Source organism: Peromyscus maniculatus, chromosome 17 (genome assembly GCF_049852395.1).
Source record: "Peromyscus maniculatus bairdii isolate BWxNUB_F1_BW_parent chromosome 17, HU_Pman_BW_mat_3.1, whole genome shotgun sequence".
Taxonomy (NCBI): Eukaryota; Metazoa; Chordata; class Mammalia; order Rodentia; family Cricetidae; genus Peromyscus; species Peromyscus maniculatus.
Window position 1 is genome coordinate 21,449,997 of NC_134868.1, and position 144,179 is coordinate 21,594,175.

Below are 144,179 nucleotides of genomic sequence, written 5' to 3' on the forward strand. Positions count from 1 at the left end.
TGTAGCATGCACTTTCATCAAGGGCTACACTTAATGAAATATTATTTTGAAAGTTATCTGCCAGTACAAATATTTCCTTTAATCCCAAAGTCATTCTGTCATTATTGTTTTTAAAGTACTCTAAATTTGAGAAAGTTAATTAGGTTAAAAGTACCAATGTAAATATTTCAGAATTAACATGTAAATAGACAAAAGGAACGGCAGTAACTTGTGTGAGTGTGATGATATATGTGTAACCTGGTTCTTTATATTAGTACTAAATATAACTGTCCTATGATCATTGAAAACCTTTATCATTGTAGAAGATATGAAGCAAGATTTTTGTCTCCTTTTACATAGAGATGCAAGGAAATATACATTTGTATATATAAAATTATGCACATCAAATCTAAATTATTTTTCTCTGTATATAAATGCATACATTGTACATTTTATATATGTGTGTGAAAACATACAAACATACATACATATGGCATATATGTATGTCATATATTTGTTAAAATAGAATTTTAATTCAATGGGAGAAATAAAATTAACTTAGTACATGAAGAGCACTCAATTCTAAAAAGAAATGCAATATAAACAGAGACCTGTTAAGAAAAGAGGGTCCTAGAAGCAAAAGCCCTGAAAGGGGGATTAGTCTCTAGCAATCCACTCTATTCTCCTGCACATTTTCTTTTCTTTTTGGTTTCTTTTTTAATTAATCTATTTTATTCTGTGTTAATCTCATACATCTATCTAATGCATTCCGGTTATTCTTTCCCCCAACTCTCTCTCATTTTCCTGCCACCCCATCTGCTCTTTATCTTCCCTAGGAATTTTTTTCTCAATCTCATGACTTTATCGTGTGTCTTGCTTCCAACTATCTACTAGAAGCTGTTAGCCTACAGAACCAGTGTTTACACAATTGGATAGTGGCCCTCTATCTCTCCTTAAATCTGTTCATTGCCCATAGTTCAATAGTAAGTGGTAGAGTCCCATGAACCCCCTTCTCATCCACACCTGAAAGTTTGGTGGGCCCAACCTTTGTGATCCCAGAGCAGTTGTCTGAGCTCCTGTAGATTTGTGATTGTCATGGCCACATCACAATCAGATGATGGAGCTTCACAGCCCTGTTCCATACCTTCCAGCTATTATGTCCTTTCTTCCCCTTCTTCCAAAGTGTTTATTGAGCTATAACAATGTCTTAATTAGGACTGATCCATCAACTGTCATTTAGTTCTCAAAATATTGTGTCATCATAGGACTCTGTGTCTGCATCTGTTCATTGCAAAGAGAAGCATCTCTAATTAAGGCAGAGAGCAGCATTTGCCCATGGATATAATCATTTATATTGCAAAGGTAGTTAGATTCTCTGCCAATTCAGTTAATTATAAACAGTGGGTTGACCCTACCACCAAAGATTTCTTCAATCATAGGTTATTAACTGAATTTATACTATGAGGAATTCATTCTTTATTACAGATCTTTGCTCAAATCTTCTCAGGGAGCATGTTTTTCTTACCCTAACAGTCACCCTTTTACCAATGGGTACTTCGTAATAGTCAGGGTGCTATAAAATTCATATATTGGGAGACCACTGATGACTTTATTCCATCCAGCAGCCTGCATAACAACATTTTGCACTATGAGAGCTACTCATCAAAAATGATGCAGGTGAGAATAGGCTCTTTATTTGATCTGTGCTGATCCTAGCAATGTGTGGTAGTTTGGCTAGAAGGGAAAGATCATAGTTTCTTAGTTGTTTACCATGGAAATTATGATTCAGGAAAAGCTCATGTTCCAAAGAGAAGGAATTAAGAAAAATATAGGAAAAGATGTATCTTAACATTCTAATGAGAGATTACACAGTGATGCAAATTAGGCACTTGTATTTAATAACTATTGATATAGGGTTATTATAATAATATAAGAAAAATGATATGCAATATTTCATGCCATGAAACTGACATAATATAAAATAAATAACTGAAAAGGAAGTAATATTAATTCACCTAAAAATTAATGTTGAATTGTTAACCCACAAAGCAATACATCTTGCTGAAAAAGAGGGCCATTTTAGAAGATAATTTTTTATAGGAACAATACATCTGTAAGTGGCATTCCTGCCCCTCTAAAGGAGCCTTTAGATAACCCATTCTTTGCTTTGTTATGTGAATACATAGCAAAATGGCAACATTTATGAAACTCATTATGCAGCCAAATTCTAAATAAAACTTTTCATAATTGGTTCTTGGACTTCCATGACTCCTGTACTCGGTGAAATAAAGTTAACTTGTGTATAATCTTCCTAAACAATTTCATAGAAGTTTAAACAACAAATATTATAACAAAAGTGAATGAATCAATACAAAGAATTATTTAAAAGATATTTAAATACACTTTCTAGCCCTCCTTACTATGGAACTTACAAATGGAATTAATTTTTTATTAATGTAACTTACAAATGGAACTAATTTTTTTTAATATCTGAGTTATAGACTCAATCGCATTTTGAATACATGGGTCACTGACTGAATATGCATAAATTACTTATCTAACAACATTCTGTTTGTTTTATATATTATGCTTAAAATATTGATACTTTTTATATTTTACTAAGGGTATAATATCAATGTTTTAATGAAAATAAATCCATAGGATCTGTTTTGTTGTTGTTTTATCTGTGCAGTTTTTAGAACTAAGAGAAATGAAAGACATATAAACTTACTGATTAAAGCTGAAAAAGAAAAGAAAGAGAACCAGCAGTCCTTAGTCACCTGAGTTCCTAGTATCCTGATTATTATTTTGATTATATAGGTGTACTCCTATCACTGAGTATAATGAGATATAAGTATCTAGAAGATACATTTTCATTTCTTTCTTAACGTTTTCATTTGATTTTTTTTGTTTCACATGGAAATGTGTGTTATCTAATACAAATCACAAAGCAACATTTGTAAAGAAACAATTTGCAAAACATGCCTGGACAACTGTCAGTGCTGGGATCCAAAAGGGATGAAGACCATCTCTGTGTTCACCACTTTTTTAAAAAAATGCAGATAAAGTTAGGCTTTACACCACTACGTGCCTCTTAAACAATTAAAATTCCATTTGTTTGAACATTTACTTTCTTAAACGATGACTTTCCAATAGGAAACGTGCTATGATAAGAATCTAAAATGTTAACATGTATTACACCAGAATATAGACAAATACTAAGATGAGGCTACTTTTCTGCTAGCAGTTCCCATGTTTGCTAAGAGAAAACACTTCATGATTTAATTAAACACAACCTATTCTTATACACACTGACTTCCAAATGAACTCCATTTTCAACATCTCAAATTATTTGTCATTAAAAGCCAGTACTTTTAATTTTAATTCTCTTCTTTCTAAAAGTTTTATGACAAATTTGTATGCAAAATTGTCATCGTTTTTGTAACTAGCACATATTAATATAAAAAATAAGTGACCACAATTTTAAAACTAATATATTGAAGCCATTCATAAGCTTAGGCACTTGTGATATATATTAATTAACATATTTTCATGTTTGTGCTTAACACTACAATCTCATAATTTTTTGTCTTTGTATTTGAGAAGCAGTTGAACAATGTAACCTAGAAAAAAATGGGAAATTTCCTAAAAGTAATGGGGCGATCTTACATGCTATATTGTGAAGTTTTGATAAATAAATAGATATATTCACCTACATAAGAAAAAATAGTGTATGTGTTATAATGTATTTGATTAAAGAAAACACAATGATTGAGATTTACTTCTTTCAGGAAATCAACTGTGGCTTATGAATTTTCAAACACACTGAACTTGTAATCATTTAGCAAAAGCTGTCATTGTGTTCATAACGTTTTGCTTTCTGGGTTCTACATAAAGGAACAAACTGAAGAAATGTAAACCAAACTGTCATGTTTTCAATGTTATTAACATCTTAATTAATTTGGGAACAGTCATTACACATATCTTTTGGGAACTTTGATTTCTCTACCATTGGTGATACAGGAGGGCACCACAGTAGTTGAATGCTATACATTTTGTGTCTGGCAGCAGGCCTCCAAAAATATTAAATTCCATTCTTCTACATGTAAATGATTGTTCTTATTTATTGTCTTTTATATTTGTACTTAACAATATTATTCTAAGATCTTGGTGAATGCAAGTGCCCCCACATTATTTCTGGCATTCACTCTTTTTATTGACAAGTTACTTAGAGATCCTCTTGAGAGCATCTTTCCTTCATCTTGGATATCTAATGCCCTAGTTTATTCATTACCACTGTGTTCCTCTACATCTCACAGAATCATAAACTTCACCAGGGGAAACCTCAGGTTTTTTTTTTTTCCTATCCAGTAGATAGATTACTAACATGAGCACACACACTGCCCTTCAGAAAGATTTGTAGAATAAATAAGTGATTGAGTGAATACAAGAAGGAAAAAGTACTGTTTGATGTTTATGTTCCTGACAGACATGTATATTATTCCCCTGGCTTAATATTTTGTGCTTGGGTTGCAAATTGTAAACACTTTGTGGGGAAAAAAATACATCAATATGTAGCAAAAAAATGGAATAAGATGTTAAGACAGCATCATGATTTTAAGATGAAAACATGATATGCTTACAGGCTACAAAAATTACAAGGTCCAGCTCTTATGTTATATAACTTCATCTCTTTTAATACTTAGCTATTAGAGATAGTAATAAGAAATATATTTTATCTATAATATTAGTTTTAATGCATTATTGTAGGTTTTACCCCTGTATATTTTGATAAAACGAAGAGAGATGTGTGTGTATGGAAAAATTAGGATTTTCATAATAAAGTAGCTGTCAAAGAATTCAAATGTCGCCGGGTGGTGGTGGCGCACGCCTTTAATCCCAGCACTCGGGAGGCAGAGCCAGGCGGATCTCTGTGAGTTCGAGGCCAGCCTGGGCTACCAAGTGAGCTCCAGGAAAGGCGCAAAGCTACACAGAGAAACCCTGTCTCAAAAAAAAAAAAAAAAAAAAAAAAAAAAAAAAAAAAAAACAAACAAACAAAAAAAAAAGAATTCAAATGTCATCAGGGTTCTTATTTAGGAAAATAAGGAATTACATGTGGTGAAAAAATATGCAATACATACAAACACAAACAATTTCTATATAGCTGCCATGAATATATTTACATATAATGTATGCATACCATTTTAAACAGATAATAATTTCTTTAAGTCATTTTTATCGTCAAATTATATATACATATATATATATACATACACACATACATGCACACACACACACACACACACACACACACATATATATATATATATATATATATATATATATATTAATTTCTACTACTCAGTGCCAAAATGTAATATCTCTCCTTTTATCTATCATCTTTCTTCAGACTTTATTTTCTTTTTTTTTTTTTTTTTTTTTTTTTTGGTTTTTTCGAGACAGGGTTTCTCGGCGTAGCTTTGTGCCTTTCCTGGAGCTCACTTGGTAGCCCAGACTGGCCTCGAACTCACAGCGATCCGCCTGGCTCTGCCTCCCGAGTGCTGGGATTAAAGGCGTGCGCCACCACCGCCCGGCAGACTTTATTTTCTAGGCACATTGATAATCATTCTGTTCAGAGATCAAATTAATTCATGTATATTAGAAGTAGCCCATACATTTTTTGTATCTTGTAAGTAATCGTTTGCTAGATTAGCAGAAATAATTCTTCAAAAATGACATTAAAGCAAAAAAATCTGTGTTGAGCAGAAACTCATAGATAAGGTAGACATATTCAATATGAAACAGCCTTACTCAACCTCAGTCATTCATTCTGAAAATGGCCTACCCAGAACGCTTAGAGGGAACAGTTTAAAGACTGTTCCTTTGACATTCACAATACATTGTCAGCTCCATGCCCATGCATTTATTTAAGGGTAAATGTTGTATGGCAAAGCTGTCTTCAAAGGTTTTTCTTGCTCTCTTTTCCCCACTTGGCCTACACAGCTACTTTTTAATAATTATGTCCTTGGAAAGATGTTTTAAGATAAATATTAAATCAAGTTCTCATTTTCTAATATGATCCAGGGACAAACCAGAGCTTCATTTTCATCACATGGACAAACTGAATAGTGAAGTACATCAATAGTCCGCGCTGCCATCTACCTGCACATGCTATTTAAAGTGCTTCTGTGTCTATGACATTGTTACGCACCAGTATCTGAATATACACCCATAGCATTCTATATATCCATATCTTCATTATGCACAATAAGAATTCAGTGATCAGCTTCCCACAATGGAAGGACAGATTCTATTTGCATCCATGGTGCATAGTACCCAATATGAATCAAAATAGTTCTTCATCAGTATTTAAATAAAGGTACCGTGGTGGTTTCTTTTATCTTAATCAGAATGAAAGGTTACTTTGCTGCTTCATTTACTTTTTATATTAAAAGACCACCATTTAGTCTTATGATAAAGCTCTGCACTTAGACTGAATTTATTAGCTCATTCTAGTATGGCAAGCTGAGTCATATATTCTTTTTAAGAATTAAGAACTTAAAACCATTAATACATCTTTACCCTCCTTTCGTAGTGTTCATAGAACTTTCCAGCACTATTCAAACTAGTCAGATGGAATGAAATTTCCATGGAAATACTTGATTTCTACAAGTTCTATGAACTCAAGTATGTGGTATTTTCAGCAACAGGGTCTACATTAAGTTCTTCAGTGTATCCAAGAAGAATGGCACTAGCCCATAATATTGAGTATATTGCATGGAACTCCATTGGCCAACAACTCACGAAGAGATATTCCAAACCTAGCACTGGGGTTATTCATTTAATAGGCTATGATATCTGGCAGATGCAAAGTAACCTCTATTAGAATATAACTCCATTAATCCCTTTTTTATGCATATGTATGTATATTTTTTTAGAAAACACCTAGTAATAGGTTTCCATATGACTTTTTTCTTTTCTTTTTTTTTAAGAAATAAAATCATTTTATTCATTATACATAATCAAAACCAAGACCTGGTGGGGTTTAGGGAGGGAATGGTAATGAATAATATAGAATAATATAAGACTGATTGGAATGTGACAAAAAGTAAAACCATTATCAGTGATTGTCTAGGAAGAATAAATGCTACAAAAACAGTACAGTATCACTTTCATTCACTTTTCTAAAAAAAAAATGTCATTTTCTTTTTTTTAATTTTAATTTATTTTTTATATTTTATAATTTAATTTTTTCAAATATCTGTAGTGTTTATAACTCATAATTCCTATCTATTGAGCCCCACCTTCCATGGATATCGCTCTATATAAATAAAACAATGATGGCCAGTGACCAGACAGGAAGTATAGGCGGGACAAGGAGAGAGGAGAATTGGGGAAACAGGAAGAAGGAGGGAGAGACACTGCAGCCACCACTAGGACAAGCAACATGTAAAGACGCCGGTAAGCCACAAGTGACGTGGCAAGGTATAGATTTATAGAAATGGGTTAATTTAAGATATAAGAACAGTTAGCAAGAAGCCTGCCATGGCCATACAGTTTATAAGTAATATAAGTGTCTGAGTGATTATTTTATATGTGGATTGTGGGACTGCAGGGCTTTATGGAACCTGGAGAGAAGCCCTCCAGCAACACCCACCCCCATTTTTCACTCAATTACCTAGATGTGAAGTTGTAAGCTACAATAACAATTTTCCTGGAAAACAGATCCACTGGTGTATATTATGCTGACTTGCACATTATGGTGGTAATCAACTATTATGAATGGATTAAAACCTTGCCTCACAAGATAGAACTATACCTAGATCCTTTAACTTGGCCTTAAACTCCTGTATAAATGTATAATATTATTCTCCTAAATAGTCATTGAAATAAATCATTCCCTCATTTTATATCCTTATATCCATGAAGTTTGTCAGCTTTCCTATCCTTGTGAGATAAAATTATTTTATCAGAAAACAGTATTGAATAGAAATCAGAACTTGTTGACATGTAAACAATAAGAGACTGTGGCATGTAGAATTCTAAATGAAACAGCAGTATCATATCTCATTCACTCAAGGCACAGGGATTGTTGCAGAAGAGTAGGAAAAAAAATTGAAGGGGTTGTGGTGGTGGACATTTTCAACAAAAAAAGGATTTGCCAGTCATGACAGGGCCATTGCACACATGAACTCACAGTAGCTGTGACTATAGGCTTATGAACTCCAAAGTGTCAGATTAGTCAACACCTCAGTATCAAATGGGAAGAACTCCTAAAGTTCCTGGCATAGCTGGCATTAATGGACAATTTATTGATTATGGCAGAATAAGAGTTTTCTTCAGGGTGGCTGGCTGTCTCTTAGGGGCTACAAGTGATCCAATAGATGGTCCACACTTGTGACTATATAGACCACTAAGTTGTCTCAGTGGTTTTGTAAAAATGTCACATATAGTTATATTTTAAAAGGGGGAGGCGAAGAGTGAAGAATAGGAGGGGTTATACTTAAGTTTATATGAAATTTTAAATGAAATGAATTTTAAAAAAATTAAGAACCATCAACGTCAGTAATATGTTAAAATTTAAGCACTGAACAAATACAGGTTCACATGCATATATTTCAATAAACATGAATAAATTAAAACACACCCTTGAACAAACAGTGCCAGTAAACCCAGTTTTACGCAGTTTCATAACATTTTACATCTTACATCCAAATAGTCTGCAGGAGATGATTTATACCACCCACTTCTGCAGATTTGTATTTGATTCTGAATATGTTCTTTCATCATGTACAAATATATGTAAAATATTCAAAATAATTTCCCCCTCAACAAAATTTTTCTCTAAGAAATATTACATTTTGGTCACCTTCAGCTCCTCTACAAAAGCTTATGAATAGAACAGTGTAAGAAAGGGACACAAACAAGAAGGCATCAACAATCAAAATTGATTCAGAGAATGCTACATTAAAATGAGCAAACCCACCCTTCCCCCTTCTATTAATCTACATAATCCCTCTCTGGTTTAATAGGATTTTAACTAGTCCTAAATATATGAGCCTCTTGGAATTTTGAGAGGCTTAAACTCTCTTCTAAGCAAGAAGAGTGGATTAAAACCAACCTTTGAGTTTCACAATTTGCATTTAGCTGACCTATTCTGTGAGTCTTACTAAAGTCCCTAAGTGTTTTCCTCTCCAGTCTCTGGCATCTTGCTTGGATAAGATCATGAGATTTTTTTTTTCCTTTGATATATCTCAGCTTTGTAAACACAGGTACAAGAACAAATTCTTTGTCAAATATTTCTTCTCTCTCAACCCACACACCCCTTAAGCATTTCCTTGTTTTCAGATATTTCACACATAGCTCTTTAATTTTGTGTGCAGTAATTTCATTTTCAGAGGAAAATTGATTTCCTTTGAAAATACTGAAAGGAGAAATAGATCTCCTTAGTAAGGCATCAATGGGATGTCAATGAGATGTCAAAATAGGTCAAGGCCAAATTTAATTTTTCCTCCCCTTTTCTATAGTTTTCTCTAAATTTCCAGTAGCCAATGCTGACAAAATGGTGTGTACCTTTCTTTTGTATCTTCTGCAACTAATGAATCTCTATCATTCTCAACTGTTGTGCATATTTTATTCATTAAAACAAAGCCAAATATTATATACAAATTACATTGCACAAATACATTTTTGTCACTTCTAGAAATCAAGATGTTTATATATCTATATGTAAAAATCAAACTAAAGGAAGATCACATAGCCCATTGATTTAACCTTATATTAGAAGCTATAAAGTATGTTTTGTCACATCATAACATGTAGATAACAAAGAGGAGGCCACATTAAAATGTTTACTGTGTAAAGAGCAAAAAGTGGAAGGAGATGACAATGTTTAAAATAAGGAAGAAAAGCCGGGCGGTGGTGGCGCACGCCTTTAATCCCAGCACTCGGGAGGCAGAGCCAGGCGGATCTCTGTGAGTTCGAGGCCAGCCTGGGCTACCAAGTGAGCTCCAGGAAAGGCGCAAAGCTACGCAGAGAAACCCTGTCTCGAAAAACCAAAAAAAAAAAAAAAAAAAAAAATAAGGAAGAAAAATGGAAGAAGGGATGGAAAATATTGCTTGATAATGAAAACAAAGCTGTAACCCATGGGGTGCCTTTTCCTTCTGAAGTAGGCAGTTATTTTTGTGAGGATAGAATTTGAACACAAAGGTTTCATATGTGTTAACTGTAGTAGTGCTTCGTGGACTGGTTGACTTTCAGAAGCATGAAGTTTTGGGTTGGTCAGCTTCTAGAAGCCTGGCTCCTGACATCAAATTATCATGAATCTTTTAGAATTGTTTTGGTATTTTAGGTATTTCCTAGAACTGAAGAGAGGTCACTTATTGCCTAGTATGTCAGAATCTTTAATCTTCAGTGTCACTCTTTGGTTCTTTAGATTCGAGCTATCAGAGAAGGGTAGAATCAGGTCACACCTGGCCCCTTACCAGCATTACCAATTGGACCAGAATATATTAATAACGTTCTGTCACTGAAGGTTGGGTTCTGAGATTTGTGTAGTTGAGCATGTTGAGCATGGTTTTATATTACTTTTTCCTTTAGATTATTTCATAAGCCATGCTTATGCCTACAAAAAAGCAAGCAAAACCTGGTTAACAAAGCAAGCAAGCATGAGATAAGTGAGACTAACTAAAAGCTAAGCATTTGTTGGATTGCTAAAGAAAATAAATAACAGTGATCCTGCATCCAAATTTAATAAAAATACTGATAATAATAATAAGTATTATTTTATTTAAAGTGAAGATAGGGCATTCTGGCATTAGTACAGATGCAGATTCTAATCTTAGCTCTAAAGTACAAGTGGCTATGATTTAGACTTCCTTAGGTCAAAAAGGAAAAGAAGGCACTCCAGAAAAGATTGCTGCTTGACACACCTGGGGAGACTCAGTTCATTGCCCTGTTCCTGAACTAATCTATATTTAATCACTTTTATAGGCATGACAGAAATTCTTGAACAAAAGGCTTATGGGAGAAAGTGTTTATCTTAATCTATGTTTTGGCCCCATTGCCTTTAGGCATATACAAATATATAGAATATTGGTGAAAAATGGGTGGTGGGGAAAAGGGTCTTGCCTCATAATGAGTATGAAGCAGAAAGACTACTAGGAAACAAGATGACAAGGCAAGATAAAACCCCAATTTCATTCCCTGTGCAACTTACATTGGAAGGTAGAAACATGAGACTCACTATAAACTTTTAGGCCACTTAAGGAACAACATATTTAGTAGGGAACAATAAGGGACTCTGTCTCACAGAAGGCAGAAGGTGAGGATTGACACTTGAGACAGTCCTCTGACCTCAACACATGTACTGTGGCATGTGTGGTCCTACACACACACACACACACACACACACGCACGCACGCACGCACGCATGCACGCACGCATGCACGCACACACGCATGCACGCACGCACTGCACACATATACACAAAGAATAGTTAAAATGTGGGAATATAGAGGCATTTGGCAATAGATCATGTAGTTCCAAATCAAAAGCCTCAGGTTCCTCCTATAAAACAACATAGCTCAGTTATTTGGAGACACACCCATACAGCATCATAGCAATAAGTCAGCTGTTTTCTAAACTCCAGGGTATCACATTATTCCTATCTACCAGGATCCTGCAATAGAACACAATAGTTCTGGTTAATATGCCTATTTCTCCAACACATGGGATGAAAACAATTAAAGCTTTTTGACATTTCTAAAATAATTTCCAAAGAAGTATCATTTATTGAAGAATATATTACAGGTGAAAATTAGATGCAAAAAGACAGTATGTTTTATTGGGCCCTGACAGAGGGGAAATTTCTTAAAAGCATAATGCCATTGAACAAAGTCAGAAACCTCAACAGACTTGACTAGTAACATTCTCAGCTGCACTTGCTCAGCATTTTCTTTGTGGACTAATGGCAGTATGTATTTCTTTTACATATTCTCAGCTTTTTTTTTTTTTTAGTTTTTTTGTTTGTTTTTGTTTTCACATTCAGAAAAATATTTTAACAAGTGCTTTATTAAAATGGAGAAAAATTGCAACTGAATTTCTTTGTGTTTCCAAGCATGTACACAACAGTTTAACATTCACTCTTTCCTTTTACAAAATTAAAATTATCAAAAGTTTCAACCTATGTTTAATAAAAGTTAAAATCTGTCTTGTCTTGAAAACTCGTGTTTTATAAATGTCCTAAGGTTATTTCTTCTGTATGTGTTCTTTCCTTCTTTCTTTCTTTCTTTCTTTCTTTCTTTCTTTCTTTCTTTCTTTCTTTCTCTCTCTCTCTCTCTCTCTCTCTCTCTCTCTCTCTCTCTCTCTCTCACTCTCCTCCTCCCTCCCTCCGTCCCTCCCTCCCCCTCTCTCTCTTTTTCTTTCTTTCTTTCTTTCTTTCTCCCTTTCTAGTTTCTCAGCAGGGTATGATCCACCAACCTATGAAAACGGTCTGATGTGTCACACACAATTTCATTCACACACATGAAAATATATGTGCAAAATATTCTACTTAACCTCCGTTTCCAATTTTACTTTATAGAAAGTAAATGCAATGGTACATATTTTTTTTTCTATTCACCTAAATCCAGGAAGTTTTTATCACTACTTTGTTTCAATAAACAAATGTATGTTAAATTTTTGTTACTGTGACAAAAATACCTTTACAAGAATAACTCTAAGGAAGAGACAGTTTATTCAGTTCATTCCCTTTCATACTTCATCATTGTGGAGAAGACAAGGTGTTGTTGGTTGTTTTTGCTCTTTTTTTTGGGGGGGGGGAGGACTGTCACCCAGCTCCCAGATAAATCACAGGCAGAGGCTTAATTTTACTTAGCTAGCTTGGCTTGTTGCTAGCCAGCTTGTCTTAAATTATCCCATCTACCTTTTGCCTTTGGCCTTTTCCCATTCTCTTACTTCTATAAATCTTAGTTCCACTCTTACTCTGAGGTTGGCTGTGTAGCTGGGTGGCTGATCCATGGCATCCTCCTCTTTCTATGGCTACTGCTTCTTTTCTCCTCCAAGATTTCTCTTTCTGTATATTTTCCCCATTTGTCAGCCCTGCCTATCCTTTTTTCTGCCTTGCTATTGGCTGTTTAGTTATTTATTAGAACATCGAGTGTTTTAGACAGGCACAGTAACACAATTTCACAGAGTTACACAAATGCAACATAAACAGAAGTAACACACCTTCAAATAATAGTCTACAAAAGAAAGGCATGAAGTTAAAGCATCCAGTCATATTTGCAGCCCAAAACAAAGAATGCATTCATGTGTGATTATTAGTATTTATCACTGTTTCACACTTATAGAGTTCATGTCCTGAATCAGGTTCATAGTATGACCTACAATGGGTGTGACTTCACATCTCAATTAATATAATTAAGACAGGATCCCATCAGAAAGCATTCTCACAGGCTCACCTGATTTCTACAGTTGCTCATTGAGATGCTTTTCTGCTGTGATTTCAGGTAGTGTTCATTGGACAAAACTAGCCATCACAACAAATATTACTTACAAGCCTGAACCTGTGAACTCTGCATAGTTTTGCTGTCTGCACAAGATTTTCACAGGAGAAGATCAGTCAGTATTCCAGTATTGCGTAGGGAGAGGCAACTAGCTCCAACCATGAGTTAGGAGCTGTTGAAAACTGATGTCTGCCCAGAAAGGGAGAGGTTTTTGTTTGTTTGTTTTGTTTTGTTTTTTAAATAGTGTTGGCCTTGGAACTTTCATTGTGTTCAGTTGGATAGCCCCATACCCTTGTGTATAAGATAAGCACAAACTGTATTCAGTGGGTTATTTTTGGGAAAAAAAATGAATAAATAAAAGGAGAAGAGGACACTGGAAAAGAGACGGGGATAATGATTTGATCTGGAGGATTTCGCAAGAAGAATGAACCTGAGTATCACCAAAATACACTATTTGCATGTAATTCTCAAAGAATTAATAAAACTACTTTATTTTAGGTCTGATGTTCACATTACACAACATCATGCATATGTTTTGGCCTACTTTTATTTCTGAATACACCAAATGTGTATTTTGTTTTCATATTCTACATTCCAACATTAATTATGATGTACTTTGTGTTTTCCAAGCTGAAATATTCCCAGTGCCTTGAGCACAACATAGCTATAAGTTGATTTTTAATAAATAATTGTTGTTTGAAAAAGTGAAGTCAATAAAAGTCAAGAATATTTATTCCAAGCAATTGATTATATTATTGCTATAGAAAATACTGTAGCTTTTGTACTTGAGCAGTTAATTTCTAAAATAAAAATGACAAATATTCTCTTCATCATGTGATGGTAATATAGCCAGAAATGAAATAGACAGAACATATAAAGTGAGTGATCTGTAAATTTTACCATATGACCCAGCTGTGCCACTCCTTGGCATGTGCCCGAAGGACTTGACATCCTGCCCCACAGACACTTGATCAGAAGTGCTCCTTGTACACCTTTCAAGAAGTAAGGAAATGAAACAATCTAAATGCCATTCTACAGATGAAAGGGTAAGGAAAATGTAGTACACATGCACACATACCCAACAGGCTACTGTTCAACTGTAAAGAAAATGAAACCGTGAAATTTGTAAATGTCTGACTGGACATAGAAAAGAGTAGATTGGGTAAGTACCTAGACCTAGAAAGAGGAACACTACACGCGTGATTCCTAATTTCAAATCCTCGGGTGTGAGTGTATGAGATGGAGGAACAGAGAAACTAGGAGAGAACAAAGGGGATCGTGGTAGTGGTGGATGGGCTGGGCTTGAAAGGGAAATAGCAATATACAGGTAATAGAAAGTGAGAAAGGGAAAAAAATGAAAGTGACATCTAACTGTGGAGGAAGAAGAGAGAGCAATGCATATGGAAAAGAGGAGGGACTAATAACACCTGTAGCAGGCTTTCTTTTAGTTCATCAACCAGCTGGATCAGGCCCTCTGGATAAGTGAGACAGTCTATTAGCTTGAACTGTTTGGGAGGCACCCAGGCAGTGGGACTGGGACCTGTCCTTAGTGCATTAGCTAGATGTTTGGAGCCTGGGGCCTATGCAGGGACACTTTGCTCAGCCTAGGTGAAGGGAGGAGGGGACTGGACCTGCCTGGACTGAATCTACCAGGCTGAGCTGAATCCCCAGAGGAGTCCTTGCCCTGGAGAAGATGGGAATGGGGGGTAGGCTGGGAGAAGTGTGGGAAGGGGTGGAGGAGGGAGGATAGGGGAATCCATGGTTGATATGTAAAATTAAATTAAATTATAAAATAAAATAAAAAATAATAAAAAAATTAAAAAAAAACAACATAAAAAGAATGTCATTTCACCCAGCATAGATGGGCGTAAGAGTAGAGAAAGGAAAGGAAGGAAGAAAATTGATGTAATTACATTTCAAATAAAAATTCATTTTAAAAAAATTATATGACATTTTAAACTAGTGTTCGACATAAAACAAAGTTAAAATGGAATTTTCTGATATTGGTAAATACAAAGACAATCTTTAAAAAATATGCTGCATTTTATAAATTAATCCAAAGAGTCCACGGTTTACTGGTACCCGAAATAGTGGGCTTTAGTTTGAACCAGTAAATAGCCTTTGACATTTTACCATTATTACAATACAAGGTTGGATATTTCTCCTAGAGAAGGAAATGGTTCCTAACTGAAATTTTAATATGTTCTAAATATCCTGGATTTTAAGTCACCACAATTTTGTCGATAAAAAGAAAACTGATGAAGGGCAGCAGATATCCTTAGGAAAGGCTTGAATGCATTGGCAGAGCTGTTTCCAATGGTTTCACATGAAAGAAAAAGAAGAGTTAGTGTGTGAAGTAATGAAAACCAAGCGATATCTGAGAGACAGCTACACCTGTTTTATAATGTTAAATAGGTAGCTTAGGGTGACCTTGAACTCTTGACCCTCCTGCCTCTGCTTCTGTCAGCAAACCCTACTGGGTGTGCCCAATGACAACAGATCATGAACGTTAAAACTTTCATGACTTACCCAGCCTGCCCCCGAAGACTTCCCTTCTGGACCAGAGGTGAGTACCCGGGTCCAACCCGGACCGCATCCCTGGCCACCAGCCACCCCGGGAGGACCTGCCCAGCTTGGCGCCGGGTTCTGGCCACCGGGCAGCTCCCCTTCTAGCCCCACCGGGAGGGATCCCCATTTCCAAGCCCCCGGCAGCCCCTGCAGTCTCCGCGCCCTGCCCCCACGCCCATCTGCCCAAGACCCCACCCACTTCCTGAGACTTAGAGACCGGCCCCCAGCTCCCAGCCTGCCCCTGACGACTTCCCTTCTGGACCAGAGGTGAGTGCCTGGGTCCAGCCAGGACCCCATCCCTGGCCACCAGCCACTCCTGAGAAGCCTGCCCAACTTGGCACCAGGTTCTGGCCACCGGGCAGCTCCCCTTCTAGCCCCACCGGGAGGGATCCCCATTTCCAAGCCCCCGGCAGCCCCTGCAGTCTCCGCGCCCTGCCCCCACGCCCATCTGCCCAAGACCCCACCCACTTCCTGAGACTTAGAGACCGGCTCCCAGCTCCCAGCCTGCCCCCGACAACTTCCCTTCTGGACCAGAGGTGAGTGCCTGGGTCCAGCCCGGACCTCATCCCTGGCCACCAGCCACCCCGGGAGGACCTGCCCAGCTTGGCGCCGGGTTCTGGCCACCGGGCAGCTCCCCTTCTAGCCCCACCGGGAGGGATACCCATTTCCAAGCCCCCGGCAGCCCCTGCAGTCTCCGCGCCCTGCCCCCACGCCCATCTGCCCAAGACCCCACCCACTTCCTGAGACTTAGAGACCGGCCCCCAGCTCCCAGCCTGCCCCCGAAGACTTCCCTTCTGGACCAGAGGTGAGTACCCGGGTCCAACCCGGACCGCATCCCTGGCCACCAACCACCCCGGGAGGACCTGCCCAGCTTGGCGCCGGGTTCTGGCCACCGGGCAGCTCCCCTTCTAGCCCCACCGGGAGGGTTCCCCATTTCCAAGCCCCCGGCAGCCCCTGCAGTCTCCGCGCCCTGCCCCCACGCCCATCTGCCCAGGACCCCACCCACTTCCTGAGACTTAGAGACCGGCCCCCAGCTCCCAGCCTGTCCCCGACTGCCATTCTGGACCAGAGCTTGCCCCTGACTTCCCTTCTGGACCAAAGAGTTGGACAAGAGAACTCCCTTTTGGACAAGAGAGAGAGTCCTCCTGAGTCTGTCAGATCTTTGTGAAACAAGTCCACTGATAAGACCAAGAAGGAATCACAAGGAGATGGGCAGACGTCAAAGCAGAAGTACATACAGCAAAATGAAGAGCAATACAGCATCACCAGAACCTAGCTCGCCTCCAACATCTAGACCTGAACACCAAAAATTGGAAGAAGCAGAAGAAAGTAGCCTTATGAGTAACTTCATGAAGAAGGTAGAGGCGTGTGTAGAGGAAAAGACAAGAAAATTGGAAGAACGCTGTAAACAACTAGAGGAAAGGGCAAACAAATTAGAAGAAAACAATAAAGCCCTCCAAGAAAACAATAAAGTCCTGGAAGAAAACATTAAAATCCTGGAAGAAAACAATAAAGCACTGAAAGAAAATCATGAAAAAGCAATGAAACAAACAAAGGAAACAGTCCAAGATCTGAAAAGGGAAATTGAAAAAATGAAAAAGACACAAACAGAGGGAATGCTGGAAATAGAAAACCTGAGTAAAAGATCAGGAACTTCGGATGCAAGTATAACCAACAGAATGCAAGAGATGGAAGAGAGGATTTCTGGCATTGAAGATACAGTAGAAGAAATAGTTCCATCAGTCGAAGGAAACACTAAAGCCAACAAAGTCATGAACCAAAATGTCCAAGAAATCTGGGACACCATAAAAAGACCAAACTTACGAATTATAGGGATAGAAGAAGGTGAAGAATACCAACTCAAAGGCACAGAAAATATATTCAACAAAATTATAGAAGAAAACTTTCCCAACTTAAAGAAGGAAATGCCTATGAAGATACAAGAAGCCTATAGAACACCAAACAGACTAGACCCCCAAAAAAAGTCCCCTCGACACATAATAATTAAACAACTAAATGTACAGAATAAAGAAAGAATATTAAGAGCAGCCAAGGAAAAAGGCCAAGTGACCTATAAAGGTAAACCCATCAGAATAACACCCGATTTCTCAATGGAGACTTTGAAAGCCAGAAGGACCTGGACAGATGTAATCCAGACACTAAGAGACCATGGATGTCAGCCCAGACTAATATACCCAGCAAAACTTTCAATCATCATAGACGGAAGGAACAAGACATTCGAAGACAAAACCAGATTTAAACAATACCTATCCACAAACCCAGCCCTACAGAAAGCACTAGAAGGAAAATTCCAACCGAGGGAAGTCAGATACACACTTGAAAACACAGGCAATAGATAAAGCCACAACAGTAAACCCCAAAGAAGAGAAGTACACACACACTACCACCAAAAATAACAGAGATGAAGAATCACTGGTCATTAATATCCCTTAATATCAACGGACTTAATTCACCTATAAAAAGACATAGACTTACAGAATGGATACGAAAGCAGGACCCATCCTTCTGCTGCATACAAGAAACACATCTCAAATTCAAAGATAGACACTACCTAAGAATAAAAGGCTGGGAAAAGACTTTTCAATCAAATGGTCTTAAGAAACAAGCAGGGGTAGCCATCCTGATATCCAACAAAATAGACTTCAAACTAAAATCAATCAAAAGAGATCAAGAAGGACATTACATCCTCGTCACAGGAAAGATCGACCAAGATGAAGTTTCAATTCTGAACATATATGCCCCAAACATAAGAGCACCCACATATGTAAAAGAAACATTACTAAAGCTTAAACCACATATAAAACCCCACACATTAATAGTGGGAGATCTCAACACCCCACTTTCACCACTGGACAGATCTCCCAAATCGAAACTTAACAGAGAAATAAAGGACTTAACTGATGTCATGACCCAATTGGACCTAATAGATATCTACAGAACATTCCATCCTAACAAGAAAGAATATACTTTCTTCTCAGCACCCCATGGAACTTTCTCTAAAATCGACCACATACTTGGCCACAAAGCAAATCTCAACAGATACAAAACAATCAGAATAACCTCCTGTATTCTATCAGATCACCATGGTTTAAAGCTAGATTTCAACAACAACAAAAACTACAGAAAACCTACAACCTCATGGAAACTGAATAATGCTCAACTGAATCACCAATGGGTTAAGGAAGACATAAAGAAAGAAATTAAAGACTTCCTAGAGATCAATGAAAATGAAGACACCACATACCCAAACTTATGGGACACTATGAAAGCAGTGCTAAGAGGGAAATTCATAGCACTAAATGCCCACATAAAGAAGTTGGAGAAATCGCACACTAGTGAATTAACAGCACATCTGAAAGCTCTAGAACAAGAAGAAGCAAAGTCTCCCAGGAAGAATAGACGCCAGGAAATTATCAAAGTGAGAGGTGAAATTAATAAATTAGAAACTAAGAGAATAATACAAAAAATTAATGAAACAAAGAGTTGGTTCTTTGAGAAAATCAACAAGATAGACAAGCCCTTATCCAAACTAACCAAAAGACAGAGAGAGAGAATCCAAATCAACAAAATCAGAAATGAAAAGGGGGACATAACAACAGACATTGAGGAAATCCAGAGAATTATAAGGTCATATTTCAAAAACCTCTACTCCACAAAACTGGAAAACCTAAAAGAAATGGACATTTTTCTGGATAGATACCACATACCTAAGTTTAATCAAGACCAGATAAACTATTTAAATAGTCCAATAACCCCTAAGGAAATAGAAACAGTCATTAAAGGTCTCCCAACCAAAAAAAGCCCAGGACCAGATGGTTTCAGCGCAGAATTCTACCAGATCTTCAAAGAAGAGTTAATACCAATACTCTCTAAATTGTTCCACATAATAGAAACAGAAGGAACATTACCAAACTCCTTCTATGAGGCTACAATTACCCTGATTCCTAAACCAAACAAGGATGCAACAAAGAAAGAGAACTACAGACCGATCTCCCTCATGAACATTGATGCAAAAATACTCAATAAAATACTGGCAAACAGACTCCAAGAACACATCAGAACGATTATCCACCATGATCAAGTAGGCTTCATCCCAGGGATGCAAGGGTGGTTCAACATACGAAAGTCCATTAATGTAATACACCATATAAACAAACTCAAAGAAAAAAACCACATGATCATCTCACTAGATGCAGAAAAGGCATTTGACAAAATCCAACACCCCTTCATGATAAAAGTCTTGGAGCGATCAGGAATACAGGGAACATACCTAAACATAATAAAGGCAATATATAGCAAACCAACAGCCAACATCAAATTAAATGGAGAGAAACTCAAAGCAATTCCACTAAAATCAGGAACGAGACAAGGCTGTCCACTCTCCCCATACTTATTCAATATAGTACTTGAAGTTCTAGCCAGAGCAATAAGACAACATAAGGAGATTAAGGGGATTCAAATTGGAAAGGAAGAAGTCAAGCTTTCCCTATTTGCAGACGACATGATAGTATACTTGAGTGACCCCAAAGATTCCACCCAGGAATTGATAAAGCTTATAAACACCTTCAGCAACATAGCAGGATACAAAATCAACTCAAAAAAATCAGTAGCCCTCCTATATACAATGGACAAAGAAGCTGAGAAGGCAATTAGAGATACATCACCCTTCACAATAGCCAAAAATGACATAAAATACCTTGGGGTAACACTAACCAAGCAAGTGAAGGACCTATATGACAAGAACTTTAAGTCCCTGAAAAAAGAAATTGAAGAAGATCTCAGAAAATGGAAAGATCTTCCATGCTCATGGATAGGCAGGGTTAACATAGTAAAAATGGCAATCTTACCAAAAGCAATTTACAGATTCAATGCAATCCCCATCAAAATACCAACACAATTCTTCACAGATCTGGAAAGAACAATACTCAACTTCATATGGAAAAACAAAAAACCCAGGATAGCTAAAAGAAACCTGTACAATAAAACAACTTCTGGAGGCATCACAATCCCCGACTTCAAGCTCTACTATAGAGCTACAGTAATAAAAACAGCCTGGTATTGGCATAAAAACCGACATGTGGACCAATGGAATCGAATTGAAGACCCTGACATTAACCCACACACCTATGGACATATAATTTTTGACAAAGAAGCCAAAAGTGTACAATGGAAAAAAGAAAGCATCTTCAACAAATGGTGCTGGCATAACTGGATATCAGCGTGTAGAAGGCTGCAAATAGATCCATATCTGTCACCGTGCACAAAACTTAAGTCCAAGTGGATCAAAGACCTCAACATAAATCCAGCTACTCTGAACCTGCTAGAAGAAAAAGTAGGAAATAGTCTTGAACGCCTTGGCATAGGAGATCACTTCCTAAATATAACACCAGTAGCGCAGACACTGAGACAAACAATCAATCAATGGGACCTCTTGAAACTGAGAAGCTTTTGTAGAGCAAAGGATACGGTCAACAAGGCAAAGCGACAGCCTACAGAATGGGAAAAGATCTTCACCAACCCCACATCTGACAGAGGACTGATATCCAGAATATATAAGGAACTCAAGAAATTAGACATCAAAAGGACCAACAGTCCAATTGAGAAATGGGCTTTAGAACTAAACAGAGAATTCTCAACAGAGGAATCCCAAATGGCTGAAAGACATTTAAGGAATTGCTCAACTTCCCTAATCATCAGGGAAATGCAAATCAAGACAACTCTGAGATACCACCTTACGCCTGTCAGAGTGGCTAAGATCAAAAACACTGAAGACACTTTATGCTGGAGAGGATGTGGAACTAGGGGAACTCTCCTCCACTGCTGGTGGGAATGCAAGCTTGTACAACCACTTTGGAAATCAATATGGCGCTTTCTTAGAAAATTGGGAATCAATCTCCCCCAAGATCCAGCTATACCACTCCTGGGCATATACCCAAGAAATGCTCAATCATACCACAAGAGCACTTGCTCAGCTATGTTCATATCAGCATTGTTTGTAATAGCCAAAACCTGGAAACAACCTAGATGCCCTTCAACTGAAGAATGGATAAATAAATTGTGGCACATATACACAATGGAATACTACTCAGCAGAGAAAAACAACGACATCACACGGTTTGCAGGCAAATGGATGGATCTAGAAAAAATCATCCTGAGTGAGGTAACCCAGACTCAGAAAGACAAATATGGTATGTACTCACTCATAGGAAGATGCTAGATGTGGAACAAGGATGACTAGACTGCTACTCACATCACCAGTGAGGCTACCTGGAAAACGGGACCCCAAAAAAGACACGGAGAAATGGACAAGATCTACATGAATAGCCTGGTCATGAGTGGGAACAATGAAGGGTGACAGTCGAGGGAAAGAGTGGGAGATCCTAGCTGGATCAAGAAAAGAGAGGGAGAACAAGGAATAGGAGACCATGGTAAATGAAGACCACATGGGAAGGTGAGAAGGGGAGGAAGCAGAGAGCTAGGGAGGCCCACGGAGATCCACAAAGATACCCCCTCAAAAGACTGCTGGCAATGGTCGCGAGACGGCAGGAACTGACCTACTCTGGTGATGGAATGGCCAGACACCCAAATAGTGATGCCATAAACCCCATCCAAGGACTGAGGAATCTGAAGGCAGACATCCACGGCTGGGCCCCTGGTGGAGCACTGGGAGTCTAATTAGTGAGTATGAAGAGGATTTATATGAGCGAGAATTGTTGAAGCCAAGGTTGGATAAAGCACCGGGATAAATAACCAAATGAATGGAAGCACAGGATCTATGAACCAAAGGCTGAGGGGCCCCCAACTGGATCAGGCCACCTGAACGGGTGAGACAGTCAGTTGGCTTGATCTGTTTGGGAGGCAGCTGTGCATTGGTGCTAGGTCCTGGGCTCGTTGCATGAGTTGGCTGTTTGAATCCTGGGACTTATGCAGGGACACTTGGCTCGGTCTGGGAGGGGGGAATGGACCTGCCTGGACTGAGTCTACCAGGTCAACCCCGGTCCTCGGGGGAGACCTTGATCTGGAGGAGGTGGGAATGGGGGGTGGGCTGGGGGGAGGGGTGGGCGAGAGGGGGAGAACAGGGGATTCTGTGGCTATTATGTTGAACTGAATGGTGTTGTAAAATAATAATAATAATAATAATAATAATAATAATAATAATAATAATAAAAAAACCAAAAAAAAAAACTTTCATGACTTAAAGTCCAAATATTATCATTTACATTGCTGACATTCATAACATCATCCATTTGTTGCATTTCAGAATTGAACAAAATGGAAAGATTCCTCTGTCATTCCTACAAATATTAATATATAACTGGCTTTGAAAATTCATTAAATACTTGTGGCTGCTTGAAATTCTAATACACAGAAGCAAATTTTAGAAATTTGTGAGACTTCTACACGAGTATTTTTTTTCATCCTTCCCACATCTCTGTCTTCTCACTCCCATTTCTTCTGGGTTCCCTGTCATTTCCTCTTAAGTTTATGATCTCTATGTCTATAATTATTATTGTTACACATACATATACACATGTCATAGTTACCTTTAGTTGTCTATTTGACACACATGTGAAGAAATAACTTCAGCTGAGGAACTGTCTCCATCAGATTTGCCTGTGTCCATGTCTGTAAGGTATTTTTATAATTGATATGTAATTTAGAAGGGTCCATCCTCTCTTGGATAGTATTATCCGTAGGCAAGTAGCCTGGGTTATATAAAAAAGTTAGCTAAACATGCAGGGACTAAGAAATGTTCCTCCACAGTTTATATTTTACTTCCTTAGCTTTCTTCTATTATGAACCAAATGAACACGTGAGCCAAATAAATTATCACTCCCTACAAAAAATAACAATATCAAATATTCCCAAAGTGTCTTGAGGTCATCATCTATTCCAATAGAAAGTGGAAGATTTTACCATATTTTCGAGGCTGAGACTTGGCTTCCAGGACAGCATGAAGCTCTGGAGACGCTTAAGAGCCCAGCATCTTACACACTCCTTCCCAGGAATCCTATCAACTGCTCACGGGGAACATTCTGAAGAGAGCTTCTCCCTAGATGCTGCTGGTGAAAACGTGTCTCCAACATCAAAATTCTACACTCATACTTAATTCTTAGAAAGAAAAGACTAGTCTACAGCAGGGTGATCTCAAAACCAGTATGTTGAAAAAAAAAAAAAAAAGGTTGAAACTTAATAAATTGGGGAAAGAAATGTTCAGAAATCATTGATTTAGTTGCATTGTACTTATTCTACTCTACCTCTCCAAAGGTAGAAAAGCCTTAATATACTTGGAGAAAGACAAAAACAAGGAGGGAGAGACAGAGACTAGACAGAGACACAGAGAGAAAGAGACATGGGAAGAGGAGTAATGGGCTAACAATTATTTGTACATCTAGGGGGGAGGCAAGCTCAAACACTACATGTGAGAAATGGACAAGCACAGCCACGGAGCCATCAAAGAGATGCGAATGAGATTCACAGACCTTTGGGATGTGTTTGGAAAATCAGACTTTTCCCCCTGGCCTAAGAACATCACCATGCAGGAGAAACAAGAGCTTCTATTCACTGGGGCAGCAAGGGGGCCTGGATTTCAAGCTTGGGAGGGAAGTGGGGCCTTTTTCAGGCTTCCTAGGGTAAAAACAAAAACCAGTCTGCAAATCTTCATGAAGCCTCCTTTGCCAGAGCCACTTATTTATCTTCTCAGCTATGTATATATGGGATGGGCTTAGGCATCAGTTATGGAGATTTGCCTAGAGCTGGAGCCATTACTGAGGCAGAATTCACATGGGTGGGAAACTGTTGATTCTCATTTAGATGGAAGGAGGCTTAATATCAAGGGGAAGAAGAGGCTTTTCAGAGGCAGCATTTACTGTGGCAGGATGCCCTTTGTAGATGTCCTCAGTCATTCTTTGTGGCTGATAGAGTACCTCAAACCACTAGAGAAGGAAATAGTTGTAAAATGGACATTTGGCCCACTATCAAAAATGATTAGTCCCCTTTACTTGTGCTTCCGAGCTTCTGTAGTGGGATTACTGATTTTATCATGGAAGAAAAATGCCTCATTCTTCTTTCTTTTGCTATTTTGGGGTAAAGGATATGCCCTGTGAGTGGTATTCAGCTGTTGAGAGATGAAGCTCAGACAATCTTACCACATTCTTTTCTCCTTGTTCTTGGTGACCTACCTCGTTCAACCTCTTTTCAAATTGCTCTCAGATTTGGCTCAAAGATAAATGAAGAAGAGGAGATTGTAAACAGTGTAAGAGCCCGAGGCAGTGGATGACTATAAGGATATAGTGCCTTCTAGAGCTAGAGAACAGGGAAGCAACAGCTATGAATTCATAGCAGTTGTGAGAGATTGCACAGGACCTGAACAATCCTAAGCCAGGCCAAATTCCAACATAGAGAAAGGAGCAGAGTATAAAATTCAACCCACACTGGAAGATCAATTGCCAATTGATACCTTCTGGTAGAGGGAAAGTCTGTTTTCTATAATATTGTACACCTGGAAACAGATCGTACTCTAGTGGAAAGCAACACATTCAAGAATATTTGGGCAGCACAAATTATTCTTGGTAGGTTATAAAAATGACAGAAAGTTGCCCAGGCAGGAGAGCTAGATCAAGCTGGGAAGAGTTGAGGGAAGGGAACAATGTGTTTAACACATTTTTAAAGATTTATTCATTTATTTTATGTATATGAGTGCTCTATCTACATGTAGGCCTGCATGCCAGAAGTTTTACAGAATTCTCAAAGAATTGATAACAATTCAAAAGGTTCCCTTTTAAATATATCTTACATTATTTCCAGTGTGGCTACTTGTGTGTAGGAGTAAATATTAATAAGGAAAGGATTTACATTAACTTCCACCACTCTGTTGGCTAATTTTTGGTTAACTTGATACAATGTATAATCATTTGAGAGGAGGGATCCTTAACTGAGAAAATGCCTCCAGGAGATAGGGTTTTAAACAGAGAAGCTTGCAGGACATTTTCTTAATTAGTGATTGATGGGGGAGGGCTCAGCTCATTGTGGGTGAGGCCATCTGTGGGCTGCGGGGCAGTGGGGGAAAAGTCCTAGATTACATAAGAAAGCCAGCTGAGCAAACCATGATAAATAAGCGTTGGTGTGGATGTCTTTCTGTATGCTGTGAACATATGTTGTTCCCATTGGTTAATAAAAAAGCTGCTTTGGCCTATGGTAAGGCAGCTTAGAGACAGACAGGAAATCCAAGCAGAGAAAAAGGAAAGAGATAGGCAGAAAGAGGAGATGCCACCCCACCACTGCCCAAGGAGCAACAAGATGCCAGCAGACCAGTAATGCCATGGCTGTGTGGCAACATATAGATTAATGGAAATGGGTTAATTTAAGATGAAAGAGATAGCTAGCAAAAAGCTTGAACCATAAGCCATACTGATTGTAATTAATATAAGTCTCTGTGTGTTTACGTGGGACTGAGCAGCTGTGGGACAGTTGGGACACAGGAAAACTTGCAACTATAGGGCATTCCTCATTCAACTCTCCATCAGCTCCTGACTCTAGAATCCTTCCCTGTTGCATTCGTGTCTTGAGTTCCTTCAGTGATGGACTATGATATAGAGGTGTAAACCAAATAAGACCTTTCCTCACCAACTTGAGTTTGCCTATGTTGTTTTATGAAAGCCATAGTAACCCTGACTAGGAAAACCATCAACCGTAATTCAGGCAAAACATGACAGTAATTTCCCTTATGTTTCTGTGAATTATTATTATTTCTATGAGTTTTGAAAATTCATTTATTTTTAGCTATAACTTAAAACTCCTTTATTTTATTATGATCGCTGTTTATCATGGTATTTCTGTGCTTTTTTAAAGTTATTTCACTTTCTCTGTTTTTTTTCTTTCTCACCTTTATTGTTATTTGACAGAGAAGGAAAAAAAAAACACATTTCAGGACTAAAGGTAAACTATATATTTCTTTCTTTTTCTTTCCCCACGTAAGAATTGCATTAGCACATTATTTCAGTTCAGAAGAAATGTGAACTCAGAGTAATTTTAATTTCCTGGTCCCTCTGGCTTCCTAGAAGTATAAAATACCTGTTTGTACCTTTGAAGATGAGTGGTTTCATTAATTGGTATCTTGGAATACATCCTGAGATGGTACTTGCCTTGTTCTTTTCTGGTTCTCCTAATAGCATGTATGCTATGAACATTAAAACGTGGTCAGTGCTTTTTCTGAAACCTTGAACGTCTACTTATTTTGCTAAAGTGTTTTATTTATAATTGGGTTCTATAATTGTGTCCTACTATATAATAAAATATATAAATCTGTCACCATTTATCTAACATTTGTCATGGTCTTTTTTTTTTTTTTTGCTGCTTCACCTCATTCTTTCAATCCCTTAATCAAAAGTTAAAACATGCATTTTATCTCCTTTCTCTGCTCTCCTTTTATACATGCTCACTTTTTGTGACTTCAGATCATTATTTCATTCTCAAAATCTTCACCTACACACTTAAACTAATTCTCATTTAATTTTCAAAAGAAAACTTCAGCTTTTCACATATGCAAGTTAAGGAAAAAGATATAAAATATGTAATTTGGTAAAATGATGTGGATTAAATAGGAAGATGAGGGTTGTAACATTTCTAAACAAATTACATGAAAATACTACACATTGAAGTATTGGTTTAAATACCATTCCTTTTAATATAGCAAGTCAATTTAATCTACATAAACTAAGGAAGCAATCTAATATGAAACAATACTAATAGTCTGGTAGTGTATCCCAGTAGTAGAGCCCTGACAACATGGAATTTGCAAAGGCCTAGGTTGTTTGGTACCCTGCACTGTAATAAATGCATAAATGAAAAATATGCCACAATTAAGTGTTTCCTACATCTTTACTATATTGTATTATTTTTGAGATTTGTTTGACTGTTTTAATCATACCTGAATAGATCCAAATCTCATGTAGAAGACTGTTTTTGAAAACTCATACAATATATTTTGATTACAGTTCCACATCCTTCCCTTCCCAGATATTCCTCACCTCCCCACCTACCCAACTCCACACCATCTTTCTCTTTACAAAACAAATAGGCATACAACCAACAAAACAGAAAAAAATGACAAAATAAACACACACACACACACACACACACACACACACACACACACACACACAGAGAGAGAGAGAGAGAGAGAGAGAGAGAGAGAGAGAGAGAGAGAGAGAGAGAGAGAGAGATTGAAAATTCTTCATCAATGATAAATACCCAAACTGAGAAATATAGGGTCCTTGGATTTTGTCAGATGTAAATTATTCAACTGATGTTACTGAATATCTGATGACATGGTGGTTCCAAATTGTAAAAGCATATGGACACACATACATGTATTAAAAATTAATTTACTTAACGTTTAAAATAATTATTTAAAGGAACCATGTGATCTGATTTCCAATCTCTCTCACATTCAGCAACATCTGACAAACACACCTAATGCCAAGCAGATAAAATTTTCTGATTGTTTACAAAGTTCACAGTTCATCATCTACCAATGGATAGTGTGTGGGAGTAGAGAACGTAGATCTAGTGTTTAGGAAAATATGCAGTGAACTCTAATAATATTTTGGCAAGTTTATGAATTAAACGGTATAAAATAAACCACACTTGTGGGGAAAAGTGAAGAATTAAATACCATTTTAAAACACTAAGATTCAGCTAAATCTGAAAGCTTGCCTGAGTGAAGGACAAAAGTAGCTAGGGACCTAGGCTGGCATTTGGCCTCCCCTTTGGGGCTGTGATGTCTATAGCTGTGGGTGGCTGTCAGTAGTTTTAAAATCACCTTTAGCTCAGATTATGTCCCTTCCACCCAACTTCACATAGTCTCCCTTTCCTTCCTTTCTCTGTTCCTCTTCCTCTTCTTCCTCTCCCTGCATGCAATTCATTATTCAGTATTTGGAAGACTTTTCCTTTAGGAAATCTCAATGGACCTTGTTTGCCTTTTACAAAAACATAAAACCTAAATTTCTAACTTTTGTTCTATGATTACATCAAGCAATAAATGCATAGGTAAACAATATGGACAAATTTAGTATCGATTAAAGTAGTTAAGAGAGACATTTTTGAAATGTATGAACATTTTTTTCACTTTATATCAAATGCAGTATGAATTTAGACAGAATCTGTAGCTACAGTTTTCCTGGTCCTGCCTGGCCCACAGTCAGGACAAATCTCTGTCACCTGCCAGTCCTGCAGCCACTCAGACCCAACCAAGTAAACACACAGAACTTATATTTCTTATAAACTGTATGGCCACAGCAGGCTTCTTGCTAACTGTTCTTATATCTTAAATCAACCCATTTCTATTAATCTATAAGTTGCCATGTGGCTCATGGCTTACTGGTATCTTAACATCTGCTTCTTATCGTGGCAGCTGATAGCGTCTCCTGACTCAGCATACCTGTACCCAGAATTCTATTCTCTCCTTGTCCCTCCTATATTTCCTGCCTGGCTACTGGTCAATCAGTATTTTATTTATTAACCAACCAGAGCAACACATTTAACATACAGAACATCCAACAGCAAGAATCCTTCATTTTATTTATGGGAAAATAATTTGTGCACACATTAGTAGCTATTCCTTATGACTTCTGTCCATTATTCAAATATCTTGTGTATATCTTACATGGTGGAACAATTTTCATCTGGGGCATGATATTTATTGACCTGAAATTAAAGACAATAAGTAGAAATAAATTGACTGAAAGAAATGATAAACTAATTTTAGCTGCATAAATTAAAATTGTTTAAAAAACTCACAAACAATAGTTATCTAAAGGATAGAATCAATTATAAGACTTCCTCTTATAAAATAAAAGAAATAATTAATTGACAAACAAGATTCTGCACAGACTTACAAAAATCATACATAAAACAGATGGTAACAATTGTATCACATTTTGTATAAAATCCCATGCTTTTTTTGAGTGTGCTCATGTTAATTATTGGTCAGTATCCATTCTGGGAGACTTCCAAGACAGATGCAACCTTGCTTGATGTGAACTCAGCTGCTATAAAAGAAGTTCCAATTCCCAAGGCCTCCAGGATGTGAAGGACACTCAAATTAAATGTATGTACTCCAGCCTCACTGACGAGCATGCTGTCATGAGGGACCTGTTGAAAATTCTGTCCTGTAGTTGAGCCCAATAAAATCCTAGAACTAAAAGATATCATAGAAAGTTTTTACCTAGATATTTAGAATATTTTCCCAGATGAAGATATTGTAACTCAGAAAGCTTAAGTAAATACTCAGTATCATATAAACAAATAAGTCTGTTTATTCCTAGATATTTTTATAATAATTTTATTATTGAAATTATATTACTTTTTCATCATTTACCTCCTTCTATTTCCACCCTTCAAAACCTAGCATGCACTATGATTGCTATCTGTCAAATTCGTAGTCTTTTACTTTAATTGCTGTTATTTTATTATATCCTTATATACAACTGGTTCCATCTGTGTAAGGGTGCACACAAACATATATATATATATATATATATATATATATATATAGTAAAATATATAATTAATTTATATTTATATATTGTACCTATTGATATATAAATGTATGTATAAGGCTGACCATCTGGTATTGAGTAATTAATTTGTGTGGGTGTATTTTCTAGGGAAAATCATTTCTCCCACTCTCAGTACTTCTGAATTGTTCCTTGTCTAGGGTTGAGATCCTGCAAGGTTTTCATGTCTATAACCCTGTGCCCATTGGTAGCTTCATTGTTCAGGTCTTCCTTCATTAGGCTGACATGTTGATGATACTTCATAGATGTAGCCCCTTTGTCATTTCTGAGACACAACCTCATGGCAAACCGTCTCTCTGCTTCTTACACTCTTCCTGCCCAATTTTCACAATGATGCCAGAACAATAGGTGTGAGAATTGTGGGCAAGAATATTTCAGTTGGGATGAAGCAACAGAGTTTTTGTTCTCTGTATTTTTTTTTATTAGGTTTGGTTTTCTCTAATGGTTTGTCTGTGGCAAGCAGTAGTTTCTTTGAATGTTTTTTGCAACTGCACTTATTAGTAGTATAAGGATAAATATTTAGTATGTAATTAGAAATTATGCCTGTTTATTTAAGTGGCAGTTGTGGGTTCTTTCCATGCTTCTATGACTTCACTAGCTCTGGAGAGTTGGCTAGCTTTCCAGTACTAGGCTCTTTGGTTGAGTGGGTGTTAAGCATAATTAAAGAACTATTGCTTACCACAAAGATATGTGTGCCATTTCTGTACCCTTTGGGTAATCATACCATGCTGGCTATTGCTGTTCACCATAGATGTTATAGCTAGGTAAGATTATTATTTGCTTCCCTCCACTTGCAGCTTGTATGGTACCTTCTAGTACCTTGAAAGCTAGTCCTCAAAGAGCAGGCTTTCTAGTCATGTCTAGCCCATGTCTTCTAGGTCCTGAGTCTAAACTGCATGGTTTCTTAAGAGTAGCAATTTGCCTTCCACCTCTGATAAGAAACCAAGTGCAATGCTTTGGATTCTCTTGGAGAACCCTGATCAACAACACAAAAAGGTGCTTCTCATGCCTGAGGTTGAATATGTGTTATGTAGCGTATGGCTCTCGGGTAGCATTGTCATCCCAGATCAGAAAATTTCACTTAAACTACATATATATTCACAAATTTATATGTATTATATGGAATTTTAGGTTCATAGATAATAATATGGTGAAAATGACTTTTTTCTACCATTTTTACAATTATTTTACCCTCTTCCTTCCTTCTAGATCTCCCTGAGCCCTTATAAATTAAAGCCTCTCACCCTGTTTTCCTCATTCCTCATTCAAATCCTTTGTACCTTGTTATTCCATTCTTTAATGTTACTCTCCACAAAACAACTTTGATATTTGTTTCTTGTCCCTTTTTATCCTTCTGTATTGACCTGCCTTTCCTCTCCTTGGTTGAGGGTCCTTTCCTGTTTTTCTGTTTCCCATTTCATAATGTCTCTGTCCTGCCACTCTGCTCTCAAGTTCCCTTACCCTATGCCTGTGATCCTTTTATACATTCCTGGTTTCTTTATTTAGCAAAAATTCACAATACAAAAAAGTATGTATGTATTAAAGGAACTTAAAGGGACTTATGCTCCTTGGGATGATGACACACTAACAAAAGAATGAGAACAGAAAATTCCTTTAAGTCAGTGTGGCCCAAGTGACACCTAAAATAACATAGGCCATTAATGTAGTCTTTGTATATCCCTGTTGCTGAAGACACTATACGCATAGGACACAGATTTTGTTTATTTGAGATATATCTAACCTAAAAGACTCTACCCTCAACAACTAACCACAGACAACTAATTTATACTGGGAGAGAGATAATTATCCTCCCTCTAGAAGGAGCCACCTTTTTGGTTTCTATTTCAAGTGTCTAGACCTAAAGCATATAAGACAAACAAAAAATGTACTAATATGCCTGTGTGTATATGTGTGTAGAAATAATATCCAAAGAAATTATTCTATAAATTTGTGAGTGGGAGTGAGGTGGTAAAGGTTGGAAGGAAGAGTCCTCGGGGGTAGAAAGAAGAAGGAGAAGTAAGAAAGTGATGAAATTCTATTTCAATAGAAAATACATCAAGTTTTTAAAAGACCAGTTCAAAGTTAATCTGGGATCTGAATAGAGAAATCTCAAAAGAAGAAAAAAGTAGTTAAGAAACATCTCAAATATTTTCATTGTTACCAGTAATTCCAAAAGAACAAAACAAAATATAAAAACATAAAACAAAGCCCAACATATCAGAATTTGACAACACAAACAGAAAGAAAAGAGCACAAGAGAAGTCAAAAGAATCAGAGAACCATTCCTTCATAGACTATGGAATCTCACAAGAACACTAAACTGGAAACCATAGTATACACAGCAGTTCTGGTATAGACCTGTGTGGGGGCCGTGAGCACTGGCCCAGTCTCTGAGTTCACATGAGCTTTGTTCCAGTTGATTTAGAGGGTCTTATAGTCTTGTATCCTCCTCTCTGGCTCTTATACCCTTTCTGCTTTCTCTTCCTCATGATTCTACTACCTAACATATACTCAATACTTAATTTGATAAAGATGTCTCATTTAGGGCTGAGTGTTCTAAGGTCCTTCACTCTCTGCATAAAGTCTGGCTGTTGTACTGTTTCCATCTGCTACAGGAAGAAGCTTCTTGGATGATGACTGAACAAGGCACAGATTTAGGCATTGATCTATGAGTCAAGCAGAATGTCATTAAAAGTCATTTTATTGATATTTTTTGAACAGTGGTGATTGTTTACATCCTTGGTCCCTGTACTATCTAGTTTCAGATTCTTGGTCACCTAAACATTGTCAGGAATGTTTTCTGTCTTATGGAGTGGACCTAAAGTAAAATCAGATATTCGTGGGTGACACAAGGTTTGTGTCACCATTGCCTAGCATATCTCATGGGCAGGCTAGCATTGTAAATTAGAGTGTCTGTCCTTAGGTTGGTGATTACATTTCTCTTTTGGTAGCAGGAAGAGTACCTTTCTGAAACAAAGACATTGGATCATAGGGGAAGGAGCTCTTTGTAGGGAGCAACCCAAATCCCCCATTTTCATTGAGTTGTGCAGGTATTGTCTTCAGGCCTTGCCATCCATTTGTGGAGAACAACCTGTAGTTGTGGCAATATCTTATGTTGTTTGAGGATTACTATGAGACCCCTTTGGAAAACAACTCAATTACATATAACCAAACCCCAGGACTAGAAGCTTCATTTGCTAACAAGAGATGGCCAGTTGGAGCTCTGTCTCTCCTGGAAATGCAAGTAAAAACAACTTGGAGATTTCATCTTACCCAAGTCAAAATAACAAAGGGCACCAGAAAAACTGACAGTAAAAACTTCAAAAACGGAACAGGGAACCCCTATTCCTTGTTTATGGGATTGCAAATTGGCCCATCCACTGTGTATTTCAATGTAGGGAAGTCTCAAAAAGCTGAATACAAAAAACTCCCATGTAACCCAGTTTTACCACCCTTTGGAATATCCTGAAAAGGATTCAGCATCCTACAAAACATAGATTTATTTAGCCATGTTCATTGACACTATTCACAATAGCCATTACATGGAAACAATCTAAATGTTCTTCAGCCAACAAATAAATAATGAACATGTGGTATGTATATAAATGGAATACTATTAATCAGTACAGAACAACAAAATCAAGAAATTTGCATGTTTGTGGACAAAATGAGAAATGATAATATTGAGTGAAGTAATCCAGGCATAGAAAGATTAATGTTGATATCTCTCATCTGAGGTTCCTAGCTCCAAAGTGTTCTGATTATAATATATAACCTGGGATAACATTTTTTCACAGTAACATTTTTTTTCACTCCATAAGGCTTCAGTAACTTCTAGCCACTTACCTATGCAGTTTCTTCTCATTTGTTTCATTATGGTTATACTCATTCAGGAACTTGTTTAATTTGGTGTGCATACTTTTATTTTCTCTTCATGCTGCTTCTCTTTTTCATCAGTATCATATTAAACACTTAGACTTAATGTACCTATGTTAGGCACTAATTATGTGGCATGCATGATTCTTGCCTATTTGCTTCACATAATCATTTTCCATACTGCCTTATATATTAAAGCCAAATTGTCTTCTATAGGTCCTGCATTTAATAGATATTTTACCTGTATATTATATTTCGGTAAAGATACTGCATTTTCCATAGCATTGGTATTTAAGAGGGCATGTTCATAGGTATTAAGTGAATTTTTATTGGCAATAAGTATATGAAGAAATTATAAATGAAATAGTACAGAATAAACCTAGAACATAATGTGGTCAGTAGGTGACTTTGTATATAGTAATCAGATATGTCTCAAAAATGATTACTTTGGGAGTGTACATATTGAAATGACACAATCACATTGATTAAGAATGTTTCAAGCAATGAATACATACAATTCATTGACTCTAGATAAAGTAATAAATAATTAAAGAGATTAATGTTAACTCACTTGTAATATAAAGATTAAGGTAGTGACAACATTAAAATAAAGATATTACAGAAATTTTAAGATAGAATGTGTCTGTACAATAGAAGAGCAAGGAATTTGGCTTTTATAACTATATTTGTTTTAAAAAGCAGAAGATAGGTGGTCCCTGAACAGTTAATTTAATACTGATTAGAATAGTTGGATCAGGGATGGTAATTAACATCAACAAAACCAATGTTAATCTCCACAGGATACTATTAATGATTGGTTTCTAGGAAGGACACAAGAAAAGGGACATGGATAACTTACACGTATTTGATACAAAGAGCAGCAGAGGGTGGACTGTACTTAGATTCTTGGATATATTCTTCAGGAGGTAAAGCTTATTATGGGCTGTCTCTTAGATTGACACCTACTGGAACCCAGTGTGTTCATTCAACTGTTTCGGGGGTAATTGTATGTTCTGAATAACAGACAGATATTTTGGAAACCAAGAAGATAGACCATGAGGATGAAAGGAATCACCTGGGGAGAAAGAGAGAAAATGCACAGACATCATTTTGGTTCCATGGAAAGATGAGCTACAAATGAGGGGAAAAAGACAGAGGAAGGAAAGAAAAGGCCTGAAGTAAAGCTCCACTGATGCTTTGTCATAACAAAGAAACACATCCTCTAACTATTCCACGTTCTTTAGTTTGTGCATACATACCTTCATGTGGTGTATGTTTTAAAGGGCCAAATCATATTTTGTCAAGATACTGTATCCTGAATTCTAGTAATTCATAATAATTGAAAATAAATATCTATTATTAAAATTGAGAATTGGTGGTCTTTTCAATAAATATAAAGACTACAGTTTGAAGAAAATATTTATAATTGATGGGAATGATAAATTGCATGTATACACAAAATACACAGGCGATTGATTTAATTACTTTTCTGTGACTATGATAAAATACTCCGACAAAACCAATGTAAGGGACACAGTTTATTTTGATTCACTCTTCAACATACAGTACCCACCTGTCGGAAGTCAAAGTATCAGAGATGCTTAAAGCAACTGGTCACATTGCAAATACAGTCCAAAGAAGAAAGCTGTAATCCCTCATACTGGTGATTAACTTACTTATTTACAAAGCCCAGTCCCTACTCACAGTCAAGACTAATAATCTCAGATCAATTGGCATAACCAAAACAATCCCCTAACAGGCATGTCTAGAGTCCCATCTTTCATTAGATTCTAGGTTTGGTTCAGGTGTACTTTAAGTTCAATCAACTTTACCCGTCACGGTGAACAGTCCCGTCACTTACTTTTGGTTCACCATGACCACATTCTTAATAGAAATAACTCGTGAAAGGAAAGGATTTATTTGTGCTCATGACTTCTAGGGTATTTCAGTCCCATCAGAGAATGAAATGCAAAGCAGAGTAGACCTGTCAGTGGCTGGGTGGGGTGGTTTTGGTGGGAGAGATGAATAGCTCTTTAATGGTGATGGACCAGGAAGCAAAAAGCAGAGAGGAAACAGGCCCCATATACCTTTGAAATCTCACCGCCAGCCATCTAGTCTTACTGTTCAGTTCTCACACCCTTCAAGTTCTTTAGGGTTCAAACTAGTACCACAAGCGGAAAACGGTAATTCAGAACATGAATGTTCAAGGGATATTTCATATATAAGCCACAACAGAAAGCCTCGGGGGACAGTTCAGTGGGTCAGCAAATGTCCACATCTGATATTCTATACATTGCAGTCATTTGCTAACCTGTGAAAATGCCAGAGGATTTCCATAACAGCATTATGGAGCTATCATTTTCCCATTCTTATGTGTTGGAACGTTTTTTGAAAAGTTACCTTTTACCTTTCATTCACCCTGTCACCGTTTCTTTGTTCGTGATCCCTAGCCTGACTTGGACATCATACAAAATGTCTGTATAAACAAGGCGCTACTGACCAAGTCAACACAATAACTTAGGTCAAAATGGCCTCAATCACAGGAAGCACTTTGGAATGAAGTAAGTGGTTCAATTAGTTTATCTGCAATCTTGATTTCATGCTTACAAATTCTATCTACATGACTAATGTCTAAATTAAAGATGTCCTCTAATAGTGTAGAAATATTATCTACTCCTTAAATTAAATTGTAAGCCCTGTAGATAAAAATGACCAGACATTTTTACCTGCAGTGTTTGTTGATACAATGCCTTGTCCATGTTTCATCTTAGAAAATTGATAATAATGATAAAGCACAATTCAATGTTATATGCCTGTGTTTGTTAGTTGAAAAAAAAAAACACTTTCATACAATACAATCTGATTATGCTTTTTCCTTCCCTAAACTCCTCTCAGATTCTTCGCACCTGAGTCACCACCTAGCTTTATGTACTTTTTTCTACTCTTACTTTAAAAAAAAAAAAAAAATAGAAAACTCAGGCTGAACTTATTCTTCAACTACTTTCACAGATATTGAACGTGATAGATAATGCATGTTTATTAAATATATTTAGACAGTGAATTTTAAAGATAAACATACTAGTGTCTTCCAACACAATTCTATATATGAAAATGACTTATGAAATTCTAAGTTTGTTCTATTTCCCTATGTGCTTATTAGTCATATTACAGTTTAAATTGCATTTGTCTTAACTTTATTGTTAATTTTAAGGGACCCAAGAATGAGTGAGAATCTTTAACTTATATTGTAAGGCTGTGAAGGGATTAAGTACTAGTATATAACATCTGTACTCAGTATATGAAATTGATGAGTTTTTTAACTACTTGTAACTATAAAATGTGGCCAAAATAAATTAATCTCAAAAGAGTACAGTGCTTACTTACCAAGAAACTTAAGATATTTCCCAGAAGAATGCCTTGTAAATGTATAGATTTTTGCCAATGTCCCTAAACTACTTTTCTTGATTTCCCTTTCAATATCTCTGCCTCTTCCATGGAACAATTTAAGCTACTGAATTCAAACAGATCAAAGAGTCTAATATATGAAGGCTATCTATTTTCAGAGATTTAAAGTTCTCAAAGTCAAACATTTGATGATGAAACTAAATGACAAGAACTATACAGGCAATGTTCTAGTTTTGAATGTACTTGGAATATATTTATGCATATGATCTTTAAAGAAATCCAATTAGAGTTTAACTTCAATAATAGTAAATTATTTAAAATATTCTGAAGAAAACAGTCACATTAGTAAGCACACAGCTATGAGCTCAGCATTTGGAAAGGAGGAGACCTCTGAGTATAAGATCTGCCCTGGTGAGATACTGAAATTACATTTCAAAACAACATCAATGTTTGTTATATGAGTTTGTGTGAGGAGTGTAGATGTGTGATGTATGGATGGGTATCATATATGCACACATATTGTGAGAGATATTGTAGAAAGCCAGAAGACAATGTTACTTAACCTGCTCTGCCCATTCTCTGACTTAATCTATTTTTATTTTTACTTTCTCCTCTGTTTTTATTGATGTACTATTTTCTCTTTTCATGTTGTGTTTTAATTATATCATTGTTTACTTCCCTCTACCCTCTGCAAACCATCCCATTATATGTCTTCCTATTCTTCCTATCTCATTTCTGGCCTCTTTTTCATAAAATATTTTTACATGCATATATGTATTTGTACTTCATATATATATATATATATATATATATATATATATGTGTGTGTGTGTGTGTGTGTGTGTGTGTGTGTGTATGTGTGTGTGTGTGTGTGTGTGTGTATCCAAATATAATGTGTTAAGTCCATATAATGTGTTTGTACATATGTTTTTGAAGGCTGATCTTTTGCCACTGGGCAAGAAATTGGTGTGCTTTTCTCTGGGATGTGCCACCTCTCCTGCTGCCATCTTCATTCCTTTCTGTTAGTTCTTTGTGTAATGTTGGGGCTTCATAAACTTTTCCCTATGCAGTTTGACATGTTCATTAAAGTCATCCCTGTTCAGCACACATCTGGGAGGTCATAATTTATGAGAAATTATGAGTATAGGTTCTGAGGTTACTAGAAGATACATATCACAGCAGAGTCCCTGATATCCTGACTCTTATAATCCTCCCATCCTCTTTTTTACAATGTTCCCAGAACAAGTGTGGGAGCATTTTGTAGATTAATCCTTTGGGATTGTTATGCAGGTAGCATGCAACAAGTCTGCATGTTGACTGTGTTTTTCAGCAGTGGTCTCAATCTGTTTCCTTGATGAGAAGTAAGAATACACTTTACTTGGAGTATAAGGACACATGTTTATAAGTTGTTGTCTGCCTAATTCTTTTAAGTCAGGGTCTTTCACTGAAGGCAAGGGAGGCTAGCAGCCAGTAAGCCCCAGGGATCCTCTTCCCTCCACCAAAATATAGATGTGGTTGGCTTTTCACATATATGTTTGGTTTATCCACTCAGATGCAATAATTTTTGAAGCAAATGCTCTTACCCACTGAGCGCTTTTGACAGACTCTTATTACCTTGTAATACACCAAAACATTACATTATCTTTTAATTAATTTTAGAAGTTTTAAGGATCTCCAAATTAGTTCATATGTTAGAGAAGGATATTCCCATTGACTTTCAAGAAACTCATAGACAATAAACAGCACACAAAAGAAATGAAGTATTTTTAATTAGTTGATTCATCTAAGTTGTCAACTGACCATTATAGAGACATTGGACTGCTTTAGGACATGCCACTTGATGGACAGCCCATGTTCTCATGTATATGAAGTAACCAGATAATAGTTATTTGTTTTTTTTATATTTTGACTATTTGGTGTTTAGGTATTATTAATGTTAGGTTTAAATAAAAATTTTGAATACTTTTTTTTTCGAACTGATTTGGGTTGTATGTATTTTTTTAATTTATTTTTATTAAGGAAGTTTTTTTTTTGTTGTTCATTTTACATACCAATCACAGATATCCCTCTTCTACCTTCCCCTGTCCTACCCACCTTCCCCAACCCCCCTCCCCCATTTCCTAATCCAACAAGGCAAGGTATCCCATGGGGAGTCCATAGAGCATGGTGCATTCAGTAGAGGCAAGTCCAAGCCCCTCCCCCTGCATCAAGGGTGTGTAAGGTGTCCCATCATGGGTAGTGGGCTCCAAAAAGCCTGCTCATGTACCAGAAACAGATCCTGATCCTACTGCCAGGGGTCCCTTAAGGAGGTCAAGCTACACAACTGTCTCACTTATGCTGAGGGCCTAGTCCAGTCCCATGGCGGCTCTACAGGTGTTGATCTAAAATTCATGAGTTCTCACTGGCTTGGTTTGGTTGTCTATGTAGGTTTTCTTATGCATGATCTTGATGCCCCTTGCTCATAGAATCCCTCTTCCCTCTCTTCGACTGGACTCCTGGAGCTAGGCCTGACACCTGGCTGTGGATCTCTGCATCGGCTTCCATCAGTTACTGGATGAAGGTTCTATGATGACAGGGTACTCACTGATCTCATATGTGTTTTTCAAACAAATACAAGTAGTCAAACAATCCTACTGGGAGGCAAGATAAGTAGTGAAGCATATGTGAACCTCAGCACTGCTCTGGAGTGCTCATAACAACCTGCACTGCATGGTAATCACAGAGACCATGTCAACAGCAAAGAGCAGATAGAAGAGGAAAGGAGAGGAAGGAAGAGGAGGCAAGGAAAAGGGGGAACCAGAATATTATTAGATCATTCTCAGTTAACATAAACATTTGTTATTATAAATATAATCAAGAAGGATTGATCTTTGTATTCTCAATCATTCAAAGACTTTATAACTTCCATTTATAACCCTGATTTGGACATTTATGGAGATTGTGTGGGAACTACTCTGAGGAAAAGCTATTAAGAAGAAATTATAGGAGGAAGAAATAGTAATTTTTAAAAGTTCTGTGTGACAATCTAAATACCAATTTGGTTAGGAGATGGACAAGTATGTCATCAGATATTACTCTATATATGACTGTGAAGGCATTTATGGTTGAGAATATTTGAACCAGTGGACCACATTCATAATGAGTGGCAACAGTAATATGGATGAATTTCATCTAATATCTAATAAAGTGAAGACTGAATAAAGAGGAAAAAGGGGCCATGTGAGAATATCTTCTGCTAGACTGGCAATGTGGTACATTTCATGTTCCCAAGTCTGTTGAATTTCAAGACATGTAAGCTGATGGCTTTCACACACACACACACACACACACACAGAGAGAGAGAGAGAGAGAGAGAGAGAGAGAGAGAGAGAGAGAGAGAGAGAGAGAGAGAGAGATTACTTTATGTCTCCATCAAACATTACATTTGTTAGAATGTCCAGCAATATTAAGAATTTTATAACTGCTGCAGGTTCATAAGTAAGAGCTCTCAAAATCTGATGTTTTAGTGGCTTGGTCCTCAGTATAGTGGTAAAGGGAATTTACAGAAGCTTCTGGAGGTTGAGCCAGGAGAGAGGTCATTAGGCCTAAGCGTTTATAAACTGAAGGGGAAAATGGAAAGTAAACTCTTCCCTTTTCATTTATCTTTTTTTCCCCACAAGGTGAGCAGAGTTCTTTGTTACACATTCACCATCATAGTATCTCAGCAAACCCACCAGAGCCTGTACAGGGTCATTCCAAGGATGGACAATGGCTATTTTGCCTGAAAGCTCCAATAACCATTTACTTTTGTAAGTTGATTATCTCAAGCATTTTTTAAATTATGACAGGAAGCTTTCAAAATTAATTTCTTGATAGAAAACTGAATCTGTGGAACTCAAATGTTAAGACCATATTTGTTCACACTATTTAAAGTTACTTATACCTCATTTTACTAAAGAATACATTTCCTAGTTTCATAAAAGTAATTATTTCTAGCAATAATACCTCTAAAGCATTACTTGGTTTTGAACACACACACACACACACACACACACACACACACACACACACACACACAAGTGCTTTCAAAGTTTAAGATAGCACATTTTATTTCCACTTTAAAACAATATCTGTTCCATGTTCTCAGTTCAAAAACGGCTTTATTCATATACATTATTTACAAAAGCACATTTGAAATAAAAAAACATACTATAATTTCAAAGTATTTATTACATAGTATATCTAGAATATGCGTTTAAGTTTTCCTCTTTGCTTTATTAGATATCTCAGAACCTCTCCAAGCAATAAATAAATAAAATCCTCCAATATGTTTAGTTTCCCAAGAAACACCTTCCTCTAGGTTTGGAATACTTTTTAAAGGGGAAATAATTATCTTTATCCACTGTATTTATCAAACTTAGAAGGCGATACTACTTTTTAAAAGAAATCTCTGAATATAGAAAATATTGCACTGGCTACCTGTTCAAATTGGCAACGTTTCTTTAAACCATTTGAATGATGTGTTTTGACACAGAGTCTCAAATGCCTTAATTGAAAGGCAGGTTTGTGATCAATAATGGGTAAGATTATGATGAGTGAAGAGTTAGTGATTTCCTTCCTGCTTGTCATCCAGGGCGCCAGTGAATGGCTTCTTATGTCTATCTCAGCTGTCTAGTTAGAGTGTGTTTTCCATCCTCTCTTCTCATGTGTCATTTCATAAAAGGGATGTGCATAAAACTGAGTATCCGTGGAATTTAGGTAAGTTTGCTTCTGCTCATTAAGATGGAGCTTATTCCATTTATGAGGTTGTTTTAAAAGAAGACAGAAATTGGGTAGATCTGGAAGGTATAGAGCTACACTATCTGTACCAAGAAAACAGCACTGTTTGAGGCTATTCACAAATCTATTTCAACTCGAATCCTTCAAAAAACTTGAAAGAAATTTAAACTATAATTTTAAAACCTGTCCAGTAAAATGGACAAAAAACCGAACTTAAATTATTCCCATATTTTCTCAGATAATCTATCTTCAAATTCTTGATGTACTTCACCTCTCAGAATATACACCACTCTTTTGTTGTGTAATCTCATTTTCAGACAGATTTGATTGTTTTGAAACATACTGTTGTCTAATTTTACAATAAGAACTCTTGAAAGTGTTTCAAAAATGATCCAGCTTGGTCCTCCACAGATATGTATAAAACAATCAGAATTATCATTATGAAACTTTCCCGAAGATCCACTTTATAGAACAGATATACACCATCCATACTCACTTCATATGGGTTAATAGAGATACTCAGTATAAATGCGAGCAACTTTTTGATATTGGTTATTAAAGATACAAATGCATTGTGGATATTTTAAATTGGTTGGCAATTAAAATGGAAAAATGATACCTGAAATTGGATATCATATAATATTAAAATTCTTCTTATTTGTTTAAAATTCTTTAATAAAGTTAATAGCAAAGGTGAAATTAATACATGGTAAGTATATGTGGGATAGTGCTATTCTAGAGCTATGTATGTTTAAAAGAAGTGAAATTATAATGGAAACAATGCTAAGTCTAAATTCATAGTAGAGAATACAAAACTTACACACTTTTGATAAAAAAAATAGCTGTCAGCCTTTTAAGTTTCTTAGAAATGAGAAGATCTCTTGAGGGTCCTATTTCATTTTCTCTAGAACCTGGGGGTCCCAAGCTCATTATATCTGTCATGTGCAGTGACAGGTGTAGTTACAGCTGCAAAAAGATCCCCTTTTATATCTCAATTTCCATGTTCTAAGAGGGAAGAATATTTCACTTTTCTTTTGGAAATTTGCCATTATTTAGCCTCAGGCCAAAAGCTTTAGAATTTTTTCCTTTTCCTTCTTAAAATTGTCATGGGCAGCAAAGATACACCTTTTCCTCTGCCAAACACTCTGAACAAATTCACTTTATGAAGTAAGTTAAAAATCATAAAATATAAAATATTCAGTATGGACAGTACTTTTCAAAATAGTAAGCATAATGTTCACACCCAAAATTGATTTACAGGAAAATCCACTTAGTAATTTTTCAATTATTCAAAATGAGAGGAGATAAACATTTGGAAGAGGCTGTACATTCTGTTGCCTGTAGACACTTCTAAAGGCTCATCAGACACTCAGAGCTTTGCTTAAGGTGCCAAAAACTGTGACCCTCTTTGTTGATTTTATACTTCTCTCTATAACATGCTTGTTATTATGATAAGTCAGGTCTAGAAAATGTGCTTCAAGGTGACTTTGTGGAATTAGCTGGAACTACTTGTAAGCTTTTATGGAGGATATTTCTCCTCTTTCTGTTTCTTAAGTATGCATAAGTGACATCTAGAAATCCTACCTTTATTTCATGATAGAGAGTTCCTAATAACAAGTGCTGACTTCAGTAAGTCATAAAAACTTTCTTTCTTCACTTGAGATAGTGCCAAGTGTGTTTGGAGCCTTTGAGTTATTCAGCTCTTACTGTGATCAGGGGGCTTGTAAGAGACTATGGAACAGGTAGCTCAAAAGACTTAGATGTTTTTCTCATTTTATTTGAGGTCTCACATCTAACGCAAAGTTTAGAGTTTCATTATAGAATTTAAGAACTCTATGACATCTTTGTTAAGTATTTTCCACTTGTGTGTGTGGGAAGTACACAGCACATAAACCCAGCTCCAACTTTTCTCTGGATAGAAGTCGGCATATAGTGAAAGATTTTTCCTATCAAATTAGGAAATGGATAAAAGAGATCTTTAAAAAGGCTTTGAAAACATAACTGAAATACCAATATAGAAATTAAATTTAAGGACAGTATCTCAAGTAATAAAACAAAGAGTGAAGCATGATTCTTTGAAGAGAGTAAACATCAAGGCTAATACCCTAAACGTGACTATTCTCCAGATCCTTGAATTTCATGCGCTGATAAATAATCACAATTTCAAGATAACACATTTCTTTTTTCGGATTTAACAGAATGGTTGTGGAATATTTTAAAAAAGCATGTGATGATATTTTCAGTACAATCCTATATTTAGAAACCTCTTGATATCAAGTAATATCCATGAATAATCAGCCAGTTATGGGTTACCCTACATTGTCTGAATATTTGCCTATTGAGAGTTAATTAACAACAGTAATGCAGTAGCTACTTGTACCTGATTATTTCTTTAAGTCTTCAGACACGTTATTTGAAAATAGCAGAGTTTCTGAAGATGGTTTCATCATGCCAATTTTCTTAAACACATGGTGATATTAAAACATGCATAGTATAATGTAAGAAAATTATTGTCCATATGGATGTGGTCAGTATTAAAAAAAGGGGGAAGTTATGATCTAAGGGAATTAATGATAAGACGCCCTAACCATTATGAGGACTGGGAAGAAAGTGGGATGGCATGACTTATGTAACATAAGGGACTACTTTTAATGTGACTGTGGCCTTGATGTGAGGTTGTTATCAAGGACAGACTCCTAAGAAAATGAAGAGCAGGAATTATTTACCTGAACTCTATCTGAATTTCAGCACTTTCTTCCTATAAAATTCCATTAACAGCACCCACCCTGAAGCGAAACAATAAACCTTCCAAAAATTGTGTGTCTTTTTTATTAGGAGAGGTGTAATCAAACTCTGAAAATATACGATGCATCTTGATCTTTTCATGTGCATATGAAAGGATTCCCATTACTGAGTCAAAAACAATGTGAAAAATCTTACCGGAAACTATGTATTGCTTATGCGTTCCATTTTTAACATGAATCTATAAAGAAAAAAGCAAAAAGGGAAAAAAAGAAGTCCTCAGGTTTAAGAGAAGAAACAAAGGAATACTCTTTGTAACAACTATGGTACATTGAGCATTGTAACTTTTTTCTTTTATGTAAAAAAAATGAAACAAGTAAATAAGAAATGCCCCACGCCTAAGTGTAAAAATTGATTTCTTATAGTCTATTATTATTAAGAGATTTGTGGCACCCTCTCAGCTAAAATTCACGCTGAAAATTTACAAGAAATCATTGGTACAATGAAGTTATAAAAATGAATAAAATGTGGTACTTTTCTGCAATATTTTATTTGAGGGGAATACTGCACATTCAATGACATAAGAAAAATATATTCACTAAAAAAGATATGAGCATATAATTGGTAGATGCATATTGAAGGTAATTTGTTTCTGAATCAAAATATCCAGAGAGATTTCAAAAAAGACTACAGTTTTTAAGCAGAGAATGAAAAACAGAACTAGGAAATAAGTATCCCTAGAAATGGAAAGGTAGGGCAATATAATCTAGTATCTAAGAGAACCACAAAGATGAGGGTCAGATCACCAGATATTTTGTCTCAGACCAAACAATGATGCCAGGTATTACAATTGGGGTTATATTTGCTTACATTAACAGAATACATTTAGCAAACTACTATAAATAAAGATGTCTTTCTAATATCAATATATCAGAGCAATTACAGTGGGTCAGACAATTGATTAAAGTACCAATAATAAAAAAAATGTTTAAATTATTTTATTCTTTCAAAAATTAAATATAGAAATGTTTCATAGGGAAGCTGTGCATGCATTATTTGTCATAAAGCAATGCTAATGCTAAGAATACATTCCAATGAAGTTTTATCTATAGAAGACTTCATTGCCAAATGTTATAGTATTCTTTGAAACAATAGAATTTTTAGAGAGGGTAGAAATACTCCTACAGATGCCTCACCAGGTGTCGATTATTAAATCTAACACCATGGTTTGTAAACGTGATGACACAGTAATTACAAATAATAGCTATATAATTGAAGTAGTGCTAATTAGAAAATGGAAAAATGTATATGCATAATTTAAAATATTCATAAGGTGAGCTGCAAAATATGCAACACATAATGTTAAAACATAAAAGAATTAATATTTACAGTAATTGCTTTCAGATTGCAATGGACAGAGGAGCAACTTTAAAATACAGATTTTGATTTAGTAGTCTGGGACAGAGGCCGCGACTCTCCCAGATGATTCTACAGACAATATGCTGATATGAGTCAAAGGACCGCACTTGAATAAGAAGTCTTTAGACAAACCTTTTAGCTTTTTCTTATTTTATTACCCTCCCTCAGGTCTAGAATTAACTATGAAGCTGAGTTAGCTTTAAACATGACCTTGAATTTCTTTATATCTTACTACCTATATATGTCTCCAAAAACGTTGTGCAAGCTGAATACACACTATTTTATAATTATGTTAATATTTATATAGTTAATGCTTATTATTATATCACTTATCATACATTTAGTTGTAGATTTTAATTTTAAATTTGTAAGGGCCTATTTGTGAATCATTAGGACAAATGCAATATTTTGATCATAGTTGTATATGTATGTGTATTTGCATAAATACACACACATACATGCTGGGTATTAGTCAACTAAGGGTAATTAATAGTATCTTTGTTAGGGTTCTACTGCTCTGAAAATTATGACCAATAGAAACTTGGAGATGAAAAAGTTTATTCTAGCTTACAAATCTCAGGTCATAGTCTATAGCAGAATTAAGTCAAGCAGGAAACTGGAAGGAGGGACTGAAGCAAATGCCATAGAGTAATGCTGCTTACTGGCTTAATCCTCATGACTTCCTCAGCCTGCATTCTTATAGCATCCATTACTACCTGCCCAAGGGTGGTACCACCCATGCTGAAGTGGGCCATGCAAAACCAATCATCAATCAAGAAAATGCACCAAAGTTTTGCCTACAGGTCAATTTGGTGAGAGCATTTCCTCAATGTTTCCCTTTTGAAATGATTCTAGCCTATGTCAAGTGGTCATAGAAAACATAACATGCACAAATACTTTATCCCTTACCCACATTAGTGCTTTTCCTCCAACAGTAACTTTAAACTTTTATCCTTTGCCTATAGTGAGTAGGTGAAAAATTGCGTCTGGTTATTTTAAGATAAATGCCTCATGTTAACAATGACTGCCTTGCAGTGCCTTAGAACATTGTATTTCTCACATTTAGCCATCACATGGCTCTTTCATTGCTCTCTCCTTTCCTACAATTTTCCAGTAGCCAATAACCACTGTTGTATTCCCATCATCTGTAAGATCAGTGTTTTTATATTTCATAGCCCGTGTTTTTCTTTCTGTGCCTGGCTTATGTCTTCACAACATCATATCAACCAGGTCTATTTATGTTCTCAGAAACAGTAGATTTAGGGCTGGAGAGATGAGCTCCGTGGTTAAATCTACTTTCTGCTTCCCTACAGGACCCAAGTTTGGTCAAAACTAAGCGGCTCACAACAATTTGTAATTCCAGTTCCAGGTAATTTCATGCTCCTGATTTACACAGTCACTTGTATTTACATATACATACCCCATTGGCACACACACCCACAAACACATAATCAAATTAACTTAACAATCTTTCAAAAAAGAAATAACTCTTTTACACACAATTTTAATAGCTGAGAAGATTTCATTGTGAATTTCTTCTTGATACATTCATTTAGTTATGAAAATTTAAATTAATTTTACTGTCTGGTTATTGGGAGCAATATTGGAATAACCATGTGAGTACAGGTATCATTTTATATGCCATTTCATTTCCTCAGAAATGCAATCAGAGGTCCTGTTGCTGAGCCCTACAGCAGCCTTAATTCTATTTTCTTAAGGAAATTCCATGTTGTTTTCCATGACTATACAACCAGTCATTCTTACTGGAGCATCTGTGAAAACTCATTTTCCACACATTCTCAATAGCATTTTCCATTTCTCGGTAATTTCAGAAGTCAGCTTGTTGAGAAGACAGGCTAATACAAACAGGAGAAAGACTGTGAAGGACAAAAGAACTGTACTAAAAGCTTAAGGGAAAGATAAGAAAGATTGGCTAAGCCATCTTCAAGCACACTTACAATAAATGGGGGAAAATGTAAGTTCTTTAAAGTATCAAAATTTCTGTTTATCACTTGCCCAATGAAAGATTTTGAAGGAAAATATGGATACCAGTTTTGGACCATGACAATGAAGTATCTACTTTGAAGTGTCTATTGCTTCTCACAAGTTTCATCTGGACACTGCTCTTTAATTTAAGGTCACTTGTACAGACAGCTTTTGAGCTATCCTGGCATGGTGTCAGAGAGAACCTCCATCTTGATTGCACTGTAAGTGGTAAATAACTTTTGAGGTTGCTTCCCAGGGAGAATGAATTCAGAAATCCCTCTGAATGAACTCAGTCTCCTAGCTGTAAGGTACTGATGTCGACATAGACTGTGCAATTGTCATCCACTGGTTGATGTGCTTTCGTATACATAATAAACTATATAATGTCTACAGTAATATATTATATACGATAATGTATTTATATACCTACTTTCAGCAACATAGTACTCTTCTGATTCCCCATTATCAGTTAGTTCATTTCTTATTGCATATATTCTAGAAGTTCATTTTTTTTAAAATTTTTGTTGGCATTTGGTGGGGTTGTTTTTGTTTGTTTCTTTGGTTAACAATTGCTTATGTGTCTGAAGATTTAATCCAGTTTCCAAAAGTGTTTGTTTTGTTTCTGTTTTTTTGCTAAATTCCTTTTTATGCCTATATTTTTATGTTCCATTTGCCCTGAGGATTGAAAATGAGATGTACAAAGCATGAAATTTTAATGAATATCTCACTGGTTTTGCAAGTAAATTGTTTATTTCTGTTGTAAAATGAGTTCCTTGGTCTGAATTAGGACACGAAAGAAAATTAAAATGAGAAATTACATTAGTTCCTATTTTTTTTAATTGATGGATTGATGTGCCCACTTGGATAGTACCCAGTCCACCTAAAGAACATGCTAACAATATTTTAAAAGGGGATATTTCTCTTGAAGTCAAGGTAATTTAGAAAATTCATGTGGTGCCTTACACGGGGGTGGTAAACTATGGAGACTTCCTGAGGTATATTAGTTTGCTCAAGAAATTTGATAAGACATATGGGCCCCACTCTTGGAAATGATTTGGTCAGACTTTTATGGATGCTGGGGCAGAACCCATTGATTTTTTAATTTCCTAGGCTATCTGCTGTCTACACATGTATCCCACCTGATGGGAGAAAAGTTGCAGCCTAAAGACAAAAAGACAGGAGGCCAACCGAAGCCCATTTAGTCCAATGTTCCATCCATCTCATAATTGTCTGGCCCTTTGTTACACCCATCTGTCATATTTTTTTTTTTGATTTTGTTGCATTTTCCTGATGGTGATACGAGGTATGGAAAAAAAACATGTTTATAAATTATATAAAAAGGATAGGGTCGCTTTGGGTTATATACTGAGATGTTGTGTCTGACCTATCATTTCCTGGAGATGTACCATCAATTTCCTTGGTACGGGATGGACAGTGAGTAATAGTAGTGCTACCAGAGAGATGGATAAGCTGTAATAGCCAGCAGTTCTCTGTTGTTCCTGGCATTTGACATCGCTCAGAAGTTAAGAATCTGTGGGGTTTCCAGAGTGAAACAACTGCATGACAGGATACAAAACGCCCTCAAATCACTGAAAATGGGGGGTACATTTCTTTCCGTTCTTATGCAGGCTTAGAGAAAACCAGTGAATTCGGCAACTTGATCTGATATTACTTTGGGGAAATATTATGCTTCGAGTATTGTATGTCAGGAAATTATGACATAATCAGCCATGCTTCACAGTCTGAGTTGGTTAAGAGGATACCCGCAGTGGTTCTATATTTTCAGTCAATTTTGTAGAATAGAAACAGACTCTTCATCAGTCCAAAGTGTAGCAGAGTTAAAATGGACTTAAGGTATTGCTTCTGTGATAGTTAGTGTTAATTGCCAGCTTGTCAGGGTCTGAAGTCATCTAGGAGACCAGTCTTCAAGCAAGCCTGTGAGAGATTACATAGATTAAGATTACCCTCTGAGAATGACGGTGAGAGGCTGCCTTAAATAGGTTAATCATTGTAGGGTGTCTTATCAACTGTGGGCAGGAACACCTCTCAGATGTGCACACTGGACTATATACAAATGGAGAAAGGAAACTGAATAGGAGTGTTCACTGCTCTCTGTTCTTGATTGTGGATGTCATGTGATCACCTGTCTCAAGCACTTGACTGTGACATTTCTTTGCTACGATGGACTATAATCTTGAATTGTGAGCTAAACTGAGTACTTTATCAGAGCAACAGACAGAGAAACTAAGAAATAGTCATGTAAAATGATGGGAAATTTACTAACATTCTTCATATGAGGAATGCTTCTAATAATAATTCTTCTAATTATTGAGAGGTATAATATTTGATGTTCTTATTAAATAATAAAAATGGGGGAGTAAAGGTCATGTAGAACCCATAGCCTTGATGAAGGCAATCGAGTCAACAATTATGTGTCTAACAAGCAGTTATGGAGACAGCCCTCAAATATGCAAGGGCATTTTAACTGTCTTCTTCTAATCTCAGATATAAAGAAAAATAGAAAGACCATATAAAGCAGAATAAAAAAGATGAGCAGGGGTCAGGTTCTTTTGACATCGAGATGAATTAAGAATATCAGTCTGATAGTTAGAGAGTCTATAGATTTTAAGTCATACTAAAAGTTTTGTTTTTGCTTTTTCTGGAAGTAAATTCGACTCTTGGTTTAGTGCCAGGCTCTGTATCCTTGCAGAATAAAGAAGGTAAAGAGAAGAACCCACTGCTCTGAGTCCAACTGCAAGTTCCAAACTTTGTTCTGCATGAGCAAAGGGATATTGTTAGGTTATACAAATAGTTTTGTAGACAACACATACAGTTTCTATACTTAATAGTCATTCAATTCACAAGTATTGAATGAGTGCCTCCTGTAGGAAGGCGTTCAGCTACTGATTTCATTATAGGTAGCCAGTGCTAAACAGAAAGCTATTTTGTATTTTATATCAGTATAGTAAAAATCACAGATGGGAAGAATTATTATCAGATCAGTTGAAATCTCTGTGTGTAGAGTAGTTATTAGCCACTAAACCTTCTAGCATCTCTGTAAATCTGTTGGATTTTCAACCATTGGAGACCAATTGGCTTTGTCATAAAATCAAATAAACAAATAAAGGCAAGACACACACACACACACACACACACACACACACACACACAAACACACACACACACACTTTGTCATAAGATTTGTCTACCCAAGCCAGGCAGTGGTGGTGCATGCCTTTAATCCCAGCACGTGGGAGGCAGAGGTAGGCAGATCTTTGTGATTTCTAGGCCAGCCTGTTCTACAGAGCAAGATCCAGGAGGAAAGGCACAAAGCTACATAGAAAAACCCTATCTCGGAAAAAAAAAAAAAAAAAAAGATTTGTCTACCCGAAAGGTGAGTTCAGTTATAGTGAGCTTGAAATCAAAGAGTTTATTCCAGTGAGAATAATTCCTGGGGGAAGAAAAAACCTCCACAAATGCTAGTTATTTAGAGTGAGTGAGTGCCTGAGAGGTCTAGGTATACTGAGGAAGAGGAAGAACAGGGGGAGGAAGAGTGAATATGGTTGATGAGGTGGTAGAATTAGGAGGGGTGGGAGTCCTGATAAGCAGGGTACAGGAGAGTATGCCTAGCAGAAGAGGAAAGAGAGAATGAGACAAGAATAAAAAGAGGAAGAGGAACAAGAGGGCAAGGGGACATGAGAGAAGAGGTGAGGTGGAGCAAGAGGAAGTTAAACCTGACTCATTGTAACTGCATTGGTCCAAACAATATCTCAATTGGCCATCCCTGCCGTTTATTTAATATGTTTCACATACTAATTAGCTACCAGAGACTATTGCTCATGAAGATGGGAGGATGATCGGATGTAATTACAATGCACTGGAAAGAAGGTGTGATTTCAGATTACAGCCAAAAGATCGTGGTTCTATGTCCCCAGGGCTCCTACCAGGGCTGTTTCCTTGCCATCTGTTTTAGCATGCACAGCCTGAGCCTAGCAGTCATGTCAAGTGTTTTTTTTTGTGTGTGTGTTTACTTGTTTTATAACAATGGAAGGTAAATTAGTAGCTGGATGGTGTAGGGAATTTCTAGGAGGGTTTTGAGGAGCAGACACATGAATTGAAGGAAGTAGCAGAGGAAATGGAAGCAGAATTTAGGGATTGGGTTTGGGGCAGGGTTATAGATACATAATTTGTCATTTTCCGGATCAGGGATACAGGATAGAAAGACAAGTGTTTAAAAGAGGCATGATTTAAAATGATATTATAGACTTTCTTTATGCTAGTCATAATGTTGTTTGAGTCCTTTTGCCTACCAAATCTAATTCTTTCCATTATAGAAGTGATTCCAAATAAGATAATATGTAAATTTATCAGTCAGCTGTTGAGTCTTATCCTGTTCCAAGGGCAATACAAAGAGGGGAATCATGGAAAAATATTGGAGATTGGAGGCTACTGTTGAGGCGTAGAGAACTGTGGGGTTCTCCTGATGCCACCAAAGAATTAGGCTCACCACTGGCAGCAGACCTTGACTGAGGAGGGGTAGGTAGTGTGACACTGGCCCATCAACTAGCCTCCTGGTGCCTGGAGACAATCAGACTCAATGGGGAGCTGTTTCAAGCAGGAACTCATTTATTAAGCATCAGCGCACCCTTTTTAAAGCACCAAACCACAGCCAGCTTTCCTTCTACCAATCACAGCAAAGGTCACATATCCACAGTCTCATGAGAAGGCCATGTGCCTATGTCATCTCTCCTGATCCCAAGAGCCAATCATAATTTTTGGTAAACAAGTTAGGTCCTTATCCAGCTCACTTCCTCTCAGTGCCATCTTTGGCTTTTGCAGCCCTATATGTGCTCGGCATACCCACGGAGAACATTTTCACTATGCGCATACAAATTATCCTCTCAACAGATGTCACAGGATATAAGAAATCACTTCCAGTGTTAAACAAGGTAAGTGAAGATACTTTGCCCTAGAGAGTAAAGATGGACTTGGTAAAAATACTTTTCTCTAATTTACCATATCGTTGATGTGTATTAGCCCAGATTCTTAGTGTCTGATCCTGGGACAATTCATCCCAGAATAATTCTTTTCAAGGAACTAACAAATTAATAACGAATAATGTGCATGGACTTCTTTCTTAGGCAAACTTTCCTGAGTGTTTTCTCCATCAAAGACAGAAGGCTGTAATTAAACTTCTTGCCCTAGATTTTCAATTTGGACTTTTGCCATTTATTGAAGATGAATTACCCATGTCCTCTGCAAAGTGGATATTTCATTGCATATATTACAAGAATCAGAATGGAAGACATTGTAGCTCTTCTAGAGACTCAGCAGAGTTTTCCCAAATACACACTAATGTGATGAGAACTACAAACTCACTTGATTTGAAGAGCCTCAGGAGCAACATATATGTTTAGTTGTTAATCCTACATCTTACCTTTGGATTTTGTGACTTAAGGTAAATTTCTAAGGGACAAAGGAAAAAAAAAATCATTGTTACCATCGAAAAAAGAAAGGTCAATATTAAAAGTCAAGTAAAATATAGGTGGCAATACCCAAGGTAGTGCAAATCAGTGCTTTCTCCTTTTGTACATGTAGAAGAACAGTAAAAGACAGAGCGTGCCATTCTATCTCAACCAGCGTAGACTGAAAACACAATAGGAGGCTCAGTGAGAATGCTTGTCTTTTGCTGGCTTCAGCAGTCAGTCAAAGATGTTATACGAGACAACACAAAGAACAACTTCAGTAACAGACAATTACTTCCCACAGTGGTGGAAAGGAGAAAATAGGTCACTGAGCCAGTACTATCGGGTTCTTCCTTAGGATCATTGTCTTGGTGTATCCATATCTAGTTTCTTGTGGCTGTATATGATGGAGAGGAGGGAAGCAAACAGTAGTGTCTGTTTTTTGCTGTTTTTTACTCCTTGTGGGGGGAGAGGCTGCCACACAGCTCCCAAATAAATCACACACAGAGGCCAATTCTTAATTATGAATGTCTGGCCTTAGCTTGGTTTGTTTCGTGCCAGTTTTCCTTAGCTTTAAATTTATCCCATTTGCCCTTTGTCTCTGGGCTTTTCATGTTCTCTTACTTCTGTGATTCTTACTCTTACTCTGTGGCTTGATGTGTAGCTAAGTGACTGGTACCAATGTCCTCTTCCTTCTCTGGCTGCTTCGTTTTCTCCTTTTCCAAGATTTCTGCCTGTAGATGTAACCAACCATCTTATTAAATAAGAAACACAGAACCAATGCAAAAAGAAAGCCAAGAGGTCAGAGCTAAGAGCTAAAACCTTGCCCTTCCTCCTGTGGCGGTCCTACGTCTCCGAACCAGAGCTACTTCCTATGTTAAAGTCTTTATATAGAGTTTCTGTTCTGCCTTCTCATTGGTTGTAAACCCAACCACATGACCGCCTCATCACGGCCTGTCTGTATAGACCTCCAGGTTTTCTATGGTTGGTATTGAGATTAAAGGTATGTGTATCCAATACTGGCTGTATCCCTGAACACACAGGGACTTACCTTGCTCTGCCTACCAAGTGCTGGGATTACAAGCTCACGCCACCACTGCCCTGCTTTCCTATGGCTTGCTAATAGCTCTGACCCCTGGGCAACTTTATTTATTAACATACAAATAACATTTTAATACAAATAAAATATCACCATATCTCCCTCTGTATATTCTGACTGCCAGCCCTGCCTATCCTTTCTCTTACCTTGCCATTGGTGGCTCAGATCATTATTAAACCATCCGGTGTTTTAAAAAGACTGGTACAGTAGCACAGCTTCACAGAGTTAAACAAATGCAAATAAACAAAAGTAACACTCCTTAAAATAATATTCTACAACAAGTATCTATTTTGTCAGGACAGTAATCATGTTCATGAGGTTTCCATCTTCATGACATAATTGCATTCCATAGCTAGCATTCTATTATCATCACATTTGGCAGTAGGACTTTTCACACATTCGAATGTGGGCATCAATCCATTTAGTTCACAGCACCAAACATTACAAACTCAAGCAGCAGTCTGTCAGTGAGCAGCACGTCCCCAGCTCCATCATCCATTTGTGCTCACAAGAGGAAGTTAATCTTTGCTCTTGCCTCATAAGTTTCCACTCTGTTCCCTGCAAATCTGACTGGTGAAAATATATTTTATATGCATGAAGGTCTGTATAGAAAGTGAAAATTTAAAATTTTAACTAAATAAGAAGAGCTTATATGCCTTCTTATCAATGGAAGATGTATGGTGGAGGGATGGCAAGATGAAAGATAATCGTGGTAAAGTGAATGTGTGTGGGGATCATAGTGGCAGGAGATCGTAAGGTATTCCTTCTATATTCTGTATGATACCCTCTATGTTTCCACTAACCAAGAGAACTCTTTTTGTTTTTACAGAGGGGAAATCTACCACAAGAGGAAATCTTTGCCCTGGTTTCAGACATAAAAGGAGACCAGAGACCTTCTTCCCGTATCTTATTTCTAAATTACCTTCAATTCAAAATAACCCATATTCCAAAATGACATAATTTTTGGGGTTACCATAATAGTAACTATTATGCAAATATTTCCAAAATATGGTTAGTTTTACCATTTTAGGTAGGAAGTACAGTTTGGTATTAATACACAAAGATGATCTTAAGTAGTATCAATTAATTGTACACTTCAAAGAGAATCACATGCCAGCAATTATTTTCACAATTTACTTTGATTTATGGAAGCAAAGAATGAATAAGAGTTTTAGAGAATTTAAGCTTTATGTTTCCATAGATCTTTTTGTGCCTGCTTGATATCTTAATACAGGCTTTGTCAATAAGATATTCCCACCATTCAATATTTTGAATCAACTTCCTGCAAACACAGCTCTCAGGTCACATGAACACAGCTAGGGCAACCAACTAGTGGGTTTTGTTTTTCTCAAAGGACATCTCCCAAATCCTTTCTGCTTATTTTTATAATTATCTAAGCTTATCTTTGTCAATGCTTATAATTTACATTATTTACTTCTTTGTTATGTTTGTTGATATTTTGTTCGATATCTTCCCTAGGAAAACATCTGTCCAATTACATGTTTATAGTGTATATTTAGGCACTCAATATTGAAGATCTAAAATGTTGCTGAAAGTTATAAGCCATTATGCAGCGATGTGGGAGATGATATTTCACAAACAGAGAAACCTATCAGGATTTTTGTTTTTTTCTAATAAAAATATGGTACAGGGTACTAATAATTACAAACAAAATCAAATAAGGCTCTGAGACTGACTTTGAGGAGAAATAGGAATGAAAATAAATGTTATGGTTCCTCAGGTGAGAAAAATATATTTTCTGTGAAATAATCTTGGTACTTTGGCAATTTTAGATGAGGAAGTTAATAGATCCACCATATGTAATCTTTAATTACATACTTATGAGGAAGAAGGTGAATGATATAATACCCTCTGCAGTCTTTGCATTCCTGGACAGTACAGTGCCTCGGGAACATAAATGTGTTTGGAATTTTTGCAACAAATAACATGCACCAAAATCAATAATACCCTTTGCTAATTGGCATGACTGGCAGGCCCCAATACCCTTTCTTTATATATGCAGATAACAGGTGTCTCTTATGTCCAAATTGAGTCATGAAATGCCCTTGAACATGAGACATACCTCCCCATGTTAAAGGGAAAATTGTGATTTACCAAAATTTAAAAAATGAAAAGACATGTGATATAATAAAAAAAAAGGACAATCTTTTCTCTGCTTCTTATGCCAGGTTCCCTCCAGCTCTAAGGAGAGGAGTCTGATTGAGATTTCCAGTTTGGATTCTCCCTCTACATAATGTGAATGTGGGTCTGTGCATCTGCTCCTATCTGCTACCTGAAGAAGCCTCTCTGATGATGAATGGACAAGGCACCAATCTATGAGTATAGCAGAACATCATTAGGAATCAGTTCATCTATTCACTTATTTATGGTTGTTGTCTCTTTGAGGCCTGCTCTTTTCTGAGGACGGAATGGAAGGGGGTGGAGCTGGGGGTGTGTTGGTTAGGGTTTCTATTTCTATGAAGGGACACCATGACCACTGCAACTTTTATAAAGGAAAACATTTAATTGGGTAGCTTACAGTTTCAGAGGTTTAGGCCATTATCATCATGGCAGGACATGGTGACATACAGGCAGACATGGTGATGGAGAAATAGCCAAGTGTCCAAATCTTGACTTGCAGGAAACAAGAAGTGATTTGAGACACTGGGTTTGGTTTGAACACATATTAGACCTCAAAACCCACCCAAACAGTGACACCCTTCTTCCAACAAGGCCATGTGTACTCCAACAAAGCCACACCCCCTAATAGTGCCAGTCCCTGTGAGCTTATGGTGGCCAATTACATTCAAATCACCACAGTAGTAGAAGGGAGGCAGTGGGGGTGGCCTGGGAGGAGTTGCAGGAGTTGAAACTGTGGTCAGGAAGTATTCTATGAGAGTAGAATCTATTTTCAAATAAAAGAGAAGTAGGACAAGATAAGAGACTAGGATATGGACTATTCATTTAAATAAGATATGCATCTATATTATATCTGAGCACCTCCCTGGGTGCAGAAGATTATGAATAGTCAGTGCTGAATCTGCCTGCTCTCTAATTTCTAACCTATCCATTTCCCTTTGTTCTGTGCCCAGGTTGCCTGCCCTGTGGCTCATGGAACCCTCTCTGTGTTTCTGTGACTCTAACAAACTGTAATCAGTCTCTTGTTTAGCATGTTTTATTTATTTATTTATTCATTTATTATTATTATTATCATCAGTAGTAGTAGTAGTATCACTATCATCATTAGAATTGTGTGTGTTATTGAAAAGGGTTGTTAAGGTTAATATCTGCTATCTTTCCTTGAGTGCTTTTCACTTTCTTTTAATTTTCTTAATCATTTTACATATCAACCAGAGATTCCCCTCTCATCCTTCCTCCTGTTCCTCCCCACCTCCCCCCACTAGCCCCTCCCTTATCCCCTCCTCCAAAAGGGTAAGTTCTCCCATGAGTGGACAGCTAAGCCTGGTACATTCAACTGAGGCAGGACCAAGTCCCTCCCCACTGCATGAAGGGTGAGCAGGGTATCCAACCATAGTTAATGGGATCCAGAAAGCCAGCTCATGCACCAGGTCACACTGCCAGGGGCCCCTCAGATAGACTCAGATTCAACAAATGCAGAGGGTCTAGTCTGAGCCCATGCAGGTTCCACAGCTGTTAGTCTAAAGTTCCTGAGGTCCTATGAGCTTGTTTCAATTGTCTGTAGATTTCTCCATCATGATTTTGAGCCCCCTTGCTCGTATAATCTCTCTTCCCTCTCTTTGATTGGAATCCCAGAGCTTAGCTATGTACTTGGTTGTGGATCTCTGTATCTGCTCCCATCAGTTACTGGATGAAGGCTCTATGATGGAAGTTAGGGTATTCACAATTCTGATTAAATCAAGACCAGATAAACAATTTAAATAGACCTATAACTCCTATGGAAATAGAAACTAGAAACAGTCATTAAAATCCCCCCCACCAAAGAAAAGTCCAGGGCAAGATGGTTTCAGTGCAGAATTCTATCAGAATTTCAAAGAAGAGCTAGTAACAATACTCTTCAAATTGTTCAACACAATAGAAACAGAAGGAACAGGGCCAAACTCTTTCTATGAGGTTACAGTTACCCAATACCCAAAACACACAAAGATGCAACAAAGAAATAACTACAGACCAATCTCCCTCATGAATATTGATGCAAAAATACTCAATAAAATACTGGCAAACTGAATCCAAGAACACATAAAAAAAATCATCCATGATTATCAAGTAGGCTTCATCCCAGAGATGCAGAGATGGTTCTACATATGAAAATCTGTCAATGTAATTCATCATATAAACAAACTGAAAGAAAAAAAAACACATGATCATCTCATTAGATGCTGAAAAAGCCTTTGACAAAACCCAACACCCCTTCATGATAAAGATCCTGGAGAGTTCAGGAATATAAGGAACATACCTAAACATAATGGCAACTTACAGCAAGCCAACAGCCAACATCAAATTAAATGGAGAGAAACTCAAAGAGATTTCATTAAAATCATAAGCAAGAGAAGGCTGTCCACTCAATCTTTATCTAAAAACATGGTACTCAAAGTTCTAGCTAGAGAAGTAAGGCAACAAAAGGAGATCAAAGGGATACAAATTGGAAAGGAAGAAGTTAAACTTTCCCTATTTGCAAGTGATATGATAGTCTACATAGGTGACCCCAAAAATTATACCGGGGAACTTCTACAGCTGATAAACACTTTCAGTAATGTGGCAGGATACAAGATTAACTCAAAAAATTACCCATCCTATAAACAAATGATAAATGGGCCAAGAAAGAGATCAGAGAAATATCACCCTTTATAATAGCCACAAATAGTATAAAATACTTTGAGGTAACTCTTACCAAACAAGTGAAGGACCTGTATGACAAGAACTTTAAGTCATTGAAGAAAGAAATTGAAGAAGATATCAGAAAATGGAAAGGTCTCCTATGCTCATACATAGGTAGAACCAACATTATTTTATTTTTTTAAGCAGGAGTCTCCCATTCAATTTGAAGCCCATTGATTGTATAGACTGGATGGTCAATGAACAGTCTACCTGGTTTTATCCCTTACAGTTCTAGAATTATACACATAAGCTACTTTACCCAGATTTTATTTACGATGCAGCGATTCAGTCTCATGTCCTCTGAGGTCCTTATCCACTGAGCCATCTTGCCAGCCTTTTTATGCCCATTTTTAAATGTGCTGTGAAATTTAGAACCTGAAGAAGGCTTGGATGTCTCCTATCCTAGGCCAACTGTGGTTTAAGCTTTCACAGTGTCATTATGTAAATATGAAAGTATAAATGTATAATATCTTTTAGAATATAATTTCATATTTGACTAATTGACTCATAAATGAGTTAATATGTGTATATGAAAAAAAATACTGACATTATTTTAAAAATATTCTTGGATTTACAGACTTTCAGTTCAAGGGGGAAAATCCCAACACGAAGGTAACATGAGAATTTAATATTTTCTAAAGAAGTACAAGAATTATTGCCAATAAGAAATAACCCATTAATCCTTCCATATAATTTTAAATTTAAACATAAAGTAATTGTCTGTCTGATATATTCCTGAATAAAAATATTTTTTCATTAAATTGATGAGGGGAACATTTGAATTTAGACCAAAAAAAATTAAGATTGAAACTTCATTAAAAAACACAAAAATATAAACTTGAGTTTTAAAATATTTTTAGTTAGATTGTCTTTTTTTTTTTTTTTTTTTTTTTTTTTTTTTTTTTTTTTTTTTTTTTGGTTTTTCGAGACAGGGTTTCTCTGTGTAGCTTTGTGCCTTTTCCTGGAACTCACTTGGTAGTCCAGGCTGGCCTCGAACTCACAGAGATCCGCCTGGCTCTGCCTCCCAAGTGCTGGGATTAAAGGCGTGCGCCACCACCGCCCGGCTAGATTGTCTTTTTTAAAAAAACTTTTTGAACACCTTACGCTTTTAAAAAATGAAAACAATAATGCAAAAACAGTTCTATAATGGAGCCCAAGTAATATTTGAATAATATTGATAATTAATTTTTTTGTTTTAAAATGTTTTACTAAAGTTTTAATGGTTTTAAGAATCAAAATATTACATTGTGCTATGTTCTCATTGATTTGTTTAAAAATTATATCCATCTATAAAACCACAATATGCATATCCAATTATTAAAGAATACATAAAAATAAAAAGCAAAATGTTCTATTTCAAACTTAATATATTTGCTATCTGTATCTAGAGTTGTAATCTTTTAAAAAATGAATGCTTGCAATAATGTTAGAAAAACATGATTAGGATACACGGTGGTACTTAAATTTTTTTGATGATTTTTCTATTCAGACTATATTTAAAAATATCTCACATTTTAAACAATATTTTCATTAATACTTTAGAAATTTGTACAATAATGTTGACGATGTTTGTCTCCTATAACCATCATGTCCATACTTCACACCAAATTCTGAGATTTTTATTTTTTTTTACTCTTTACCCATCAAGCTCTTTCTTTATTACTCAACCAGAATTGAGAGTGTGTCCTACCCTGGTATATGGAAAACATACCAAAGTTAGCATAATTAAAGAAAATTGACTAATTATCTCCAAGAAGCTGCCAAATTCTAAAAACTCCTCAATTAGTGGTGTGTTGTCACACACACCTTCCCTCATGCATGCTATGATTTTGTCTCACTGAAGCTGAAACAGGTCCTGTGTATGCTGTCCCAATTGTTTGGAGTTCATGTGTGCAATTTCTCAGTTGATTCTGGAGAACATCATTTCCTTGATGCTTTCCCTATCATGGCTGAGCATGCCACAGTAGACTCTTATACTCTTCATGTTATTATGTTGGGGGGGGGTCACCCATTAATTCTCACGTCCTTCAAGGAGAAAGCATTCTGATTGGTAGTTCATGTAGGATTCAAGCAGTGCTGGCAAGTCATACTATTTTAAATATATGCTCGTTATAATACTCTCTGAAGGTAGCATAAATTTATGCAATTCTATCAGCACAAACATTTGATTTTTCAGAAAGTGCATTATAAACAAGGTTTTAATGAACAATTTTAACATGTTAGTTTAATTATTTCCCTAGGGGAGATGTGTTAGGCTTTACTATATTTTATTGTTTTGAATTATGTTGCCAAGAAATCTATAAGAGAGTTATGAAGTATATTTTCACTAACAAATAACTAAAGCTGTTTTGTTCATATTTAAATAATACATGTTATTTGTTCCTTTCTAAACTAGTAAAAAATGTATTAGCAAATAATTTTATTTAAATTTCAGTTAAAAATTCTTATTAATCTTAGATAATAAAATCAGGTGTATGTAAATATATTACTCCCTCCTTTAGGAAACATGAAAGAATTAAAGCAAAGTTTCCAAAGAGTATTCTTGGTAGAACATTGTAAAATTGTCATGGAGGCTGAGGAAAATCCCTTGAACATTCACATTGTATAACATAATTTCAAAATGCTAGGTGAGAAGTGTGTATTGAACTTGAGAAGCCAAGGATGTGGTGATTTCATTGACCTTAGATAAAAGTTGCAATATGTAGGAGTCAAAGTGAGGCAGTGTATTTTGCACTGAGCCTTGAGTATGTTCCCTTTCAAATCAGATACTCACATCTAGAGAATTAATACAGTCAAGATTAAAAATGTCTTTCATGTGGAGTCATGAAGTATAGATTAAAGGCGAGTTGTCTCTATTTTCATATTAATAGTTTGGGGAAGGGGGAAACTTTAAACTGTGACTTTAAAGAAAAGATTTGAGATTTTACCACAAAAAGCATTGAGCTATTACAATTCTGAGTGGAAGATGTGTTTCTGCCCAAGGGCAGATGAATGTCACTCCCTCCGAAACCCATCAGGGCCAGGTCTAAAATGGCCAGAGGAGATGCTGCAGGCAGGGCAGGCAGAGGTTGCCCATCTATTTTGTGTTGTGTTTCTAGCTCTGCTGGCTGAGGGACCTCAACAGATATATGTATCCTGTGACACTACCCCAGCAGAGAAGCGTGTGCCTGCTTAGGAATAAAATGGAAAATGATCAAATATTTATATGCCGTTTCATCATTTTTAAATTATTACAGATTCACATTTGTAAATGTAATAATACAGACTGATGTTATCTCTAAACAAAGAACAGATTAAAAAACAAGGCTCAAATCTATATATTTTTCCAAATATGCCAAATTAAACTCTATTTCTAACCTATGCCTTCTTTATTACTGCCTCTTTTCATTTCTAAAAGGCAAAATTTAGACATTGCTTGGAATGAGTTTCTCAAATTTATATTCTGATTAGTCTTTATGAAAGAAATTAATTGATTCTCTCAAGATCATGCTGTGAGGTATTTTTAGAATATCATCTTAGATAAGAACTATATCACAGTTTCAGTTCAACCAATTGATGAAGAAAATAGTGAACAACAGGAAGTCAGGACATTTGTTGCCTTGTGACACCCTGTTCCTTTCTATATTTAAAATAAAACTTTAGGAAAAATATTTTAAGTTAAATATTAACATTCGTCACCCATTGTCTGGCTAGTTTGAGAGCTCAGTAGTTAAAGGTGCTTGCTTAGAGAGTGAGTTCAGTCACTAGTATCCAGTGGTGGAAAGCAAGATCCAAGTCCAGCAAGTTTTCCTCTGATGTCCATATTTGTGTAGGATGTATGTACACACACACACACACACACACACACACACACACGCACACGCACACGCACACGCACACACACACAAATATGCACACACACACACCTCCACATCCACACAAACAATAAATAAATAAGTGCAACATAAAATTAAAATTGTTAAATTGTCACTAAATGGAACTAATTTTATTAGAACAGGAAAAACACCGGTTGAAGGTCTGACCCTATGCTAGAAATTTTCCATGATTCAGTAGTTGGTAGAACAATGTAATGACACCTGACTTTATTCTGCTATATTCATGGATTAGTGCCTAGCCCAACTGTCATCAGAAAGGCTTCATCTAGCAACTGAAGGCAATAGAGGCAGACCCACAGCCAAACATTAGGCAGAGCTCAGGAATCCTGCTGCAGTGAAGAAGGAAGGCTTTTGGGAGTCAGATGGTTCAAAGACACCACAAGAAAACACACAGAAACAACTAACCTGGACTTAAACAGGTGCTCTCAGAGACTGAACCAATAACCTGGCAACTTGCGTGGGACTGACCTATGTAGTCTGCATGTATGTTACAGTTGCTTCGTTGGTCTCCTTGTGGGACTCCTGACAGTGGTAAGAGGGGCTATCTCTGACTATTTTACTGGTTTTTGGGACCCTCCTTCTCATATTGGATCACCTTGCCCAGCCTTAATACATGGGGAGGTGCTTAGTCTTACTGAAACTTGATATGCCGTATTTTGTTGATACTCATAGGAAACCTGCCCTTTCCTAAGCAGAAACAGAGGAGGAGCAGATTGAGGGGTTGGTTATAGGCAGAACGCTTGTCTCCTGCCTGCCTGTTCCCAAATACCCTGCAGCCATTACCCAAATAGTTGACTCAGAGGCTTAACACTACATATAAACATTTGGTAGCTCAGGTTTATTATTGACTAGCTCTTACACTTACATTATCCCATAATTCTTATCTATGTTCAGCCAAGTGGCTTGATACCTTTTCTCTGTGTAGCACACTCATCTTGCTTTCCCTGTGGCTGGCTGAGGACCCCTGACCCCGCCCTTCCTCTTCCCAGCATTCTTAATCTGTTTTCCCCACCTACACTTCCTGCCTGACAACTGGCCAATTAGCAATTTATTAAACCAATACACGTTAGAGATCTTTACAGTGTACAAAAAAAAATTATTCAACAGGAGGAGGGTAGGGAGAGGGGGGAGGCTGGGCAGGGAAGAGGGAGGTAGAAGGAGAAGTTGGAAAGAAAATTGTGGATGGGATACAAATAAATAAATAGACAAAAAATTTTAAAAAACTAAATAATTTTTATAACTAAAGAAAGCTATGGAAGTTAATATTAGATTATACATTAAACATTTGAAACAAAAAAATCTAAAAGCTAATTCTCATAATAGGGAAAATGTAGCTATTTCTTCAATGAAACAAGGAGTTACAATTAATTTAGAATAAAGCTATCCACTGATTAAGATTATAGGATGATTATCTCTACATTGCAGGAAACAATAGGATTGAATTTACACTGAAAACAATATGGAAACAGCCAGAGAAACGGCTTCTGTAAACTCTGTGACTCCTATGATACCTATGGCTACTGCTTCATTAGATATTCTCATGCCAAATTCAAATGAAATGATTGAAGAAACTCCCAGTGCCCTGTAAATGAACAAACGTTGTCTAATGAAATAGTTCAGCAGTTAAGGAACTGGCTGCTACACCAACGTGCCTAGCACTATATGTCATAAAGTCACAGGTCATGATGCTAAATGGGTTACAAAGGTCGGTAACTTCAGTTCTACTAGATTCAATGCCCCCTTCTTGCCTCTGAATGCACCAGACATACACAGTGTACAGATACACATTCTGGCAAAACATGCATATACATTAAAAATTACAAATTTTAACATAAAATGAAAGGGTTTTTTTTGTTTGTTTTTTGTTGTTTGGTTTTTTAAGACAAGGTTTCTCTGTGTAGCTTTGCGCCTTTCCTGGATCTTACTCTGTAGACCAGGCTGGCCTCGAACTCACAGTGATCCGCCTGCCTCTGCCTCCCGAGTGCTGGGATTAAAGCAAGTAATTTCCATTAAATATAAATTCTAATGTAGATTTCCTCTTTAAGGTGGGGCTATCTATCTTTTGGGAAGGTTAATCTCTGATGGATAATAACTAGAATTAGGAATTAGTGATGCACTTCTCTCTACTGGACTCAAAAGTAGGAGGGTATATGAAGTTATCCTTCAATCAATTGCTGCCTCAATCTCCTACAACCTGGATATTATTAGCTGTAGTGTTACAGCTAGACAGTAGTTGTCATTATAACCACCAATGAATTTTTTTCCTTTTGGTTTTATTTTCTTTTCTTTTTTTTTTTTTTTTTTTTTTTTTTGGTTTTTCGAGACAGGGTTTCTCTGTGTAGCTTTGCGCCTTTCCTGGGACTCACTTGGTAGCCCAGGCTGGCCTCGAACTCACAGAGATCCGCCTGCCTCTGCCTCCCGAGTGCTGGGATTAACCATTACTTTTTTGTTATTGCTTGTTTTGTTTCTATGTTTTTATAACACAGAAATCTTGCCATGCATTTCAGGCCATCATTAAGGTCATGATCCTTGTACCCAAACCTGCCAATCACTGGGAATACATGTGCCACTTAACTCCATCTGCAATGAAATATCTCAACTTTGAGCTATGAACATTTTTTCACTAGACATGATTCTATGGCATCATGTGTAGACTTTAATGTCTTGTAAATAAACATGCATCTACCAAGAAGACAAAATTTGTAAAACTCACTTATTTTCTTATAGCACTCTCAAGCAAAATTTTATAGTCTCTGACATATTCTTGCATTTTGCTTTAGATTAATAATATTCTTGTCATAATATATCTTTATCAGCTAAGAGAATATCCATTGCTCTATATGTGGTGCTTTTTGTTTAATTTCATTATGTTATTCACTTCAGAAATAACAATTTTAGAAAATTATCTTAACATGATCATATTGTAAATAAAATATTTTGTAACTGTTGTGTAATCAATATTCTCTGCAGGAGCTGAAGATACTGCTCATTCAATAAAATGCCTGTCAAACAATTATGAGGACCTGGATTTGGATCACCTGCATTCCTAGGTTTGGAGAGGCAGGCTGAGGTGATGGGGGAATGTCAGAAATTGGTTAATTTAAGATGTAAGATCTAGCTAGCAAGAAGCCTAGCCAATAGGTCATACAGTTCATAATTAATATAAGCCTCTGTATGTTCATTTGGGTTTGAGCGCCTGTGGGACCACGAGATGCATGAGCCAGGTGAGCACAGGAAAACTTTCAGTTACACTGATCTTTGAAGCTCTCTATAGTCTTGTCCCATGGGTTAGCTCAAGGTTGAGTGAGAGAACCTGTCTCAATATATAAAGTGGAGAGTATTAGAGTTAGACATCCAAAGTAAACTTCTGATTTTCACCTGTATGTGCACACACTCATACACATACACACAATCTCTCTCTGTGTCTCTGTCTCTGTCTCTCTCTCTCTCTCCCTCTCTGTTGCTCTTTCTCTCTCACACATATACATACACACTTATAATGCATATACATGCACACAAAATAAAATGAAAACACACTAACAATTTTCTACTGGTGACATGTAATACATTGATCATTGTCATGACTGCATCTCTTCCAGAATCCACTGACTACACTATTTGACCCTGGGCTGGTCTATGTATTTCCTCTTTCTTGACAACAATATACCCTGAGACCTAGACCCTCTTTTACTTACAGAGAATATTTGGTTCTAGAAACTTAAAGATGTAGCAAAAGAGGCTACTGTCAGATATTTTCTCATTGGCATATTGGTTTGTACACTGCATGCACAATGCCTCCCTGAAAGAAAAAACTTAAAGAATCAGGGTAATTATTACACTGGTTTTTGTTTGCTTGTTTGGTTGTTTTTGTTTTTGTTTTTGTTTTTGCTTATTTATTTAGTTTGGCCCTGCTCTTGTTATTTAATTTGACCACGTTCTCTCCTTACTTGGATCTACTTCCAATTTTACTTTCCAATATTCCAAATTTCTACTGTTACTGATTTCACTGATAGCATATTTAATGCTTTCTAGCTTAGGAACCTACTTAATACCTCATTCCAATTACCTATAACAATGAATACATGTAATTTTCTTGTAAAGGTCAGAAGTATGTTCAAGCTTTCATTTGTTGTATGGACAGATAATTATTTATATATTTTTTCTTGCATTTAAAATGTGATGAATTGTAGTTATTTGGTTTCACTATTTCAAGTTACTGTGAATATTGGTGCTAGCTTCATATAAGTTTTTTATCAATTCAATACGTATTTAAAACTTTAATAGAAAATAATGAAACCTACTTGAAGAAATGTAATATACTTATTTTGTCTTTAAAAATATTTCAACTTCCAATCTTTGTACAATAGCAGAAAGTGTCATGGTCCCAAACTAAATCCCACGACTTATGAGCTGTCTTGCATGAATTAACTTCCATATGCTTGACAGGCTGAGAAGTACTGCACAAGTTTTAAAACCACATAAAGGTCTTGAAGGACAGGAAATCTATCCTTGAAGTTTTCCTGGGCCACATGCTCATGGTCCCAGGCACACAAGAATCCATCCAGGTTAAATGTGCTCTAGAGAAGATTTTTAACACCAGTTAAAATGCTTTCATTTCTTGCTTTCAGCAGCCCCACCCCTTTTACTGTTCTGTTTATTGCTGCCATCAGAGCCTACGTCTGTTGCTCCTCTCTCTGTGGAGATAAAGAACAGCTGGCCAATATCTTCTGTGCAAAGACACTCAAAATCCTGGAATACAGTAATTAAAACACTTCTTTGTCTTTGACTAACATTATCTCGGATTTATTGGAACCTTTAATAAGTTTTTAAGAGTTCCTACATGCTTCCTAAGTTCTAGAAGACTTCTTTTTATGAAGCTAGCATTTCCCCTGATAAAGTATTGCAAGAGTAGCTAGAAGTAATAAAAGCAGAGTTGTATATTGCAGCAATATATCATTATCTTATTGTTTAAACATTCCTACCAACAGCAAAAGTTATCCAGGTAAATATTCATATATAAAATTTATTTTCCAGACTGAAAATAAAGGGGAATGAGACAAATTATGAAAAAAGTATTATTTCATACTGTATTAGCTTCTTTTACCAAATATTTTTTCAGGATCTTATGTAATTCATCTACAATCTTGAAGTGCCTTAGGTTATTTCTTGCAATACCCAATTACCAATTATTTGTAGACTTTCATAATCTTCATGGTACATCACAAACATTATTTCTAAACTTGTTATTAGCTTTGGTTTCTAACATAAATTATGATTTTTTTCATTTTGGCATGAATGGTGATTGCATTTTGCATTTGTTTGCTAAATGCTTAGATGGCAATAAGTCAAAAAATAAAGGACAAAGCAAGAAAGAAGACTTTTCACAAGTCATGCCTCTATCATAGAGAAGGACAAAGGGCCATAAATAGTTTATATGAAGTTCAATGTAGCATTTATTTTGAGATCTTGCTGCCACGATTTTGCATCAACTCAATACTCTAAAGCAAATAGAAACATATAAACAAATGTAAGTAACCATTTTTTTAAAAGATAAATAAATAAAAAAACTCTTAGGGTAGGTTTGATTTTGCCTATATCTCTTGATTTCCCCATCTATGCAAGAAATACAAAGTGCCAAAATGTATTGTAGCTAGAGTTTTCCTGCCTTGCCCACAGTCAGGACAAATCTTTGTCACCCGCTAGTCCCACAGCTGCTCAGACCCAACCAAGTAAACACAGAGACTTATATTGTTTACAAACTGTATGGCCGTGGCAGGCTTCTTGCTAACTCTTCTTATAGCTTAAATTAATCCATTTCCATAAGTCTATACCTTGCCACGTGGCTGGTGGCTTGCTGGCATCTTCACATGCTGCTGGTCATGGCGGCGGCTGCTGCGTCTCTCTGCCTCCCTGTTCTTTTATTTCTCCTCTCTGTTAGTCCTGCCTATACTTCCTGCCTAGCCACGACCAATCAGGTTTTATTTATTGACCAATCAGAGCAACTTGACATACAGACTATCCCCCAGTACAGCCAAGTGCAGACCATCTCAGACACCTGCACTCAGGCCCATGGTCCTAATCATCCTCTATGCAAACTTGCTGGGTAACGCCACAAGGAACCCAAGAAGGGCTCCCACAGGACATACATTAACATCCCACAGCAATGTGTTGATGCCTACTGTCCTTCTTAGGTTCACATCGCAGGTCCTATACTGCTAGGACTATTCAAAGTATTAATGTCCTTCCCAGAAGCTAAGATACAGATCTAAAAGGTTGCAAATTTCCTTCATGTACTCTTCCCTGATATACTGACTCCAGATGCATTTCTTCTGCACCCTGGCTGATGGGAATCATGAGCTTTTATCTCAGTGTTAGTTTGTTCATTTGTTACTCTTTAGAGCAAAGTCTAAGACTTGCCACTACACAGCTGTCAGTACCCTGATCCTTAGTTGCATCCCTTGTGATTGGATTCTCATTCATTTCTACTAATCCTTTTCTTACTTTCACAGTTTCAACAAACTAGAGTCACTTTTAATTTTTTTCACTTTTTCTTCAGTTTATTTGGAAATTTGTGAACAGTGATTTAAAATACTCTCAACCTTACCATCCTTATGACACCTCATGGTACAGTCTTCATTGTCTGTTTTGTGAAGTTCTAAAGCTACAATAACATTCTAGTCTCTTTTAATGGAAAAATTATATCATTAGAAAATAAAATGGATGTGTCTAAATCAATCAAGAGCTGGATACATTGTTTTTTCTAGCATATATAAACCTGTAGGTTCTGTCCTTAGCACTAAAAATTAGGTCATAATTCTCATATTAATAGAGTACAAGCAATAGTCCTGATGGCAACAACATGGTAGTTGGTCTGTACCTCTACTTCAATCTTATTTCTAACCGTTCATTCCCAATATTCTATTGAAGTAATCACATGACATTTTTGGTAGTGTTTTCTATCATTCAAAGTCAGATAATTGACTAGTTATAATTTTTCAGCACAGAAAGACCAATCCTCTCCTCTTAGCTAGTGTTGACATCTTTAATTTCTATGATGTACTTATTCATACCTCAAATCCTGATTATTGTGTATCATTCTAAACCTTTATTTCAGGAAATCTCACGCCCTTCTCTTTTATTTTCTTTCTTTCCCATCAGTCTTCCCTATATACAATCACCTTTACAATATTCATCTGGTGTATTTATAATTCTTCTCATTCTCATTCACTAACTTCTAGAATACTGAGGGTGTGAAGTGTTGTCTGCCTTATTTCTGACATTTCTCAAGTAGCAAAAGAAAGTCTGGCAGATGGCTAGCTGGTTCTGTGCTAGCCTGAAGATCTGAGTATGATCCCTGGATTTTTCAGTGGAAAATGAAAAGTGATTCCAAGGGATTGTCCTCTGGCCTCCACATGTACAATTGAACCATGTGTACACATTTCTGTGTGTGTGTATTCACACACACACACACACACACACACACACACACACACAATCAACTCTCAATAGACTAAGTCAAGTTAAAGAGACAAATGGTCACATCATGCATGAGATTGTTGCCAGGGTCTGTGGTGAAGTGAAGCAGCAGGAATTACTGTAACTCAATAAATATGGAGTTATCTTGAGATATAATAAAAATGATTTACCATAGGCCGGACGGTGGTGGCGCATGCCTTTAATCCCAGCACTCGGGAGGCAGAGGCAGGCGGATCTTTGTGAGTTCCAGGCCAGCCTGGTCTACAAAGCGAGTTCCAGGAAAGGCGCAAAGCTACACAAAGAAACCCTGTCTCGAAAAACCAAAAAAAAAAAAAAAAAAAAAAAAAAAAAGCTTTACCATACAATAGAAGGGATGTTTGTACACCATTAGGAATGCATTGAATAAGGAATAATTTATTTTAAAAAATGTAATTTTTAGGTTGCTATGAATTTCACTCTAATTTTTAATATAAAAGGTATGAGAAGATTTATAGCGTTTCCTTACCTTGTTAATCTGAGTGTCCACATGTTTCAGGTGAACACACATGTTGTATGGACTGAGCATTGCTATAGAAAAGGTGTGTGCTGTTATCACAAGGCTGGAAAATTGAAAGCAATTTACAGTGAGTTCAATTCACACATGCACTTTCCTTGATAATTTCTTTGTATCCACAAATATATGATCTACATGCATGTTAGTGCACAGGAGGGAACTGTGATTATCTGGACATCTTTCTCGAAAAATCACACATTAGTTTGAAATTCCATGGTTTCTATATTTCTGCTAGTGAACAAAGCCTCTTCCTTTGGTAAGCAACAGTTCTCACTTGTCATCTATGAACATACCCTCAGAAGCAGATCAGAAACTTTAAAGTAGAACCCCCGCAAAAAAAAAAAAAAAAAAAAAATTCTTTCAGAATATTTGCTAATGTTCAACTAGCATCACAGTGCATCCTAGATTACTCTGAATTGTTTTAAATATGCCCAGAAGGTCCTCACTGTAAGCTTTAAGCCATATGAAGTAATTACTGTAGGTTTTCCCTAGTGGACATTGTTTTCATAGAATAATCCCTACAGTTTGCTCTTATGATGTTCTAAGGTTTACCACTTAGTTTGCTGACTCATGCTTAGCTAGCTTTCATATACAACTAAGGGATATATACCACCTCTGTAAGAATATGTTGAGCTCTCCCACATCAAGACAAGCCCACAAAGACATGCCTACAGTCCAATATGATCCAGATCATCTCTCAAATAAGACTGTACACTCATTTGACAATAGGCTGTATCAAATTGGCAATTAAAAGGAAGTTGTCTGCCCTGAAATTATACACATACAAGTAACATTATATAGACTGAACAGAGCCATCAATATTAAAGAAAGTATGGGGGTACATAGGGCGAATAGTGTAATTATATTTTAATTTCATGTATTTTTTAAATGAAAACAAAAAAGGTAACTAAGGCAGTTGATCACCGATAAACTTAGTTCTCTCTCTCTCTCTCTCTCTCTCTCTCTCTCTCTCTCTCTCTCTCTCTCTCTCTCTATGTGTGTGTGTGTGTGTGTGTTGTGTGTGTGTGTTTATGTGCTGATGAGTTCACATGCATACACATATGAAAGTCACATAACAACTCCGACCTTAACATTATTTGACACAGGGTTTCTTATCTGTTGCTGTATATGACAAGCTAGTAGACCGCTCAATTTCCAGAGGTTCTCCTGTTTCCACCTCCCACCTCACCATACAAGCACCTTGATTACAAACACATGGTTACCCCTGATTATACGTGTCTAATGTGGATTTATATGTCAGTAGTAATGCTTGGTGGCAAGCTCTTTACACATTGAGCCATCTCTTCAGTCCCCTTGTCACTTATTTATCTTATTCCAATAAATAATATTGAAATCCCCCATTTATTTGTGAATTTGATAAGTACAAAGACAATCCAAAGATATGAGACTGTTTTGTATAACTATGGTAAGTACCCCCAACAATGCTGCTATACACTGGGCATATTCTGTTTATTTAAAAGATGAGTTTCCTTTCATTTGTGAAATTGTTCCAACAAAACTAGTGAGATGATTATATTTAAGTATCATACAATAATTATATATCCTTCTGCAACTATTGTATAGATTTTTCTGGGAGATGTAAATAATTATCTATTTACTCTAGATGGAGCATTAATGATAGACCCAAGATACTGTTGTGCTTATTACTAGTTTGATGAACACATGAATATGTTGGAGTTACTTAGCGACACATGGATGAAGTTTGAAATGCAGGAGCATGAGTGAATCAGAATTATCCCTGAAATTGACCACCCCAGAAATGGTGATGACCCAAGAAGATACCATCCCCAATTCTCCCTGTCCCAATCTCAGGCATTGAAGTGTATCCTCCTCCATAAACAACTGTTCACTGCAAATATAATCTATGAGAGAAGTCTCAGGATTATTTCTTAGCTTCTTGAATTTTATAAGTTTTTTTATAAGATTAATTTTATCTCTAAACCTTTATATGTCACTTTTCTCCACTGAGGCAGGAATGTTTTAATTTGAAGGAAATTACTACAGAAAAGTTATATAACTGAATTACCAATAAAAGGCTAACAACTATCCCTCAAAACACAATATCTGTAGCAAATATGCATACATTTCTAATACAAAATTTCCATCATTGTTAGTTTATTGTTTGTCATGGTCTATTTCCAACAGACCCAATTTGAAGATGATTTGTTGACAATATCACTACTATTTGTTCACTGGATTAAGGGGATTCATGAGGAATTGACTGTGTGATAGTTCGTGATGCTCCAAGGCAGTCTGTTTGCATTCAAAACACAATGCAATATTTCATCTTTTCCCATCACAGTTTCTGAATGTTGCCTGTTGGTATTCCCAGGTAAAATGGGTTATAGTTACACAGACAAAGCAAACTATTAAAACTGTATTCCTCATATTTTGATTTTAGAATGAGACCTATATTTGATAATCTATGAAGCATATCTAATGGCTCTAGCCTGAGCTATTCCGTAAGGTGATACATTGTATCTGAGATTCTGTGTAACTCATCATAGTCACACCCCAGCATCATGTGATGTGCTTAGACATTCAAATTTGTCTTAACATGCAGAAAATGATATCATATTACATTATTGATATAAATCATAAGTTTTCAGTTGAATTAAGTCTAAGTCTCTTCTCAATAAGCTGCAGAAATAAGCAAGGAAACTGAAATATCCTTGAAGCAACAAAGCAAGTAAGTACTAGTCTGCCATACATAATTTCTCGCTAGCTTTGGTTTTCTTGCACAATAAAAATTAAGGAGAAAGTGTTAGTGGAATCATTTACAGAATGACACTCTTCTTTATCTTGACGGCCAGCCTGAATTGTTAATATTGTATTGAAAACAGTTGCTCTGGAAGTATAATACATACTTAGTCTTTTGTAGTCTGTACTTAAACTTCACATTCAAAAAGATTTTCTTAGAATGCATGTTTTCTTGCAATATGTGATAAACAGGAATTTATTTAATATGATCAAAATTATGATGTTTTTAAATTTAAGCATCATCATCACTTGCCTTTGATTACCATGTATTTTTTAATTAAATAATTGTTTGCAAATAACTATCTTCAGCAAAATATTTTCACCATTAAGTTCTAGAGAGCAACCAAAACAATGATAGTAGCTTCTAATGATTGTTGCTATATAGGGTCCATATATGGTGACTCATTTCTAGAACTGAGATTTTCTCTCTCTCTCTCTCTCTCTCTCTCTCTCTCTCTCTCTCTCTCTCTTTTTAATTAAGAGATTTTTCTATTCATTTTACATACCAACCACCGATTCCTCTGTCCTCCCTCCTCCCACCCCCAGCCTTCCCACCAACCCACCCACAATTCCTACATCCTCAAAGGCAATGTCTCCCATGGGGAGTCAGCAATGCCTGGTACATACAGCTGAGGCAGGTCTGATCCACTCCTCCCTGCACCAAAGCTGAGCAAAGTGTCTCAGCATAGGCCCTAGATTCCAAAAAGCCAGTTCATGCACCAAGGACAGGTCCAGGTCCCACTGCCTGGGGGCCTCCCAAATAGTTCAAGGTAATCAACTGTCTCAGTTATCCAAAGGGCCTGGTCCAGTTCCATGGGGACTCTCAGCTATTGGTTAACAGTTTATGTGTTTCCACTAGTTTGACTATTTGTCCCTGTGCCTTTTCTAATCATGTTCTCAATGTCTTTTGTTCATATAATCCCTCCTCTTTCTTGTTGATTGGACTCCTGGAGCTCCACCTGGGTTTTGGCCATGGATCTCTGTATCTGCTTCCATCAGTCACTGGATGAGAGTTCTATCCATGACAGTTAAGGTGTTTGGCCATCGGATCACCAGAGTAGATCAGCTCAGGGACTCTCTCTACCATTGTCAGCAGTCTATAATGGAAGTGTCTTTGTGGATTTCTGGGGACCTCTGTAGCACTCTGTTTCTTCCTATTCCCATGGGGTCTTCTTTTATCATGTTATCGCTTTCCTTGTTCTCCCTCTCTGTTCCTGATCCAGCTGGGACCTCCTGCTCCCCTAAGCTCCCTCAAGACCCAGCTGTACCATTCTTGGGCATATACCCAAGGAATGCTCAATCATACTACAAGGGCACTTGCTCACCAATGTTCATAGCAGCATTATTTATAATAGCCAGAACCTTGAAACAACCTAGATGCCCTTCAACTGAAGAATGGATAAATAAAATGTGGTGCATATACAAAAGGAGTACTACTCAGCAGAAAAAAACAATGATATCATGAGGATTGCAGGAAAATGGATGGAACTAGAAAAAAATCATCCTGAGTGAGGTAACTCAGACTCAGAATGATAAACATGGCATATACTCACTCATAAGTGGATACATAGATGTAAAGCAAAGGAGAACCAGAGTGCAACTCACAACTCCTGGGAGGCTACCTAGTAAAGAGGACCCTAAGAAAGACACAGGGATCATCCAATGACAGAAAAATGGCTGAGATCTACATGAGCAAACTGTGGGTGAGGGGAGGTAATGGAGGGTAAGAGTCAGGGGAATGGGTAGCCTTTATAGTGCTTGAAAGCAGTATGTATGTTAACAGAGGGGGAAAAAATAGTCATCAATCTTACCTAAATGTGAACTCTAGAATCTACAGTAACAAGTGGTCCAGCAGTATATGCCAACTGGTACAAAAGTGTCAGAAATGTTCTAGTAGTAACTGATTACTTTATGATTGAACTTAGTCTCTGTACCACAGATGGAACTAATATTTGTCATGGAGGGCCAGGAACTAGTGGCTAGATAAGTTATAGTTCCTAGATAAGAATCTCCAACTATTATTATGCTAAATGGAGATAGTATCAAACTTACACACACACACACACACACACACACACACACACACACACACACAGATTTCATTGAATGGGTTCAGTTGGAAACAAAATCAGCAGCAATGCCAAAAACAATTTTGGAGATAACAGTGATGGGAAAGAAACTGGATTTGGTTGGATATGGACCAGATCCTAATAAATTTTATGAATTTATAAAGTTATCAAGTAAACATCTGATTCAAAGAATTTATGTACCTTTAGGAACTATATGTAAAATTGAACTAAATTAGGAAAAAGTATATATATATATACTTTTTCCATATATATATATATATATATATATATATATATATATATATAAAATATTTCCTACTATTAGAGTTGAATGTATTTTTTTCTATCTAGGATGATAATGCTCCCCTACCCCAAGTCATAGACTATCTAACAAATGTCACCAAATCAGGCATGAGACTCCTACTTTTGAGTCTCCAGCCAGAGTTATGTAAGAGCTTCACAAATCATTATAATCTATTGCTATTGCCGTTGGTTACTCCCCAGATTTGAAAGTAAGACCATTTATTGAAGAAACTACACTCTGATATGTGACCCAAAGGATCTGAGCTCCATCTGACCTAAAAGCCTCCTTAATGAGAATGAGCTATCATGGTACTAGAAGATGTAATGCAAGCTTGTAAGGGAAGGAAACAAATAATAGCCTTACACAGAAATAATAGATATAAACTAAAACAACAGCCAGAATGAAACAGTATCTGTTCCAATGTACAAAAGAGTACAATAATGGCATGTATAGTATAGTAGTAACCAACAGCTCTTTAATTGGACTTAAAGCCCTCAACAGGAGAAAAACATAGCCAACTACTTAAGGCAGGAGACCATAAAACTACTATTTTGCTAAACCTACTTAATTCCAAAGTACACTCTAAACATTTATTCTTATGCCCACAAATAAAAATAGGCATTACACCTTATCAATAAATCTCTATGCAGAAAAGTAGAACATTACAGAAAAACACAACCAATCAAAATGCAGAGTTGTGGATCTCATTCCCAATTCACACATCTACAAAGCACATATTGCATCCAAGGCTCAAGCATCATTAAGAAGGAGAGGCTTTAAGGATTGTAAGGACCAGAGGAACAGTGACTTTATTATAAAAACCTGTCTCCTAGAAATATCAGAAGTTATACTCATGAAGTTTCACTAACATTGCTGCCCACACTTGAACTAAACAAGGAAAAAACAACAGACATTCTAATGTGGAAGGAGCAAAATCTAAGAGTTTTACCCCTATACAATGAAATACAACAAATAAAGAATGCTAATAGTGGAAAAATTAGTTGTCTATAGGGAAAAACACACCCATTGGTTATCTAACACATGTCCTTTTAATAGACAGTATATGTCTTCAGCCATAACTTGGGAGAAGTAATGGTTTAAATTCTTCATCAAATGTCTTAACTTTCACCAATGTAGCCCAAACAAACCAAAGTACATATAGTATATGACTTCTAAAATGAGTGAGGACCTTTACATTGTACCAGGATTTAACCATATGAGAAAGATTACTGTCATCTTTCCATTCAGGTTGCTCTCTGGAACTTTTTTCTTTGCTCATCTTCTCCCTTAAAGTTATTACTTCAGGCTAAGGCTACTTGGTATTTTGTGAGAAGATATACATCATTTTCCCTGCAGGAATGAATTCTGACATCAGAACATGAGTTCTTTTCTCTAGTAACAATAGTAAATATTGGGCAAGGTTGTGCATCTATAATCCTTCCACTCTTATATTTTAATGGAGAGCAGAGACAGGAGAATACTTGAAGATAGAAGATCAATCAGGCTAGCCAGTAGTGAGCTTTGGATTAAGGAAATAACCCATTTCAAATAAATAAACGAATAAGTCAATAAATAATTTTTAAAAGGAATGTGGAGAGTGAATTAAGATGAAGCTTAAATCCAATCTCTGACCTTTATACCGACATGTACATAAGTTTATCTTCACAATACACACACATATACAGGAACATGTACATTCACACATAACACACACACACACACACACACACACACACACACACACACAAATACACACACACACACAGAGACAGACAGAGACAGAGAAAGAGACAGAGACAGAGAGAGCATTTGAACGATTAGAAAGGACAAAATACAATGGAGCAGCAGTGAACAAACTTTCTCTGAAATGTAGCAAAATGTGTTCTGTAGGTTAGAATGTGGTAGTAATGAGACATGGAGAGCATCATTTAACTTTGTAAGTTAGAATTCGTGAGGTTATTGTCAACATGGAAAAATGAAATGCAATAACAGAATTCTTGGTTTTAGTAGCTCAGTAGTGGCCCTCATTTTCTGTCATGGAACTTGATAGGAAGTAAATGTGCAAAACAAACCAATAATTCTACTTTTAAAATATTGAAAATTATTTTTAAAAAATCTCATTAAAGATGCCAGAATCATAGATGTGTTTTCATTGATTCATATAAAATTCTAAACTAAAAAAACAAAAAACAAAACAAAACAAAAAAACTATTATTGGTAGACATAGTTGAATTTCAAAAAATCACTGTTTAAAATACTTATTTGTTGTAAGGAATTTTCTTTGGGCCACCAACCAGCTCCCAAATAAAGATATTGAGATTTAGTATTAATTATAAATGCTCAGTCTTAGCTTAGGCTTGTCCTATTAGCTCTTTAACTTAATATAACCTGTTTCTATTCATCTATGTTTTCCTTAGAGCTTTTTACCTTTCTTTCATTCTGTATTCCTAATTTCCTGCTTCCTCAGTATCTGTCTGCCTGGTCCTTGACATCTCCCTGGTGTCTCTTTTTCTTCTTCCCCATCCCCCCAGCCTAAATTCCTCCTCCTACTTATTCTCCGTGCCCAGATGTCTCACCTATATGTATCCCTCACTACTGGCCTTTTGGCTATTTGTTAGACCAACTGAGGTGCCTTTGGCAGGCAAGGTAAACCAGAAACACATCTTTATATAATAAAACAAATGCAATATATCTTTCCATAGTTAAGCTATTATTCTGCAACCTTTACCTGTTCTACTATTTTATGGGTTTCTGTGTGTTTATGAGTGTATGCGTGTGTGCCACATGTGTGCTGGTGTCTGAAGATGCCAGAAGAGGGGTTGGTTTCACCTTAACTGGAGGTATTGGGAGCTGTGAGCCAACTGACATGTGTTAGGAACCGAACCTTGACTCTCTACTGTGACAACGGCAATCTCGCTAACTCTGCATCCTCTCCTGGTCTGCAAAAAAATTATTTTTTATATAAAATCATGAAAATATTCAGATACCCTAAGCTCTAAAATTAAAATTATGCATCAAGACACAAAATGAGCATGAATACCAAAGTATCCTTTTAAGCAATACACGGTTTTCAGTATTATAATAATTATAATATCAACCAATGATCATGGGAATTTTCTGTAAAAGAGTTTGCATAGAAATTCAATAATAATGATGATGATAACAGAAACAATGATGCATCTGAATGAACTAAGCAAACAGTTATTGGATAAATACATACACAATAGTAGAAACATTTCTGTATTACAGTAGCCACTAGACAAATAGGGAATAAAGCCAAAAGGGAAGTACAGGTAATGTAATGTGTAGATTGGTAAACAATGAGTCTTTTGTGTACTGGGAGTAGTCACATGTTCATTAGGAAAATTATTCATAAAGCAATTATCAATTTCTAGTATTTAGAACATATCTGTAATAAGAGAAAAAAACATATCTTCCCTTAGGTTCTCATTCAAGATGGAATTATATATGCTTTCAGTAACAAATTTGTTTAAAAAGAATATACTCCCTGTGGAAATAAGTACATAATGCATTTCACTTGAAAGGATAAACAAATAATGGTATATCCGTACACTGTTCTGGAAGTCATTGTATTCTTGGTAATCAGGGAGTAGCACTACCTGAGAGAGATTAGTTGAATCTTTGGTTTCCTATGCCTAAGCCAGTACCAGAGTTTCTTCCTGCTGCCTGCAGAACTGGATGTAGAACTCTGAGCTCCTTCTCCAGCTCCATGTCTGTCTGTGTGCTGTCATGTCCCACCATGATGATAGTGGACTAAACCTCTAAAATTGTAAGCAAGGCCCAATTAAATGTTTTCCTTTGTAAGAGTTGCTGTGATCACGGTGTCTCTATACAGCAATAGAAACCCTAAGACAGTTCTATACGACCAGAGATGATAACAAATATTTACAATCCAATCTGCAATGTGAATGCACTTCTATGACAATAAATACTATAATATTCTATTTATTTTAAAATGTTTCAAGCTGGACATAACACTAATCCATAATGTTAAGACACTGAAGAGTAATTACTCTCAGTGATCTGTAGGAACATGTCAGAATGACTTTATGAAATGCTGGTAGCATACAACATGGTAACATATGTTCAGAACGGCACCTATGCTATTTTTGTATTTCTTTTGTACAAAATGTACACATTTTTTAGAATCCCTATGGTTCTGTAATATTCCTTAAGATCTGGAATTGTGTACCTCCATCGTTGTCCTTAAACCCACAGATAATTGCAGTCTTCATTCCCCATCAAGGAACCTTTTCTGTGCAACAGAGGGAGCCCACTACAGACAATGACCACCAATCAAAATATCCAGCCCAAATGGATCCGTCTCCTAAATACTCTCTCTCATAAGATTCAGGGAACATTGTAGAAGAGGGGGGCAGAGAGATTGTAAAAGCCAGAAGATCAGGGAATTTGCTGTGAGGATTTGTCTCCTAGCAACATCACAAGCTATCCCTGTAAAATCCTACCAACATAACAGCACAAATATAAAGTGTACAAGGATGGCACCAATGAACTTGACACACTGGATGGGAAAACTTTACACAAAAATCAACAGGCAACTGAGTAAAGCTTGGAGCAGGAGAAGACGTCGTCCTCCCCAGGGAAGAGAACAACAATCTGTCTTCTATTACCAGACCTGAAAATATACATAGAGGACAAATCATATGACTCTACAGGTTGTATTCAGGAATATATATGTATATTATTTACATATATAAACACAATAACCATCAATGAAAAAATAGTCCATGAAATAGAAAGAGTAGGGAACAGTATATGGGAAGATATGGAAGGGGAAAAATGAAAGGAGAGATACACTAATTAAATTACAATAGAAAACCAAGCAAATAATCCCTGACTTGATATCAAATACTTTAAAAATATATTTCCTTGGCATCTAGTGTTTGCTAGTCACACAGCCCATTTTCAAAGTGATTTCTTTTTTTCTTTATTAAGACATTTTTTTATTCATGTTTACAAACCAACCACAGATCCCCCTCTCATCCCTCCTCCTGGTCCCCCGAAGACTCCACCCCCAACAACCCCCCACATTCCCACCTTTGAAAAGGTAAGACCTCTTCTTTCCCATGGGGAGTCAGCAAAGCCTGGTACATTCAGTTGAGGCAGGACCAAGGCTCTCCCCCTGCATCAAGGCTGTGCAAGTTGTCCCATGTTCCACCAAAGGTAATGGACCCCAAAAACTAGCTCATGCACCAGGGATAAATCTTGATCCTACTACCAGGGGCCTCTTAAGGATTTCTCAATTATTTCATATGGCATATATAAGGATTGGTCATTTATATATATGGAAATTTTATCAACTATATAATATATAGTTTTCTAGGAATAAAGACATTAAAGAAGTTCATAATAGAATTGGTCCACAATCAGAGCACTCAGGTAAAAAATAAAGTTTAAATTATCTATTTATGTTCATCTTATAAGTCTCAGAGAATCTTAACATATCTCATTTTTATGTTATTTTTACTTTTATTTTAAAATTAATGTTTTGTTTTTCTAAAAATGGTGATCAGCTTCTTAAGGGATGAAATTATTTACCAACATGGAATCTTTCAGGATCAATTCTTTTATGAGTACATTTTGTGTTAATAAGTAAAGAAAAAATGGAAAGAATAAACCATAATCTAACTGAACAGATTTTACTAAACCATAAAATCATAAATGACAAATTTTAGTAGAGCATGCATTCCCAACCTATCTCAAGATAAAACATCTTGAAATACACTTTTCCACCTCTGCTACTAATTATAAATAATATAAACAAACTATGGGGCCCTTAGTAAATACCAGAAAGTTCGAGGAATCTCTAATAGAAAATAACATTGAACTTGAAACAAAGATTTGCATATGTGCCTTGAAAGAAAGCTATTATTTAAAAAGATTACATCTCTACAATTTATATTAAATCACAGTCCAATATAAATACATAATTATCAATAGCAATACTAAAATCTCACAGAATTTTCAAGGATATCAGTGCAAATTTTACATTACTAAAATAAATTTTGAACTTCAAATATGAAACTTGCAAGCATACACTGCAAAAATCAATTTTAATGAAATATTGTAGGTTTTAAACAAAAACAGAACAATAATAGAATTGAGAAATGGAAATTGAAAATAGAAAAAGTAATTTTAAATTCAAATGTAGTAATTATATGAAAGAATATACAATGATACATAATATATTATCAATGTTTATATCAGTTCCTATAATGCTTATTACAATTTCATTTGAAAACTTTGTTTCAAGACTCAATAGTAAGACTAAAGGGTTGGTTCATTGATACCCTAGACAACAATTGCCAAATACAGTGTCAAAACTAATTATTTCAGTTTGAGGATGTAGAGATGGACAGACCACTGTGCCCCTTGGCCAATTAGCAGAGGTTAACATCTATTCTCCTTCTGTAGCTACAAACCTGCAAATACCTGTGTATTCTCTCTCTCTCTCTCTCTCTCTCTCTCTCTCTCTCTCTCTCTCTCTCTCTCTCTCTCTCTCTCTCTCTCCCCCCCCCTCATATACACAAAGAAGTTGTCAAAACTAGATAGTGAGAGACAGGGTAGACTGAAAATGGGTAGTTGAGATGTTTTTATGTACATGAGAATGTTTTAAATTTAGATTTTATTAATAACAGCACACATAAATTTATTAAAATAAATAATTATGCTCTTAAATGTTGAATTGATTTTTATTTTATATTAATCAAACATTAGTAAATTTTTGAAAGAAATCTCAGTATTACAAGAGCTTAATTTTGATAAATAAAGAAATAAAAATATAGAAACCTGGGGCTTATGCAGGATCACTTGGCTCGGCCTGGGAGGAGAGGACTGGACCTGCCTGGACTGAATCTACCAGGTTGATCTCAGTCCTCGGGGGAAGCTTTGCCCTGGAGGAGGTGGGAATGGGGGCTCGGCTGGGGGGAAGGGGAGGGGGGCAGGAGGGGGGAGAACAAGGGAATTGGTAGCTCATATGTAGAACTGAATGGTATTGTAAAATAAAAGAAAAGAAAAAAAATTAAAAACAAAAGAAATAAAAACAAAGGAATTACTAAATTCACTGTACAGTTGGATGTGAAAGATAATAATTAAGGGGACAGTGTAATACTATAGGTACATACAATCATTTAAGGGTACTCAGAACTCTTCAGGAAACCTGAGCATGTCTGAGTTTTCATGAACTCTGCCTGTCTGCTATGATCATGCAGGAGAAGCCCAGGTTAGAGAATTAGGTTTTCCAGTTCCCTGTAACTTCCCAGGAATTCTCACATCCATGTACTCTCTGTGTATGAGAAATCAAAGTTCAGGGAGGACATTAGATAAACGGGCTGAGTGCATGTATCAACTCTTAGTGAAATAAGAAAGAGGCACTCACTTGGTTGACTTTTCCTTGTGTTTTCTTCTCTTTTCTTGGCTTACTTGGAACTCTCTGTGTAGACCAGTCTGAATGAACTCACAGAGAACCCCCTGTGAGGCATTATACCAGAAAGAATCATGCATTCTTCAATAAGACTGAAAGGTGTGTGTGTGTGTGTGTGTGTGTGTGTGTGTGTGTACATCATCAGGGAATATATATATGTGTGTGTGTGTGTGTGTGTGTGTGTGTGTGTGTGTGTGTATGTGTGTATGTATGTATGTATGTATATATTACAGTACCTCCTGTCTATGAATGGTGTCTCCCAGTGGGCTAGGTTCCCGAACATGAATTAGTAATCAAGAAAACTTCCCACAGTCCAATATGACATTAGTAAATTCTCAATTGAGAATTTCCTTTGAGATGACATGAGAATGTGTCAAAATGACAACTAAAGCAAACTAAGACAAGTTTCCAGATAGACTGAAGAGGAAATTCTGTGATCAATCATCTCTCTTCACTGTGACTACTTAAAAATAGACATTTCATTATTGTTCTTTTTGAGTGACTTATCTAAATCCCACAGTATTTATAAATATTTGTCTAAAACTGCAATTCTTCTAAAGTGTGATTTGATATCCTTTTGTCTATATTTTTGCTATTTTTATTTGATTTGTGTTTTTATTTAGAGTGATTTTTTTGACCCAAATACTCTGGGGTCAATGCTTTTTCCCAACATGAATTCATGTGTTTTATGATTTTTTTTAGTGTACAATCAACCTCATTGAATCATTCTTTGAAAAGAACCAGAAAAGTCACTTCTGATAAAAACCCATAGCAACCAGGATGTGGAAAAAAGACAGAAAGACAGGTACTTTGCTATTTGGGGCATAATACTGTCATTGTGTTTTTAGTGATTCATTTAAGTTCTACTTGAAATCATGTTCTATTATGAACAAAAGCGGAGAAGACAATAGTCTCTCACATGTAGTAAAACAATTATTTATGCCAAAGAACTGAATCTCTTAGTTTGCAGGAAGATGATGTGCTTGCCCCATTGAGAAAATGCAGACAGAAATTGAGGGCAAGCTGATTGTGACTATGAATACACGCCCAAAACCTGCCAATCTGAAATAAAGTAGCAAAAGTCTACAAGTAAGGTTTACTAAAATCAACATGGTAATAAAATCAATAGCAAGGTGACCTGAATACATCATTAGACAGTCATTGTTAAATTTTGTTCCATCATAAGAAATATCCTCCTTGCTAAAGAATGTAATTTTAGCTTGAGAAAAATATTCTGGGAAAATATATATTCTGAGCTTCTAATGATCATGGAAAGGTATACTCTTCCTAGTCTAGCAGTAATAGTTGTTAATACATAACCTAGCGTAGGTCTTATGTGCTAGCCAACACTTCTAACTCCAAAACTTACTTTTAATTTGGGCTGTTAGTTTGAAACTTTTGAAAAAAACAAACAAACATGGTATTTGCTAAGGCACACTAAATATTAGATAAGTAAAATTATATTGACATTTTAAGTATCTTACCTATGAGATATCAATTTTAGATTTTGAACATCAATACATACTTATGTCTATAATCTGTTAGTAATAAACAATGGTGCACCTCAGTTATGAGCAATATAACATTACATGGTCATAACAGATTGGTCTTTTAGTCATTTGATGATGATCTAAGTTGACTAAAATTTTACTTTCTCACATGCTACTGTGTCAAAATGATTGAAAGTTTGCAAAATATAAAAATAGAAATTCTAAGCCAGACCTTTACTTTGGTTCTTATTTAGCAATCAACACTGTAAATATGATCATATTTAACCTCAAGGGAACATGAGATTATTCTTCCAGTATTGCTAGATAAAAAGTATCACTGTGCAGTAATACTTTCTCCACCATTTGGGGAACATAATTATAACTGCCATTTCAAGTTATTTTTAAGACTTTAACTCCTAGGCAATATAAAATATGACTTCTGGCTATCATGCAACTTTTAATTAATTTTTTCACAGAGGATATGGAGGTGTCTTTGAAATTTCAGTATTTTTCCTCTGTCATCTTCACATTAAAAGACAACCTTGCCAGACAAATTATATATAGTTTAGAAACTTATTCCACAGTATTATTTTGACTTAGTCTTGTTTTGTTGCTGTATTTAAAAAGATTTTTTTTTATTGGCTGCTTGTGATACTCTGTATACCAATTAGAATAACTTGACAAGATTATATTCTTTTATGCATTGAAATTAACTAAATTTTCAGGTAATACTATGAATCATTTAAGATTTAGATTTTGTTCATTATTTCAGTTTTACTCAGTATTTCTGCCCACATTCATTGGCTGGGGTAATCATCTAAGTCATGTTAATTAAGCCTTTAGGATCATATTAAGCTGTTGTTGAAACTATGTATGGAATTTAAAACATTGCTGTTGCTACCCTCACATTGAGTGGCTTCCTAAGAAAACTGAATAATATTTTAATAAAGTAATTTAAATTTTTAATTACATATCATTAATGCTTCATTTATAATTTTATACCAAATTTACAAGCATGATAGAACAGTCACTATATTAACTATTCATATATATTAACTATTGTATTTGTCTACATACTCTAATTATATTTTTATTTTTAGTTTATTTTCCCCTCTTTTAAACACTCCAAAATTGAGTATTGGGATTTATAGGTTCGTTTAGTCAAGACTGATTAGCACCTAGTCAGTATTTCTTTCTATTAATAAGAATTTAAAATAAAAATCAAATAAAAGTGCACTTGGGATACGGGTCAGAAATTGGACTACCAAGGAATATCTTTACATTTTATTTAGTTATGATGATGATTAATGTATGGATGTTTGCTTCAGCTCTTTGTCTCTTGTCATTCCCACCTGGTCCTTTGGCAAGCCTTAGTCAGGGAGATGAGCTACCTAGGATGTGGCTCTCTAGGTCCCTTAGACCACTAGAGAAGAACAGGAGGAAGTGGGAGGATGGAAGGAGGAAGAGGAGGAAGGGGAGGAGGAGGGAGGAGGTGTCGGAGGAGGAAGTGGTGGAGGAGGAGAAAAGGGAGGAGGGGGACGGAGGGGGAGGAGGAGGGAAGACGTGGAGGCGGAGGAAGAGGAGGTGAAGGAGGAGGAAGAGAAAGAAGAGGTGGAGGAGGAAGAGGAGGTGGAGGAGGGAGGGGAGGAGGAGGAGGTTAGCCTATCTACTGCATAGTCACAGTAATGGCGGTGGTTGAAGGGCACACCATCACACAGAGAGAGAGAGGAAGAGAAGAGGGGCAGCAGGAGCAGAGAAAAGAGGGGAGGACAGGAAAAGAGGAGAGGAAAGAGAGGGGAGAGTTTTTCCTTACAGTGTCACACAGTAGCCAAAGCTGTGCTCCTGTTCTCACCTACTAGCCTGGTGGATGGCAGTTTTCACCCGAGTCATGAGTTTGCTGTTGTTGTTATTTTGCATTGAGGAGATTTATTTTATTTATGTTCATTTTTATTCACATCAGGGGATGTGATAAAATATCCAAGAGTGTGTAGCACATTGATTTTTTTTCTTTTTCACTTCAAGTTATTTTTGATTTGTAAAAATGGGACTTGTCAAACTTTTGCAATTAAAATTCTAAAATTCTTGCCTCAACTTTTAGTTCAGTATCCCTCAAGCTACTCCTTGAGTGTCTGACTGCCATTACAAGTTGTGATATTGAAGAAAGGATATTTACCAGAATCACTTCCCGATAACAATGATTTTCAAACAGGCCCATTCAATTTGTTTACTATGTACAAAATACGATCCTGTAGTTCCCAGAGACCAAAGCACCCTGTGTTTTATGCTCATAGCTATTCTTGATGCCGCCTCCATTTTCCAACTGAATTCCTAGAAGCTCTCAGTTCTCTTTTTTATAGCTAATATAATTTGAAAACTTCTTGTTGAAGAACTTGAGTCCAAATTGTCAGACCAATGTATGATTTGATTTTTTTTTTTATAAAATGTGACTTGAATGATAACATTACATTTCCTAGAAAATATAATAAGATGTATCTGGTCAACTTTGACTAATATAAAGCATGTACAATATGGAGTATTGTTAAATTGTAATTTCATAACTCAAAATTCTTTCATTAGTTTTGATCTGCAACAAAAAAGAATTTGTAAAATATTATGCATAGTAATCTATTAGGTACTTATATTTAATATCAGTTTTAATTTTTGGTATTTTATTTGGTGGTAGAGTTTGAACTTTCAAAGTCTCTATAATCAAATGACCTCATATTGTATAATAATAAACATAATTCCAGCTAATCCAGCAAGTTCATATTAGGAATTCTATACTAGAAGGAAGGTAAAAAATCTGCAGATGGTATCTTGCTACGATTGTAGAGCTACAAGGTCAAAGCACAACTTAATGAAAGCAAATTTGAAGTTAAAAGCTCTGGTTTGGCTAAAATTTGAGTCAATGGGAACAGTAACAGAAAACTGAATACTAAGAATGAGAGGAGTCAGTGGACTTAACTGTAAATCCAATATTTTTCTAAGGTTATATGCTACTCTATTAAGTGTTAAGGCTGCCCAAACTAGCCTATTTATATCTATAGAATGATATTATTACAATGGTACTTGTAGTGGTATTTGCTCTGCCCATGACCTTGGTTTATACAGCCCTAAGGAGGCAGTGCTTCTTGCCTTTGTACTGACCTCTTAAAAGGAAAGGGAGAAGGGTCATGAGCCCCTTCTTCCTGCTGCCTGCTGCCTGGTCTGATCGAACTGCCAGGTGGACTCCCTCCTGTTCAGATCAGAGGATGACTTCAGCCGTCTACTCAGTTCTGTATTTTGTGAGTATATTTCCTTAATTTATATCCTAATAAATTTCCCTAATACTCCTTAAGCAGACTCCCATATTCATTTAATAATTCGTTCTTTCTCTAAATTTTAGAGTATTTGCCATGTGCAAGGAGCTGAGATGCAGAAGCAAGTAAAAAGAACATGAATATTGACTTACTGAGTATCTGAACCAATTCAACACTTCTCAGATTTTTCTCACCTGTAACACTTTTCATAAGACCTTGGATCTATAGATACATTAAATAGATAGAAAGTCAAATATATATGAATTTGAAATCATAGAAAAATTTCCTTGTAAAAATTCCTTGCCATATACATTGTCGTATCATTTACTAAAGACTTGCGTATACTGAGCCAGATATGCTTTATTTCTGCATCCAGTTAAATCTGGGGATGCAGCTTGATTATACCCCTGGGAAGCCTGCTCTTTTCTGAAGGGAAATGATGTAGAAGTATATCTAGGGGAGAAGGGAGGTGGGGGCAAGGGACTCTTAGGAGAGGAGGGAAGGGAAATTTCAGTTGAGATGCAAAGCATGAAAAAAGAATTAAAAAATAAAATTACAAATAATAAACCTGAGATGGAGGGATGACTTGGTAAGTAAAGTGCCTGGTGCAAAAGCTTGATACAGATGTGGGTTTTATCCAAAACAGCCCCAAAATAATGTGTTAAGCCAAACACACCTGAACTGGGTAGCAGAGACGGGAGGAGCCTGGAGACATGCTAACCATCAAAATAGCCAATAAACAGGGAGGTCCAGGCCATTGAGACATTCAGTCACGTTGCAATAATGTATAGTGTTATAGAGGAGGACACATAGCTTTTTCCTCTGGCCTCCACATATGTGCATAGGCAAGAATACACATACACCTAACAAACTTACATAGTTCACATATTAAAATATAATTATACTTGAACCTTGATACTGCAGGATAAAGAGAATATATGGTACTTTTAGAGTTGAATATTTTGACTTAATAATTGTCAATACTAAAATAATTATTTATCATAAATATATAGCACAGGTTGGCAGATGTATGTTTAGGTTTATTTCAGAAATTGTTGGAAATTCTGAACTAATCCCAAAGTTTACTTAACAATTTTTTAAAATAATTTTATATATCATGGTCTAATACAATGGCATAATATCTTAAACATACTAGTAAACAATAATAGTAAAATATTAAAAATATTTATTTTTTCATACTTTGATCATTATGATTGCATGGGAATAGAAACAATTTCTTCCAGTGAATCAATGCAGTTTGTATCATTCAGTGGTCTATAATCTAAGCTGATATGTGCAATGCAGCCTTTGTGGAAATAACTGTTCAGATGGAAGGTCATAGTGAAACCATACAATACTGCAGGTGAGAGCTGCTAGGATATCTTGGATTCAAGATTTTGTACTAATTTTTAGTCACTATGTATTCAGAAATCTAATTATTGTCAAATTTTTATAACCCCACATTCATTTACACTACCCCATAAGCTGGGGTCTAAACCCAGGGCAAAATATGTGAAATTAACTTTTTTTTTTTTTTTGAGAAATGGTATCTCAATGTACTCCTGGCTTTCTTGTAACTTACTATGCATTCACAGAGATCCTCTTGCCTCTTCCTCCTGAGTGCTGGTATTAAGGCATGAACCACCATGCTCAAACCAAAATAAAAGCAAACATTTAACATATTATATTATGAATGAAAAAATATTGTTTCAATGACAAGTGGGGATTAATTTAAATTGGTGGCTCACATATTTTCTCTGAAATTAATATATTAAACATAAAGAAAATTTAATATAAAAATAAAATAAAGAATTTGTTAGGGGGAAGAAGGGACATATACAGCGATGAACAAACGTAGAGAAAATATAATAAAAAAGTACTGTACATTGGGCAAAAATTTTCATAACCTTAACTCAAAATGAAATAAAACAAAATTGAATTAAGTTCATTAAAAAAAAACTTCGTTACTTCAAATATATCTGTGGATAAATGTTGTTTGTTAGTCTACTAAATATTACCTGGGATAAGCACAGTCTGGTCTTTCATGAAATTTTATTAAACCTCTGATTCAGGGTGAATGTGATATCAAAATTGGAGTTTTATTATTTGGTATACATAAAGTCCTTCCTTAAAATGGAATTATTATTTTTTTGTGACTAGATGGCCCACCAATAAATATTTAGGTACCAAATAATTGTACTTGTCCATAGATTTGTAGTGTTTTAGTTTTAAATATAGGGGATGGACAAACTATATCTAAACTGTGGTACAGTCATAAGCTGTTTAATTGAGGGTATAAAATGAATTCTACTAACAGGGCAATAGTAAAGCTGTTAGCTCTTCCTTCACCTCCAGGCTTTCTTTATCAAGATCTTTATCAAAATCTTCTCTAAATTCGTGTTTCAGAACTGCAATCAATTACCTCCTATAAAATGAAAATATTCAGGGAGATTTCACTTTTCCAACCTTTGAATTTATGTCTTTCCTGTTGTCCTATTATTTCTTGAACATTTTGTATTATTGTTTCTCCTGCTAACTCTTCGAGGTCAACTAAATAAAGCCTAATGAAATGTATATTAAAGTAATTCTTTTCAAAAGCATTTATATAAAGCAGTGGGTAAAATTAAAGGAAAATGTTCAGGAACTGATAGAGCTATGTTACTAATTTTCAAATTTTACCTTATCAAAAACAATTTCCAGATTAATAAATACAAACTGAAATAATATGTTGCTGTAGATTCAAAAGTGAACATGGAACTGAAATACCATTTTGAGAATTCAGTTAAAATATACATGATTTTCTTCAAACTGCCAAGTATAATATGCCATTAAAAATTGATGCATAAACTAATTTTTTTTTTTTTTTTTTTTTTTTTTTTGGTTTTTCGAGACAGGGTTTCTCTGTGTAGCTTTGCGCCTTTCCTGGAACTCACTTGGTAGACCAGGCTGGCCTCGAACTCACAGAGATCCGCCTGGCTCTGCCTCCCGAGTGCTGGGATTAAAGGCGTGCGCCACCACCACCCGGCAAACTAATGGTTTTTAATGCAATGTAATTCAATGTAAAATATAGAAATGTGTAGGTCAAGATGGCTCAACTATTAAGAGCACTGTCTGTTCTTCCAGAGGACCCGGGTTAATTCCAAGCACCCAAATGATGAATCCCAATCACCCGTAACTTAACTTCTAAGGGATCTGACAATCTCTTCTGGCCTCAGCAGATACCAGGCTTGCACTTAGTACACTATGTACTAAGTATATAGTACACTATGCATACAGGCAATATTTAGATACACATAAAATTAAAAATAGAAAAAAATAATTGAAATATTTCTTCATTTAACAGACAAATAATATAATTTCAAAAGATATATAAATAGTTTTCACGAAAATAAATGGTGTATAATCTGTGGATATAGATTATAAAGGCTATTTAGGTAGATTAAAGCTAGGTACAATTTGTTGCACACTAAGGCTTTTCATTTTCATAAGGAAGGACCACTCAAAACCAAAACTCGTCACTTTGATATGTCAATATACAACATAATCATTGGCTGATAATTGTGAGAGAATTGCTTATGCATATGGTCCTAAATAGCCAACCTTTTACATGTAAATATCACAGATTTAAGTGAATACATATACTTCTCATTCGACTTTTGCTTAAATAGTATTAAAATTCTCCCAGGTTTCTTCCAGGAACTGGAAATGTAAGCTAGCAATTGTCACTAGGCTGAAATGTAAATAGATCTTACCATTGTGCATACACACAGAGAATGAGTAAAGGTTCATTCCCCTCTTCCTCACAACAGGACACACACACAGAAGTTTGAGCCGGTGCCATGCAAACTAATGAGAAATGTGTAAATGGCAATCCAATTTCCATCAATATGTACCAAGCAAGAGCTTTTGGAATTGGGATTAAGGTAACTATTTATTTAATTAAGTTTTTATACTATCCTTTTGGAACTTTAAATAATTATTTTTAAATACTATTTTACATACAAATAAATATTTATATTTAAATAAAATATATTGCCCCAAAATCCATTTATATATTTCTTATTAAAGTAAAGGTACAGGTTAAAATATAATCAATTATTTGATTGTAAGCACCAAGCCTTCTAAAGCAGTGAATTATTGTAATAATATTATCATTCAATTTGATATATATATTAAGATTATAGAGCATAAGTTATGAAGATAATCCTAAAATTTTATCTGTGCCTAATTTATTTGTAGCTTTCCATATTTTTGTAAAAAGCATAATTGAATAAAAGTTTAAATAGAAACATAATATTGTGATTTTTGAAAACATACTTAATTTGATAATATATATTAAAAATATTGACTGTACTGATTAAGTGAATTCAATCAAGTTCAATCATTAAGCCATATAATTCTATATAATTCTATATTTGACTATCTTTTAGAATTTGATTATTTCTAAGTCTTTATTTTCTAAATGAATCTGTAGCAATATTGACCAAATGTTGTTGTTCTCATTTTAGAGAAGGCAAAAATCGCATTAGAATCTATGATTTAAAGCAAAAACAAGAAGAATCATATCAATGTTCTCAGTTTATCTTCCATCATGTTGTGCCATAACTTAGAGAGTTTTGTGACTTCTACAGTGAAGTTGTAGGTTCTACTCATGATTTCTGCAACTAGATTTCAATTTTTACATTTTGAAAAAAAATTCAGCGTAGTGTTTTTCAGATTACCAGTTTCATGGATTTTTTTTTTGTGTGTGTGTTTTTTAAGGCAAAAAAAAGGGCCTTAAAAAAAGGCCTTGAGAAAGGAAGGGGCATCCAAATATACAAATCCTATAATCTCAGAAAAATAAATGAAGGCGATACCAGATACCTGTCAAGCCATATGCTTTGTCTAGTTATTTTGGCTAACTCATAATATAAATATGATGATGAGGTCACCCCCAGGTCCTGGAGAACAGCAGCCCAAGCAAGAAGTATTGGGGTAACTTTTTATTGTTAAAAACAATGGATTTTCATGTATCTTAGTATACTGCTTCATTTAAAAGGAAAATAAGATAACAAGAGAAAAAGCAAAATCAAAGAAATCACAAAGAAAATTGAAATATCAACATTATTGTCTCTGGTAATTGACAAATAGTATGAAAGGAGGTAACAAAGGAAAATGAGTGAAATGATATTTGCAATCCACTTCGAGGACAGAATGCAAATGTTTATGGACTAAATATCAAAGTCTTTATACTCAGCATGAATGCATGGCCAAGTTTGAAAAGGGAATTGATAAAACACAGTAGAAGTGGGAATAGATAACCTTTTCCCAACTTGTGTCAACTTAAGTTGAACCAATGAAAGGATGATAAAAATATATTTTCATCTAATGGAAAGAAACTTACTAATCATATTGAAAAGGTGATTTTATATGTGTTGATACAAAAACAACAACAAAAACAAAAACACACCTTTCTTAAAAGGAATAAAAAATAGTTTACTATGAAGCCATTTTGAGTGACCATGATCCGAGATCACAAACGGACCTTACCCGAAATTCCATGTTACAATGTGGAAGCAGTTTCATGAAGTTTTTATACTTTTATAGAATAAAGAAAGTTATCAGTCAAAGCACTCTTAAAATACGTTGATAGGTACACCAGAGAGTCAGGTAGAGTAACATGGGGCGACTTCTCTATAGGTCCATTATGCTCTCTGATGGCACTATTAGAGTCTGGATTGGTGTGCTGATAAGTTAATAGATTCTAAACATTTTTATCTCTTAGTAAAAAAAGTATTAGTCAGATATAGGGTGTCAAGAAATGTCTGTTCTGGAGGGCTAGAACTAGCCCAAGATAAGTTAGCTAGAAGTTTGGAACTGCAACATTGGAATCTCTCCAAAGCACTAGAATTCTAACAGGCCAGTCTTTCTCTGAAGATTGAACTTATTTTCAGGATTTTTCATTCACATATAGAAAAATAGGTTTGTGTGTAAGACTATTAGTGTATTGTCAAATTCTAAAATGACTTTACAAAAGCTAATGATAAGAGAGTGTTAAAATAGTGTATATTGTTACACTTTGTGATTACATTTGTATAAAACAATAATAGGCTAAAGTAATATAAATTTTCAGAGAAAATGCTTTATAATTTGGGGTAGGACACTGATGGGGAAAAAAAACCCTGAGAGTTGCTTTTGGAATTCTGGGAAATTCAATTCTTTATTATTTATTTATTTAGTTGGTTAGTTTGGATTTGTTTTTTCTTTTTTTGGTTTTTCGAGACAGGGATTCTCTGTGTAGCTTTGCACATTTCCTGAAAGTCACTCTGTAGCCCAGGCTAGACTCGAACTCACAGAGATCCGCCTGTCTCTGCCTCTAGAGTGCTGGGATTAAAGGCAAGCACCACCACCGCTAGGCTAGTTTGGATTTTTGAAGACAAGCTTTCTCTCTGTAGATAAGTCTGGCCTTGAACTCACATCTGTCTGCCTCTGCCTCCGGAGTGCTGTCAAAGAGACAGGGCTTCTCTCTATGTAGCTCTTGCTGTCCTGAAACTCCCTCTGTAGACTAGGCTTGTCTTGAACTCAGAGATCTGTCTGCCTCTGACTCCTGAGTGCTATAATAGTCTTACACACAATCTCAAGATTCGTTCCTTTTAAACTTTTTCCAGGGGACTCTTGAGGAGAGAGGGATAAGAAATATTTAGATAGAAAGATAGTGTGTGGAGAAGACAGAGAGAAACACATGCTAGCTTTGGGAGGACCTGGATCAATATCTTGAAGCCCCTTTTGTCTCTTCAAAAGGATATTTTATAGAAATGCCAAGGGGCAGGACAAAAGAGCATCCCCTAGCAGAGCCAAGCGCAAACACATCCAAACACCTGGTAACTACCGAGGTGGTCAAGCCACCCCTAATACAGTCCTGCTGGGTAAAGCAAGCACAGATCTCACCAAGAAACCTCTGTGGGCACCCACATCATTTGGCCTTGTGTCTTAAACTATTCATAGATGTATCTTTAACAACAATCATAGCACTGGAGGCTTGTGTTTGGAAGAACCATAGTCTTACCTCTTTTAACCCATCAGGTACTCTATATAGTCAAAGTGGAAATAGCTTGAGTCTTGCTTCTAATTTTCCAAGGTAAAATGTTGACTAGAACATTTATAAAATAGATCTGGATAGTGCTGCATCCTCAGGGACCAGGGTACCAGCTATGATCATATGATCAGTTTTCTGAAGGAATCTGTGGCATTTTAATGAAAGCTGATTCTGCTGAAATTATTAGCTAGTGGCTCTTTCAGCATGCTTTGCCTCAAGGCAACCAGAACAGCAAAAGAGAGTCAAAAAGCTGATAATTATGGAGTTAAATCTCCCTAATTCCCCCACATCTTTGCCTATTTACTAGAAAATAAATGTAGGAAGTTTGTATAGTAAGAAAATGAAAAGTTAACAATACTGACTACAAAATTAATATATGTGGTATAATAGTACTTAAAACATGCACCCAAGGCCACAGGTAGAGAAGATTCCTCTCATTTGTCTCACTTTTAATACAGATAAAGAAGTTAAAGCCACCAAAATATTACTATTTTTCTCAATGATACACACAGAGGAAACATGGATATAGTTTTGATAAGAAATAGGCAATTTAATTCCATATTTCTTTCTTATGCATTAGAATGGATTTATAGATATGATATCTAAAACCAACAAATCCATGATCATTATCATAGCTCTGTACTTTAGTCAGGTAATAGAAAAATATTATCAATGACTTGTATATATATATATATATATATATATATATATATATATATATATATGAATTGGGATGTAAATCAACAGAGCATTTTCCTAGGATGATCAATGCCCATAATTCAACTCCATCACAGCAATTTTTTTGAATTATTAAAATAATAAACACACATTGAATTTTAAATTAGCAAGTCAAATCTGTCATGGTCACTGTATCTATGTATCATGCAATATCTTAGATCTCACCAAACTACAGTACTAAATCCAAAAATCCATGGAGCTAATTTCATGACTCAAATAAAAATGTTAAGGCCGGGCGGTGGTGGCGCACGCCTTTAATCCCAGCACTCGGGAGGCAGAGCCAGGCGGATCGCTGTGAGTTCGAGGCCAGCCTGGGCTACCAAGTGAGCTCCAGGAAAGGCGCAAAGCTACGCAGAGAAACCCTGTCTCGAAAAACCAAAAAAAAAAAAAAAAAAAAAAAAAAAAAAAAAAAAAAATGTTAAGTACACAACAGCTGCAAAGAATTTTACAGGTGTTCTGGAGGCATTGGAGGACTAGAACAGGATGATCAAGTGAGGAAGGAGAAGGGAGGTAGGGTTGAGAGAGGGAAAGTAAAGAGAGGCAGCTGGACTTGAGGGACATTTGAGGCATGATATGTAAACCTAGTATGGTGTAAACTGCCTAAAATTTATGAAGGTGATCTTAATGAGGGCTACTAATAATGGATGATACTAAGTCCCAAATGACCATCTCTTATCAACACATTATACGTCCAGTACTAAGTTGCATTCAACTGAGTGGTTAGACAATGGGATACCATGAAACTCCCCAAATAACCCAGGCTGTTGTTAAGACAATGGGGTTTTCTCCACAAACTGACAGCAGGGCTCCCCTTGCAGAGCAAAACACCCACATAAGTCATTGATTATGGAGAGGGTAAGAGTGTGCCTACATGAAAATTTCAACCCTGCATTCTAGTGTTTTTTGTTCACAAAAAATACTCTGCAGGCTACCAAAGAGAAAAGAAAACACAAACCTAGCCATAAAGCCTTTGACCTACAATCTGTCCTACTTGCAAGATATGCTAGGGTACTAGTGGTAATGAACTTGTGTGGGTGGCCAATCACTGTCTGGTTTGCCTTAGGCCCACTCCACAAGACAGGACTGATACCCAACATTGCTAGCGTAACTAAGAGCCAGAGAATAGCTAGTCCATTGACCTAGATTCAAACCAAACACTACTGATGTAAAAAAGAAAGAGAGAAAGAAAAAGAAAGAAAAATCAATGAAATGACTCCTAATGTTATTCTGCTATACTCATAGATCAGTGCCTTACTCAATCATCATCAAAGACACTCTCTACTGCAGCTGACAGTAATACATGCAAAGACCCACCATCAGATAATATTCAGTGATAGAGTCCTTGAAACAACTCTGAATGTGATGTCTTTATCAACCCCCTCCCTTCATTGTTGTAGGAAGCCCTCAGAACAAGAGTTGGAAAGAATATAAGAGTAAGAAGCAATGTAGGACACTAGGAGAACAAGGCTTTCTCATCAACTAAGCAAGGTGCATATAAACTCAAAAGGACATAGGGAGCCAGCACAGGGCCTACACCAGTCTGCACTATGTCTGCTGTGTATGTATTATAGCTTTCAGCTATAGCATTTCTTTAGTGGAGTATGTGAAGGAACTAGTAGGTCTCTTGTTTTTGTGCCTGCCCTTGGGGCTCTTTTCTTCCTGATGGGTTGCTTTGTTCAGCCTTGATTAGATGGATGTCACTTTATGTTATTATATTTTATTTTGTCATGTTTGGTTGTTATCTCTTAGAAGCCTGTTCTTTTCTATTGATAGTCAACAAACAAACAAACAACAACAACAACAACAACAAACAGTGAGTCCAGAGGAGTAGGGAGTTGGGACTATAATCAGGATATATTATATGAGAAAGGAATCTTTTTTTTTTTTCACGACAGGGTTTCTCTGTGTAGTTGTGCGCCTTTCCTGGAACTCACTCTCTAGTTCAGACTGGCCTCAAACTCATAGAGATCTGCCTGCCTCTGCCTCCTGAGTGCTGGGATTAAAGGCTTGTGCTACCACTGCCCAGCTAGGAATATAGTTTTAATTAAAGGAAAAAAAAATGAATTTCAACCTTAACCTTCCTCGATGGTCTCTCCCTTCCTCTTTCTGATTCTTGTCCACCATGAGTTGAAACCTTACTCCTCCAGGTAGGCAAAAGCATATTCTTGGACCATTCTGATCAGGTAGCCTGGTCTAATTGGCAAGCCTCTCTCCAGTGAAAGAATTTGTCTCAAAAAGGAAGGTGAGAGGCTCTTGGTGAATAACACATGAGGTTGACCTCTGATGTCCATATGAATGTGCACACACTGACCTACACACAAGTTCAAACAATCTAGACCATACACACACACACAAAAGTAATTGTTTCATTATACTTGGAGAAGGAACCTGAAAGAATCAATGTGTTTAGTAAGACCACAGAATCCTTCATATCAAATTAACATGTTCCATTTCAAGAAAATGGCCATTATTTTACTATTTGCTTTTTTCAAGTGCATATCATGGCAAGACACCTAGATATCAAGAATATTGTGTGTCTTCTCTAAAATGTTACAATTAAATAAGTGTTTATTTCAAAACTATGTTGATAGTTTCCTTAATTTTCTGCTTTAGAGAGGTTTTAAGCAATAGTCAATTAGTACTGGAAGAGAGCTTTGCTATTGCTAAATGCTGAATGATTATATTCTTCATAGAGGCCATACCAGGTTACAATATTCCACACACGTGTGAACCTGAACACACATTTATACACACAGTCTCAAAAGTTATGTTGATATATAAACAATGATGCCCTCAATCCTTCTTAAACATTTAATTAATCCTGCCACCCAGGATATCTACTTAGATTACATTATAATCTGTTGTACGTGTTCTCCTATGGGGGATTGCGTCTTTCCTGGAAAAATATCCTTCATCAAGTCAGTCATGTTTTTATGATGTACTCAATGTAAAATTATTCCATATGCTTTGTTGAAAATGAAGACATATGGTTCATACAGTATTGCCATATGCTGGCGATTATATGCTTGTGTTGGAGCAAATACACATACTTTTAATTCATGAAAATCACTCATTTTAAACTGTTTCAATTTATGTTAGACTACTTTCAAATATTATAATTGTGCCTACTTGTAAATTCTCTACAGTTTCTATTACATCATTCTGCTCTGAACTTTACAATGAAAAGAAAAAAAGAAATTATGAGGTGTTGCATAAAAATATAAAGCAGATGAACGAACAGTAGTGCTATGGATTAAAATTTTAGATATATGATTTTTAGAAATGTGAAAGATATAAAAAGATATGTGATAACAGGTTATACTGTTTGCAACAGCAATATTATTGGGGGATTAATTAAGGCAACTCCACATAGTTAAAAGGGAGGTTTATTTTGATGTAACTTACAGCCAGTTACAGGATCTGGGAGAGGTGGAATACCGTCCGGTGGTGTTCTCTGGAGAACTCTGCTAGGTCTACCATCCAGCATCCAGGATCACAAGGAACAAAGAGACCTGGCACATCCAGATCTCAGGTCTTAAGAGCTCCCGTCTTGGCCCTGCCCCAGATGCAAATCATAGGTAGGCATGGCAGTTACTGGAAGCCTCACTTAGGTAGTACAGCTGGAACAACTACCCACTATAAAACATAGACAAAATAAATATTAAGTAGAAAATATTGTGCTTTTATATATAACATGGGAAGACCAAAAGTACACTTCAAAAGCAGGAAAATACTTTATGGTCAATGGCATCATTGAAATATTTGCAATTGGGGAAAAAAATTATGTCACCTTTTCCTCATGTGTTCCTTGATTTGTTATAGAGCAGTGAGAATGTGTAATGGGTAAAGCAGCTTGTTTTATTTTATCTTGATATTCCTGTTGTCTTTGGACAATATTGTGTTGATGACCTCAAATTCAATATATTCTGTGAATCTTGTGTGTTATGAAACATTTTAGTAGTGCCAAACACAGACACATCTTTCTAGGCTTGCTCTTCTCTCCTGAGAAATTATTGCATGTTTTTAATGAGATGCCATGTGAGTTCCTGAAAGAGGTAATTTTTTTGATAATAGTTATGAATGGATTATAGTGAAGTTGACAAGACAAAGTCAAATATCCTTGAAATTAATACAGAATACATTCTTGGTAGAAAAAAAATGCACTATTTTTACTTCCCATTACTACTGGGATAGTTATTTTAACTTTATATATGTTATGATAATTTATGTCCACAAGTACTTTTTAAATGTTATCATGTTACCCAACATATGGTAAAGATTTGTTAATAAGCACTTACCTAATACATATATGAATTTATATAATTACGAATGTTTCTTGTCTTATTTTGCTAATGGAGTGTTGCAATTGGCTTGAAATCTCTGTGAAGTTTGTCAAATGTCATATTCTCAATCTATCCTGAACATCATCTCTGTCTTTGTTTTTACAAAGACAGTGCCTCAGACACATAAGAAATGTTTAAAAATTGGTTTCTAAATTGTACAAGCTTATTGTGTAATGGCTAAGTATAGATCCCTTTCTATTTATTCAGATTGTAGGCATTGCTTTCTATATAAGAAATAGTAAATATGGGTTTTTTTTTTCAGATTAGACTGAATAAAAAATGTCAGAGTTCATCACTCTTTAATGTGACATGCTTGTGGTTAATACATAGTCTCTGTCATCATGGACAGAGCATTCTTTTGTGTGTTTTCATGTTCTATTTATGGTATAAGATTGTAATAATTAATTTGACTTCCAAATATTTGAAATGTAAATTTTAAATCAATCTCTTCTCATTTAATAAGTATAGATGTGTTAATCACTGGGAGGAAGGTGTAAGGGTTGGAAATATTGGTGTAAACTGATTTTCTAGAGGATGTTTTACAGTCCAATAATTGAATGATTAATTATTTCATCAACAAAACTTGAGTCATTTAATTATTATATCATTTATAGAAATATAACATTTGAATTCAGATAATTGGTTGCAGAGTAAAGTATTATTTTAAGGGCCTCTAGCAGGTTAGAAAGCTACAAAGTTAATTATTAGTATTACAGACCATACACCAATTGGGGCCACATTTGATTCAGTTTTACATCAGGTATAAATTATCTAAAATGTATATCAAGAAGACATATTTACCAGAAAGTATTAGAAAGTTTAACAAATTTGTGTTGATTTTCTTGTTATCTTCACTGTTCAGGCTAGTGGATTTTCTTTGAAAGAGAATTCAGCTTGACAGACACATACTGTGCCCCTGGAAGAAATGATTAATCCTTATATTCATGGATTAGTGAAATGACGATGTGAAAACCTGTCACAAATGCAAAGGTTAGCCAGATAAATTCTGTTCCTATCCAAAAATGCAGGGGAATCTTTCATTAGAAATTACCTGGTTTATATATGAAAGTCAATATTTTAAGTTTAAAATTTTGTTTCCATTTGAAAAAATATTTCTCTCAAGTTAATGTAATTATTTTTACCTTTTCTTCTTTAGATTTACATCTTATTGTTATATTTGAAGATGAAGCCATTTTTATATATTAATGTTCATTATACATGTATATAAAGAAAAATAAGTAAAATGTATTTATGATAATGTCCATAATCTAAAATACAGATAATATGGATATAATAGAACATAGTTAAAAATGGAAAGACTTTACATGTGATTTATTTTTTAATTGCATTTGAAAAGGATATAAATTTGTCTTATAATACATTAAATTACTGTCAAGTTTAAATGTTTATTTTGAATAATTAACTAAATGAATATTATGTTACTCTAATTTACAAATAAACTTTTAGACTGGGAATATAACTTTCTTATAGAACATTTATATAGAAAGCACAATGCCCTTGGCTCAATCACCAATACTAACCCCCAAAATTAAATTAATAAATTATTAAAAGTGACACTAAAATGTTCATTAAAATTTTAACTATTGATATTAAATTAATAAATTAATATTTAAAACTGATAATACCATAATAGATTTATATAGTATAATAATATAATCAATTTAATGCATTATGATTAAAACAATGGACAGATCATTACACAGTCAAGATATAAAAATAAAATTATGTAAAAAATATAACAAATGACATGTGTGCAAATGAATTTGGGGCTTTTAAGGCCTTTAAGAAGCATGGGCCAATATGTTATAATATATGCATATGGATTGGATATGTTTGTTTCCATGATTTGTGTTTGTCAACAAAAAAAGCCCTTATGTTCATGTTGTGTTAAAAATCAAGTGGCTTGGAAATTTTGTGACCAGGAATAGTTCAAATGATTTCCTACAATAGAACAATAATATTAAAGTATACTTGCCTAAGATTCTAACTTGACCCATTACTGCAAACATAAGCTTTTGTGTCTAAAAATCATTGTCATATTCACCTGCTTTCCAAGTTTATCTGTTACCATGATACACATATGAAAGCCAAATGCAGTAATAATACACTCAAGAGTTTGGAAGCTTCCATTGCATAATATTATAAAAGTGGATTCTCATTTGCAAAGTATTATTCTAGATCTCAGTATCATGTCACAGTTATTTATATAATACATCATTCAAAAAATGTAACACTGTATCATTGTTGCTGGGCATACCATGATTAGTTGCACAGTGTGTTTTGACAAGTTTTGATTTTCTTTCATTGTCTCCATCTGCTATAAAGAGAAGGACATTTGATATAAATATCTGTTAGTATAAATATCAACATTCAAAACACAGTAATTATGCTGGTCTTGTAAAGTAGGTAGAACCTATTACTTATGCTGCATGCTCTATGACCACATTAGAACCAGGAAGTTGCCTAGTTGTTGAGTTAAAGGCATGATTTTCCTCTTGTTTAATGACCTTACATCAAGTTAGACAGATGTTGGGTAATGCAAAAATATGATGGCCTTGATAGCATCCTTATGCATATCTTGTCATACTAGTTCCAGTTGTGGTTTATAGACGTCAGGGGATGTGGAAAGACTGTAAGAGGCAGAGAACCAGGAAGTCTAATGTGCAATCATTTCTCCCAGACATGACGAGGAAGCTATGTTCAAACATCTCAACGTTACTTCAAGTTTAGACAACGATAATACTATTAGACATGTTAAAGTAGAATTGGAAATTCTCGAAGGGCACCATCCCTAGAAAAAGAACGACAGGCAACTAATGGCTGCTGAGAAGGAGAGAGACAGAGAGAGAGAGAGAGAGAGAGAGAGAGAGAGAGAGAGAGAGAGAGAGAGAGAGAGAGGATATGTAATAGTGTGTTATACAACACCAAGTGGTTAGTACTGAAATTATGTATAAGTAACACTAACCTGACAAAATAGACTATTTTTATGTATTTGTATATTTATGAAAACTTTAGAAAATAATAAAGAAAAAGATGCTATGCATTTGAAACTAAGTAATGGGAGCATGGGAAAAGTTTGAGGGAGGGCACAAGAGAGGGAATGGAGGGGAGGTCAGGGAAAGGTTAGGAGGAGAAAAGGGATGGAAGTAATTATTTTGATTGAAAGAAAATATTAAGGAAAAAAACATGGCATAGAGGGAAGTAGATTGACTCACTTAAGCTTGTACAAACACTACAGTTGAAAATACTATGTTGCCTTCTTTTTCCTTTAAAAAACAAATCCCATCTGAGGGTTCTGGAAGCAGAGGACTCAAGTGTGAGCTATATGGACATAAATGATGGAGAACTGAGAAAATGGTTGATTAAAAATTCTGGTTTTTAGACTACAGAATAAAAAAAACACTGTGTGGATGCACAAAGACTTCCAGATTTGATAAAATGAAATTAAGCAGCCAGATTTTTGAGGTGTGGTTAAGAAATTTGATTTGAACCTGGTGTGATGGTTCATGCATTTGGGTAGTTAACACAGGAGGATTGTTATAGACTTGAAATCAGTCAGGAGTATATTGTGAATTGCAGTGCAATCTGAGATACAAAGCAAGACTCCACCTACAAACTGAAAGAAAAAAAATTAAATACATGAAGTATTTTTTATTTAAGAAAAAGTCACCATATAACATTAGAGCCCATTGGACTATAAGGGGTTAATAATGGATATTTTTGTGTATGGTGGGAAAAATCAAAGTCCATATCTTTGATGGAATATTTCTTGACAGTCTCTAGAAATGCAGTAGATTTGGGGTAAGACTTATCTATCATAATGTCATTGTTCCAAGATGCTTTGAAGGAGTAAAAAAAAAAAAATAGTAATCAGTTCTCGGGATACACCTTGCAATATTTGAGACTGTATGGAGATGAAAACCTTACATCTCTGCTCCTCACAGATTGTTTTTATCTTTTGTATTTCACATATCCCTTTCTCCTCTGGATTAATAAAGAAGTTTCGTGTTTTTTTTTTTTCTTCCAGGTTCAGAATTTTTTAAGGATTCTTATCATCTCCTACACTAACTCACATTGTGTTTCATGCTCAATAAAAATATTTTACCCTACTTGCTAAGCATATATCTTCATCATATTTTACAAAAGTCAATATTTTCTGAATTTATAAAGTATCAAAAAGTTATTGTTTTGTATTGAATCACTCACTTGCTGTCTTCAACAGTCTAATGAAAGAACTGCCATTTTTCCCATTAATCACTAGAAGAGAACAAGACATTAAATAGTCAAATTCATAATTGCATAATAGGTACACAGTTCTTAGAGTGGATAAATGTACAGGGCAAATGTTTTGATCTTCAAATACATAATATATTCAAATTTGATGTGGGCCTTATTGGGGGTTACAATTCAAATGGATTTCTTTTCCATAAAGGTTAAATTTTCAAAATAATGAACAGATATTTTTTGAAATGATAAAGTCATGAGTTTCTAATACATTAAAACAAAACAAAACAAAACAAAATGTGGTGCTGAGTAACCCAGGCTGTTATCCAACGCATAACAGTCTCCATTCTCAGTTTTCAAAATGTTGGCATTGCAGGCCAGGCTTCCATCTGAGTCTTTTATGAGCTAGAGTATACTAAAGTAAAGAGACACAATAATTTAAAAATTTAGAAAATGTGATAATGTTGAGGGTGAAAATAAGAAACTAACATGTACCAAACACTAAAATAAAGTCATACACAACAGAAGCATCATGAAAGTACTTATGATATAATAACATAACAATATTACTCAAAAAAATGTTTGATTTAGAATTCATCCTCTTTGGGAGTTACTACTATTTCATCTATCACTACAGTTATCTAAAATGAATTCATTGTCATAATTATACTGGAACCAGAAAACATCAGGTTTTTTTTTAACATGTTGTAACTTTGCTTGGTACATGTTTATATTTAAATTCTAAGATCTCAATCATATGGATCAAACATGATCCCTTTATGTTGATGTAATTCATGCAAATTATTAATTAAACTATTACAATATTTACTGAATTCATTATTCAGGAAATCAGTTAATGAGAATGTGGTTATTGTACAATCAACAAACAACTACAAAAGCAGGGTATGATTTACATGTTTATAATCTCATTAGTTTGGAGACTAAAGCATCACTTAATAAGACCATCTTTTTTTTCTAAATCACACATGCACACAGACACAGATACACATACACTCACACATACACACACACACACACACACACACACACACACACACACACGGAAAAAATAAACATGTACTAAAAAAGGAGAGTGGATAAATGTGGAGGAAGCTTTGATTAGGGAAGGGATAGGAAAGGTAATCCATAATGCAATAAAGAGATAAGTAACACTTAGAACATTTGAAAAGTAATAAGGACAATACTATGTTATAAGCCTATTTAAAATATATACTGTGTGTGTGTGTATATGTATGTGTGCGTGTGCGTGTGTGTAGAAGTATCTTGCATGTGTTGAATGGAGTTAGACCATATGGGTGATATAACTCTTTCTGTGATCCATAGTCAAGAGAATACATAGTGGCCTCCCTTCAAGTTGTTGGTTAGGAGTTCCAAGAGTGGCAGATTTTATTTTCATGTATTCATAGATATCCATACATAGGGCCTAAGCAAGCTAAGAAACATTCTGGACATGGAGCCCGTAATAGCTTCATAGTCCTGCAGTCTCCCAGGCAGTTTGGTGTTCTGCAGCATACAGAGGCACAGTTACCAGCTACCGACTGTGAACTGGAGGCAGCACCAGCCATTCTCCAGCACTGTGTGACCAGTGCCAGGCTCGAGGCTGAGCCACATGGCAACTGACATGGCAGTTATAGATTTATCCCATGCAGTCAGATAATGCAGCAGCTGTTTAGTAAAACCAGGTCCAGACACAGAAAAACCCCTAAAAATGTTTAGTATGTCTAAAGAAAAGAAAATGGGTATAGACAGTCATTAAAAAGGTTTAACAATAAAGTTTTCGAAGCTACAATAAAGTAATATCTTTTCTTTTAAAAAAACATAATGATGGGAAATACACAGGGTGTCTGGATCATGTATGTTTTTTTTACTTTGAATTTTTAAAATGTTAATGTAGAAAAAACAATAGCTGCTGAGAGAGATTGGATTATAGAAACTGTTAGATTAAACCAACCTATATACTTTAAGAATGTCTTAACTTCAAAATGGAAATAAAAAAATATGTTGCATTGAGGGAGAAGTTATGCTTTTGTTTCCACAGAAAACAAAATATTTATCATTCTCTTCAAAATTGATAAAGATCAGATTTGATTTGGGGAGACCTCCTGAAAAGCTTGGCTACAGACATGAAGAAAGAAATGAAGAAAAACTGCAGGACATGTGACTCACATGCTTATCCCTCTACTATGAGAACAGCTCTGAGACTGGATGATAATAAATGCTTTTGGCTACAGAGTCCTGATGACTTATTATTACATGCCGTCTTTTCATATGGAATGGATAGAGATTTGGTTATATAGCTCAAACAAACTTACAAAGATAACAGATGCCTTTACCTCCTCAAACATAAGACAAAAATTATTTTTAACTGACATGTGCATTATAAACATTCTATACTTGTGTTACTTTTATGTTATGCATGTTACCTTTAAAAGTTTATGTGTTTTCAGAACTGAAGAACCAGACACCATTGAAGACAAGGAACAGATAAACCATCCTCTCAGAATGTCTGTTTCAATTACCTCAAAGTTCTGCATCCAGAACAACTTCAAATATACTAATCATAGTCCAGCCTCACAGACTTACCAGCCAAGACATCAGATAAGCTCCACACTTTTCCATCTCACTGAGACTAAACAACAACAACAAATAATGCAGATAACTTTCTCAGGACTTGATCATTATTCCAATTTGCTCAGGGTCCCGCAAAGATGATGTCACCTGAGACAACAGAAATCAGTCTAGAGAACATGACATCCACATACCCAGGAGGTAGGGTGGATGGTTTTTGGTCATTCAATGAATTGTGGACATTGATCATAGTTTAGGGAAGCTGGTTAAAGTTTGTTTGCTATTGGTCATGGTCAGGGAGAAAGTTGAGCAAACTTTAGGTTATTAATCTCTTTCTGAAAGGAAAAAGGAGGGATATAGTATAGAAATGATGGGATAAAAGGGTGGGGTTATTAAGTAATTTTGAACTAAATAACAAATACTAATCTCATATATTTTACATGGGTATGAAATTTCATATATTCATATAAATTTAAGGTTATTTTTGTTATACTCTATATATGTTTCTACTCTAGTTTAAAGTATTATACATATGCAGCTCATTTAACAATGTAATGCAAATTTCTACTCCTTGAAAGTTATTATAAAGTTTTTAGAAAAATTAAGAAATACAGGTTAGTAGTTAGTCATCTAACAATCAAATTTGTAGCCATGATAGATATGTTTTCAAGGTTAAACAGAGATATAGTTTAGATACATAGGTGGTCTTCAAATACATCAGAGACATACAGAATCTGGCATCTAAGATGTTTTTAGTAATACATCTTAGATGGCTTTTCATGACAGTGAGACATGTCTGCTCCTAGCAGTACCAATTTACTTCAAAAGTGGAAGTCAGGCATCAAAGAACCTCCATATGGAGTTTGCTTTCATTTGTAGCAAAGTTAGCCACTGGACAAAGAAACTTTCCTTGCCTTGACTGCTGACAGAATGCTGTCCTAATTGTACAAGCAGGACACTAAATAAGGCAACTGCTGAACTTTGCTGAGAGAAGGTAGGATGGTCCTTCAAAATTTCTGCTTCAGAGAAAGGTCTGTCAGATATTTTAGGCCTGTAGGCTGAAGATGAATGACATAACATTGCAGAGGAACCTTGGAGTGACCATCCAGGCAGCCAGATGTCTCTATCATTTCTTAGTTTTGGAACTTGATTGTTCTGCACTTAATGGTTCATTGAATAATATTATATCCTTCTCAGGTCTCTGGTGAGCTTGAAGATTACACAGTTATATTTACAGTTTTTGTAGTTTTGATGGACAGTAAATTAAGCATAAAATTTTTGGCTCACTAAGATTGGATAGATAATGGAGTATTTTCTCTGAATTTGCCAAATACTAATCGACTGGACATTGTGAATTTATTTCTTACTTGATGATCGTTCGTATTGTATATAGTTTTATTTTGTTAGAATTAAAACTTTTCCTTTCACACAGACACAAAGGGAGAAAGGTTGTTGAATATTTATACACTGTGGAGATGTGTTGCTGTAATTGATATAATAAAAAGCTGAATGGTAACAGAAGTGAGTATCAGGGCCCAGCAAGTATTGTAAAAACCACGGTTGGATAAAGCACAGGGACAAATAGCCAAATAAATGGAAACACATGAACTATGAACCAAAGGCTGAGGGGCCCCCAACTGGATCAGGCCCTCTGAATAGGTGAGACAGTTGATTGGCTTGATCTGTGTGGGAGGCATCTAGGCAGTGGTACCAGGTCCTGTGCTCATTGCATGAGTTGGCTGTTTGAAACCTGGGACTTATGCAGGGACGCTTGGCTCAACCTGGGAGGAGGGGACTGGACCTGCCTGGACTGAGTCTATCAGGTCTATCTCAGTCCTCAGAGGAGGCCTTGCTCTGGAGGAGGTGACAATGGAGGGTGGGCTGGGGGGAAGGAGAGGGGGAGGAGGAGGGGGGAGAACAAGGGAATCTGTGGCTGTTATGTAGAACTGAATAGTATTGTAAAATAAAATAAAATAAAAATAATAAAAAAATAAAAATAAAAACAAACAAACAAACAAAAAAGCTGAATGGCCAATAGCTAGGCAGGAGAGAGAGGCAGGACTTCTAGATAGAGACTGCTGGGAGGAAGGCAGAGTCACCAGCCAGAAGCTGAGGAATCAGGATGGGCAGCACAGAGTAAAGGGAATCAAGCCATGTAAAAGAACACAGATTTAAAAAAAAAGAGTTAATTTAAGTTATAAAAACTAGTTAGAAATGAGCCTAAGCTAAGCTTGAGCTTTCATAATTAATAAAGTTAATTATGTGTCATTTTTTGGTGAAGTGGCAGCCCAAAGACACTTTTTGGGTGATGAAAAACCATAGAGTAGATAGTCCAGAGACCTAGGGTACAACTAAATACTACTGATCAAAACAAACAAACAACAATAATAGCAAAACACAAAAAAACAAGTAACAATAAAATGACTCCCATTGACACTCTGTTCTATTCATAGCTCAGTACCTTATTCAGTCATCACCAGAAAGACTTCCTCCTGTAGCAGATGGGAACAAATACATAGCCAAACATTATTCAGAGAGTAAAAGACCTTGGGACACTCAGCCCTACCTTGAATATCTCCATCAAATCCCTCCCCCACAGGGTGCAGGGAATCTTGTAAAAAGGGAGAGAAAAAGAGTGTAGGAGCCGGATGGGATGAAGAACACCAAGATTCAAGACCCTGTCAATCAACACACATATGATCCCACTGAGATTAAGGCAGCATGTACAGGCCTGCAAAGTCTATGCCAGATGGGTCTGAGATCTGAAAGGAGAAGTTGACATAAACCCCATCCCTTACCCCAAAACAATCTACAGTTAATAACCACTTTCAAATTAAAAAATAGTTTCTTTCAAGAGAGTTTCACTAAGGAAACAAACTACTCTGAAATTTATGCCACATGTCCAGCAATTGAAGGCCAGAAGAAAACAAACTCAATTGCATCATTGGGGTTTCCTTGCCTCATAATGTTGTGCCACGGCTTTTGCTTTTTATTTTCTAATTTTATCTTGTTATTTTTGTACATTTTGATCTTTAAATCTATTTTAATATATATATTATATGTTAAAATATATTTTGTTTAACATATATTTGAATTTTATATTTTACTTTATATATATTTAAATATATATATATTACTTTATTATATATGTATACACTCACACATACTATATATATATATATATATATATATATATATATATATATATATATATATCACAGAACCTCTGCATATATATTATGACTTCCAGTTTAGTGTTTTTATGAGATTCCTGAGTTATGCCAACACAGGGGTCTCTGTTACTTATACCTTCTCTTGAGCACTTTTTCTTCTGTTTATGTGTTTTATTCTATTCTGAGGTATTAGTTTTTCTTTTATGTCATTATATTTTATTTTATTATAAAAAAAAGTGTACTACACTGCAGACATAATATCTATTTTAACTGAAATAAAATTTTCCAAACCTATGGGAAATTTACTCATCAGGGTTAACAGGGTCTAATGAATACCGAGAGTTCCATAAAAGAAACTCCCCATTTCTTGAGATAATCTTCAGGACAACAGGCTTTGCTGGAATATTAATCATTTTCTTACTTAATCAAGGGAACCTCTGTTTCTTCACAAGGATACAGGGAAAAGATCTGCAGGATTTTGACAATGGCAAGCTTCATGTTAATGAGAGCAAACCTCATGCCAATGCAGTTTCTAGGACCATATCCAAAAGACAGGTATGTATAAGGATTGATTTTATCTTTATTCTCCTTGCTGAACCTTTCAGAATGAAATTCCTCAGGCTCTGGCCAGTATTTTGGATCTCGATGAAGAACAAAGATAGGTATGACCACCTGTGTCAAGAAATGGGGCCACAAGTGAAGGCTGATTTTATCTCAAGTTTTGATATGTTCTTCAATGAGAGCATTCTAAATGCTTGGATTTTGATTTATTCCTGAAGAAAATCTAGATGAACATGAGTTTAATCTACCACACTTCATTACAGAGTCTTTAATTATTTTTCATTGTCTTGATAAATTCTCCATTATTGTGAATGGAAGGAAAATGATTAGCAATCTTTATGTTCTCTTATTTCAAAATTTACCCACTTTCCCAGAGATAGAACAGTATGTTTGATTTCATTTCAATGCTGATAAAAGAATTTTCATTAATTTTGTCAAAAAAAGAAACTTCCCATAACTAATACAGAAAAAAGCATTAAAATCACAGAAAAAAAGTCAATTAAAGATCCAGTTTGATGGTTAAAGGGTAAAGGTAAATTGATATGATTGTAATTGTTTAAATTAAGAATTTGAAGAGGGCCATAGTTTTGCTGGATCTAAAATAACCTGAAAAGTTTAGCAGAAAACAGTTAAAAGAATAATTGAAAGTATTAGAATAACACAATGATAACTATAGAAAACCTAATGCTGGTGAATATTTCCTTTCTGAAAATATTTTCACAGTTTTAGAAAACTTTGAAACCTACAACCACTGTTAATTTTATGGTATGTAGGTGAGTAAATAAATATATAGATAAAAAAGAGATGCCCTTCTCCATCTGTTTGTTTTGGGAACATACATTTGCTGTGGGATGGTCTGTATGTCAAATCTGTTGCTCTGATTGGTCAATAAATAAAACATTGATTGGCCAGTGGCCAGGCAGGAAGTATAGGTGGGACTAACAGAAAGGAGAAAAGAAAGAACAGGGAGGTGAAAGGAGACACTGCCAGCCGCCGCCATGACAAGCAGCATGTGAAGATGAAGGTAAGGCATGAGCCATGTGGCAAGGTATAGATTTATGGAAATGGATTAATTTAAGATATAAGAACAGTTAGCAAGAAGCCTGCCAGGGCCATACAGTTTGTAAACAATATAAGTTTCTGTGTTTACTTGGTCAGGTCTGAGTGGCTGTGGGACTGGTGGGTGATAGAGATTTTCCTGACTGTGGGCAAGCCAGGAAAACTCTAGCTACAAATGGCACCCAATGTGTTGGCAAGAGTTTCCACCTAAAACCTGAGTAAAAAGATTCTAAAACAGAGCTAAAAGCAGTTCCTAGTTGTCTCTTTCAAGCTAGCAGCAGCCTGCGTGTTTGAGCTATTACATGGTTTCCTGAGATGTGTACTTGACCTGCACTATGGCGGGAATGAGGCCTCTGCAAGTGGCACATTAAGCTGCATGGTGGATTTAGCCTTTGCTAGTACAAAACAAAAAGAGGTTTCTGAGCTACACGCTGCTTGGATAAAAGCATAGACCCAAGATGGCTCCCAGAGCTGGCAGAAAACATACCACCACCATGTTGGGAAGCTGAAGTGGGTGGAACCAGCAGCCACAGCACCCGGGCTGTTTCAGTCTTAGAAGGCTGCAGTTTAAAGCAATAGGTTCAAGGTAATATAAAAAATAAGCCATGTAAAGATGGCTATCACACAGAGAATCTGGATTATGTTCTCTTTGATATTCGTAACTGAAGAAAAACATTTAATTGCAAAAGCTGTTGAGTTATGCCAAAATGTATATTTTTAAAGGTACCTTGACTTCAAAATTTGGATGTAAGGATATGTTGCTTTGGAAAGGAGGCTCTGCTTTTGTTTCCACAGAAAGCCAGAGGATATGGATTTGTTCCAGATTAAGATATGTCAGATTTGACCAGCCAAGACCCCCTGAAAGGTCTCCGATGTCACCATGGCCCAGATGATCCAATGTTCAGATCGGATTCAAGGCAACTGGCTCAGACGATACACCCTCACAGACTACTCCATGATCCTAAAATTTTCTTTGTGTCCCCATAATATACAGCACGCCCCCTCCAGCAGGAAGTAGTAAGAGAAGCCACACCCAAATTCCCAAATATACCCAGCTGGCTTTGGAGATGTGTAAAAGTTAAAACTTTCCTTTTTGAAAAAAAATTAAATAGGGGAAGTGCTGTGGGATAGTCCATATGTCAAATCTGTTGCTCTGATTGGTCAATAAATAAAACACTGATTGGCCAGTGGCCAGGCAGGAAGTATAGGCAGGACTAAGAGAGAGGAGAATTGAGAGAACAGGAAGGCGAAAGGGAGACACTGCCAGCTGCCGCCATGACAAGCAGCATGTGAAGATGCCAGTAAGGCATTAGCCAGGTGGCAAGGTATAGATTTATGGAAATGGATTAATTTAAGATATAAGGACAGTTAGCAAGAAGCCTGCCATGGCCATACAGTTTGTAAGCAATATAAGATTCTGTGTTTACTTGGTCCAGTCTGAGCTGCTGTGGGACTGGCAGGTGATACAGATTTGTCCTGACTGTGAGCAAGCCAGGAAAGCTCTAAATACATACATTAGTTATTTTAATTATATATGTGTACATATTAATACTTTCTAATTCTTCATAGATCACCTATGCTATTTTTTAATGTATGCTTTACTTTGTAAATGTTTGCATTCATTTTAAATAGTCCTTAGTATTTTATCTTCCATTGTTTTAATGTTTTCTTCTATTGTGCGATGTATAATTTTTTACTTAACTTATGCTATAGAATTTTCATCTTTAACTTCTGTAGCAGGACTCTTAAAATGTTCTTATTAATAAGATCAAACCCAGACCAGGTATTGAAGTGAAGCTGGAAGATCAGAGAGACAGAATAAGCCACAGCTAACCTCACCTGGCCAACTTCTCAGCTGGTCTTGTTTCCTCAAACTGGAAGTCTCTGTGTCCTCATATCCAAATGGCTCTCACCTGAACTGTGCTGCTAGAAGCCTGAAAGCTTAACCAGCCAAATGCTTCTAGTTCCTGGTCTTCATGCCTTTTATATACCTTTCTGCTTTCTACCATCACTCCCTGGGATTAAAGGCTTGCTTTCTGGGATTAAAGGAGTGAGTCACCATGCTTGGCTGTATCCTTGAACACACGGATTTCTGCCTCTGGAATGCTAGGATTAACGGCATGTGCTACCACTGCCTATCCTCTATGTATAATATTGTGGCTGTTCTGTCTCTGACCCCAGATAAGTTTATTAGGGTGCACAATATTTTGGGGAACACAATACCACCACAAACTTCTTTCTATTTTCCCTGCTTCTACTCAGCATTCTTCCATGTTAATTTTGTTTCAACAGTTTGAATATATATAATGCATTTTAATAATGTTTTAGCACCCTTGTCTTTGAAGTAAAACATCTGCCTCACTGCTGGCTCCAGTTTGAGTAGTTTATTTTCTCATCGTGATATTTATTCTTTGTTTCATGACATTCTTGACAGTATTTTATTGAATATGAGATACTATGTGTCATTGTTCTAGGTGCTGGGCAGTTTCATTCTCTTAATCATTCTGCTTCAAAGTAATTTAAGTTTTTATGACAGAACATTGAAAGTTTCTTAGGATTTTTGCTGAATACCTTTTACTGGAGCTAACCTTCTTCATTAATACATAATTCTCCTTGTGTGTGATGTTTATGCTCTGGCAGAAGAGAAGACAAATTATCACTAGACCACTTTGTCTGCAATCACAGTGAATTCCACTCCAATTCAAGAGAATTGTTTCCATATTTATTCATTTTTTTCATGTGCATGGCACTGCTTACTCATTGGAGACCATCCTCAGACATATGGGGTTATTTATGATCTCCTTTTCTTGTGTTTTGCCTAATTATGACATGGTTTAATTGTCTATTTCATTACTAAATTCTGAGTTGTATAACTTTGGAATCTTTTAGCTACCAATTTGATTTCTTGTCTATCCCATGGAGCCTTCGAATAACCCATTAACAATCAAGTGAGCCAAACACACATCCCATCTGTTTCTTGATATATGCAGTCTTTTAACAACCTTGTTTTGTTTATTTTGTTTAGTTTCTGGGTTTCTTTTCTACTTGAGAGTGCTATTTGGTTTTAATGAATTCATATTTACCTGAAACAAATATATTCCTAAGTCATTATTTGATAAGATATCAATTTATATTTTTAATGTGAATAAAATAAATAAAATATATATTCTGAAACCATGTCAGAAGCAAAATAAAAATGTATTCTTGTTTGCTTAAATTAAAAGAAACAACTGCTAAAGAAAAAATTATAGGATTAGATTTATTGACTTCAATAATGTTAAAATGAATAACTTCCCATTTGGTAGTGTTATTTATAAGAATAAATGTTATATAATTTTTTTTCTAAAAGTGTATTAAGAATGAGGGACTTTGAACATCCAGCTACCTTATCAGTCACATCACTTGTCACTTTGTATCTGAGGTTTTGTGAGAACAGAGTGAAAAACTACACATCAAACATACTAAAACTAATCTGAATTATCATTTACACAACAAGAAACATATTTATATATAAATATTCACTGCTTAAGTGCTCCAATTATAATACTCAATTTTAAATACTGAGTTAAAATTTGAAAATTATGTAATGCTTAAGTATTAAAAATGATTTTGTTAGGTATTTTGTTTAAAAACAAACCTATCGGGGCTGGAGAGATGGCTCAGAGGTTAAGAACACTGGCTGTTCTTCCAGAGGTCCTGAGTTCAATTCCCAGCACCCACATGGTGGCTCACAACCATCTGTAATGAGATCTGGCTCCCTCTTCTGGCCTGTAGGGATAAACAAGATGCAAACAGAATATTGTATACATAATAAATAAATAAATCTTTAAAAAAAAAAAAAAACCTATCTAGATATGTATATGAGGTGTGTTATGTAGGAGGGATGCTTATGCACTGTGTGATCCACAGTCCAAAGGCTATGCACCTTTGAACTTTGCATCATGCCTTTTTTTTTATTCTCCAAATCTTGCATTGATACTGAATTTTTGTTTTATTACCAAGGTGCTTTTATGGGTCTGAAGAGGAATTATAGTTCCTGATCTTTTGTTGTTAATTTTACAATTAAACAAATTTTACTTTCCTATAAACATTTCATGATATTGAAGACTTCCAAAACTCCATGAGAGAATGTTTCTCCCTACCTCACATTTGGTACATTACAATTTCCATTTTCTCTTGTTTGCCTTTAGAGACACATCTAGAAAATGAGCTGTCTACTTTGAATGAAACGGATTATTTTGCTTAGATTTATATCAAGTTAATAAAGATGTCTTCTAGTGTCTCCCATCGAGACTAAATGTGGCAACCAGCAGTGAGAATATTGTGATAGTAACTGTGTTTTCACAACTCATATTTATTTTCTCTCTAATGTTATTTGCTTCATTAAAAATGACAGCACCTACAATTTTTTAAATCTCTTATTTTGAAAGTATTTTTAAAAATTCACTCAAAGTAATCAGAGAAACCTTCCATTGGCACACACATATTGGTCTCTATAATGAACAAGGACAGACTCACATCAATAGAACTGAAAGTATTTAAGCCGTTCAGTGAAGCCAGGAAACATCTTAAGTCTTGAGCATGACAAAAACATCAATGATAAAAATGGAAGTCGATCAGCATCTAATACTCTCCAAAGTCAGGCCAATATTTATTGGACAAGTGATATGTTAGGTGTTTTGAGGGAAATAATACAGGTCTTGATTTAACTAAGCTACCTTTCATGTTAAGCTTCACAGAAATATCCATCGATCAAGAATCTTGAAGCACTGTGAGCAAAGCTCAATATGTTTCAATATGAAAGAGCATATGATGTACTGAGGGGCGCCGTGCAAGTTCGTAGAGTTACAATGAATATTGCTTTGTGTCACTAAGTGATAAGCCAAATATTCCAGGTGAGATTTATGGCATCAGCTAAAAGTAGGAAAACACTTGCAGACCTGAACATAAATATTTTCTTCAAGTATGTGAAGCAATGAAATAGAAACTCTGAGGAAAGATTGATAGAGAATTCACTTTCACCCTTAAAGGGACCATGGCTATTGTAATCTTTTAAATAATTCTATAGAAAATATAGTTCAGATGAGAAAGGCCTAGAGACTATACACCTTAGGCTTTATCTGTCATTAGTGATTTATTTTTTCAAGCTCATAAGAGGAAGCAAATACATATCAGCTTATTTAGAACATAGTGGCTGCTCAGAGTACACACTGAAAGTAGGTCATTGAAATCTCTCTGCAGTCAAAGTACCGACAGTAGCCTTAAAAACACAAAACTGATGATTGCCATCATTCTGCTCTCTTTCTGTTATTTCTGAAGTTTGGGTAGACATGCAACTGTCTTGAGCCACCAACATAAATTTTACAACAAGCTAAGGAAAGTCTGTCAGAAACAACCTGGCCCTATTTTGATAGCTGTTGCTATCACAAGGGTAATGAAACACATTTAGTCAAGATCACATAGTATGTCATGATACATATATATTACAAAACACCCACATATTATGATGCATCTCTGCCCCTTTGAGAGAATCTCTCAACAGAGACAGATAAATAATGGAAACTGTAACAAATTTAGCTTGTATCTCCCAAATGACTAAACAGATGATGTAGCATAAATTTGTTACAGAAATACTAGAATTCTCCTATTTAGCTGCATTTAAAATTTGTTTGTGCTACTATAATAGACAGCAAGCATGCATGTAAACACTATAATCTAATGACCCATTGCCTTCTCATAAAAGCATTGTAAAGATATTAGAGGATGAGTTATTCCTAATGATAATATACCATTAAAATAATAAGATCTAATTATTTTCTGTTGTTATACTTTATGCTATCATAGATAATTACATTTAAACAGTTTTAATAAGCATGTAGAATATCTTAATACTTTAATATTTTATATATTAATACAGGGTTTAATATGTATGTATATATTAAAACTCTTTGTCAAATCTAATTTGCTGTTGATATATCAGTAAGTCTGTATATAAATATAACATCTATTCATCAATTCTTAATTTGTTTCCAGAGGAAGGAACTCTGAGCCTTACAATTTCCATATGAGACTAAAGGCATTAAAAGTCATAACATCATATCCTCAAAGCAGTGAATTAACAAATATAAATAAGTCAGCAAGTAAATGCCAAAAATGAAACTCAGATCACAATCTTCAGCATTTTATAGCCCTGGCTGTTTTCTACTGCATTTGACCACATATAAATTGTCATCTCACTGACAAATTGCCTGTGTTGGGTAGTTTTAAATGTCAACTTGGATGTCCTGAAAAGACAGCCTCAGTTGAAGAAATGTCTAGATCAAGCTCGCCTGTGATTATGTCTGTGTAAAATGGTCATGATTGTTGGTCGATTGTTTGATTAGAAGTCCTTACACACTATAGGTTGCACCATTCCCTCTGCAAGTGGTCCTGAACCTCATAAGAAAACAAAGCATGGTACTGACAAAATGAACAGGGAGCACGTTTTTAGTCTCTTTTCTCTTCTCTTGACTATAGATGAGACATGACTAGCCTCTTGAGTTCTTGCATTGACTTCCACTCAATGATGAACTACAACAGTAATTAGAAGTTGAATTAACCCTTTTGTTCCAATGTTGCTTTTTCAAATTTTTTAGTGATTCGTTGTTTTGTTTTGTTTTGGGTTTTTTGTTTGTTTGTTTGTTTGTTTTATGAGACAGGGTTTCTCTGTGTAGTTTTGGTGCCTGTCCTGGATCTCGCTCTGTAGACCAAGCTGGCCTTGAACTCATAGAGATCTGCCTGGCTCTGCCTCCTGAGTGCTGGGATTAAAGGTGTGTGCTACCACTGCCTGGTGATTTATTGTTTTTTAATTATGTGTATGTGAGGGGTTATGTGCACTGAGCAGTAAAAGTGCTAGTGGAGTCCAGAAGAAGAATTCAGATCAATTATAGCCAGAGTTTACGAGCAGCTGGGAACTTTCTGATGGTGGGTGCTAGGAGCCAAACGAGGGTCTTCTGTGAGAAAAAGGCCTTGCACTTAACATCTAAGACACTTCTCAGGCTCCTTTCCCCCACATTGCTTTTGTAAGTTTATTTTATCATAGCAACAGAAATGAAACTAGATCATCACTTAACAATGAGAAATATAAACCAAAGGATATTGATGTGTTTATTCTATACAATCTGACAGAGGAATGGGGGCAGAAATACGGACTACAGTCTTGGAATTCAAGTAAAATACTAGTTCAAAAATGGAGTAATGTGAGTTTGAGCAAAGTAGAAATTGGAAAACATTATTCTAGAAAGAGCAGTAAAATGAGGAAAATATGCTCTATATCATGTAGGCAAAGAAAGATTAAACTTATAACCAGGCATTGGACAATTATGTATTTCCTTAAAAGTCATTACAACAATTACAACTGAAACATAATGAACTACTAGAAGGTAGTCTACATGATAAAATATTTTCATAGTATTTTGAAGCTTTCAGACACGTACCAGTCTGTTCACATAAGTATCTTTTAAAATAATATATTTATTGTTTAAGAATTCAGTACAGCATATTTTTAGTGTTTTTGTTGTTTGTTTTGTTTGTTTGAGACCGAGTCTCACTATGTATCTCTGGCTGTCCAGGAACTCTCTTTGTAGGCTTCCAAGTAACAGAGAACTGCCTGCCTCTACCTCCCAAGTACTGGGAATAAAGGAGGGCACCACTACACCTGGCTTCAATACAGCATATCTTTGTCACATTCAGGCGCAATCTTCCCAGTTATAACTTCGTCCTAGACTACAAAACTCAAGACTATGAACTCTCTCACATCATCTGAGAGCTCATGCATATGGATTTCAAACATGATTCTCATCCCCAATGCCACTGACAAGTACTACACTTTTATCTCACAATAAGTTCCTTAAGTACTTTTGCAATAATTTTTAAATTGTTTGTGATACTCCTCTTTTCTCATTTACTTAACTATAATTAATTCATTGTCTCCTTTTTTAATTATTATTGTTTTACAAATGCAAACATATGCATATGTGAATAAATATATAAATACAAGCAGCTGGTTTAGTTTTTTGTGAATACAAATTTTCTTATTTTGGTTATGGATGTTTGACATTTTTTTCTTTTTCTATTAATTTTTTTCATTTATTTTACATACCAACCAGTTTCTCCTCTCTCCTCTTTGCACGTTCTCTGCCCACACCTTCTGTCTTCCCACTCCCATCTCATCCTCCTCCCTTCAGAAAGGGGCAGTCCTCCAAAGGGAGTTAGCAGAGCATGGCATATCAAGTTGATGCAGGACCAAGCTCCTCCTCTGCACCAAGGCTGGTAGAGGCATCCCAGCACCAGGAATAGGTTCCAAAAAGCTAGCTCATGTGCCTGGGACAGGTCCTGATCAGGTCACTCCTAGGGAGCCCCACAAACAGACCAAGCTAAGCAACTGTTACCCATATGCATAGGGCCTGGGTCAGTCCCATGGAGGCTCCCTGGCTGTTGGTACAGAGTCCTTGAGCTCCTATTAGCTCAGGTCAACTGTCTCTGTGGGGTTTTCTGATCATGACCTTGACCCTCCACCCCTTGCTTATACAATCCATCCTCTCTCTCTTCAGCTGGACTTCTAGAGCTCAGCTCAGTGAAGGGGGACCCTAAGAGGGACACATGGATTTCCCTGGTAAGGAGACATAGATGAGATCTCCTGGGCAAATTGGCTGAGAGTGGGGCAGAGGGGGAGGGTAATGAAAGAGATATTTTAATAGAGGGGGTCATTTGGGAGTTAGGGAGGAACTTGGTGACAGGGAAACTCCAAGGAATCTGCAAGGATGACCCCAGCTAAACCTTTTAGCAATAGTGGAGAGGGTTTCTGAACTGACCTTTTTCTGTAATCAGATTTACACGGATGACCCCACTAACATGCCTAGCAATAGAAGACAAGTAGCCTGAACTGGCCATCTCCTGTGACCAGATTGATGTTTGCCCAAAATTGCCATCAGAGAGGCATCTTCCAGCAACTGATGGAAACAGATGCAGACCCACAGTCAAACATTAGGTGGAGTTCAGGGAATCTTGCAGAAGAGGGGCCGGGGAGGATTGTAGGAGATTTCATCCAGTAACTGATGGAAACAGATGCAGAGATCCACAGTGAATACATGTTTTCTAGTGTTGACTACTTCTTGTTATATAACTATTTTTGGGGATTATACCTGGGGAAGACTAATTCATCCTCTCTCATTGGTCCTTAATTATTGATTGTAGTTGCCCTGTTCCCCACACAGATAGAGCCCCACAGAATTTCTCCTATCCACTTTGGGATGTCAAGTAGTGTTGGAATCCTTCAAGTCTTGTTTAGGTGGTCACATTATTAAGATTCCATGGCTGGAACTCAGGCTATTACATTCCTTTGTCTCTTCTTCCTAAAAGATCCTTGAGCCATAGGTGTAGAAGTTGAGGTTCAGGCATAGGAATAATTCTCTGTGTTGTTACTAGGTATAACTTTTTGTACCAGTCCCCTATTTCTGCAGAGAGAAGCTACTCTAATGAACTATGAGAGCTACACTTATCAGTGTGTGTGTGTGAAGAAGTACACAGAATGCAGCTTGGGGTTACATTGGTTTAGAAGTGGCAGTAGGAGTTCCCCCTCTAAGAGCTGTGATCTCATTAGTCACGTGTACTACGATAGGTTTACAATGCAGGTAAGTTTTCTTTTTTTCTTCTTTTTAAAAACAGATCTATTTATTTATTTATTTGACAGACTGGCCTCAGTTTTCCCTTCCTCCTATCCTCCCAGTCCCAGCTCCCATTCTACATCTCTGTTTCTGTTCAGGAAAGGGCAGGTCTCCCATGAGTGTCAACAAAACATAGCATATCAAGATGCAGTAAGGCAAAGAACCTCCCCATGTATTAAGACTAGGTAAGGTGATCCAGTATAGGGAGACAGGTCCCAAAATCCAATAAAAAACTTGGAGACAGCCTCTGTTCCCACTGTTAGGAGCCCCACAAGAGAACAAAGCTACATAACTGTAACATGCATGTAGAGTGCCTAGGTCAGTCCCATGTAGGCTGGTTGTCAGTTCAGTCTCTGTTAACCTGTATGAGCTCAGGTTATTTGATTGCGGGTTTTCTTGTGGTATCTTTGACCCCTCTGGCTCCTACAATCCTTCCCCTACCCCTTTTATGCAGGATTCCCCGAACTCCACCTAATGTTTGACTGTGGGTCTGCATCTGTTTCCATCAGTTGCTGGATGATGCCTCTCTGATGGCAATTTTGGATAAACATCAACCTGGTCACAGGAGATGGCCAGTTCAGGCTATTTGTCTTCTGTTGCTAGGAGTGTTAGTGGGGTCATCCTTGTAAATTTCTGAGAGTTTCCCTTGCACTAGAGTTTTACCTGACATGGAAATGCCTCTTTCCCTTTTCCAGTAGTCTCTTTCAGTACACTACCCCTCTGTTCTGTCCCTGAACCTGATCTTTCATGTCCCCATCCCCGCCTGTCCTCAGTCTACACATGATATCTCTTCTATTTTCTCTTCTCAGGGAGATCCATTCATCACCCCATGAACCCTTCTTGTTACCCTGTCTCTCTGGATCTGCGGAGCATAGTTATCCTTTGTTTTCCAGCTAATATCTGCTTATGATATATTTGAGGTACATAGCATGTTTGTCTTTTGTGTTCTGGGTTACCTCACTCAGGATGAATTTTCTTGATTCTATTCATTTGCCTTCAAATTTCATAGTGTCCTTGTTTTTTAACAACTGAGTGATACTCCATTGTGTAAATGTACCGTATTTTCTTTATCCATTCTTCAGTTGAGGGACATCTAGGTTGTTTCCAGGTTCTGGCTATTACACATAAAGCTGCTATGAACATAGTTGGGCAAGTGTGGTATGATTGATCAACCTTTGGGTATGTGCCTAAGAATGATATAGCTGGGTCTTGTAGAAGTCTTTAACTTCTTTATTTCTACCTTGTTTTAACTCAGTAGAGAATTATTCAGTTTCCATGATTTTGTGTACGTTCTGTTGTTGTTGAAATCCAACTTTAATCCATGATGGTCTGATAAGATACAGGGGGTTATTTCAACTTTTTATATCTGTTGAGACTTGCTTTGTGGTAGAGTATATGGTCAATTTTGGAGAAGGTTCCATGTATGGCTGGTAAGAAGTTATATTATTTAGTGTTTGGGTTAAATGTTCTATAGATATCTATTAGGTCCATTTGAGTCATAACATCTGATGGCTCCATTATTCCTCTGTTTAGTTTCTGTCTGGATGACCCATCCATTGATGAGAGTGGGATGTTAAAGTCTCCCACTATTACTCTGTGGGGTTCTATGTGTGATTTAAGCTTTAGTTTCTTTTACACATGTAAATGCCACATTTGGGCCATAGATGTTCAGAATTGAGATATCATCTTGGTGGATTTATCCTTTGATGAATATGAAATGCCCATCTCCATCTTTCTTGATTAATTTTGGATGGAAGTCTATTTTATCTAATAATATCTATATTAGGATAGCTATATCAGCTTCTTTCTTAGATCCATTTGATTGGAAAATCTTTTTCCAACACTTTTCTCTGAGAAAACATCTATCTTTGATGTGGAGGTGTGTTTCTTGTGTGCAGTAGAATGGTGGAACCTATATCTATTCTGTTAGCCTGTGTCTTTTTATTGTTGAATTGAGTTCATTGATATTGATGGATATTAATGACCATTGATTGTTAATTCCTGTTATTTTGTTGTTTGTGATAATAATCTGGATGTGTATGTGTGTGGGGGGGGAGGAGGTTCTCCTCTTTTGTTTTTGTTTATGTGAGATTAGCTATTGCCTGTGTTTTTGTAGGTGTGGTTAACATTCTGGGGTTGGAGATTTCCTTTTGTACCTTATGCAAGGATGAGTTTCTGGACAGATATTGTTTGAATTTGACTTTTCATGAAATATGTTCTTTTTTTCACCTATGGTGAAGTAGTCTTGGCTGGCATCCATGGTCTCTTAGAGTCTGCAGGATATCAGTTCTGGGTTACAATGTCTCTGTTGAGAAGTTGGGTGTGATTTTAATAGGTTCTCATTTACATGTTACTTGATGTTTTTCTTTTGCAGCTTTTAATATTCCCTTTTTTCTGTATGTTTAGTGTTTTAATTGTTACCTGGCAAGGGAATTTTCTTTTCTCTTCCAATCTTTTTGGTGTTCTGTAAGCTTCTTGTACCTTTATAGGCATGCCTGTCTTTAGGTTGGGATAATTTTTTTCATTGATTTTGTTAAATATTTTCTCTGGGTTTTTGAGCTGGATTTCTTCTTCTTCTATTCCTATTAATCTTATGTTTGGTCTTTTCATAGTGTCCTTGATTTCTAGATGTTTTGTGTTAGGAATTTTTTTTAGATTTAACATTTTCTTTGACTGATGAATCTATTTCCTCTGTCATGTCTTCAGAGTCTGAGATTCTCTCTTCTACCTCTTGAATTCTATTGATGATGCTTACATCTGGAGTACCTGTTTGCTTACCCAGATTTTCCATTTCTAGGATTCCCTCTATTTATGTTTTCTTTCTTGCTTCTATTTCCATTTCAGCACTTGAACAGTTTCCTTCATCTTTTTATCTTTTTATCTTTTTTTTGCTTTCTTTTGGGATTTATTGATTTCTTCCAATTTTTTTGTTTGTGTTTTCCTCAGATTTTTCAAGGATTTTTTTTCTCTTTACAAACCTCAATCATCATCACAATTTCTTTTTTTTTGTGTGTGTGTGCTTCACTTGTATTGGATTGTTCAGTTCTTGCTATAGTAGGACAGCTAGTCCTCATTAAGTACAGTTGTAATTTTAAAGGAGAGAAATGATACAATAAAGCAAAAATTACAAGGTAGCAATAATGGCTAAGGATTTTACAGAAATGATTGTAAGAACTCACACAGGAAAAAGAAAACTTGCAAACATAATACTGAACATGTAAATGCAAACAAACAAACAAACAAACAAAAACAAATGAAAAAAGCATTTTCTGTCCAATCCTGGAAGGAATCAACTAATGATACTACTACTACTACTACTACTAATAATAATAATAATAATAATAATAATAACAACAATATATTAATGGTAGACAGAGGAAAGGCTGAACCTTTACCTTTAATAAGGACAATGGATGAAATGAACTGTGTCTTTCTTACAGGAAATAATGGCTTCAGTATCACTCAGCCAAATACCTATAGAGATGCATTAAACTACTGAAAACTCTGTTTATACTTCTTTATGATGATCAAGAACACATGCCTTGGAAAACAGCTAATACTTTGCGATAGGCCAACAAAAATGGTGAATGGTTTTGAAAGAATAATTTTTTCAGTGTTTCAGTTAGAAGCCTGCTTTTGAGCTCTGTATCTAGATTTAGCATCTTTATGTTATAAACAAATGTTAGGATTTAAAAGAAGGTTAAGGTTAAAAGATGACGGTCAGGAATATTGTGATAGGTTAATGAGGTGACTTGCAATGAAATATGAAATATCAAAGTTAACCAGGTAATAGATACTCTGGTAAACTAAAGGACTAATTACAGAATTTCTGTTTGTCATATAGGAAAATACACACAAAACAAAAAATTGTTGCACTTTCCTACATCTTTGTATCTAATTGCAACAGACGTAATTGTAGGTGAGGACAGCTTTCAATGAGTCTCTATCCACTCTAGGAAGAAAGTCACTCCAGACTACATTGTACTTATGTCCTGGTATGGATGGTAAAAGTAAGCATCCTTTGGGAAATAAAATGGAGGAAAGATAAAGTACATGCTGGTCATGTAAATGTGAGAAAAAGAGCCCCCCACACCACACCAAAAAAAAAAAAGAGAGAATGATGGAATTAAGTGCTCACAAACCTCTAGGTGTCCAGAGATAGTAGACCTAGCCAACTCTAACAGCTGGCAAATCGAGCCAAGGTGAAGGGAAAGAATGAGGGAGGGTAAATAAGACGACTCATCTCATAAGGGCAGAGCCCGTGGTCATCTTCATGATCTGGACAGTGAAAACTGGCCAGTGAAAGTACATTACCGCCCACTTGCTTGACCTGCAAACCTCAGAGTATTAAACAGTCTAAATACAAATTATTTCAGACAGTCTATTTCCATTTTCTGCCATGAATTCTCAATAAACGAAACAAAACAAACAAGTACATAGTATTGTTGTGAGACCCCTCTCACTGCCTTTCACTTGCCTGGGCTTACCCTCTTCTCCTTTGTACACATTTTTACTCCTTATTGAAGTGACACAACTGTCTCAGGTTAACGTTTGGTAATGACTCATGCATTGCCTGGAACCTCAGCACCTGAGTCAAGCCCACACTGGACAGAGAGAAGCCCCACAACTCTTGAAGATCTATATTAGCATACATAATCATGGAAGCAGCCATCCACTCTGGGTTGTTTACCACTAGGAAAAACTTAACCTTGCCCAGCAAATATTCTATAGGAATATCAGCATAAGAATGACAGTGAGAGCCGGGCGGTGGTGGCGCACGCCTTTAATCCCAACACTTGGGAGGCAGAGCCAGGTGGATCTCTGTGAGTTCGAGGCCAGCCTGGGCTACCAAGTGAGTTCCAGGAGAGGCACAAAGCTACACAGAGAAACCCTGTCTCAAAAAACCAAAAAAAAAAAAAAAAAAAAAAAGAATGACAGTGAGGCCTCATTGCTATGGACAACACACACTCAACTCATTGAACATGGAGAAACTGAGCTGGTGTCTATATGGAGCCATTACCCCTATGTACTAGTCTCTTTGGTGCAGGAAGGTACTCTGCAGGCTACCAAAAGAGATATATGGAAATCAACCCAGCCACAAAAATCTTTGACCTAAAATGTGTCCTGTTTGCAAAATATGCTAGGGCAATGTCAGCACAGAACTTTTTGGAGTAGCCAACTAATGCCTGATTCTCCTTAAGGGCCACTCCACAAGAAGAAACTCATACCTAATTCTGCTTGGTTAATCAAGAACCAGAGACTAGGTAGCCCAGAGACCTAGGAAAAAACCAACTATTACTGGCCAAAAAAAAAAAAAAAAACACAAAATCAAAATGAGGCTGCAGGAGGAAGCCGCTCTGACTCTGAATCACTAATCTATGATTGCAGCAGAATATCATAAGGATTCATTTTATTGATACTTTTTTATAGTAGCAGCTAGTCAACAACATTGCTTCCTTATATAATTCTCCATTTTTCAGGACAATATTTGATATTGACTCTTCTTTCCTTCTTTAAGAATATAATGTTTTAGCTGGGTGTTGGTGGCACATGCCTTTAATCCCAGCACTTGGGAGGCAGAGGCAGGCAAATCTCTCTGAGTTTAAGGCCAGCTTGGTCTACAGAGTGAGATCCAGGAAAGGCACAAAACTACACAGAGAAACCCTATCTCGAAAAACCAAAACATATATATGTGTGTGTGTGTGTGTGTGTTTTACCATTAAATATAGTCATCACATAGTGAGGATATATGGTAAGGTACAGAAAATAAAAAGATTAAGATAATTGATATTGAATTCTTTTCTTCTTATCTCTCCTCCCCTAAGTACCAGCTGCTGTCAACCATGAATACATTCCCTTCTCTCGATTCTTTTGCTATTCAACATGTGGATTTGATCTTGCAGTGTTCTTCTTCCTATATGTGACTTATTTCACTTTCACTGTCTTTCAGGTTTATCCCCAGTGTTTCAGGAGATATGATATTCTGTTTATTCTCTGAGGATAAAGATATGCTATGTTTTTGCATCCATTCATCCATGATATAGTAGTAATTACTTCATCGTGGTTATTGTGTGTACAGCTTAAACCATAAGAAATGAGAAACTGTGTCACACTATGCTCTGTCCAGGAATTTGCCCTCAATTTCCCACATACCCAGAATGATGGACCAAGCAATTATTGGCTGAAACCTCAGAATCCATTAGACAAAATAAATATTGTTTCATTCTAATTAAGTCTTTTTTTTTTTAATTAAGACTTTTCTTGTCTCAATGACATAGATATTTAACACAGTATTTTGGTGGCACGGATGCCAGTAAGAAATAATAGAATATGACTTGTTCTAAAATGATGATGAAATGAATATGGTAAAATTATTTAAGCTGTTAGTGAATGTTGTAACCATGGATTCTACAACTCGAGAACAATCAAGTACAAGTGTGCATTTCTGTGGAAATTTGTTTCTTGATGTATTTGTGATATTAGTGTGTTCTTATGCCAAAATATGTAGAGCTCCTCTGTGATAATATGTGTATAGCTGTTAAACTTGTGTTTAAGATAATTTTATTTTCAACAAAGGAACTTGATTTTTAATTTTCATTTTCAGAAAGTACTGAGTTTAATAATATGAGATTAGAAACATGGATTTTAGGCTGGAAATTAACAGGGAACCAGGAACACATGGAAGAATAAGACACACCCAAGTGTAGATAGGGTATGTCAAAGAAGAGCTGCCAGATTGCCACTTTCCATTAGGCTCACTGGACTGCATTCCAGCACTGTGGCATCTCTTTGTGATGCAGTTGAGTTTTGAAATTCAAAAGTGAAATGTATTGACTGGTCATAATGTGAACAAAATCCTGTGCAAATCCAGTTTGGGTTGGAGGAGGGCTAATGCCATTGGCAGAAGTAATAGCATTTTCTAAGTGGTGTATGGTAAATCAATTCCAGGAAGATGTTTAATATGGAAACGGTGTTTGCAAGAATAAGTGTTAACCATTCTGGAGATAGATACATTCCCATTAACTCTCATGTAGTCAATGCTAAAATGATGTTCTCTCACTCTGTTTTTACATTATAAAGGTGCATATGAAATAGACAATAAAAAAGCATTGCATTAACATCAGGGGAACATGGCAGGTTAATATTATGTGAATATTATTTGGCAGAAGGGATGATAATATCTATCACTTGCATATATTAGTCTCAATATTTTTACAGATGACTATTAGAGAGCACCCTATGATGTACTCCAGAAAAAGATTCACATGTGCTTACCACATCCAGGCTAATAGGAAAAAGTTGACAGGAAGTCATGGGCATTCATTTCATTGCATGAAAAGGGTTTGTCTCTTCACAGAAACAGGGCCTTGTTAACCCAGAGTGTCTTTATCAGCCTAAGGAATTGGGTTCTTCTGCAAAGGCAATTCAGCAGCTCCAAGTTGAACAGGAGTATAAAATATCATTCTCCAAGGATCTTCAAGTTTGTCACTCCTCAAACATCTTCTCTCCCCTGAGGGATGATTGGATACATATTTAGAAGACTCAACTGATGTTGGGTTGCAACAATTTATTACAACATTGTCTATAATTTTTTTTAAAAATCAATACATTTTCTCACAGCTGGTTCCAGATTACAAAGTCACTGATTATCGAGCAATATTATCACAAGGTCTCTGTGGAAATAATATTTTAAAAAAGAGGTATCTTTAGCTTTTACTTTTGAATTTTCCATTCTCTTTGACATACATTTTAAGTGTTGTTATTCACACACACACAAACTCTTATCCTTTTATCTGTCATTTGACTTTAAAGACAAATTTATATCACATTTTCAAAATTGTATTTTGAATTATAGCACATTTTCAAGTACATAAAAACTATATATACATTTGGTAAGTGTGTGCAGGTACACATAAATGTGCAGGTGCTCATGTATGTAACAGTGTGTTGGCCAGAAGAAATATGCATATGTGCTTCATCAGTAGTCACTCACTTTGTTGAAATAAGGTCTCTCACTGAGTACAGCAGGATGTCAATCAAGTGATCCCTGGGGGATTTGCTTAATTCCCCCTCCATCATTTGTTTTAGGGCATGAACTACCATGGCAACTTTGCTTTTCTGTAGCCTCTCAGGATCAAACTCAAGTCCTTGTGTCTATGATGCAAGTACATTACTGACTGAGATATCTTACCTGTCATAAATAACATTTTTAAATTTTTCATATAATTATTTTGATAATTTATCCCTTAACTCAGCTCCTCCCAGATCATCCTCACCTTCCTAACCAAGTTGATATTCATTCTGTCTCTCTAAAACAAAATAAAATGGTTTTTTATGCATCATAGAAACTGTAATTCATATGCTGACCTATAAATGTTAATTTTGTCTTTACTCAAGTAGTTTGGATTTTGCTCAAAATATGTCTTACTTTTTCTGCTTTTTGATTCTTTCAAAATATGTTTTCACAAACACAACTTATCACTTTGTAAAAACAGTGTTAAATAAACTAAAATAAGAATTTTGTTAGCCAAATCTTGAGTGGTTTAAAACATCATACAGTCTTATCAGGAATGCATAAATATGACATTGACTATACTTTATTTTGAATTCACCTATACTTTGTGGTACCGTTGGGAATTTTAATAAATTAACATTATCATATCCAATAATAACAATCATTACAACAATAACTAATATTTATATTTATATTTACTCTTTTGGATCCTATTCTATGTATTTGTTTTAATAACTGATTATATCTTAAAGTCCACACCTGAAAATACTCTTGTCACTAATAGAGGCATGAACTGAAAGTGAAACACTAAAAAAATTAAGGAAATTTGCCTAAAGTCATGTAATCAGACAAGCTAGAACTGGATTTAACACTAAATGAAGTATTACTCTGGTACCAATTTCCTTAGCTAACTAAGCATGTCACATACGCTACACTGAATAGTGATTCTTCTGAGGAGAAATGAGAAAGACTAGATGATGAACCTGTAATGGAAACAAATAACACATAGATTCACAGGAATAGGTTGTGATTATTCTGTATTACATGTTGCAGTTCATCAGTAAGGATAAGAATTCAAGGTAGGAATTTAGCACAGAATCAATGAAGGGATGCTGCTTGCTGGTTTTCCCTTTGGCGTAAGCTAAGCTAGTTTTCCTTCTTTCTTTTTATTTTCTTTACATATTTTTATTTTATAATTAACTTAATTTCACGTATCAGCCACGGATTCCCCCATCTTCCCTCCTCCCACTCCCTAGCTCCGCCCCCAATCCACCCCCCATTCCCACCTCCTCCAAGGCAAGGTCTCCCCTGGGGAGTCAGTCCAGCCTGGTAAGCTAGCTTTCTTATACAGCAGAGGACCAACTGCCTTGGACTGTTGTGCCCACAATGCGCCGAAGCCTCCCACATCAATTCTCAGTCAAGAAAAATTCCTCAGAGAAATGTTCACCAGCCAATATAATCAAGGGAATTCTAAAGTGATGTTTCTTCTTCTTAGGTGACTCTAGATTATGTTAAATTGACATTAAAATTTAAAGATACTCCATCATTTATAACTTAACACACAAACAGCACTAATCACAATAGTTTCTTTTTTATTTTATTTTATAACTTAATTTAATTTTACATATCAGCGAGAAAATGGAGGGTTTGTATGACTGAGAATTGTTGAGACCAAGATTGGAAAAAGCACACGGAAACACATGAACTATCAACCAATAGCTGAGGAGCCCCCAACTGGATCAAGCCCTCTGGATAAGTGAGACAGTTGATTAGCTTGATCTGTTTGGGAGGCATCCACAATAGTTTCTTTTAAAGGATCCTCTATATGGTTCCAATTTTGTGATAAATAAAGATCAATACTAAGGAAAATTAGTCATACAAATTAAAAGAATGGACAAAGGAGCATTATTGTTTTACTAGAAAATGGATGGATAGGAGAAAGAGGGAGATACACAGAGACAAGCAGATATACACAGTGAGAATGAGTGAAAGAGGGATTTTCATACTCTGAGAACTGAGATGCTTAAATGCCAGAAGTGAAATGCGTCCTCAGAGACAAATAAGATGAATATTAGGCATAGAGACTGAAGAGTAGCCTGTGGGTACAGAGACAAGCTTGAATCACTTTGTAGACCAGAGACTAGGAAGAAAGAGAAGTTAGTACTTTGTGTGAATTAAAGAGGAAAGCGGTACAGGAAAAGGGATACAACAGGCATTCTAATGGATGACAGGAGTGATGGTCTAATTGAAGATCTAAACACAGGCGTATTTCCAAAGACAAAGTGAAGTCATAAGTGATTTGCTTAAAAAAATTGAAATAGTTTTATTAGTTAACTTTCTTAAAATGACTTATACATGATTATAAAAATCAAAGCTGATAAACAAGGGCAATTTAGTTATAGACATACCATTTCAACATGACATATAAAGGATGTTATTCACTAAATTTAAACATTGTTTTCATGTATATAATTGTAGAAAGATGTACAAAACTTAAAATTCCCCATTTTAAAGATCTTAAATGTACTATGCAGTGATACATTCAGATTACAGTGAGGCTCTCACCAATCATCTATTCTCAGAACTTTTTCCAATTTGCAAATAACTCTAGAACCTACTAAATTTATAATTTTAACTAATCAATAGTCACAGTTCCATCTTTTCAGGACTGTAGATAAAACAACAAACTTACATTAATTTTTTCATGGGTAGTCTCTCAGTAAACATATCATAGGTTAGCAGTGTGAATTTATGATCCTATTCCCATATACAATGAGGATTTTGCTGATCTCACACAGGTATTCTTCAGACACTTCCTTTATGAGTTTGTGTGAGCAATGGCCCTATATTGTGTCCAGAATATACACTTTTGCTGAAGATATATAATCCCTCTGGCTCTTACAACCTTTCATTCCAGCATTTGCTTCTATTAAACATGTCTGCTTCTCAAAACTAAACAAACAAAACACTGAAAATGTTTAGATAATGAAACACTTTAAGGAATTCTTATTCAATTTCATGTGAATACCAAACATCATTTTAGGAACTTACAAACTGAACTATCACCTATTTATATCAAAATTAACACACTTTTAAAAATCCCAGATGTTTTGTGTGCTGCGTTAGCAGCTACCAGAAGGAAGCTTGAAACATTTTTGAAGCTCACAATAGAATCATTTTCAACTGTCTGAAATACAAATAATGGGACTTTGACCAGTACAATAAATGAATCCCCTTGATTAGCTTAAAAAATACCATCTTATTAAAAAAAATTTGCAAAGCGCCATCTTCAATGTGCACTAAACATAACTATTCTTCCCAATATCTGAAAGCTTCTGTCTAAAAATATACAGAAAATATTCATGGGAAAATTATCCAAAGCTGTGTGATATCTGCAGTTAAGTAGAAGACCATTGCATTTTACTAGTTCTATAGGATCTTATAAAATCAAGAAAATATGCACATATATGCTAAATGTTTATACTATGATTCTATATACTGAGAAAATGACAGATTTTGAGCTTCTTATATTTCAGAGATTTCACTCACTAGAATATACACAGAAAAGAGTACACACACATGTACACACACACGCACACACTCTTTTACCCAAATCTTCAAAATTACCATGCTGAGTCATAAAAATATATGAAAGCAGATTGATGTAGCTCATCAATTCATTCATTATATATTAAAAATAATGCATTTTAAGATATGAAAACACACATTCAAATAAATTATAGATAATAATGTATAAAATTTAAATAATCACAATTCTTGGATAATACTGATTTGTTTTACAAGCTTGTTTTATCAAATGGACTTTTTTCATTACAAGGTTCCAGTCCATCTTCACAGCATAGAATATATTAATATCAATACTATATCTGCATGTTTGTTTGTGTGCATCATCAACAGGATTAATGCTAGTTTGATGTTGTTTTGCGAAGTGTAATTCATTACATGACAGGTCTGTTATTATATCTGTATTCTCAATAGGTACATCATGATTAATAGTACTATAGTTACAGATTTTATTTCTATTTTAATGGAATCATAAAGACAATTACAATTTACCAAGACAACATATAAACTTATACCTATTTTGCAAACCAGTTTCACTTATTATAATTTGGCTTTTGATTTTAAAGCATGGATTTCAATTTTTAATTGGTCTGGGTAATATTTCATCTAGTTACATATTCAAATGACAACTTCATGTTGGTACAAATGTATCAGATTTTATAATTACTATAAAATTTGTAGAGAAAGTAAATTTATTTCTCTAGATTCATTGTCTAAACTTTGGATAAAACATTAGAAACTTTAATATTTGCAATAAAGAGTGTCTAAAATTTTCTTTCAAATATATTAATTTGGTATTTTTAGAAATGAAGCATAAAATGCAAATTTTTATTTTATTTTCCTCTTTCTCAGTTCTTATATTGAGTAATAATAAAATACAAGATCTTAATTAAAATATTATATGCTTACCAAGTACTGACACTTACGGACATAAATCCTGTTGCCTATCACTGTCTTATTGCTGCAATTAGCCACCTTGATTAGGGTAACAGGATCAAAACATAATGCATCACCGAACAAAACACTCAGTGTAATAACTATGTCTGAAGACAGTAGTGTAGCTAGAGTTTTCCTGCCTGGCCCACAGTCAGGACAAATCTCTCTCACCCGCCAGTCCCACAGCTGCTCAGACCCAACCAAGTAAACACAGAGACTTATATTGCTTACAAACTGTATGGCTGTGGAAGGCTTTTTGCTAACTGTTCTTATATCTTAAATTAATCCATTTCCATAAATCTATACCTTGTCACGTGGCTTGTGGCCTGTCGGCGTCTTCACATGCTGCTTGTCATGGCGGCAGCTGGCAGTGACTCCTTCTGCCTTCCTGTTCTTTCTTTTCTCCTCTCTGTTAGTCCCGCCTATACTTACTGCCTAGCCACTGGCCAATCAGTGTTTTATTTATTGACCAATCAGAGCAACAGATTTGACATACAGACCATCCCATAGCACAGTAGCTCTTAAATATCTTTTCAGAGTAATTTATTGAAATTTGATGTATATTAGATTTTGTGCTTGTCATTAACGTTTTCTGGCACAAGTTAATATATTTTAATTTTTCAGTGATATTCTTCTCAAAAAATAATAATTACCTTGAATATTATTAACTATACTATACTTTTCAAATGTCGTGTTTAATTGCAGTTTATATCCAAAGCTTAAGCTAGTGCCCCATCAATCATGAAAAATTTTTTAATGTTTAGTCCTGTTCATCATGGAAAATGAAATATAAATCAGTACAGTTTAATATATATTAATAAATTCTCTTCTTTGATACTGAAAGACCCCCGAAGGCAGTCTTCCCTCTGGAGAGACCCTCGCCCAGAGATCATACCGAGACCACGAGTCAGATGCAAACAGCAAGAGGCTTTATTCAGGAACACAGGTACCCGGGGCAACGCAGTCCCTCAAGAAGCTCAAGAGACTGGCGCGCCCCCGGGCTGGAGCGGAGGGTTTTTATAGGGTCGGGCAGCAGGAGCACGAGGAGGGCGGGTTCAAACTCAGGGCAGCTCATGGTTTACAGGGTTCTGATTAGACGATTCAAATGAGGCCGGGTTCAAACTCAGGGCAGCTCGTGGTTTTTCCCCGAGCTTGACACGCCTGCTGTCTGGCTCCAAGTTGTTTTTCTGACCTTTAGTACCCTTTTCTGGGGCCAGGAGGCCGGCCGTAGACACCCCGCGCTTTTCAGACCTTACTTGAAATGGCGTTAGGCTAAGCTAGTATGCTGGGGTCTTTCAATACTAATCTATGTATGATGTACAGGAATGTGATGCTTTCCAATTAACATTCATCCTGATTTATCACAGTGCTCAGGGGTGCATTTTCTTTGTAACTCAAAGTAATAAATGCTTTTGACAACAAAACACAATGGATTGTATATAAGAAATATATATTATTTTAATTCACAATCATTATTTCTACTTGTTAATATTTTTTATTTAAGGATTTTATTACCTCTTTTGCTGTCTTCTGAAAATATTCTACATATTTTTTTGGAATGATAGCATAGAGTATAATTAAAATTACTTGCTTCTATGGACACAACTCATAAGTGGGCACAAAGAACAAAATGGTACATAAAAATCTTGGGTAATCCAGAAGAAAATACAGTTTGAAAGATAACTGCTTAAGTAAAGGTACTTTGGGGAAGTGTTTTCTTAAGCTATCTGCTGAGAGCTATAGAGATCTTGGCTCAGAATTTAAACCAATGCCAGACCTTCACATCAGCCAACCCACAAAGATGGCATAAGATCCATCATCTCTGGAGCTGAGGAGAGTGAAGTTGAGGGATTCCATCTTTCCTCAAAGCCTTTCACACACTTTAAGAATTTGCATGTGTCAGGTGTCCTAGTGAGAACATGAAGGTGGTCAGGGAAGGTTGAGGTGTGGCTTTGTGCAGCTAGGGCATGTCAGCGCTCCCCAGATTATGGCTGTGTCGGTGGTCCCACAGGGAAATGGTCAGTAGTGCAGGGCTGGCAGCAGGATGTGCTGCAGCTGATGGAAACAGAAGCTGGTTTGCAACAGGTGCCTTCACATCTGGAGGTTTCACAGCAGGTTGGTTCACAGGAGGGCTGGCAGTTGGTAGCCCTGCAGCAGATAGCCTGACAACCAGAAGAGCAGCAGGAGGGGGTCATGGTGTCAGGTGTGGAGAGTGATATTCTTTTCCCAGCTGAGTTTCCTACAGGGGAACAAGTTCTTCCTTTTACACAACAAGCCTTCAAGGTTTGGACCAATCAAAAAAGACTTTTTGTTTATCATTTTTCCTATTTAATTGTGCCTATCAAGGGGGGAAACTCACCTAATGTTCTGAGTCATTTGAAAGCATCTATTTTTTAAAATTTATTATATATTTTTTATTGTTTGCTTTCAGTGCACGTGGATCATAGTTTCCCCTCCCTTCATTCTTCCCATTTCCCCCCAACTCACTTCCCCTTGCCCCCAGATCCATTCCTGCTCAGTTTGCTTTCAGAAATGAGCAGACCTCTGGTGTCAGCAAGATGGCTCAGCAAGCAAAGGCCCTTACCACCCAGCAGAAGGATCTGCATTCAAACCCCTAGGCCCACATGATGGAAAGAGAGAATGAACTGTAAGCTGTCCTCTGGCTTCTGTGCTCACAAGCGTAAGCACACACACACACACACACACACACACACACACACACACACACACACCGAAAAACACACAAACAAAAGACAAAAAAAGGAAATAAAACATGGAAGAGAAGAGCAGGCCTCCCAGGAATACCCAAGGAACACTGCCTAACAATCTTAGATAAAACTAGACAAAACCCCTCATATCAAGGTGATACAGTAGGAGGAAAGGGCTCTTAAGAGCAGACAAAAGAGTCAGAGATCCCTGATTAACACTGTTAGGGGTCCCACAAAAATATCAAGCTATCAACTGTAACATATATGAAGAGAATCTAGCACAGATCTATGAATGCTCCATGATTGCTGCTTCAGTATTTGTGAGCCTCTGTGCACCCTACTTAGTTAAAGTCTGTGGGGCACATTCTCCTGGCATCCTCGATCCATGTGGCCCTTATGTTATCTTTCTCTACCTCTTCCATAGGGCTTCCTGAGCTCCAAGGGGAAAGACCAATGGATATGTTCAATTTGGACCCTCTCTCTGCCTAATGTTTGACTGTGGGCCTTTGCATTTGCTCCTGCCAGCTGCCTATGGTGATGGTGATTGGTTTAGTCATCAATCTATAAGTCTATAAGAATACTGTTAGGAATCAATTTATTATTTTTTTCCCTATCACATGTCTCTGGACTATCCAGCTCTGATTCCTGGTCATCCAAGCAGTGTTGGACATGGGCTCCCTCCCCAGGAGTTGGACTCAAGTCAGACTGTTATTCATTGACCACTCACTCCCAAGAGTTCTGTGCTTCCATTGCCCCAGTACATCTTGCAAGTAAGGTTGAGGGTTGATGATATTGATATTCCTCAGTATCAATGGACTCAATTTCCCAATAAAAAGACACAGACTAACAGTATGAATGTGAAAACAGGCTTCACCCTCTGCTGCACACAAGAAACACACAACATCAAAGACAAACATTACTTCAGAGTAAAGGGTTGAGGAAAGTTTATTCCACACATCTTGATTTGTAAATGGTAGATATGCCCACTAACTGAATTAAATGTTTCACACACACACACACACACACACACACACACACACACACACACACACACACAAGTCTTATCGGGAAAACAAAACACTCTTAAGGGCCAACAGTAGATGCTCAACACAAAAAGAACTCAAAGGCTTGGGGGGGATCTTTATCTCATAATGTTCAATCAGAGCATTATTTTTTAACCTGACAGGTAATTAATTTCCCTATATATTATGATTTATTATTTATGTGTTTATGGGATTCCTTTGAGTGCAAACATGAATGTCTCTGCATCTATATCTACTCTCTCAGATTTTTCTTTGGCTCTCTTTTTGTCCTTTAGTTTGTTTTTTAATCTTATTCCAATTTGTTTTTGTTTTATCTTATTTTATTATTATTCTTTAGATGACTGATTGTTTTCTAAGGAGAGCCAGAAGGAGTGTGGTTCCAGATGGAAGGTGAGCTGAGGAGTGGGGGAGTGGAAACATAATGAAAGTATCTGGTAGGAAAAAAATACATTTTTGACATAAAGAAGTAGAAGTGATTTTTTAACCTAACTATATACTGGACAACCTATGCTTGTAGCTGAAGTTTCCTCCAGGTCTGCCCAGCCCCATGGATCCCGCAACTGCTTATAAAATAATCACTCAGAAGCTTATATTAATTAAACTGCTTGGCCATTAGCTTAGGCCTACCACTGACTAGCTCTTACACTTAAACTCAGCCCATTTTTGCTAATCTATATGTTGCCACCTATTCCGTGGCTTTACCTGCTGCCTTTACATGCTGCTCCCAGGCTGGCAGGCTGGCGTCTCTCCCTCAGCCTTCCTGTTCCCACAATGCTCTTCTCTGCTTGTCCTACCTATACTTCCTGCCTGGCTACTGTCCAGTCAGCATTCTATTTATACAGAGTGATATCCAGAGCATATATTCATTGTAGTAATTTGTATTTTCTAAATACCACAACACTAGGAAGCTGAATTGCACATATATTACACTAATTACCTAATGGACCCTACCTAACGTAGATGGTAGAATTGAAGGGATAGGAGTAAATTCAATACAAATCAAAAGTGGTGTAATGATGGAGAATGGTGAGAGGTCATTTGGGAATTTAGAGATAACGTGAATGATGTCATGCAGTGATCTGACCTATATTAATTTTACAGTGATTATGTAATGCTTTGATCAATAAAATCATATATCAGTAGGTTGAATAACAAGTGACATGTATCATTGTATATGAGTCTATGAAACAGCTTGTCCATCTTGTCCAGGGTTTGGAACAGAGCATGAGATATAAGGGACACTTTAACAACAGAATCACGTAAAGTCTGGAATCATTTATTTTAAAGATAGCTCCTATGATTCGTCGCATTGTTTTGATGTGATTAGATAAGGAAATAATATACAATGAATTATATATAGCTATTCAATTATTATACTACTACAATTACAAAAAATGTATGTGAGAAAATGTGTCCTTAAAATGTATGCCTATAACTCTTTATTATATTATAAATTGACTATAGACTTATACATCTAGACACATACTACTTATATTTACACACACACACACACACACACACACACACACACACACACACACACACACACAAATATATATGCCCAAACATTAAATAACATAGATCTACCTCAATATTTTGAGGGTTCCTTTTGAATAAGATAATAATGGAATTTAAGTGATCTGACAGATAGCCAAATTGTTTGAAGCAATGGGAAGTGGAATTTGCAAATTATAATTGTAAATCATTTTTCAGTGAGAGAGAATTAGAATAACAAACAAAAATAGTGAGAAACATTATTCACAAATAGAGAGCAAAATCTATGAAAATATGTTTTATAACCTTAGAGTGAGAATTTTAAGTTTGGATGGATATCAAAATATGGCCATTGAAATGCCGATAAGAAATTTCTGGCTGTGAAGAACATCTTCATAATGCAGATAATTTGAAAGAAAAATTAATTATTTTAGATTTATTCTTACAGTTATAATACTTCATGTATAACATCTGAGAATTAATATATCCCATGTAACTATTGCATTCTTTTTAATGTTGACACAATTTATATTCCAATATATACACAGAAGTTAAATCAATAGTTACATTTCAGAACATAAACTTATAACAATAGATTTTAATTGTTACTCATGTACTCACTCTGGAAAAATCAGCATGTTTAAATGGGCTTACATGTGATTCTGTGTGTGATTTACAATGTATATGATAATGAGTCATAGTAAACTTATAATGAAATTTGTCTACAAAAATTCTTCAGAAAGTTAACAAATAAATAAAGTACTTATTTTTAAAAACTTTTTGTTGTAAAACTGAAGTTCACCAATTTGTACGCCAAGATGATAAAAGTATAATTCAAACACTTAGCCGATATCATAAAGTTAAAATGCTTAACATCTTGTTGAGCAGCATGTTTTGAATATGAGAAATTATCTTTGAGCCACTGCCTTAGAAGATGAAGTCAGTTTTTAAGCACTTTTGGTAGAAATAGAAAGCTTAGAGATGATTTTATGTACATTATTGTTGATTTGAACAGCAATGTGTGCCCCTCACTCCATCCATGTGTGCTACATTTCATCAAACTGTGAATTTTAGGTATTAATTTAAGATGTTGATTATTGTCAATCACTGTTTCTAGTTTTTATATTAATAAACACAATATTATAAAGAAATAGATTTCCTAGATCTTATGCTGTCTCATGGTTTTAATTAATTTTTCTTTTCTAATTCTGAGTATTCTCTTCAGAGTATTTACTGATTATATTTAATACATCTATATGTTGTGTAGAAACAATTCATACTGCACATTCTTTTTCAGGGCTTTACATTTTTTCTTGAACACATTCCTGCATATATTGATTTCAATATAGTCTGGAGAACTCATTGCACTTGTGAGCTAACTACTTACTTAAAGTCTCAATATTATTTTCTTTTGTCTGCTGAACATAGTGTATTTTTTAAAAACATCGGAAATCTTATTATTATGGGTACACATCAATATCTTGGGCCCAGATTTGAAATGGTTTATTTTACTTATTCAATTCCTAAGTTTAAAAAATTAAAATCAAGTTATTTCTTGAAAGGTAGAAGAAAATAACTTTATATTGAATTACAAATGATCTTCTGAACCTCAAACACCTTTTTTACTATTAGCCCTTCAGTGATTAAATAAAATAGTTGGTGGTAGTTTTCTAAGTGTGTATGAATAACTTTTTATGTTTTATATTTCACCATAGTTTTTATTATATTTTTAAAAAACATGGCGTGTAAACCCTTTCATTAAACAAATATTTATTAATACTGTGTAATATTCTAGTCATGTTCTCAGAATAAAAGCTATATTAACAACCACGATAAAACCCAGAGTCTTCAAATTTTCCATTAAAGTAACTAATAGTTAATTCTTCTATTCTATTCTTGCCAAAATTATGAGAAACCCAATCTTTTAAAATGAAGTGGAGAATATGAGAGGAAGACATTCAAAACATGGACCTCTGTTCTTTTTCTTTTTCTACACACACACACACACACACACACACACACACACACACACACACACACCACTAGCCTGCACCTGAATGCATATATCCACATATTGAGAAACATATATAAGCATAGACCAATGCACAAACAAATGCTAATTCTTGGTAAGTAACATTGTTGCTCAGTATTATACTACAATTATTAAGTATAAGATTAGATTTAAATACTTATTCCTATTACTATATTGTAATTTGAATTTATGTTTCATATATATATATATATATATATATATATATATATATATACAATCTTTCATAATGCTTTTTAAATACCTATCAAGTAAACATAGCTTAAAAAATAGAAAAGATGATTTCATTTCATGTACCTAAAAATTTAATAGTAGTACAAAAATTATGCTTACCCAGGAAAAGTAGAAAAATTAATGTGCTGTTCCTTACCAGATTTGCAAAAATGCAAATATAGCAGTTTTCATTGCATATATTTTAAAGAGATAAATTTTAACAGAAGAGCCATAGTGCATTTTTTTTGTGAAAGTAAGAGTGAGCTCAGATAACTTTTTATTGCAAAATATTTGTAAGAGGAAATATGAAGAAACTATTAGTCTGAGTTTATTTTTAACAGGAACATATTTTCTAAGTATGTTTGAAAAAAATATATATGTGATTTTATTGCTCAAATTATTTATAAATACTGCTAAACTAAGGAATGTGTACTTTTCAATAATTCATTTAACAGTTAATTTATTTTGTGTTACTTTGTTATTATAATTTTTGTGTGTTATATATCAAATGTAGCAAAAATAAAGTTAATTTCAAATGAGTACTTGAGGCGTGATATGTTAAGCATGGTATAAGAACATTCTAATGGAATCCTTTCTGCAATAATTTAATTTGTAGGTTATTGTTTATGATTAGAAGTGGGACTAAGTATGCTGTGAAAAGAAAATTTTGATTGAATTGAAAAAAGAGGGGAGACATTTCCTCCTATTAAATTTCCAGTGTTCAGAAGAGATCTTCACGCTCCCACTTGTGCTGGCAGAGAACAATGCTTTCTCACAGATCATTATATAAAGTTGCACATAAAAGGACCCATCCAGGGTGCATAAGCAGGCTTTTTGGAGCACATTACCTAAGGTTGGGCATCTTGCACAGCCTTGATGCAGAGGGAGGGGCTTGGACCTGCCTCAACTGAATGTAGCAGGCTCTGCTGACTCCCTGTGGGAGGTCTTACCTTGTCTGAGGGAATTGGGGGTGGGTTGAGGCTTGAGACTTGGGGGCTGGCAGGAAGGAAAAGAGGGGAATCTGTGGTTGCTATGTAAAATGAATAAGAATTCTTAATAAAAAAAAATATCTCTG